The 144,179-nt window shown below is 38.7% G+C and overlaps 1 protein-coding gene across 1 annotated transcript; it reads left to right on the top strand.

The window, feature by feature from the left end:
• Nucleotides 1–36,974: 36,974 nt before the first annotated feature.
• On the top strand, nucleotides 36,975–37,775 carry LOC309875693 (uncharacterized protein; the record flags this gene model as incomplete). The annotated part of the gene is made up of 1 exon (XM_082755359.1): nucleotides 36,975–37,775. The coding sequence occupies one exon, from the start codon at nucleotides 36,975–36,977 to the stop codon at nucleotides 37,773–37,775; it is 801 nt and encodes a 266-aa protein (XP_082611485.1).
• Nucleotides 37,776–144,179: the final 106,404 nt, after the last annotated feature.

Genomic DNA, 144,179 nt, shown 5'->3' on the forward strand with positions numbered 1-144,179 from the left:
TGAGCATAAAGTGATGCTCCAAGACCAGAGGTAAATCCAGACCTAAGGAGGGATCACGGATGCTTTTTGGCCTTTACACAGATGACACCTACATAAATAAAGAAAAGGTAAAGCCATTTATGCCACACTTTTCTGGTCTTCTATGTATGTAATTCAGACTTTATCCCATACAGTATACAAGTACACTTTTTCAAAGCTCTAATTGATATTCAGAGAGAACTTTCTTCATCTTAATGGAATTCACAGTTAATCTTCAGGGAAAACAATCAGCATTTTTATGTGAAATTAGGTGTATATTGCTTAATCAAGGCTTTTCCAAATTAATTTACTAACAGTAAGTATTCATGCTGGTTCTCTTTCAAAGTCCCTTTGTTTCAATATAGCTAATAATTTTTGCACAATTACAGCTAATTATCAAAGAAAAACTAATGAGGCTGTTCATGACATAGTACAAGTACTTCTGTTAAGATACTATACTCTATATTGTTGTTTTCAGAAACACTAACATTGTTTGAGCTTCTGTGTTGCACGTATTCCAGGAACAAATTATGTTTTATCTGTTACTCCAGGATACCACCGAACAGAATTCCATTTTCCATGGGAAAGAAACAAACAGGCTCCAGTATAGCCCAGAACTTGACAGAAAGATGAGTCACATCCTTCCTTCATCAGTCCAGACACTGGACCCAACCAAAAAGATGTTATGCCATCCAGACTACAACACCAGAAACATAACTAGTACAACAATAAGATCAAGAGAGGCATGAGCAGGTTGGCAGTTGGCCTTAAGGCCTCATTCCACAAAAAAACATGATGGCCCTTCAGAAGTCTCCAGGAAAACCCAGTTTCATTTTGCTCCTATAGACCCTATTTTCAGTAACAAGGGAAAATTTCACTGGGAAAGTATTCTTTTACCTTTTTTCCAGTTCTACTATAAACTTTTATGTCAGTTCGTCTCCTTTTCCAGCTTCCAGGATCTCTCTTTAATTAGGAGTGTTCAGAGACAAACAGTCTGAAGTCTGATAACCACAGCCACACCAACATGGTTCCAGAATAAAGCACAGTATGTTGACTTCAGTGTTTGGCAACCTGACACAAAGCTGGCTTTGACCAAGCTGAAGTTTTCAGAGTGCAAAGTGTAGAAACAGTTATGTCAAAGTTATTTCAAACACAATGCTTGACCATATTCTCTTGAATGAAACCTCACTCCCTCCTAAGTCAGTTGGACAAAAAGAGTATGACAAGAGTATGATCTGATTCCCTGCACTTCACTCAGGCATAATTATAAATTACTCTGGCTACTAAGGCAGTTATACTTCTTCGGTAATTAAGACAGACAAGATATGGCTGCTGGTGTAATGCTCTGAGAAAAGCCATTTATGATAGCAGCTCCATGCAAAAAGAAGACAGACAGACAGTTCTCTGGAGACCTGGATTCTTGGTTTAAAAAAAAAAAAAAAAAAAAGAAAAAAGGAAAAAAGGTCCTACTTATCTTGTCTAAACTTCTTGAGCTTACAGAGCAGGAATGGGGAAAACGAGGCATTTATTCTTTTTTCATTTATTCTCTAGTGATCCCAGAGGAAGTCAGTGCAGTGAAGAAATGAATCAATTTTTTTCTTAAGTTTTTAAAATAATGAAAAAAATTATTCTGATCTTAAACTGAATTCTGAAAAAAAAAAAAAAAATGAAATCAGAGTATCTAGTTTTAAAGTAAATCCACATACCCATCTGGGATTATCTAGAATGCTTGTTGAAGGTTTTACATTATAACGTTGATTTCATTGCTCTTTCTGGCCCCTCGGGCACATACCCACGAATGAAAGGGCTGTCTGTATCCACTGTGCAAGTACAGCTGAAGCATTGCCAGTGCAGGCTTTTTCTGCCTTGTCCTGCTAATCTGTGTACATCTAAGGGTGGGATGACTATTCATTCTGTATCCTAGAGCATTCTGGACCACAACACCAAGTGGGGAGAGGACTGTGTATATTATTTCTGAGGAATGAGTCAAAAATATCAGTATTTGCCATTGGCCACTGGGAAAACATCCAACAATAAAAGCACCTAAAGCCTGACTCAGTGTCCATACAAAACAAAGGGAATACTTCAGCTAACTTCAGCTGGGCACTTTGTTTTCCTGGGCTAGATTTTATCAATTGAAAACCATGGAAGTATCTATGCTATAATAGATGTCTCTTTTCTGAAGCAACTACCCCAAGTTAACTAGTCTATACACATTCAAGTGACAAAACTATAACTGAATCCATTTGTTAAGGATGGTATTTGCTATGTTCAAAGCTGAGCTAAAATATATAGTATGCAAAGTACTGTTCTGTATTTTCAAACATGGAAGGCACTTTCTGAGGTTGGCCTTTGAGATGCTCTATTTATGCTTAAAATCTGAGTTAACCAGACTCCTTGGAACCTTTTGAAAACATGGTACTTGTTAGGAAACACTTCCAAGTATTCATAGCCAAGACTGAACTGAAGATACCCAACACAGCTTGTTAGATTAAGGATTGCAAACAAACCTTAGAAATACCTACAATTAAATTATTCCAAATTAACCTGTCTAAAAGCAAATGCATACATGACCCAATACTTTATTTTTTCCAATTTTAGAAGTATCAGGGCATAGGGATGTATTGGAATTTAGTGGCAAGGTTTTGGTAGGGGGGTGCTGCAGGGGTGACTTCTCTGAGAAGAATGCAGCAGCTGCCCCATGTCAGATAAGGGACAGTTTCAGCTCGCTCTAAAGGGACCCACCACTGCCTAGAGATGAGCCAGTGAGTGATGTTGGTTGCACCTCTGTGAGAGCAGATTTAAGGAAGGGGGGAAAAAAAAAATTCCTTTGCAACAGCAGCTGGGAGAGGAGCGAGCACCAGCCCTGCAGCCACCAAAGTCAGTACAGCAGGAGGGCAGGAAGTGCTCCAGGACTGCAGCAGCAGTTCCCCTGCGGCCTGTGGAGAGGCCACTGATAGAGCAAGCTGTCCCCCTGCAGCCCATGGGTCCCACAGTGGAGCAGATCTCCATGCTGTAGCCCATGGAGGAGCCCACAAAGAAGTAGGTGATCTGGTGGGAGATGCTGCCCATGGAGGACCCATGTTGGAGCAGTTTGCTCCTGTTGGATGAACCCTGTGGTACAAGCTCATATTGGAGCAGTTCTTGAAGAGCTGCTACCTGTGGGGAGCCCCCGCAGGATCAGTTCATGAAGGATGGCATCCTGTGGGAGGGACCCCATGTGGAGCAGGGGCAGAGAGTGACTAAGAAGAAGCAGTGGAGATGAAGTGTCAGGGACTGACAGCAGCCCCCATTCCCCTTTCCCGTGCGCTGCTCAGGGGGAGGAGGTGGAAGAGGGTAGATGTTGGGAAAGGTGTTTTTAGTATTTTTTTTTCTTTTTAGTTTCTCACTGCTTGTTAGTATTAAGCAATAAATTACATAAATCTTCCTGTTCTGAGTCTGTTTTGCCCATGACAATAATTGCTGAGTGATCTCCCTGTCCTTATCTCAATCCTTGAGCCCTTTCCATCGTATTTTCTCCCCTCTTCCCTTTTAGAAGGGGGAGTGAGAGAGCAGTTGTGGTGGAGCTCGCCTGCCCAGCTCTGTAATACCATCACAAGGGGAAAATAGTATTTTATTTTATTTTGTTTGAGCTCATCTGAGAGGCAGAAGCCTTGGCATTCTTACATACAGTTTTCATGGGGTTTTCTGTCTAATAGCATACACTCAGGTGGCTTGAATAATCATCTTAACATCCAAGATTTGTTGATTGGGACCTATAACAAGCACCTGATGCTTTAAGATAATGTTCTACCTTTTCACTCCTCCCTTGTGAGGGCATATTATCTTGTATTTCTCCATGTTAAATGGACAACAAAGGGTGACTACTGGTGCCAGAAGAAATAAAATCAAGACATCTTCCAATAACTTGAAAGCCAATATGTGTCCCTGCTCTAGCTTCCTCTGCTCTTGGCATCATTTAAGGAGTTCTGTGTGAACCCACCTGGGACTGACAGAGACAGACAGCAATCAAGACAGTTATTCTTGAAGAGGCAATTGTAAATCTGACAGAGAACGAGTTTACTTACTCCTTTGCTTCTTCAGACCTTCACAAAACCATTTGGGAATTACACCAGGATGGATATGGCCACTTTGAACTCTATTTACTGGAAAAAAAATTCTTACATTTCTTATTGTAGACAATCAGTAAATGAAACTTCCTTAGGAACATGACATATCAAGGATTTTCCCCCTAATTGTTTCAAAATGAAATAAAACCAATGCTTTATGATAAGATGTCTACATTTAGGTCATGAGTTCACTTATTGCTGCTGACTCTGTAATTCTAAATTGCTATCTGAAAGGAGCTGCTTTCTGGAAGTAAAGCCTGTATTAGATAAAGATCATAAGGTCTTCCCTAGCTTGTGAGACCAGCTTTACTTTAGAGGGAAGATCCCTCCTATCTTCCACAGACTGTGTTCACATTTCATACCAGTGGTATTCACTTAAGAATTACCAGCATTGGAATGAATCCCTTTGCTGTGAATGCTAGTAAGAGTAAATATATGTGTTCTACTTACTAACATTTTTATGTGATCATGTTCAGCAATGCTGAAGATGGCTGGATGTAGCCTAAGTAACTTGTTATACGAGGTAGTAACAAGCTACAGAGTCTGAGATTTCAAGCAGTAGATTTAGGTTTCCACATGGGGGATATAGGCAAGCAGGCTATATTACCTCCACACCTGCCTGGCAGGAGCAACCCAGTTCCAGTCTGGAAGCTGTAGAGATAAGCCAGAGTGTTATGGTCATGGTGAGATGTCTGCTCAACATATGTAAATATGTGATGGTGTTGACTATTGTTCTTTCCCAGTTTACTGCTATACGTTATATCAAGACTGCTCTCATAGTAAGCCACTACTCAGTCTAAGAATGGTTGGTATCATTTACTTATACATGTTTAACTCAAATGATGTGCCTTAGTTGTGCCTTTGCCTACTTTTTTTTTTTTTTTTTTTTTTTTTTTTTTAGAAAGAAGCTACTTTAGCGATTGATTTTGTGCTGCTTAGCACAGTGGTATTTTCTATCCCTTATTGAACTTATGGGAGGACACTTTGTTCTTACTGATTTTAAAATGTTAGTTGAAATGTAGCTCTAGCTCACAACACTGGGATGAAAAGCATTTAAAAATGGGGTATGATTATTTCTGCTCATTTTTAGTTTCTATATATTTAAGCCTCAGTTAAGACTGCATATATGAACTTTTGAAACAGTTTCCAGTTGCTCCTTGGGGTTTGGCTATTGTCTTTTGTGTTTCAAGCTTTCAACTTGCATGTACAGTGAATTTCACAGAATCACAGAATTGAAGGGGTTGGAAGGGACCTCGAAAGATCATCGGGTCCTACCCTCCTGCCAAAGCAGGTTCCTTAGAGCAGGCTGCCCAGGTAGGTGTCCAGATGGGCCTTGAATATCTCCAGAGAAGGAGGCTCCACAACCTCCCTGGACAACCTGTTCCAGTGCTCCATCACCCTCACCATGAAGAAGTTCTTCTGCATGTTGGTGTGGAACTTCCTGTGCTCTATCTTGTGGCCATTACCCCTTGTCCTGTCCCCACAAACCACTGAAAAGAGGTTGGACAAATCCCTCTGTCTCCCACACCTCAGGTATTTATACACATCGATGAGATCCCCTCTCAGTCTTCTTTTCTCCAGGCTGAACAGACCCAGGTCTCTCAGCCTGTCCTCATAGGGAACATGCTCCAGGCCCCGTATCTCTTTGTGGCCCTCCGCTGGACTCTTTTCAGGAAATCTCTGACTTTTTTGTACCGGGAAGCCCGGAACTGGACACAGTACTCCAGGTGAGGCCTGACCAGGGCAGAGTAGAGGGGGAGGATCACCTCTCTCAACCTGCTGGCCATGTTCCTTTTAATGCACGCCAGGATCCCATTGGCCCTCTTGGCCGTGAGGGCACACTGCTGGCTCATGGCCAACCTGTCGTCCACCAGGTCCTTCTCCTCAGAGCTGCTCTCCAGCAGGTCATCCCCCAGCCTGTACTGATACATGCAGTTGTTCCTTCCCAGGTGCAGGACTCTACACTTGCTCTTGTTAAACCTCATTTGGTTTCTTCCTACCCATCTCTCCAGCCTGTCCAGGTCTCACTGAATGGCAGCACAGCCTTCTGGCATGTCAGCCACTCCTCCCAGCTTTGTGTCATCAGTGTACTTGCAGAGGGCAGACACTGTTCCCTCATCAAGGTCGTTGATGAAGATGTTGAACAAGACTGGACCCAGCACTGACCCCTGGGGAACACCGCTAGTCACAGGTCTCCAGCTGGACTCTGCGCTGCTTATCACCACCTCACCACCCTCTGAGCTCAGCCAGTCAGCCAGTTCTCAACCCACCTTACTGTCCACTCCTCTATCCCACGCTTTCTCAGCTTTGCTATCAGGATGTCATGGGAGACAGTATTGAAAGCCTTGCTAAAGTCAAGGTAGATGACATCCACTGCTCTCCCCCCATCTACCCAGCTGGTGATGCCATCACAGAAGGCAACGAGGTTGGTCGAGCACGACTTCCCCTTGGTGAATCCATGCTGACTACTCCTCATAACCTTATTCTCTTCCAATTGCTTGGAGATGGCATCCAGAACAAGCTGTTCCAACACCTTTCCAGGGACAGAGGTGAGACTGGCCTGTAGTTTCCCGGATCCTCCTCCTTGCCCTTCTTGAAGACCTGAGTGACATTGGCTATCCTTCAGTCTTCAGGCACCTCTCCTGTTCTCCAGGAGCTTTCAAAGATGACAGAGAGCAGTTTGGTGATCACCTCTGCCAACTCTCTTTGCACATGTGGATGCATCCCATCAGGATCCATGGATTTGTATGCATTGAGCCAATTAAGACACTACCGAACCACTCCCTTGTCAACAAGGGGGGACATCTCCACTTCCCAGACTCTCCTCCCTCCAGGGTCGAGGAGTCCCGGGGGTGGGGGATGGGGGGAGGGGAAATGGGAGGGAAGTCCTTGAAGCAAACACTGAAGCAAAGAAAGCATTCAGTATCTCCGCCTTCTCGGTGTCTCCCGTTACTAGAACACCCCTGTCGTTCAGCTAGGGACCCACATTATCCCTAGTCTTCCTTTTACTGTTTACATACTTAAAAAAAACCACTTTCTTATTATCTTTTATCTCTTTTGCAAGCCTCATCTCTAGATGGGCTTTAGCATTCCTTGTCACATCCCTGCAGGCCCTGATAACACTTCTATACTCCTCCCAAGAGGACAGGCCCTTTTCCCCCATTTCATAAACCTTCCTCTTCCTTTTGGTCTTATCGATGAGCTCCTTGCTCATCCACACAGGTTTCCTGCCCCCCTTCCCCAATTTCCTACTCTTAGGGATGCACCGATCCTGAGCTTGGAAGAAGTGCTGTTTAAACGTAGCTCAGCTCTCACATGCACCCTTGTCTTCTAGCAACCTAGCCCATGAGGTACTCCCAAGCAGGTCCCGGAAGATGTTGAAGTTGGCTCTCCAAAAGTCCAGGGTTGTAGTCCTGCTTTTAGCCTTATTTCTTCCACCAAGTTCCATCTTGAACTCTACCATCTAATGGTTGCTAATAAGCCCATCTCTAATAAACCCATCCCTGTTGGTAAGGACAAGGTCCAGGAGCACCAACCCTCCTCATCAGCTCCTCCACCACCTGCATCAGAAAATTGTCTTCAACACATTGTAGGAACTGTTTGGACTGTGCATGCCTGGCCAAGTTCCTTACCCAACAAATGTCTGGAAAACTGAAGCCCCCCATGAGAACCAGCGCCCATGATCATGAGGCTACTACCAGCTGCTTGTAGAAGGCCTCATCGACCTCCTCCTCCTGATCTGGTGACCTGTAGTACACCCCCACAACAGTGTCCCCCATACCAGCACACCCCTTAATTCTCACCCACAAGCTCTCCACTTGTCCTCAACCCTCCCCCAGGTGGAGCTGGGTACACTCTAATTGCTCCCTCACATAAAGGGCAACCCCACCCACTTCCCCAGCCTGTCTTTCCTAACAAGGACATAGCCCTCCATGACAGCATTCCAGTCATGCGAGCTGTCCCACCATGTCTCTGTGATTGCAATGAGATTGTGGCCCTGCGACCAAACACAGATCTCGAGCTCATGCTGTTTATTTCCCATGCTTGACACATTGGTATACAGGCACTTTAAGGAAGCAGCAGGCACAGTTACCCCTGGAGGGATGCAAGAAGAAGAAGATTCCGTATGGGGTGTTGGGATCATTACCTTCTCTGAGGAGCCCTTGGACAATCCTATGGGACAACTCAGAGGTTTTTGCCTACTATCTTCAACAGTGACAGCAGTGACAACTTCACCCAGCCCTTCTCTGTCACTTTTAGCTCCCCTCCCTTCCTCTGTCAAACCTAGTTTAAAGCCCTGGTAATCAGCCCAGAGAGCTTGCACCCCAACACACTTGTGCCCCACTTGCTGAGTTGAAGTCAGTCAGCAGCCCACATACCTGGCTTCTCAAAGGGCTGCCCAAGATCGAAATATCCAAAGCCTTGGTCCAGACACCACCCCCTCAGCTAGTCGTTTACCTGTCCTGTTCTCCTCCTTCTTTCTGGGTCCCAGTCACCCAGAGGGAGGACAGATGAAAACACTACCTGCACCCCGATCCCTTCAACAACCTTCCCAGGGATGCAAAGTCCTTTTTAATATTCCTCATTTTTCTAGTTGTGGCTTTCCGGGATCCAACCTGAATGACAACAAGAGGATAGTAATCCTCCGGTTTAATGAGCTGTGGCAGAGCCTTCCTAACGTCTCTGACACGTGCCCTAGGAAGACAGCACACCTCTCTGGCTAGGTTATCTGGGCGACAAATAGGAGCCTCAGTGCCCCTCAGCAAGGAATCTCCGATCACTAAGACTCTCCATTCTTTCTTTGTGGCACTGGTTGTGATGCAGTGCTCTGCCCAGCCCCGATCCCTATGCTCAGTACTTCCCCCAGTCTTGACACGCTTCGCAGGGTTGCTTCCTGTGTTCAGACTACTATCCAGACCCTCAACCTCATCCTTTTCCCACCTGAGAAGGGAGTCGCCTACAATGATTACCCTTCTGTCTTTCTTGGTGGAGGCAGTCTTGAGCCATGGAGTCGACTTCCTTGCCCTAGGCACCCTCCTGGGTAGACCCACTACCTCATCCTTACCCACCGGTCTCTCAAGCTCCAGGGCCTGAAACCTGTTGTATAAGGGCATCTGGGAAAGTGGGGCCAGTAGCAGGGGGCGTTTGCTGCAAGGTCAAGCAGGGACCTGTCTCCATTCCTCCTTAACTCCCAGGTCCCCTCTGTCTGCCTGACTGCAAAAGGGCAGAGGGTCCACCCCCATTTGGGGTGTCTCACCCCGGTACCTCTCCTTCAGGCCCTTTAGGGAGTCACTCCACCAGTCTGTCTCCCACTCACACGCCCTCAACCTCTCCACCTCCTTCTTGAGCCCTGCCACCAGGTGGACCAGGTCATCCACTGATGTCACTGACACCCTCTGAGGGCAGCAACAGGCTCAGGCACTCCCTGCATCCAGAGACGTAACTGCCGCAATTTTGAGTGGGCAGTCAGTCCGAGCGGATACAGACTTTCTGGAGAGACCTCTCCGCCTAGTGAGACCATTGCGGCCTAGCTAGTGGAAGACAGCTGTTAGACGAGTAGTTTGTATGGGCGGCAGGTAACGCTCTGCCCTGCCTGGGCGAACTGCTGTGCGAACCGCCGCGCCCTGCCCTGTTTGCCCATCCTGGTCACCGCGCTCCCCAGGGGCTGCCTTTGAACGGCCGGGGAGGGGGCGCTGCTGGCTCCGCCCATGCCTCGTCAACCTCCCTTGTGAGGGCTGCCACGCCCTGGCGGCTCCCTCGGCTGCCTCGAGTGGCCTCGGTGCCGGAAAAAAAAGCCCCGCCTGTCCCGATCCCCTGCTCCACTGGAGAACGCGTCTGCCCCGGAGCCGATTGACTCAGCAATATTTCATTTCTTGTAATTTCATTACAAGTTTATAAGATCATTGTAATTTTAAAATTACAACTGAATTGCAACGTCTTTTAGCAAAAGCGGTGTGTTCAAGCAGTAGCAATATTAGGGAATTTCTGGAATAGAAGATTTGAAGTAGTTATTGAACTAAACTTAGAATCTTTATATTGGTAAAAATCAAAATGCTCCCAACAAAATACCTGATTTCTTCTATTCCTAAAAGTTCAGGCAAATCTGATGATAAATAAATATATATTTATATCTATATACATATTTCCCTCACTCAGTTTGATGCTTTTTACTTTGTCTTGTGGTTCTTGGCTCTCTACTCACACTCAGTGTGTGAAATACCTTTACACATGCTCCTGTCCTCGATGCCCTCTACACTTAATATGCATATTTTCAGCTCAAGCACAAACTCAGTTTTGTGACTGATTCCCACAGTTTCCCTGTTTCTTTAGACCTGTTCCCTTTCACCCTAAAATACCAGTTTTTGTCCTTCTCTGCCATCTCTGAAGTGTTTCAGATCCACTCAGAAGATCAGCTCAAAAACTGCCAGGGCTCACATAGGTCTCTTTATTTTCCCTGTATAACCTCCCGCTCCCAGGAGTTCCTTGTCTCCAGGGTGACGTATTCCTCCCTCTAATTCTCCCAGTGAAGTCCCATCCACTCCTTTACAACTCTACCTCTTTCAGAAAGGGACAGTTTCTCAGAGCCTGCCCAAAGAGACACGCTGCCTTGACATTTATTCCATGCTCTCCCCAGTATTTTGTATGGAGCAGTTCTGTTGGACTCCATAGACAATAATCTCTTTTCCTGCCTCCCCTCCCAGCCATCACATACTACTTCTAGTCAGGAGTTTGAAGCCCACTGGTTTGCTAGTTTGTTTTCCCCATGCTCAAATATGCTGCTGCTTCTCTCTCCATTCTTTTCACAAGTCTTGTTCCTGATTCTCTTTTGCGTTCTTCCCTGAAATTCCTCTTTACTAGGCTTCTTAAAAAAAAAAAAACAATCCCCCTCCCGTACTCCTCAACATGGTCTGCAAAGTGCTCAGCAAGAGTCTGACATGAATCTACTGTTAGTTTGCCAAAAAATATTATTTCATCATGTGTTCCCCTGCCTGATTCTACTCTTGTGCCTACTGATTACATTCAGAGCCCATATATAAGTTTCCTGTGGTAGGGGCTGTATGATTTTTTTTCTGTGGATATGTGTCCTGTACCAGAAATGCCTGTTTCTGGGAAATGCTGAACCAGCAGGAGAATGGTGTTTGCCTAAAGGTCTTTGCTGTTCTTTTCTCCTTGTATTTTTAGGGAGGCTTATTGTTTTGTTTCTTTCCTTTGCATTGTTTTCTTCTGGCTTTGATTTGTTCATGTGGCCAAGATTGACTTTGAACAGCAGTGCTTAATCTTACTCTAACTTTTGACACTTGTATCTGTAGAAAGGTTAATGGAACAGAGGGAAGCAGAGTACTATGCAGCAGAGAAAATCCAAATGCTGACATCAGTGAGTGCCTCTTAGTTGGTAGAATAAACTCTAACAGGGTAACTAGTGTTGCCGTGCAATATCTAAATATATCGCAGGCTATACATATGGAAAAATATATGAGATGACATTGCATTTTTTTCTCCCAACTAGGTCCTTCAGGGTAGCAGCTGGATTGGTTTTAAGATAGGAGTTTCTTAATCCAGGCAGCTCTCATCAGAAGTTAATGTGCAGGGATATTCACATATGCAAATCATGTCACAATGTTGAAATGTAACCACGTAATGACTGGAAAATGTTATACCCATAAATCATGCAACCACGATCATCAAAATTTCCACTCAGCCAGGACAAATTCAACAGTATTTATGTCTTTCCAGCTTTTAGCCCATAAAAATTCTGTGTTTTTGGAGAGTGTGTTACATTGGTGATCTTAAAACTCCCAAGTCTGGTATAATGAGTCCTCAAGTGCATTATAACTTACCAGTAATTACTTTTCAACATTTCTGCTTTCAGCAGTTAGTGTTTTATTCATAAACATTTAAACACTGAATTAGGCATAAAATAAGAATGTTGGCAACAACCTGGCTTAATTTCATTAGCTATTAGGTAAACGTAGTATTGCTTCTTCAAATAATCCTTGGTTTGAGTGCTAAAGATGTAATGAACTTCATGGTTCATAGCATCTGACATTGCTTAATTAATGGATGCATTTATAGTACATAGGCCTCAGTAATTGATTTATATGCATGACTTGCACATACAGCTGTTAGTTCCTGTAGGAAAGTCATAATTCAAATGTGTGCATATTTTCTAGATATAGGGAAAGGGGGAAAAACAAACAACACGTCACAAACTTGTCAAGTTCCCACAAAACATGATAGCAAATAAATAGCACAGGAAAAAGCCTACCAGAAGAAACATTAATATTATAGCTTTGAGTTTCCACAGTTCACACATTTCAAATGGAAAACATGACAAAATGCTTCTCAGCATTTTTTTCCTCTTTACAGTAGATGTGGTTAAGTCTATATATGCCCACGCACCTCTGAGTCTGTTCATATTACAGTGGATGCAAGGTGAATGGAGTCCATGTTTTCCATTGCTGTTCGAGTTTAGCTCTCTCAAATACACATAAACGCACACAAAGTATACATAATTTAGATTTAGGAGTAAGTTCAATAAAGCTAAGTAAAAGTTATGCTTGATATTACACATGTTTAGTCTTGGGGCAAATCTTCTCCTAACTGAAGCCAAACATTGGAGACGAGGGAATTCAGCACAGGTTTCGTAGCCTGTCCAACAGATTACTTGTGAAAGCCAAAGTGGTGTGTTGAGAAGTCGATGCTGAAGAATAACTGAGCTCTGAGTGGAAAGAGGTCTCTTGTGGCAGTTTAAAAAAGGTTGAGGAAGAGAAACAGCTGTTTCTGGACTATCCATTACCTTGGAGCTAAGGCTGCATCCTTCCTACTCCTTTTCTTGTTGTTTGGTGTATTCCAAGCAGCAGTCCCACGTGCTGTGGCAAACATCTGAATTCTAGCAAGCAGAATTCCAGTTCCCTCCATCTTCCTCCCTTACACTGACAACTACACTACACAAACAGTAAAACTCATTTCAAGTGCTCTTGCAGGAAGCACTTGATGTTTTTAGTGCTTTTGGTTTCGGTTATCAAAGCATTTCATTGTATATTAAAGAATGCATCGTGCAGGCATCTTGATGGCTTTCACAATCCTGGCTCCATTTCCTGGTGCTCTGAGGCAACACTTAGCTTTTCACTCTCAAGCCCCTTATATACTCTACATCTGCTATTCTAATGCCTGCATTCATCAGTAGACTGGCAGTAATAAATTTTCTTTTTTCCTTTCTCTTTTCTTTCCAAAGGCCCTCCCTTGTGCACACGTTTGTCATTTCTTCACTATTGGCTGCTGATTGGTCAGAATTCTGCAAACAATAATTCTATTATAATGGAAGCCAGGGGCATAGCTGGCTTTAGGATTTGACTGGAGGCAGGTAAAAGGGTGGAAAGGAGATTATTTTAAACTCTTAATCATCACTCATCTTTTTTCAATATTCATTGACAAGCTGTAGTGGAAGCTTTTTTTTTTTTTTTTTTCTTATGAACTCAGGCACTCTTCCAGATTCTTATTCCTCAGTATTAGCTCAATGCTTTCCTTCTGAGGGTGGTATTGCGGTCTTGTGGATACAAATATTTTCCACAGTGTTAGTGACTACATCCACGTGGTCCAGCAAGACCTTGTGCTCAGACTGGTAGGCTAATGTGCCCCACATCAAAATGTGACTTGTGTCAACAAGTCCTAAAATGTTTGAAGAACGATGTCTGAGGGCTCAAACTGCAAGCCTAGCCCCTACCTAACATCCCCTTTTCTCACTGCTGTAGACACTTCTGCAGTGAGGCAGTTCATGAAACTGCAGAGTGGTATGGGCAATCTCAGCTATTAGCTTGTCCAGTGGTGGGCACAATAGAGCTATCATAGAATGATGGTATCACAGAGTAACTTATATGGCAGGGATGAGGTACAATTTTGGTATGATATGCACACTTCAAGGATGAAGTCACAATTGAACCAAACTGTATGACCATATAAATATGCGTCCTTTTTAATAGTATGTCCATCTTATGGTATCTGTGTAGAACAACATGGTAACTGTGCGGAACTGTTCTAGGTGTCCTGAAACTGGACAGTAATTGGGATTTGGATCATGGGGGAAATTGCCTCAGTTGCTGTTATCTTTTGTAGTGGAGGAAGCAGAGACACATTTAATCTATGCTTAGAATAAATTCTATTGACATTATTGACTGATTTTATATCATACACAGTAAAAGAGAAGTAATTTTAAACCGTACATCTAAAGAAGAAGAAAACAGAATAGAAGTACTATGGTCAGATGATTAAAAAGAGTATCCTCTTCAACCTGCTTTTACTGATCTGTGACACTATTTGTAAGAATTTAGATCACGGTTTAAATTTTCAGTGGGTTTGTCCTCTAAAATTATCTTCAAATCATTACATATTTTTCAGAGCAACAGAATGAGTTTCTCGGAAGATACAGACAAATGATGATTATCTAAGATAGCAAATAATCACTAATATAAACATTTTCTGCTAAAGTTTCCTCCTCTCTAGCACATAATTCAGTTCTTGTTGATTTCAAAGGTAGTTGTTTCACCTGACCACTAGTTACTAAACAGCTTCCAAAGTTATACGTATTAAAAAAATGAGAGAGAGAGAGAGGGAGAGAGAGAGAATAAATCCAAAGCTTTGCTAGGAATAATCTTTTTCTGGCAGACTGTAACAATAATAACAATTATGCATATCACACATATACACAGAATTCCTTTCCACTTTTATATCTTCAGTCATCTGTAGTTCTTTAAGCAGTTTATGCAGGTGAGTAAAAAATAAAATATTACTTTGATGAAAGCAGACTTGTTTCAGCATTTTTACCCTTTCCTTTATCTTCTCCAGCATCCCAAGTCTCCCTGAGACAAGGCTTGAACCTGCAAAACATCCTAAGCTGCATTCTCATTGTTGAACTAGACAAGTGGTAGAGCATATATATCAAGCCTGCGTTCTCTCTGTTAAGAGAAAATAATTTTTAAGGCTGTCATTTCTAAGAGTAAGTTTCCTATTTGTGTGTTCCCATCTGGGGTTCTTTCTCACTATGTGCTGGGTGTAGGCATTGCTGACAGAGCTGGTCCCTCTCTGCCTGTGCCCATGCCCAGGCTGTGCAGGCAGGCAGCATTCCCATCTGAGGACAGGCAGAAGTGTAGCACTGGGGTGTACTGTGCCCAGGAGCAACTCTGTTGGCTCACATGGGCACTGCCAAGCTGTCCCTTACCATCTGCCCATGTGGCATGTGTGCAGCTCACCACACTACTGGGCAGAGACTGCTCTTCCACAGCAGTGTGGCCACGGTTCTCCCCCTCCCAAAATGTGTCTTTACCCATGCAGAACTAGTGGTGTCCACAGGGATAATGGTAGATGAGGAACCAGCCAAGACTGAAGGCATTAGCTGGTTGATTAATGTGGCAGGATGCTGGTTAGTATGCAGCTGATAGCACTGGAAACACCTGATTTTTCAATCAGCATTAATGCTTCTTACTTGAGTGGTGAAGCTTGCTGTGTGCCATGGCCTCCTGACTGTTTGTAGAACTTGTTCTCTCCTGTGCAATGGTTCCCAAATTTGTGACTGTTTGCACACCAGGGAAAGGTGGTCAAAGATGCTTTGGTCTTCTCTGAGCTATGTAAAAGCATGATGTGATCTTGTGATTAAAAATAAAGTTTCATGTAAGCACGTTCCTGGGATAGTATTCGGATGTTCTGTAAAGGGATTACAGCTAATTCTAACTAAGGAACACTTTAAAACTATTAGGAGACAGTCATTTTAGCAGTTCTATAGATGATTAAAAAGTCATTTTCTAAAATATTCTCACTGGAGGGTTTTTTCTTTTAAAGAAAACATTTAATTGCTCCAATCAACCATAACTACTTTCTGCTCATGATGTAATTTGTATACCCTGATCACAAGGTATATAGCTATTTTTCATATTTGTTTATGAATGTATTCTCTGCAGTTCCTATCAGTCACCTTTAATTGACTGTAATTTGCTGGCCATTAAAGAAGGAAAGACCAAAATGAGATGTAAAGGGGAGCACTCTGGTTTGGCAGTACCAGAACCTGACATATTTTGCAATTCCCTGCTGATAGGCACAGCTTCTTTTATCACCTCATATGACATCAGCAGATAATATCCCATTGCACAGACCAGTGAGATAATTTGATTTTAGCTCCAGAATTTGATCTGGCATTACCCACCTGTGTACTACACAACTAAGCAGAAAAAAGCATTGCCAGCCTATGCCACCAATGTATGTTAACACTTAAGAAGGTAGATAGCTCTGTTTGATCTGCACTGGTTGAAGAGTGGGACTCCTCTGCCCATCCTGCTGCAGATTGAAAGCTCCTCCACCACAGGGCAAAGGCAGCCATTCCCACCAAACCACTTTCTGAGGATGTGACATGGTAACTAATGGTGTCCTTATACCGTAATGTCTCATCAACTTCCTGTCTGAGCCCTCAGTCTTACCTGATAGATTATCTACAGGTATTGACTAAATAGTGACACAGGTGAACCAGGTATCCAAACAGTGTATAGCGAGCACATTGGCAATCTTGCCTGCCTTTAAATCCTATATGTTACAAATCCAGCACAATTCATGATTTTTCAAAATCAGTGTTGCATATGGCTAAATGGTGTTACTGCCCTGTAATCTGAACTATCGCAGTATTTTTACCTTAGAGTACAGGGAAACAGGCAAATTCAACAATTTCCTCTGGCAACTCAGATTTGGCAAGCATTTTGACTGTAGCATTTACTGTAGACCAGTGTGCAAGGAAGGGCTATTAGTCTGTCAGCTTGCTGTAGCTCCCTCTCAGGACAAACAGCTCCATTTTGTTAGGAAAACAAAACACAATAAGTAAATGCATTACGGAACTTTAAAGTTCATTCAGTATCAAGGGTTTTTGTCTCATCCATGGGAGCCAACACTCAGCAGAGTCTTGTCCACTGATTTGTGCTTATTTTCTTGTAGATTTGTTTCCTCACTAGAGTAGACCCAGAAAATACCAGGTGCATTTTCCATGATGTAACTCTGAATCATCTTTTTTTTTTTTTTTTTTTTTTTTTTTGAGGGAACTTTTTGCCCTAAAGACCATTGCAGGAACACAGAGCTTTTGCCCACAGTGCATCGGCTTAGTAAATGAATCTCTGGCATGGTATTTGGCACTTCTGTTGCTATGAGAAATCAGCTGCCAGTGGTTTAATTGCTGGGACCACTCTAAGACTGCTTGCTTTCAGCAGCCCAAAACCTAGATTTCTTTCAGCATTTTGAATTTTCAGACCTTGCATGAGAGTCACTTGAAACCAAAACTTCAGTATGTTTTCTCTGGAGTTCTCATGAATATTTTGAAAGCTGAAACATTTTTATTTGCTTTAAAATAGTTCCCAGGAGCACCTGCCAAGGACTGGGTACCCTGCTGTCATAAAAACATGAGACAACAGAGCGTCTGTAAGCAGCAGCAGTGCCAGGAAGCAGAGCACTGGCAGTGACTTGTTGGGCTCTCCCTCTTCATGCTCATGGTGCTCAGAATGACTTGGGTTGGGCCTTTGAACTGGGAAAAAAAAAAGACCCACTGCTGCCCAGGCTTTTCCACTACATGCCTGGCCTTGCCAAGTTCAGAATGTGGCTTCCCCTTTGTTTGTAACCTTGGACTGGAAGGGGTCATGGTGTTCATGCTGACACTACAACCTGCATCCATGCTCCCAGATTTCTTCTGTGCTTTTCCCAACATGCAGCAACCTGTCAAGTCTCTAGGTGGTTCACTGGAGCAGTGGTGCTCACACTTGTGCAGCTGTGACCATAGCTAAGCTTCTGCTGACAATAGCAAGATCATCCCTTTGAGTCACCATGAAAGATTGACCTCACCCAGCATGACTTTTACCTTTAACAGCTAGAGGACTCATTGCTAGTGTGAGAAGTGGCCTTTTTTTTTCACCTTCCAGCTCAGCACGCCACAGTTAGATCATCTGTTGAGAAAGAATAGATAATCAAGATATCCTGTTATTAGTCCTTCACCCACTCTTCATCTTTCATTTCTCCAGGTCTGCTTCTTTCCTATGACACAATAGTCTTCAGGATGTTATAACCCACTCATCACAGCCCATCTGGCCAAAAGACAAATAACAGAATAAATAAAGCAATCCTAAATCCTCAATCTTTGCATCATCTGTCGGTGACCAAGGCTGATGGAAAAAGCATGAGTCAAAACCACCAGATTGGTTAGCTATATTCCATCCACAACCAAGGCTATACAAAGTTGTCCTGAGACAGTAATTCTCATGCCTCAGTTTTCTCATCTCTGATACCTCATTTGCAGAGCCTCCTTGAGTCCTTTAACCCGAGTAACCTTACCTGAAAATTCAGCCTTCTAGTGATTAATAACAGCATCTCTCTGTATCCTCTAAAGCTATGGTGGGCTGCCTTCTCCATGTGAAGTGAGCCTGAGAAGGAGACATTGTGGAGAGATGAGGAGAAAGGAGGGATGCCCCAGCACCATGTGTTATGATGAAACCCACCCGGCAGATGGCCTTTAGCAGGTACAATGTAGAGCTGACAATTGTCAATGCTATTTAGATGTCACTATAGTAAACAAGTAAGGACATACCAATGGGTATTCTGTAATTGTCATCTCCCCTTTTTGCTCTTTCACGCTCATATATGTAAGTGCTCTTGTGATTACTGCCAAAAGGTGGCTAAGCAGGAGAGTGGAAAAGAACCTCCAATACGGAAGTCATTATATGAGTGTAACTCGTGTAGACATTTACAGACAAAAAAATGTCATAAAGGCACCAGATATTGTGCAATGGAGGATTTTACAGTTGTTGAAACATCTAGAGTAATTCTTGCAGCTAAGACAATCAGATCTTTGCTTTATCAGAAACTTCAAGTAAATGTTTCAAGAACATTTACAGCTATCTGTTTTTTATACTGATGAAATAAAACAACTCTTGAACTGTTGAAATCCATCCTGGGAAAATGCTAAACCAAGCTTGCATTTTAAAGAAAGAATTTGATCCCAAACTGTTAATTGTTATTTATGTATATTGAATAGTTTTGGTCCCAGGGATGGAGACTTGGCTTTATTTATCTGAAAGTCCAAATCTTACAGATCTGTACCAAACTATAAACTTTTCAGTTTTCTGATCCTAGCACTCAGCATAATGTCCAGCAAAAGGCTGTACATAGTCAGAAACCACTCTGGCTTCACAGCTGATGGCTTCAGTCATCTTTACAATTGTGTATGTGAGTGCAGATCTGAGAAAGGCAGCATTATGCCAAACCTTTCCCAGAATGGTGGAGGGCTGATAGAGCTTCTCATATTAAACCACCTCCAGTGATGAGAAAACCTGTAGGTCAGTGTTGCCCTGACAGTGCCCTTCTTGCCATGCCCTGAAACATTGCTGGGGTCCTTTCTCAATGGAGAAAATGAATCAGCATAGACAGCTTTTGTTCATCAGGGAATGCCTAGTCTCACTAAGTCTTCAAGGGACAGAGATGTGGCCCTCTGCAAATTTTTATTATATTTTACTGACAATATCAGATTCAACAAAGAAACAAGAAGCAAGGAGTGTTATGGCAAAGAAAAAAAAAAAAAAAAAAGGAAACAGGTAATGAAACAGCAATGACACTGAAAGAAAATTCAGTTTTAAATGTTTAAATGCTTCTCCAGCCTTTAAAGGCTTCTCCAGCCTTTCACTACACCATTAAACAGTACACCATCTCACTGAATTTTATGTCATTATAGTAAAAATGTAATTAAACTTGATATGGTTTTACTTTTAATTTCAATGAAACATATTTCCTGTTTTTTTTTTTTTTTTTTTTTTTCATAAAAAATACCTCTGGGAACCATATCAATCTAGACATTTCTTTATTTATCTTGATGCATCAACTAGTAGTTCCAATCAGAAGCTAGATTAGAAAGGATGTGAAAGCCCTTACAGGGTACTGTAATGTTATTAGTTAGATTTTTTGTTTGTTTGTTTTTTGAACATTTTAAATTAATAAGATTAAAGCTCCCTTTTAAGAAATTACTTAATGTGATGCTGTGAACAAGATAGTGTCTGTGGATTTTAGCTTAGTGATAAGCTTAGGTTTAGCAGAGGACTGGTTAGTGTTAGGTTAGAGGTTGGACTAGGTGGTCTTGGAGGTCTCTTCCAACCTAGATGATTCTGTGTGTGTATGTATCTTGAATCTGCATTTGTAAAGATTACTTTGTTGTTTTCCTTTCTTTCCTGAATTTGATACCTACTTTTTCTGTCTTGCAAGTTTACTTTTACAGTACAGCATTTTCACAAAGAAAAAAATAGTAAGTATTTTTGTGTAGTATCTAAGCAAGCCATTCTTCTTTTCAAACCAAACCAAACCAAACCAACCAACCAACCAACCAACAAAAAAAAAGAAAAAAAAAAGAAAAAAAAAAAGAAAAACACATACCAAAAAAATCAAAACAAAATATTTTATGTGTTTTCCATTTTCTGGACAGAATATTGCTAATCATTGCCACTGTTAGTTGAATTGTAGAGATGGCTATAGTTACTGAGAAGCTGTGGAATCCAATAGACAAGATGTATAATAAGAGAAACTTGAATCCTGGTTTTAACATGGTCTTCCTACTGCCTTTCTGCACAGCATTGTGGAATTCACAGAAGGCAAGAGTTTTTTAAAAAAACAGACTTTTTCAAAATACTTCAGTTTTGAATTAATGAAGAAAGTAACCCTAAAGGACCTAAAGGACATCAACAGGCTTTGTGAATGCTCTGAATATTTGAAAATCAAGCAGTTGTCTAAATTGGACCCACAAACTGCCAAGTGTCCAGAAATCAAAGGGAATTAAAATGTGGACTTTGAAATGCAGGCCAAACCACATCTCAGAAGAAATCCAATCCAATATTCATAAAGTTGGGAAAAGGGAAAATAAACAGAAATTATTAATCTAATTTTTAAGCATTCGTAAAGTGAGAAGAAAAATATTAAAACAGAAAAGAAATGATGCCATGCATAGAGCATTCAGAGTAGAGGTAGATCAGGAGAAAAAAAAGAGGATTGCATTCCACAAGCAGCATTGCCCTATGGACTGGAAATAGCAATAAAAAAATAAAGCAATAAGTACATAAAAAATGAAAAAAAAAAAAAAAAGAAACCAAAAAAAAAGAAACATTTTGCAGAATTGCTGTATTAATTTGGAATGAATATGCACTAGGGACGTTGTTTTTTAGCTAATCAAGTGGCATAACAACTTGGAAGAGCACTCACTTTAATTCATGAATGACTATTTCTTTCCCTACTGCATTTTAGTATTTAGCAGAATTTAGGATAAGGCTAAATCTAGCTCACATTTATGATAAGATCAAGGAAATAATTGATTTGTTGCTAGAATTTTTCTCCACAGTTGTCTTGAATTGGCTGTGTGGTTACAAAGGGAAATTACTCTTTTGGAGTTCTGAGCAGAAAATTGTATTTCTTGAAAGAAAATGGAATGGGATAAATTCTTCCTTCACATATAACATTTCCAGAGGCCCGTTTCTGTGGTTACAGTGTCTGTTGTGTCAGTGTAATAAAAGGAAGAATTAGATCTATGGTATTTTGCACAATATATTTTGACATCATTATATAACTTTAGGCCTAGATCTTTGTTGGCACAAAAATGCTAATTCATTTTGCTGACCACAGCATCATGCTTTGATTAAATCTTTTTAAACAAAAAGTCATTAGCTTATTGCCAGCCTGAGATCATTGTGACTGTCAGGTCAAGTGAGGAATTTGGAGACCTTTGGTACATAAATAGTTGTAAATATTGTCCTGTAGAAATACAGATGATGTAATTCTAAACTGTAACTCCTAAAAGCAATGTAATTTTCAGACAACAGTAAATGCAAATTATTATGCCAGATCCATCTAAATCTTAGTCTATAGATCAAACATATTTGCACCTACATACCTTAGAATGAAATTCAGCCCAGGACATTGGTTAGACTAGGCAGAGCTGATGTTCAGCTTTGCCAATGTCAAAATGAAATGCTGAGAATCAGCCAACATTTAACAGAATGGGCCAAATCCTGCTCTCTGTTACATCCCCAGACCTCAGATAAGATGATGGTAATTGAAAGCAGTTTTGGTTCAATATTTCTTATATTTTAGGTGCTATGGAGCAATCAAGCAATATGACCTTTAGTGCTCCACCAAAGAATCAAGTTCTGCTCTGTACAGGATCCAGACTAATCAATATCCTATTATGATCATAGCCTGTTATTTTTAAAGCTGAGACATACTGGGAATAGCCTGGACAAAACATTGGTCCCTGCAACAGCAGAGATTCAGCAGATTCACAAACTATTAGCTTGCAAATCCATTCTTTTCAATAAAATCACATGAAAGTTTAAGCTGTATTGTATAATATGGCACAAACATACAACATCTACACCCGCGTAAGCACTTAGGCCAAATCTCCAAACAACGCCCACAAAGATTTTCTAAGAAATGGGAATGCTGTATCAGTCCATACATCTACATAAATAACAAGCTCAGATTAACTTGTCAGGTGTACAGGGAGTATAATCATCAAAAGCATGGGATGAAGTCAATAATGGCACAAGGTCTAACTTTGCTCTTGTTTGATGGGAGATGGAATTAACTGAAGGAAATCTTAACCCCATGGGGAGCCGATGACTTTCAAGGCACAATGATAGCGTCCTTGACACGAAAAAATGTGGAGTGAAACTTTGACACATCAAGGTCTCAAAGTATCTCTTCAGCTCACCTTAGCATAGTTGGACTTTCATTTGTGGGAGCAGTGAGAAATAAAGATGGCATTACAGGTATACCTGAGCACATGTTGACTCTACTTAGACGAGATGGGGGGGGGGGGGAGCACCAGACCTGTTCCTGTTTTCGTGAGACAATGACCAAGAATGCAAAACCAGCATGTGACCATGTGCAGTCAGATTTATTTTAATCCAGGAATACAGTAGAGCACAAACCCTTCTCAGAGTACCTTTTTCCTTCAAAATACATGTAGGCTTGTTCTCTTCAAAACAAAATAAATAGCAGCCCTGTTACTAAAATCAATACTGAACTCAACTCAGGTCATAGTTGTCTTTCTATTTTCACATATTTTCTATTTTATGGTAAATGATGCCTTCAACTAAATGAAGAACTAATTTAGGGAATTCGTAAGTCAGATTAATAAAACAGCTTCACGTTTTCAGACTCTTCTCCCAGTAAGGCTTGCACCTATGCATTATGCCATTGAAAATCATTAGTCTACCCAGTCATGGTAACACTGGGATGAAGGATAAAACTCCCGTGTCCCTTATATGTACAGGTTGTTTGTTACTCTGCATTAAGCTGGGTGCAAGAGACCCATTCGGAAGGGTATCGGGGGGCCTGTAATGTTGCTTTCTTGTCACAGGTGTTTAAAGCTATAAATCTGGTCCCTCACCACCTGCCCATGCAGGGTGCCAAGGTTTAGCAGCAGGAGGCTTGTGGGTGGTTACAGGGTGTACAATCAACAGCAAAATTACCAAATTTTGAGGGTAAGCAACTATTTCTTCTCTTGGCAAAACATTTCATGTTGTCTTTGTTAGTTGTGTTCAGGGAAAGGAAAAAAGGTGAAGTTTGTTGCTTTGTCTTTGGAGGTTTCAGCTCTCTCCAGAGCCTATGTGGCAGGTTTTGGGAAGGGAATTTGCTATAAGTAGAATATTTCATGTAGATACAGATCTTCAGTGAGCCCATTCCTTTGGGTCTTATGTTTCTCTGTGGTGACGACAGCAGGCCAGGAAGAAAAACTGGGAAAGGTAAAGACTTGTTATGTAAGCTTTATGCTGCACCTTGTTTAATATGATTTTCCCTGGATACCTGTTTGGTCTAGGACTAGCTACTACAGCAAAGAGGGAGGAAAGGAATAAGCACCTCTAGAATCTTTCAAACTCATATTTGAACTTGATAATATGCTAAAGAGTCTGTATGAAACAGTCTTGCTTTGTTTTTCCCTCAAAGCACACTAGACAGTCTATGGTATAATGCTCTGTATTCTGCATCTACTTGATCATTCTTTCATTGCTAACGGAAAAACTAATGATATTTGACTTTTTTGTTTGGGGGAGGTAGGGGTGTACTTGTAATAGCAAGAAAGAATTTTCAGGCATGTTTTGAATCATATCAGAGTCAATGTGTCCCCACACCATAGTTTGAGACCTTGTAAGCCAAGAGCTAACACTATATGTGCCCTTAAAATTGAAATAAGTAATGGTCCACAGCTGTTGTGATGTGGGTACAGGTGGCTCTAAGCATCTGAATGAAGCTGACCTTTTACATACTAATGTTCCATAGCTGCTAATAAAAAATGCGTGTTTTTTTTTTTTTTTTTTTTTTTCAGAGATGGGAGTAGATAGAAATATTACTAATATTTCAGTAAGATCTATGTATTGTAACTGCAATGAAATGAGAAAGGTCAAATTTTCTTTCTTTTTTTTTTTTTTGTATTGTCTAACTTCTCACCCATCTTTGTTGTACTAATGAAATTAAGATATCCTTCATGATATAACTGTAAGCTAGGGGGATCTAAATTACCTTCATCTGGCATCTTTCCAGTATACTATAAATGAGGTAATTGTCCTTGACTATAAAATTTGCATTTTCAAGACTTAATTGCTATCATTACATCTTTTTGTAATTCTATTAATTTAACTGAATGGAGCATTTGGTTTTATGGTGAAAATTTGCATTAAAACATTGTACATCTAAATAGAATTTTAATATTTGCGTCAAAAGCTCAGTACAGTTTTCCCACAGGACCTAAATAATTTCACAATAAGAGAGCAGGAAACAGTTGCACTTTAGGTCAACAAACAGGTTTTCCTTTAGTGAATGTTAATAGAACTTGCTTCAAGAGGCATTGTGTGCTGAAAATCACTCCTGAAAATCTCTGTAGAAGTCTCCATGAACTCTGTACCATAACTGTTAACAGGAAATGTATTTTCTCAGCAGCAGTGTAGGTAGGGTGTATGTTTGTTCTGTCTCAGAAGAAAGCGTGACTAAGAGCTCTGTCTTCTTAAGGAACTGCCTTCCTCTTCTGAATCTTTCAATCCTGTCTGGTCTGTATGCTTTGGTATTGCCTGACTAAGTGAGCAACACTTTGTCTACAGTCTTAAATGTGTGCATAGTCATCTAGTCATGTTCCATTGTGCTATGAAATTAATTCATAGGTCAATATGTTGGCAGCTTTTGGGGAAATATTTCTGTCTTCTGCAGTGACCCCTCCCCCCCCCAGCCCGCTACACAGCAATGCATAGTATTTTAGACTTCTTAGTTATCTTTCTTTTCTTCTATCAATACAAGGTGGTTTAGTCATGCAAAGGCTATGGACAAAAGGTTCAAGCAGTGTGAGGAATCCGAACTGGCTAGATACATTACAAAAGGCCATGATGCCATATGTGTACTATTTATACATGGGACTCAGTGCTAAGGTATGACTTCATTACCGAGTATGCATAATTGAATTTGAGTCAATCTTTTTCCAATATATTTGCATTGAATTTGCGGGGACAGGACCTTGCGTCAGGTCTTTGGAGGTATTTAAGCCCCTAGATTCCCCAGGAAGAAGATCCCTTGTGGGTCTGGGTTCCCAGTCTTGGCCAAGCACTGCAAGATAACAACTGACACATATGAGCAGACAGACTTCCATGCTAGCCAGAAAAGTCTATGCCATTGTCCGTGCTGTGTTTGTAAATGTCACTGAGTTGTATAACCTATTATTTACAGAAGTAATCAAGCTGGATTTGTTTTATATTGAGTGTGTCTGTATTTTTTTTTTTTATTTTTTTCTGCAACATGTGAGTAATATTTCACAAGAGAGAGTCTGCTTGTGACAGAAATCTCATTAACTAGTCTTAATATATGTTGTATTTACTGGACTTCATAATCATCATGTAATTAAGCTTCACAACTGGCTTGTGAAGCAGGAAAGATGAAGGATGTCTCCATTAAAGAGATTTATGGGATGATAAAATTAAAGACAGATTTCTGGAAGTGTATAGGTATTACTTCTCATTGATTTCCGTATCTAAATACCTCTGAGAGCCTGAAGATCTTTCAAAGATGTGTAGCCAGCCATTAGTAGTAGACTAGACCCAAAACTTGGGAGCACAGGGTGAAGCCTTTATATAAGATCATGACTTTGGGGCAAGTGCCACAGTTGTTTTGCCTTCTGCCCATATTTTCTGGATGGAAATCACACTTTACTTTGGGGACTGTGTGATGGTTCAGTGTATACTTGTGAAATGTGTTCATCTGGTTCATGTCAATATGGAACAATGCTAGGGCCTCATGGTATGATGAATATGACCTTCTGTCTTACATACCCTTGTATAACCACAAGTCTAAGAAAAACAGAGTGGCTAATGTATATAGTTCTTGTATTTTGTAAAGGAATAGTCCAGCAATTTGTGTCAATAGGGGATAAGAGAACAAAGGGGCTTCAGAATAACTGCTATTATGACTATTGCATGGGACACTATGCAAGTCTGATATCTGGCCAAGATGGACAAAGGAGAAGGACAAGGACAAAGCCTGGGAGGAAGACTATGAGCTTTCAGCACAAGAGACTCCCAGAGGGACCACCGGAGACTGATATGCATGCGCCAGTAGGAGGGTTCAGATTCCAGGAACTAATTATAATAACCCTGCCTTTTCTAGAAGTAATAATGAATATGTAGGAGTCTAGGAGCATAAAGACTAGCTGCCTGATGTAACTTGTGTGCATCTTGGTGGAGCAGAGACTCCCAGCACACCCAGTGCTGTTAGCTTACCTCTATTCGTTTAATGAATTGTAAACTTTGATTGTAACCCTATTTGGGACTTAGCCGTTTATTAAATACTGAGAATGCAATATAAATGTGATTAACTTAAGAGTAGGTAACCCGTCTTCTTCCATGTATGGCCATTTGCATGTACAATAATTCTATATGAGTCTTTGCCTGCTCTGGAAAAGAATCTGCATTTCACAGACTGAGGCAGAAGGGCTGTTGAGAGGTACAGCTGAGCCTCCGAGTCCTGCAAGCACTTGTGCTACCATTCAGTTGAAGTCAGAGCTGTGTCTTTCTGGGCATGTGCACAGGGTAAGAAGGCTCACACATATGCTCTACTCAGAGACTGTTTTTTCCACTTCAGGGAGGACCCTCTGTATTTTTTTTCTTAAAGGGTGCATTTCATTTGATGTGAACATTATGCTAAGGATGAATTTTTAGACAGTTTATATGATAGTGCATTAGGAAAAACAAACAAACAAAAAAACCTTATTCCTTTGAAAAATCCAGGTCTAGCTGTTAGCATCAATTACTCCAAGCACCTACTGACTTTTCTGGCATATCTATCTCATTGAATCTTGGTAGTGATTTTATGTGCTTTAAGCATTTGATCACATAATCAGCTTCTGCAAAGCAATGCAAAGGATCCTGAGCATTGTCCTGGTGGATAGGCACGTCAAACCTGACACAAACAAACATAAGGGAACAATTGTTAGAATGCATTGTATCACATTGCATGCTAAAGCATTTGCTCTGGTAATCCACCATGCTGACATGTCTCTGTGCTGATGCCATCTGAGCAGGGACTGTATCCTTAAAGTTGACATATGCATCACATTACAGCAGTGATTTTGTTATGTATCATTGGCATAATGGATATTCAGAAGAGATTAATAATCTCGAAAGGTGGCTTGAATCCACGTATCTCATCCATATTCTGGTGACTCAGAGCATTGTAGAAACTCATTTTATAACATCTCACACTATCTTGGGCAAAGGAAAAGTAAACAGTTGCCTAGGGCAACAGACTTGGGAGAGAGGCTGTCCAGGTCTTGTTTCCTACTCCCTCTGTATTGGCAAAGACAGAAGCACAATCCATTTAACTTGTCTCTCTGCTGTCCCTCCCACTGCCCTTTCTCCAGTTTATTGCTGGTGGAAATTTAAAGACCCCTTGTTGCCCTTTCTGTCTCTTTCTCATTCACCCTCACTCTAAAACTTCTGCTGGTCTCTCCTGTCTTTTCTTCTCCTTGAAGTCTCCACTGCTTCCTACTCAGGATGTCACAGGAGTGAGGGGATTCACTATCCTTTCCCAGACTCACATCTCTTTCTATTGCTGCAAATAATTATTAACGCTATTTTTTTTGGCCATTTTTGCTGAATAGCATCAGCCAGCCTAGGGTATATGGTAGCTTGAGCTACATGAAAAAGACACATTTCTGCACTGAAATATACGAGATTGCTTGTCCATTGATAGCTGTGGCTTTAAAAGAACTTTTTCATATTGAGAAAAAAGAAAAAAAAAAAAAAAGACGGAAATCTTTGTAGTGCTCATAATTCATGAGATTAAATGAGACAAAAGTAGGACAGTGTCAGCATGTTACTGAATCCCTGGAAAGGTGTGGCTTGTGCTATTGCTAATGATGCTATTCATGTAACATAGAATGCAATTGCAGAATTCATTGCCATGGGATGTTGTGGAAGCCAAAAGGCACAAGTGGCAAATCATTCTGTCCATGGGTATTAAAAAGTTATCTAGATGTACCATCAAGCTTAGGAAACATTGTAAGCAGTGCTTGCCAGAAGGTGTGGTTATACCAGTACAAGGATCACACTGTCTGTGATCTGCCCTTTTACTTTATAGAGCATCTGCTGTTGCTCACCAAGTTCCTGAGATGGGATACCCAGCCAAATTCACTTTTGGCCATGTCTGTATGGTAAGCTTTGGTTTTGTGTGACCTGCATGACTGAAGAGACTAATAATTGAATCTGATCCATTACATCTTTGTCCAAAGACTTAACATATATGGGCAAGAGTTCCTGTTTTAATGGTGCTAAGGCTGGTCTTTCAGTCTGTCAGTCAAATGTGCTTCGTGGTTAAGGTGTACTACGGTGGACTTAGTCATCTGATAGTTGAGTCATTTCAAATTGAGGTTAAGAGAAGCCTATTCCATATGCCACTTTCTCCTGTTTGTTAAAAACTGTCTTTAGGATGAGATAAATTATCTAGATTAGGTGCTGTCTCATAACTTGTGTACTTTTGTTGAATGAGCTTGGTGGCTTTGTCTGCAAAATGAGCAGGGTTCAGAAAGGGCAATTTGTTCTTCCAAGCAAGAAAGTAAGTCCTCAGATAATTTGCATGGGTGTTGTTCATATATGTACTGCATGTCTTTCTGAGTGGATCTATTTTTCCCCTCTCAAAGCTTTGGATTGCCTTAACTTGCTCTGTTTGGCCAATTCCGCTTCCTTCTGGCACATGTCATGTACTCCTACAAACTGTACAAAAGAAGCTGTAGAGGTGTGCCACCCTTTTAAAATGACAAAACAACAACTTTCCCTTGAGATTAATGCAACTTCCTTAAATCAGGAGCTGGAATTTTGAATTATCACTTACCTGATTGATGACAGAAGTCTCTGGAAAGCTTCTTGCACATATACCAATGTATATGTACAGCAACAAAACATAAGAGAGCTGCAGATATTTTGCTCATTTAACTCATTATTTTTGCCTAAGGAAGTGGAGTTCACATATGGAGGCATTTATTTATTTTTTTTATTTCATTTACTGTCTCACATCCCTACTGGAAATTATTGTTATTAAGACAATCTTGTGTAGGAAAGCAAGGAAGTGTGAGTAATTTTCCAAGTGTGAGGTCAAACATTGTTTTCACTTTCTGCTCTTAAAATCTTAATTAGAACAGTACCTCCACTAACTGCTGGGATCTCTTTTGGAGTAACTAATGTAGTGTGTCTGGTGGTACCTTAGCTGAAGTTTAAGTTATAATAGGGAGGAAGCTTTCAAGGTGGTAAATAATGCATTGATAGCTGGCAATGTTCTTGCTCTGTGCTTTTCAATACTGTTCAGTTAACTCTAGAGAAAGCTCTGTGAGCATAACTGGGGATAAAATTGTGTTCTGGTGTCACTGAAGTTAATGGCAGGTTGCTAATACCTTCTGTGTATGACAAGGGGTCATGCTCAGGGCAAGGGTTTGGGGACATTCAATGAGGGTTCAAGGTTCGAGCAGGCAGAGCTGCAGGAAACCTCAATGGTATGAGGAAACATTACCTAATTCTGACATCCAGTACCTAACTATGGTTGTTGTTTCTGGGAGTCATACATGATTTCTTCTGTTCAATCTGAGATGTCAGTGGGGTAGTATCTCAGATTCTTCTTTTTTAGCCTGTCTTCTATTCAAGCAAGTAAAAATTGGACTCTGTATCTGTTCTGTTAAAAAAAAAAAAAAAAGTAGATACACATTTATAAAATAAATAACCAAACATATGGAGACTTGTCTTTCATTAACTGTATATGGCTCTCTTTTCTCATTTGCTTTCTAATTTCTTAAAACTTTTACTTCTAAGGATTTATCTGATAATAATTCTGCATACAATGGATTGGACTCTGACAGAAGCTGAGCAAAGGGCCTCTGGGTATAAAAGTGAAATTGCCAGTGTGAAAGAATTTTCAATGCTTAGACTAACCCCTGGAAACACGGTAAAAAATCCAGGCTGCTGCTGCACAACACAAAATAAAGACATAGTCAAGTACTATGGATCCTGTGGTCTATATGCCTTCTCTCCCCATCTGTCATCTGTTAACTTTGTTATCACTGAGGTGTTGGTCAATGACATTATGTAGTGCTGAGTTTGTGGGTTTTGTTGACGGCTGCATACTTGGTCTCACCCATCTCAGCCATGCTAGCAACTTCACGTGTATTAAGAAGTAAGCAAACCTGACCTTAAGTGAGCTTGAGCAAAGTTTTTGATGGCTTGTATTGAACAACGCAAATGTTAGGTACATATGTGCAGGCACTCTTGAGTAAAACTGGATTGCTTAGGGGGTTGACATGTAGACTTAGCAGGAAGGTATACTAAGTAAGAAAGCAGAATTTTTAAGGTGTCCCTAGATGTAGTATTTTCACTTCTTGATACTGTTCTATAGAGTTAAGTTCCTCTTGAGTGATCTTAAGATTCACAGAAGTTGTTAGGCTGAAACAGCATGATTTTTTTTTTTTATTTTTAATTCCCCCCCCACACACACACTTGGTCTGAAAGAGTTTTTAACAAAAAAATTACCTTAGGTATATTTTTTGTAATATTCTCTACTCTTATCATCCTAGCTTAACAGCCAAGGCAGAAAATGCACACATTTTTAAAGCCATGATTTTTTTTTTTGTTTGTTTGTTTGTTTGTTTTAATGCATTGGCTTCTGAAAAGGTCTGTAAGTTCATTTCAAATTGTGGTGAAACACCACGCAATTACTTGTCTGTCTGTTTGCAACTAAGCCCCACTTCCTCAATTTTTTCTCCCATGTTTTTCTTCCATCTCTCGCAGTGCTTATTCTTATAATAAGTTTATTATTCTTACAGCTTAATTTTCTTATTTGCTGGCCATCAGTTTGTCAGTTATGATCAAATGTCAAAATGAAAGCAAACATAAACATGAATTATCAAAAATTACATAGTCTGTATACATATTCCCCAGCAGAAACGATTTTTCCCTCAATGTGTACTGGACATGAATTTTAACTAGACGCATGAGTTGTCTATATATTCATTTTCACATTTGATATCTAATGGCCAGGTTGGGTAACCCACTACTTACCTGCTAGGCACGAAGTACTTACAATATATGAACAATACTTTTAAATCTTTTAATCCTGGAAGTTATTCAAATATATTTCAAGTACCATCTTTTCTGCAGTAAGAATTTTTTAGTCTCACCTCCATAGGAAAGCTGTAACAGTGTTTCAGGTTACATTATCTTCTTACTTTTTTTTTTTTTTTTTTTTTTTTTTCTGAACAATATGATAGACACCCCTCAAAATAAAGATTTTTTAAAAAAAAGGGGGGGGGGAGGACCATCATCACACTGAAGAAGGTCGTATTTAATTTTGCTACCATAAAGCATAATATTTTCATTATTTTGGGGGAAAAAAAATATAATAATCAAACTTTCACTGATACTTTGGAATTTCTTTTGCACTCTAACTTTTAAAGGAAGGTATTGCTTACAATCCATTTTTTTCAGCATGTAATCCATTTTACTTTTTCAGTATAATTGTAATGAATTATAGACAAGCATATTCTCTCCATTAGAAAAATAAATTGTAACAGGGGTAAACAGGCAGTTTTCAAGATTTATGTTTCTTTGAATTCAATATAAAGGTTTTCATTTCCCAGCCCCATTATGGGTTTATGCTGCAGATGCTGTGAACATCTAAGCCTTCCTCCTTTATTTTTCCACTGTGTAACTTTCTTAACCTGCTCTAGAAATGCAATGAGCTTGCTTTGCAATGAAAAAAGTCCACCCATTTCAGTGGGTAAATTGATGCCCACTCTATCAGTGCAATACACATCTGTCTGCTGAGATGAGGGAAAATCAGGCACCATGTTGGCTACGTGTGCCTATTGAATGTCCCTTTCCACTTCAGTCTCTGTGCAATGGTAAATGCTTACTGTGCTAACTGAAGTAGATCCCAGAATTCACAACAAGACTTTAGAAATTTCTTCGTGGCTTCTTCAACATAAAAAGGTGGCTTCATGGATACATGGGAATGTAGACTTACACAGGTAACTGGTTTAGGCAATGGCACCATTATTCTTTTTCTTAGTTAAAAGGGATTCAAATCACAAGCTAATGCTTTCCACAAAGATGATAGGGAGAACAGCTGCTGCCTTGAAAATCAACACATTCTGCTTTTAGGATATTTTTGTGAAACTATATGAGTGTATTTTTCATTTTGTGTCCCTGGGAATATTTAGACTCAAGCAGGGTTAAGTTGCTGAAATACTGCAGTGAATGTAGTCATCAAGCCCTTCCTAATGTCCAGGTCATTTTGGCACCTGCTGTTAGGAGATTTCCAAGCTTGCAAACTCAACTCAACCTTTGTTTGTGCTATTCTTTCAGAGATTTGCACCTCTTGTGGTCAATTCTGCTGAGACTGACAGCAAGCTTGCTAATTTTTGCCAGTCATGGCAGATTGTTTCACTGTTTTATGTCTTAAACATAGTCAGCTGGAATTCCTGCACTTTGATGTTTGAAGCCAGTGAACTTTTCCCCACTGGTAAGATCATGTATTCACTTCACTTTTTGTCTTCAACACTTTCAGATTATCTGCACATATGATTGCATTGCAAATGTGTGCAGATACCTAATTTCCTTCTGTGAGGCCATAGAAGGCCATTGAGATGTCCCATCGACTCTGCCACTGAAATGTGGAGTGCTTCCTGATATCATCAGTGGATGGCATGTGAAGCTGGGCTGCATTTATTTTGCATTTCTTTGCTAGTATGAAAGGACTGCAGAAATGACTAAGTGTGGATGAAGGTGAGAGTGGCACATGCTGAGCGATGGCAATCCCTGGCTGGCCAGCAGCCCCTCTGGGTACTGTTACCATCCAGTGTAATGCAGAGCAGCCTGTAATAACTCATGTCTGGTTTGGGTATGGAGGCAGAAGAAAGGGAGCATATGACTTTCTTCCAGGATCTGCTGCCCTGTAAAAGGATTTTAAAGAATCTTTGGGGGAAAATTTAGGTCTCAGATGTACACATGTGGATCTCATTGATTTCATAGGAAAGCACATGAGTATGTACATTAACAGATGGAATATGGCTTTTGATCTTTGAGAGCAATTAATATAAAATATGGAATTACACTACTGTGTAATAGGATGTTTTTACTACTTTGTTAAAAGTATTCCCCAGACCCAAATACGTAACAACATAACTTCCCAGGCCACAGTCTTGTAACTCCAATAAAATATCTCCACCGATGTTTATCACTTTTTGATGCTGTTCATAACTGTGTTTAGCTATAAGGCCAATCATCTTCCTGTTCTCATGACTGTCCAAGCTGGGGAATGACCTTACAATGGAAGGAGAAAGGGAGGCTTAACTGTCACAACTATCTGCAGGGATTCTCCTGTGACCATTTATTTCCTGTCCCCATGTAATGTGTTGAGATGTGCTTGTGAAAGCTAAGCCATGATCACACAAACATGTAAGCACAGAGAGTTTTGGCATATGTTTATGGGCCTGCGCCTGTAGGTGGACAAGTACCTCTCATAGCTGATACTTGATGGAGGACAGTGGGTTAAAACCTCTGTTGGCATAGACCTTGTAGGTGTGTGCAAGACTGACAGCTTGAATGTAGATATGTAGGGTTTACATCTTGAAACTTCTGTGGTCATATCTACCCATGAATGGCTGGGAATAAAATGCAATGAACCTCAACTGGAGGCATTCTGGCTTTCATTTTGTTTAACTGAAATGCTCATTGTGCTCAACTGACAGATGTATTCACTGTGAAATGTGAAGCAGCTTCTGCCTGTAAAGGTTCCCACAGATATTACCTAGGAAAACAAGTCTGAACTGAGCAAGAGACACCCAACATCTACCTGCAACAGATTCTCAGTTCAAACAGCAAACTCTTCCAAAAGTTTCTTCACCAAGTGGAATGGCACAGTGTGTGTCTCACAGAAGGTACTGGCAGGTCTTCTCAGGTCTCCCATTAAACTGTTGAATTGCAAATAAGAAAGCTGACCTGTAGGAATCATTTTGTCAAGGTAGCAGTCATGGAGATGGGGGGAGAAGGGGGAGAAGGAAGATTGTTGTATCATCTCAGAACAAGAATTTACATGTTTCAATTTGAAACACTGTGTTCTTTTCCCTTGTTTCCCAGTCTGTCAATAGGACAAAAGGCAAATGCATCTGTTAGTCTCCTAGCCCCCCCCCCACCTCATTCAACCCCACCCCACCCCCCCTTTTTTTTTTTTGTGTGTGTGTGGAAAGCCCTTAAGACTGCTCAAACATCTTAATCCTTGGCTGAAATCTGAAATGTTCGATATATATTTACTTTCAGGCAGGAACTGAATCTAGAAAAAATCCATCTAATGCTGCAGGTGAAATTTTAGAAAATTGTGAACAAAGGAGGAAAGGATAAAAACAAAACATGCATGCACACTTAGCTATAAATGCCATTTGCATTTTATTGCATTTTATCATTACATTATCTTACTATATTTCTGTTCTGAAGCTGGTAGTCCAATGGACCGACTACTTCTTGATGTTAAATTTCATAGATTTCAGCTGAAGTAGTTGTACTCTATGAAAAGTCATCTAGCTCAATGAGTTTTGATTTTGTTTGTAATTTTATTAATTGATTGTATCAACTAAATTTAGCTGCTTGTATCAAATGTCACTTATCCCATCCAGATCCACACCTATAAGAAATTAATGTTATTTTTAATTTAACAAATTTGCTATGCAAAATGGCTTTTTCATCCCTCCCCCTTCAAAGATCTTTATTGTAGCATATGTAGAAGTGGAGACACAATCTACCTTCACTCTTTCCCAGCTCTGGGAATATTCTGTATGGTATTTTGGATTGGTTCTTTTATTCATATTATCAGAATGGAGTAGAGAAAGCCTTGGAGCAACTTAATCTCTGTGGCAAATTCACCAAAGTAGATGCAGATAGATAATTTTTGATTTTTTTCTGTGGCTTTACAAGTGAGAGAGGATGCTGAAGGTAGCTTTTCTAAACATCAAAGGTGAGGATAAAGTTTGCTGTTCTCTTGGATACTCGAGCTTTTTCTTAAAGATTAGGCAAGTGTAATTAAATATGGGTGTATATTAGACAGTTAAATCTGTACCTTCTGACTGCCTTTATGCTTAGCATTCAGTTGGCACTGAAAGTTTGTTTCACTTTAGTTTCATACATCTAAAGCTTACCTAAGCTTGTCCTCTCTGAAGAAAAGCATGTATACACTGGAGTCCAGAATGCCCCACCCTCTTTTTGGTGCTCTATTTGCTCCTTGCTGACTGACAGGGGCAGGATGGGCCATATATATTTTCCCCCTGTAGATTAGAGGATAAGGTGTGTTTGCTTTTGAATCTGAAAAGTAGTGTCATCCAATCTTGATTTTCATTTTGATTTCATTTTGATGCTCAAAGGTAACATAAAGCTGGATGCCAGGGAAGACCATCTTCTTAGTAAGGAAGGAAAAAAAAAAAAAAAAAAAAAGCCAACCCTGCACTTCTCAGTGATTGGGATTCACTGTGTTGTTGCTGGGTGGAACTGAATAATGCTGTTGTTGCTCCTGCCTCTGCACAGTGATGTTTCTGTTCCAGTTTTTGCTGACTCATATGCAAGAAAACACGATGAACAGACACAAGGCACGGTAACTCTTATTCTTTCCACCACCAACCTCGGTGAGTATTTTTTTTTTCCTGTCTATGGCTAGCATAGTACTAATATTGCTCTACTATTACAGTTAATAGGAGGGGAAAAGGCAATCTTGTAAACAAACTGCTAGCAGGCAGATTGATCTAAGAGAGGGCATTTAAATGCAACCTGCTGTTTGTGGTACATCTACCTCTCTTTAGGGCTGATCAATCCTGATAACTTGCCCGTCTCTACAAACTACACTTGCTAGAGTTGTGTTCTTAAATGGGAGAAGTGCTTACAATACCCATTTACAACTGTATTCTGTTTAATTAGTCAGCACAGCCAGTGCTGCAGGGATAGATCACTTTGCTTTAAAGATTTGAGAATGTTAATAGTACAGTATATCATTTTAATTATTATTGGATTAATGTTGTGTCTTGAAGAACATCCAATGCAAATCACAAGAAATGGCCTGAAGTGACCCAAGGGTTGTGCTTTATTAGAAAACTAATAGGTTCATTGGTTAAATACAAGGAGAGGTTCTTTTTTCAAATGTCACTCTGCATTGGGCTGCTGTGTGCACACATGTGTGTATGTGAAAATGAAATCCTCTCACTTTCACTTTGTCCACAGAAATTTTCTGTAGCTCATACAATAAATGGCTGAGAAAGCAGACGTAATACCAAGAGATGAAGAGAAAATCCAAAATAACAGTAAGGAAGACCCATTTCCCACTTGTGATGTTGTAACAGCATCCCCTGGTTGCCCTGCCAGTCTGGTTTTGGCCAGCCTCAATGAAGACAAGGGAAGTTCAGTGGTGCCAGAAAGACTGTCTGTCCTCTCTAGCAAGGCTGTGGCCCAAGCAAAAGCCCTTGCTGGTCCAGAGATCATCAGTGGCAGCCAGGCACAGAGCAGGGCCTCTGGGTTGGCAAAGTACCAGCTGACAGCTGTAAACACACCAGCAGGGGGCTCGTTGTACCCCTTGGCAGTCTGTAAACTCAAGCCTGTGGACATTACTTCACTGCACTCCAAAAGCCTCTGCTGCGACTGCAACCAGGATTTGGAGGTACCACATCCCCCTGAGGTGTCCAAGGTGGCTGGAGAGCTTCCCGAGGCAGTGAAGAACCTTAGGTGCTGCCACATGCAGTGTGCCAGCACACAGTATGCAGGGAGCGGCACTAAGGGCATTGTGGCCCCTTGCAGTCTGGGCCTGGCCATTTGGATGAAGACCACAAAAGTAATGGAGACTTTAGAAAATAAGAAAAAGGAAGAAAAGGAGAAGTACCGGCTCCAGCTAGCTATGTACCGAAGACTTCTACTGTTGCGTTCGATCAGGAGCTTGCACAAGCAGCTGGAGCAGCAGCAGTCCAGGTTGCAGGAATGTTATGGCATGGTGATAAATACCAAGAAAGAAGTGTTGAAACACATTCACTCAACCTTGCCCTCACCTTCTCCATAATCGTGTTGCTGTATGTAGAAATGAGCTTTGTAACGCCACTGGAGCCATCAGTAAGCTTGCATGCCATGAGGTGGAGTCCTCCTAGCCAAGAGTATGTGCCCACATGTGTGGAGAACAGAAGCAGCAACAGCAGGACAAGAGAAAGGGGAAGGTAAAGCACTGGCCCCTGAATTTTTCTGCAGGAAGCTGGAATAAGATTCTATCTGTGCAAGGTTATGGCTGATGCACACTTGAGGTCTTAAGCTGAAGCAGGATATAAAAAGTAAACAAATGTATTAAAAAAGGAATAAATAAATAAATAAATAAATGGGAACCGAGTCTGACACATGATCAGTAAAGGTGATCTGATGCTAAAGCTGCAGCCCTTTAAATATGTGATATGGTAAATCACTTCAGCATTAAAGGAACTTCAGCAGAATATTGTTATTATTTTTTTTTTCTGTCTCCTCAAGGATACCCAAGCCTAGAAAGCCAGGATATTTGACGAACTTAAGCTCAGGCTTGATATCTACCCAGCTGCCTGTTTTTCACAAAACTGCTAAGGCCATTTTATGTTTCTGACCTCTACCCTCCTATAAAATTTGTCTTGACCAGAAATTATTGCAGGAAGGTAGAACAGTCAAATACACGTACAGAGAAGCAGCACAATTGCCTAAGCCTTATTTCCTTAGGAAAGCAAGCTAGAAACAAAGGCTTTATAATCCGATGTTACGTTAGAAGCCCAGACTATCAGTGCCAGGGGAATGTTCAAGGTTTGCACAATTAGTAATCTGCTGCTAACTCCCAATGGCACTAGTGTCTGCAAATCAAGCATATTTTGTGCCTTACTGCTGTCATTTAATGGAGGTTGGTGACAATTAGCACTTTTAATCCAGGTGTATTAGGCACTTGGAAAACCCTAGAGCAGTTTCTCCAATTGCAAGGTTAGGATGCCTGCAGGAAATTTGATGTCAGTAAGTAACAAACACACAGGGAAAATTAAAGAAGAAAGATACAAGTTTGTTGTTGTTGTTTATTTGTTTGTATGCATTAAAAAGGCAATTTGTGTCCCTATCATTGAACAGCAAATTGAAGAGTTGAATATGCTGGTTTAGAATCTGAAGCAAAAATGCAAAAATGTTTTGAGAACAAAAGACATTGGAAAAACTTCCTTTTCTGGGGCTTAAAGTGCTATGGAAAATTTGGAAAATTCTCTTTTTCTTCACATATGCAATTCTGATGATGCCACCTTTTCTTTTACCCTGTTTATTAGAAATGTTTCGGTAGGTGAGGAACTTTTTTTTTTTTTGTAAATCATCTATTCCTTACATGAAAAGGCAAGTCTATTATTAAATGTCATATTTTTCTGTGAATAATATGCTATATATGGGAAACTTTTTCTCCGTGTCTTTTTTGTGTGCTAATAGAGGGAGGGTGTGTGTGTGTTTGTGTATGCATGCATACCTATATACAGGTGGTCATGAAAGGTTGGCACTTCATTTCCTGTAGCAGAATAATCTCTCAAAATAATCTCTGCTGTCTATGAAGAACTGGTTGATTAGATTCACATGCACACATCTGTGAGCAAGGTATTGAAGTAATTCAACAATTGAAGTGCAGCACAACATTGTCATTGTTCCATCTTCATATTTCCTTGCACCCAAAATCATGGAAGGCCCCTGGGTATGCGCAATGTTAGATGGGCTTATTTATCTCCTTGGGCCCTTGCATAGCCTCTTACACAGCACAAGCCTGGAATTTTGTATGCAGAATTACTGTAGAAACATCGTTGGCATCAAGGAGATAGCAACCTCATTTGGGGGATTTAGGTTGCCAGGGACCTTTAGTGGGCTGCAGTAATGAGATCTGGAGATCTATGTGACTATTACTCCTGTGTTCTGAACCCACCCAGCTCTCTGCTCAATCTTGGGAAGGCTATTCTCTGTCAGTAATGCAGGTTTACCAAAGAACACTTAAATACTAAATTCAGCTCAGAAGTCATTTGTTCTGTCTTAATATGCCCTCCAGGAAGGAAAGATGATCATGGCCAAGAGGGATGTGCAAAGATTTTGTTTGGTTGTTTATTTTAAATGCCTGAACTATAAATAAATAAATTTCATTGGTTAAGAGTGAAAGTAAGTGTTATGTTAAACCAAACATAAGCAGACCACTATTAGGTTGTGTCTCTTGGGGAAAGAAGTGTTGAAGAAGGTGCACATCTCTCAAAACTAAATAAATGCAAAACTACTAAATTCTGAAATCAAATGTCAGATTGTTTCCATTAGGAAGAAGACTAAAAGATGTATTTTGGCATAAACTGTGTTTGAAGAAGAGTTAATAAATTTTATTTCTTCTGAATTAAATTCAACTTGGCTAATACTATCATGTCATTGAACTTTATGTATGCGAACAAAAGTAAGATAAAGTAGCTATTTTACCTCAGCAGCTGCTGTAGTATTGCTCTGTCCATTACTAATGCTGCTACCTATACCTATAATACCAATTGTTTTAAAGATGACTTGAAAAACGTTGAAAAATATTGCTCACACAAAACACCATGCAGCAATAGTTGAGTTGTCAACCTGTACAACTGTAAGTGCTTTGTGACAATCTTTGTTTTATGCAACACCTCTCATAAGATTTCTTGAGCCTTATTAGAATCAGTAGACGCTTCCACACTGTGAATATTAAATGCCAAGAGATCTGTGCATGAGCAATGCTGTTTGATAGCTGGCAAGAAAATGAAGCCACAATCTGTTCTGTGTATGCATGGTCTTTCAAGTAGTGTTTTATGGATACATGCAAAATAAATGTTAACCAATGAAATAAGAACACTTGTCCTTGCAACAATTTGCTATTTAGCTGGTGTTGCCAGTTTGGCTACTGGGGTTGGGCAAACCAATTGAAAGTTATGCGATTTTAAAATAAGCATATTTTACAAGCTTAGAAAATGTGGCTTAACAGCTATGCTTTTCTATATGTTTTCTATAGCTTATATTTCTATGTTACGTCTATATTTTTTCTGTATGTTAGCAGCTGAAATCAAGTGGGAATGTGCCATCATGAGTAACCCATGGAGATGTTCTCAGACAGACCAGAAAAAGTTACAATCTCAGGTTTAATAAAAATATGTCTTTTTGTTGTGGTTTAACTCAGCTGGCAGCTAAACACCACACAGCCATTTGCTCACCCTACCCCCTCCCTCTCTGGGATGGGGTAGAGAAAAGGGAAAGTGAAGCCTGTGAGTTGAGATAAGACAGTTTATTAAGACAGGATAATAATAATAATAATAATAATAATAATAATAATAATAATAATAATATGTATGAAACAAATGATGCACAATGCAATTGCACTGATTGATGCCCAGCCTATTACCAAGCAGCCTGGCCCTCCAACTCTGGCTAACCACCCCTATATGACATCAGCATGACGTCAGATGGTATGGAATACTCCTTTGGACAATTTGGGTCAGCTGGCCTGGGTCTGTCCCCTCCCAGCTCTTGCTGCACCCCCAGCCTGCCTGCTGGCAGGACAGAGCGAGAAGCTTAAAAGTCCTTGGTTTGGTGTAAGCACTGCACTGCAACAATTAAAACATCAGCATGTTTTCAGCACTCTTCTCATCCTAATCCAAAACATAGCACCCTACCAGTACTAGGATGAAAATTAACTCTGTCCTAACTGAAACCAGGACACCTTTCAACTATTTAAATGTCCTTTTATGGTTAAGAGGTTTGGTAGTTTGGATAAGGTTCAACTAAAATTTCTTAAACTATTTTTATCTGAACTCAAACCACATGAATTGAGTTCTGATCAGAGGTATAAGCTCGAGCTACTGGAATTTCTTACATGTACATAAGAACTGGCAGGTCTCAAGTAATAGTGACTAATTAATTTCAGTAGGGTCTTTCTCCCCATTATCTTACTGCGCGTCAGAGCATGTTGAGCTAAAAATCTCTAGGAAAAATCTGCATGACCCAACAGGTTGTTACCTACTTCTACAGCAGAGGTTGAATTTAAATGACACTGCCTGAGCCTTAAGGTCCCACTGATTAACTAATTGCTTAGCAAGCCTGATATGGCAGAAAGTAAGTGTATTTATCATGGAAGAATGAGATGTTTAAAAGGTGCTGGCACCCTCAGAGTCATTGCTGTCACTAAAGAAGATGTAGCTTGTGGCCAGCGAAAAACAGATCTTTAAGAACAGAATGGAATTATAAACAATTAGTGGCAGAATGCATTACTGACAGTTCTATAATGTAAAGACATTTGCTTTGCACCTCTGTCATTTTGGGTGCTGACCTGGAGACTGGTCTAAGCTGTGACTTTTTCCATTTCTGTTTTTGATGGCTATGAATCTGTCAAGATAAAAAGCCAATTTTATTCACTTGTTACCTCTTGTGATAGAGCATCATGTTGTGTGAAGGATTAGCTCACTTCCTTCTTCCTGAGATTTTGTATCTATCACATTATTTAATTAGAACAGTGATGATCTTACCTATTTATAGTAAATTTAGGATATTGTGGTGAACTTGCGAGTGTGGTGGTTTTACCGTGCTGGGCAGCTAAACCCCACAACCGCTCTCTCACTCCCCCTCCTTTAGATGAGGAGGGGGAGAAGTAAAGCAAAGAACAACTCACGGGTTGAGATAAGGATAATTTAATTAAAAGGGAAATAATTATAATAATTAAATAAAGACTACCATGAACTAAACAATTTAACTAAGGGGAAATAAAAGGGAAAGGGGAAAAAGGGAGGAAAACAAACAAACAAAATAAATGAAAGCTATATGGAAGTGCAGAGGAAAAAAAAATTACTCTCTACTTCCCACAGATGAGTGATGATTGACCACATCCTTGAAGCAAGGCCTCAACGCACGCAGCCGGTGTTCGAGAGGAGGACCAATGTCTTCTCAACGAGAGCCCACCCCCCCCCTCTTCTTCCTGTTTCCACCTTTTATTGCTGAGTGTGACACCACATGGTATGGAATATCCCTTTGATTGGTTTAGGTCAGCTGCCCTAGTGATGTTTCTCTCCTCACTTTTTGCCCACCCCCTAGGAGGGTTAGAGAAAGGCCCAATGCTGTGCCACTGCTGCTCAGCAGTAGCCACAACACTGGTGTGATAACACTGCTGTTCCAGCTACAAGTACAGAGTACGGCACTGTATGGGCTGCTGCCGGGAAAGTTAACATTCCAGCCAGACCCAGTACAGCGAGCTGTGCATTACTAAATCCAGATCATCTAGTTTTGTTCTTGGACTGAGAAAATTATTGACTCTGGGCATGGCATTAAGTATAAAAAGATTTAAAGATGATGATGTTTAAATCTCCATGTGGCTGATGAGTAGACTGGAGGGGAAACTAGAATCTAGATTATAAATGTTGTGGAGTTCATATTCTGTTTATGACTGTTGAAAGCAGTGCAGTAACATAATAGCATATTTGGAATATGCAAATAGGACCCTTCTCTGAGTGTATGGGGTGGGGAGTAAATTTTCTTCAACCTCAAAGCTCAGAGTTTCAGATAAATATGATAGCCAAATGTCTGGAAGGTGGATGGAGAATGGAAGTGAATGGAACTACAAGGAAAAATATTTGTTTGATTCTTGTGCAGCATGAGGAACGGTATACCGGAAGGTTTTTTGCTCTGAGTATATGCTTTTTCTTTTTTATACCTCAAACAACTATTTTTGAGCCAAATGTGTACTATGGTGAGTTGTGTATCTGCAGTGCACAGGAATCAATGCCTATCTCAGAAGATGAGTGACAGTAATTACTGTTGCTGAAATTCACATATATGCCACTTACCCCAGTCAACCTGGCTTTTGCCTAATCTGAAACATGTTGAAGTAAAGTGTCCTGCTGGCTTTCAGTGACAGTTGAATACAGCCCAGGTCTTTGAGGTGGTGCACCTTGTTCAACTCACTTCTCAGGTTTGATACATTTCTCTTTATTTTGTCTTAAAACATTATACATTTTTTTGGGGATGGTACTAATCTTTGTCTTCCTGGCAAAAGATTTGGAAGAAGAAAAGGGTCTTCCTATCACCTTGCGCTGTTGAAGAAAGTTGCAGGTAGTTGTTTAGTCTTAATGAAAACTTGTAGCAGGGAAAATGGCCCTGTGTAAACACTTCTGAAGAGTTTACCAAAACTTTAGGAAAATAACAGCAGCTCCTACAGAAATAAAACTACATCTGAAAACAAGTTTCCCTAATTGCACTGATCATCTTCTTACAAAATTTTAGTCAAGTTTCTAAAAGTGTTGCCTTCATTTCTGACAAATGAAGTCTCTAAGTCTGCAGCCCAAAGTGACTTCTGTGTGCAGGAGAGGCAATGAATTCTTGAGAATCTCAATAAAAGTTACAGTTCCCCTTTGATGGGTGGGGGTTGGAGAGGAAAGGGAATGTGTGACCATTCATCACAGCTCCAGGCTCATTAGTACCCAGGAACTTTCTACTCTAAATGACAAAGTTTCACTGTCGCCAAAGAGAAATTGCTGCTGACCTTAGACCTCTTTTTTGGAAAGTAAAATAATGGAGCACAGGAGCAGAGTTTGATATTTGACTGAATTCTACACAATTATCATGCATGTGTATATAATAAAATTAATTCTGTGTCTCTGCATTGTAGCCTCCGGCAAGCAGCATACAATCAGTTTTGTATGTATAATAGATCACAGAGTTGTTCATGAATAATACAAATGCATTGAGCAGATACTAGTGAGTGAGGATGTTTGTCTTTGCATGGAATCGAAGTGAACATGTAATATTGTGATAATATATATTTGATGAATTCAGGTCTGACTTGCCTTTGCCATAGCCTGCTAATTCCCCGACAAGGGTTGCCACAATAATTGAGTTTCCAATAACATTATGATTATTTCCACATGATAATTTAATTGTAGGTATTTTTTAATATTGTAATAATGTAGATTTGTGATTATTATGCATTTGCATGCAGATTTTCATGGTGACTTGGAGCACATCCCTACATTTATAACTTAATTTCCTATTTTATTGCATATATATTTTGGGATGAACTCATTAATGCAAACAAAAGAAAGGTCTTTTTAGTTGTTTTGCCTTTATTATAAATGGCTGAAAGCTTTGCTCATTTTTTTAGACCAGTCTAAACAAGTGAAAAAACAAAAAGACAACTGTAATTCACGGATGGATTAATTTAAAATAATAATATAATTACAAATCATGGCAGATTTGTCTGAGGTAATTGGGCTGCAGACTGGTACAAATTTTTCTTTTCTGGAGTGAAATTTGTTTAGATGAATCACCAAGTTTCACAGGGGCTGTTTTCCATTTTTCTAGTTTCCCTACATGAGGTATTGGCAAAGTAACATTGTCTCAGAATTAATGGGTGTTTGTATGAGTGAGCATAAGGGATACCTGAATATCTGGACCTAACAAGGTATTGTTTTAGCAAGCAGTATGCCCAGAAAGAATAGAATTGGATGTAGGGAGTCATGATACTAGCTGTGCTTTTAACTGTTTTTTGTCTGCTCTGGGAAGAGGCTGTTTTCCTGCCTGCTAATAGCCTTCAAGCTGCATTAGATCATTGCTGAGACTCCGTGGGGCAAAGGGAGATGGACCTTTCCCAAGAAACAAACTCCATTCTCATTAATTGGAGCATACACTCGTATCATTTTGTTAGCATCCTACTTCAGATAAGAGAAAACTTTTCCAGTTATATCTATTTTTTTTTTTTTTTTAGCAAAATACGACTTTTTTGAAGATAATTTTTTTCCAGAGACAGTGTAATGGGGCTTGTGTGTTGTTCCTTCAACTATATGTACTTGAGAAAAAACAAAATTGAACGTCTCTGCTGCTTTTTGTCTGTAAAACCTCAGCTCCTCAAACTGAACCCTGGAGTCAAAACAGAGGCAGAGTTCTTGGTCTCCTCCATGTTATCAGTAGCTGGTAGGATGTTTCTCCATTGCCTGCACAGCAGGCATATGCAGTAAGAGCTTGGAAAGAAGGCTTGTTCCAAATTTTCAGGCATAGTGGTCAGAAACTATGGACTGAAAAATATGATTTACAGCTAGCCTTTTGCACCACTCTTCAGTGCATGCACATTCTGTTAGTTTCATTGTACTGAGGTGCCTACTTTTAGTTTGGATGCATTCTTCTAAATTAACAATACACGAGAAACAATGAGATTTAGATTAAACAAAGAGATTCCCTTTCTTCTTTCCTCACTCTGTGGACTTAAGTGTTGAACATTTAAAAAGAAATAAAAATAATACTAATAATAAATAATTACAAAAAAAAAATAAAATACCTAGGCAGCACAGAGAGCAGCTACACAGAGGTTAGAACTTGACAAAGCTCAGTTCTTTTCCTAGCTTTACCTGTTGGGTTTTAAACTTAAATCAACCAATTTATCAGGTAATAACAAAATTGGTACAATTTACATTGGGGGAATTAATTTGAAGTCCCACAGCCTCTATTAGTTTTGTTTCTCATTAGATTAAAAAAAAAAAAAAAAAAAAAAGCAGCTGAATTTGGGCCAGAGACTGAAATATGCAATTCCTTGATGGCCAGGATCCTTTCCTAAGGAGGGCAGGGGGCATTCAATTCAACAGGATTCACTAGAGGATGTTTTTGCATCCAAGTGCCAGTCAGTAGGGTGAAGGGTAAAATGCCTCTCCCTGCTCCTACATTATGACTTGAGTACAGTCGTGTCCTTTGCTTTGGTCTCAGTACTTGAGAAGGAAGTGCTTAGAGTCAGGTCAGTTGGAAGGCTTCTTTTCACACAAAATTCTTTGGTGCTGTTTTGTTACCTCAGTTGAGGAGAACAACAACAAATCATATTTGGTTTTCTCGCAACTGTTTTTTCCATGTGTAGTTGTCTTTGACACAGTGGGACCATATCACTTCTGTGCGAGGCAAAGGTCTTGTGTGCGCAGGCTGACATTTTCCAACCTATTTTATGGAAAGCATTCTTCAAAAATCATTTAAGTGAGGAAGTATTTATGTATTGCCCATTGTCTCTACTGCTTGAAAATACATGATTCATGTCCATTAGTTGTTCTTCTCATAATGGGGAAGGTTTATTGGCCATAATCCTGGAGGTCTCCCATGTGTCAAATGACCACTGATTGTATTGGAAAAGAATATTTCGGTGACAGCAGGCAGCCCCTGGGCTGAAAGAAGCGTCCCTTGTCCCTGAGCAATAACCTGTACAGATGATTGAGACTTGTTGATAGACCTCCATGGAAGTCTTGTCCAGTAGTCTGGGTTTAGCAGTGTCTGACTCAGTGAAGGACCCTTCTGTGCAGGATGTTTGAACTTGATTTGTTGCTCTTGTCAAGGAGGGCATAAAGATAAGCAAAAACTGAACATGCCTTGATGGCCTGGCAGATGCAGATCTACAACTTCTGTCTTGGAGGGGAGAAGGGAGCTAGAATTTACAAAATACAATAACTGAGTAATTTCTTTATCACTGAGATCTGTAAGAAATCAGTGATATGTCTCATGAGAGATCAGGGGTGTCACCTCACATCCTCAGGGTGCTAAATGGCATAAAAGACTCACTTTGAAACTACTGCACTGTGATAACCTCCAACTCCCAAGGGAAGCATTTTGTGTACATTTTGTTGTATATAATGACAAGCTGAAAGGGCAATGAAACTGTTAAGGGGATGCTGAATGTCTAAAAAGACATTATTTTTCTTTTAACTAATAAATGAGAGAGAGTCTTTCAGAAAAGCAGTTAAAATAATACAATTTAAATGTAACAAGTGATAAAATACTAGAGAGAATTCACCTGTCAGATGAAGAAATTTAAAACATGAGGTATTCTGTGTAACATACATTTCGAATTGTACCATTTTCCTGGTAAAGTAAGAGACCTCTTCTAAAAGCTTTTAAAACACTTGATATATATATACAAAATTTTAAAGCTGACACAACTAGCATAATGGAAATAATTATTTAAAAAAGTGGATTTGAAGAATAAAACATAAAATGTACTCATGTTATGTAGTCATTCTCTACAATATATGAGATGCTGTGAGATTTTACAAGATCAAAATTGTGAGACTCTGGGAATTTTTCTGCAATGGTGATTTTATAATAGATTTTGTAAACATTCATTACTTATATGAAAAAAATAAAAGAAACAACAACAACAAAAAAAAACCACTAGAGATGTCTACAGTGATAGCAATAATATTTTGCAATTAAGCTATAAAAGAGTCGTGTTCTCTTCAACAAAATTGTGTGGACATATTCAGGAATTTTGGGCCCATATTCCAGTAGAAATACTTCTAGCCACAAAATGTATTTCAATGTATGTGAGTGCTTTCTTTTGTCTCTAATGTAAAAGTAACTGCCTTCTGTAAACTTAACACAGAATTAAATTTGAGGCTGTGAAATCCCAGCCAACAAGGTGGCAAAGCAGTTCAGCAACTGTGTTTTAGATTAACTTTAAATGCAAAATTCAAATCATATAAATAACTTATTTGATATTATTCTGAAATAAACAAGAAATCATAAGAAAAGTGAATTGGATAGAATAGGATAGTTATATCTTCTATTACCTCAGTACTGGCCATCAATCACTGTCAGTTAATTATCATTAAGACTGCATAAAAAAGGCCCCTGTGGGAGCTGGATAGTCTGTGAGGTTCATTCTTTCATTAAAAACAAGACAAACAATGTAAGACTTCTTTGGTATTTTTTTTCATTTGAGCCTTTTTGTATACAAGGAGATGATGTGAGGAAGGTGAATTTTGAAATACATAATTGTGCTGGGAGTTACCATTATGTATTGCAGACAGGGTGATAGAACAAAGGATTCAAAATTAAAGTAGTTGTTTGTCAGTAAGTTTAAAGATTTTTTTTATTATTATTTTTTTTTAGCTAAACTACTACAACAACAAAAAACATCCAGTAGCACTGTCCTTTCTAAGGTGCAAAACTTAAGTTTTTTTTCTTTTTTAAAATTTAAATTATTATTATTAAATAAATTCTAACTTCTAATTAACTGGGCTTTTTTTCAAGCCTCCAGGGTTTATACTTTTCTGTGCAGCATGAAGTTTGGAAACTTCAGCTTTAAAAAAGGGATAAAAACTAAAGTCTCATGACTCCAAAAGGTGATTATTCAATATAACATTAGCCATAGTGAAATTTGGTGTGAGCCAAATTTGTTGCAAAGCCAGAAACTTCACAGCTGATGAGCCAATTTAGGGATTTGTGCACTTAGCTGCTTAATGCTGGCAGGAACAAGAATGCAGTACTGGACAGCTCCTATTATTACCAAGGTATTTAATTGCACTTCCCTGCACTGTTGAACAACCCTTCACACTCTTTGCAGTACCTGGGTCCATTGATAGCACCCATCAGCATCACAAACTGGGGCTGGTACTTGATTTCTTCACAACTTATGCCTTTGATATGAAGCCTGTTTTGGGTCAGCTAATGCTTGCTTATCCTGCAGACTGGGAGGTTCTCATGGCCAAGATCTCTTTCTGCAGAAATTTACAGATTAGAATAAGCCATTATGATTTTTCATGTTTCTGAGTAATTATCACAGGAAAAATATGAGTTACACAAACATTTTATACTTTTTTTTTTTTTTTTTTTTTAAGTGAGGCTTCTTTTTTTTTTTTCCTCTCCTGTCATATGACAGCAGAAGTATATTATGCACAAGAGCAACTTAAAGGCTGAAGCCTTCAGGACCAAAGACCTCTCTGTTCAGTAAAATAATAGACTGAAAATACTTGTACTGTGAAATAGTTATTTTTTTTTTGGCCAACTGTCCAAATAAACCTAAAAGCCAAAATAAACACAAATAAAACTAAAATAAAACTTTAAAACAAAACGCCTTAAGCACTGGTGGACAATAGATTCTATGGGAAGGAGTGAATGACTTAAACTAGATTAGAGCTGCACCATTTAGGATTCTTCAGGCTGAAGTCAGGCCATCAGGACAATTCATCTGTTCTTTGTCAACCTATTTCTCCTGGGGAGGCCTTTTTGCCTGCATGTGTCCAGTCTGCAGGTGGTACTTAGTGTATGATGGGCAGCTAGGTGGTCACAAGGTGGAGATGTGTGTTAAGATCAGGTAACTCAAACTGTATATGCTTGCCATTTTTCTTTGTTGGGTATTTGCTGATGTGACAGGAAAGATTGTACTTTGGATACAATCTCATCAATGGAACTAAATTCTGCTCTTCTATGCTCTCTGTCACATATTGAGTTTCTTCTTTCTTATTTGGCTGTGCTATTTGAAAAAGAAGATCCTCCAGTGCTAATTTTATTTTGCAAGAGTTGGGTCAATGTTAACACATCTATAAACTAGTTGAAGGGAGAATTAAATCAGAGCAGGAAGGGACAGTGCATCTCAAAAGAAAACTAAAATGGAAACCCTAACCTCTTCTAATTTACATATGGTGACATTTTGCAGAAATATTGTAACATTAGCAGTGGCATAATGAAATTCTGCCTATCAGCTGTGGAGGGAATAATGTTACTGTAAAGGTAACCTGTTCACAGTTTGTTATCAAGAAAATATTCATGCCAAGAAACATACATTTACCAAAGAGTGTTAAGAACAGTATTTTTTTTTCTTATATTTTTTCCTCATGGGCTATCCATCTTCCCCTCCAGATTTACTGCATGATCACTCCCTTTACATGCTAATTATGTGCAGCTCTGGTGAATTTGTTAGTAGTGACACTTCGGGCACCCAGTGGGACTGCAACTCATTATGTGGCAATGTCCAGATATATCAGATATTATTAGCTGTCATTAATCTGCTGTGGAAACATTGAGTGCACAGCCAGGAGAGAGACCAGGAAATAGAGTAAAAATGAAGTCTGCAACTGCCCTGGCCCCCAAGAGGTCAGAGAGCAAATCAGCAGGGGAGAAGAATACACCTTAAAATGGCCAGTGCTTAGCAGCAGACTTTTAACCCATTGTAAGCCAATATTTCTCAGAATAGGAAAGACAAAAAGAAACGATCCTGTTTGTAATGTTTCTATGACTGTGCTTTACTGGAGCAAGCAGGAATATGTTCTCTCAGACTAGTGCTTTCTTAAAGGGATGTTGTACAACTGCATCTCAGAGAGAAAAGAAGTATGTGAAGAGGAGGCATAGTAGGCAAAAGACAGTATCTGCCTCAATGTGGATAGTGCCAAAGCACAAGGCTTTGAAATTATGCACCTGTAACTCAGAATAGGATTAGGCTCACTCTCCATTTGAACGTCATGTTTTATAGAATCAGACTTGGCAGCAGAGAGAATCCTGCAGGAATTGAGAACTTGCTCTTGCTATTCATCTTGTTCTGGAATTCACCTGTCTGTGAGCATTGTGCCAACTAGCATCTGCTATGCAGCTTAAGAACAGAAATAACAATAAGGTTCACTTTTGGCATCAATTCTGAAGAACAGTCACTTGTAGGAGTTATGCATATTAATTTCATTGCTTGGGTAGCAGAAGCAAAAACAAAATAAAGTTTCTTCCCAAAAAGCTCCACAGAATTTTCAGTTTCCAAACTGGCTTGTAGAATATGGCCTAGAACTCCAGGAAGTCATATCTTCATTCTTTAAACCAGGTGAGCTTAAAGACAAGTGATGTCATCTCTGGTCTGAAATAAAAACAGAAAACACTGAAGTAATGGGTTGGTTAGTCTGCATGCAACTTTAAAATTTGGGTGTTACTGACCTTAATATAAAAAGTCAACAGTGAGATAGGGAGATTCAAAATAGGAAAAATTAAGATTTATCAACAAAAGTAAAAAAAGATCTTTCGCTTCCAGGATAGCAAGGACCCATGCTCCTTTATCTAGAGGTTGCAGTGCTCTTGTTGGTAGGTTTAAGCATACTTAAAGGAATAAAAAACTCTTAAAATTCCTCAACATGCGATTGTTGTGAGAAGCTGAAGTAAACTTCTTCACACAGCTGCTTGGAAATTTCCAGGGAGATTCCAAATCCTGAAGGAATTTGGGAAGTAATGATTTAACTCCAATTAAAGGGGTTGACTAATGTTTTGCAGTCTTTCTCAGGCTGTGACCTTTTGCATGATCTAATCTTGTCTTAATGAGGATAATAACAGATTTTTATTTTTATTTAAAAAAGCTTGATATTTTATTTATGGACCTATCTTCCATTAGGCACACTCTGATAAACCTGTATAAAAACAACCATGGTGCCCTCTGTTATAGGTTGTCTTAAATTCTGCACAATCCTGTGAAAGAGAAAACAGTATTTGGTCAAATGGCTCCCCTTAATAGTTCCTAAACTAATAGTCATTCATGACCTCAGATTCTAGGAAAAGATTTAGAAGTCATTTTGGTGGCATTGTGGGCTTTGTGGAAATACAAGCGTTATGGAGTACAGTGTTAGTCATGGGGCAGGTGGCAAGTACCCAGGGAAATAAACAAGAAGCAGTTTTATCATTGGTCTTGGGACCTTTGCAATTTTGGTGTAACAGAAGGGTTTGTTTATTTTTATTTGAGAGCAATGCAATATCAAAAAAGAGTTACAGTCTAATGGTGTTAATGCGGTAAAAAAATAACTAAAGCCATTCTGAGTGCAGTATGAATATATTTAGTAGGTCAGTAATAGGTTCTTTTGTAGTCTTATTCTAGTGTTTATGAAATTTTACAAATGTGGCATGGCTTGCCCTTTTTCCAGGGGAGGGGAATAAAAATGCATTCTGTTTTCTTTTTCCTTTGAGTGCTTCAAAGAACCGAACAAGAGGTGAATGCTGTTTTAGTGGTGGGTTAATGAGTTACAGGTCAGGCTTATAGTGGAAAAATTGCAGTCAGCCTCCATGGTGCTTTTTGCCAAATTTGCTTTGATGAGGCTATTATAGCAGGCTTGGGTGTTTGCTTTTTCTTGTCTGCTGCAACGTTTGTTATTTGCCCATCAACATTATGCTGTCTTTTCAGTGTCTGTATTACTCCTTATGATCATGCAGGCTCTTAGTTTCACATTTAACATGACACGCATGACTAGAGATCTCTCAACTGGCAGAACTAGTCAGGTGTAAAACTCAGATGCATGGATGTCCGTAGGGCTGGGGCCTGGGCAAATTCCACAGAATATGAAAGTGTGTTATGTTTGACAGAGATCTGCAGTATTTCTTACTCCACTGTTTGTAGCAAGTTGAATAGTCACCCAAATAAGCCTGTATGAGCAATGCTACCTAGGAGGGATATCTGCATAGCTGGCTGTGATCTTTTCTGTACAGAAAAAATGGTGTGTTAAATGCTGTCATGTTTGTTCCTTTAAAAGATAGGTCTTCAAAAATATATACTCAGAAGAATTTTCAAAGTAAATTCCTACACATGGGTTTAAATAGACTGTAAGGTGTAACATAACAGGAGAAAGCCATCACCTTCAATTTGGAGTGCAGAGAACCAGTAAACAGAAAGTGCCAGATTGCTCTTTTTCTTGAGACTCAGAAAATTAGGAACTATAACATAAAAGCTTCAGCAGCAATTATACCTTCTTGGGTATAATTGAATACCCTTAGGTATATCCTAACTCATGCGCTTTTTTTAATGATCAACTTTGTAAAAACTAATCATGGTTATAGATCCACAGTGTATGAAGTGTGCAAAGTTAGCTATGATTCATATTATATTCAGCTTTCTGAAAACTAAGAAACAATGTCAGTTCTGAATTGACTAATATATTTGCTCAGGAGTTGCTTTGGTATGTGCACTTTTAGATCAGCTGCAGTATTTCTTCTGAGAAATGCCATGGGAGGGCCCTGTCCCCAGAATTTTTGGTGGCATGATACCAGGATCCAACAATTCTTCAGTTCCTCTGCAAATGATGGCAGGTGGCAGGGCTCTATCACAGCTCTGTTCTCATTACCTCATGTAGTGCTTTAGAGCATGCAACACTGCCAACACAGTAAGTGATAGGTGCCATAAATTCTATTACCCAATGTAAAGGGTTATCAATTAATATTGTGTGATTCACTGTTTTTGTGGTGATTGCAGGGAAAAATTGAAGGACAGATGAGTTGAATTTTTTCATTGAGGCTTCAGTGAGCAGACATTGCAGCTCTCCTCAAATTCCCGGTCATTTATTCATTATCGCCTTCACTGATTCAAGTGACTTACATTTTTGCAGAATGAGTTAGCATGAGTGAAGAAGGAGGAATCTGACCTGAAATTTCTAAGAAGTGAGTTCTCATTATCTATTTATTTGAAAGGATTCGTGTATACCTGAGACAGGAACAATAATATGCAACCAGAACAATAACACCACTAAAACCCAAGGTGAATTATCAAGAATGCTTACTGGAAAAACAAATAAACTGAAGACTCATACTGTACTTTGAAAAGCTGGGGGTGGCTGTTAGTTTTATTGGAAATTACTCATTATTTTTATTTCATTATCACTAGAAGAATGGAAAACAGTGTCTCTTTACTGTTATTTTAGTAAGAAGAAAGATCTTTTTTTCTGAATCCCAGAAAAAATGTAATTTAAATGAATAAAAGCAATAAAAGTGGCCAATGAACATTTGAGAATTCCAGCTCCATGGGCACAAATGGTTGCAGAAATTGAGTTCCATGTGTTTGTGTATAAGTATGTTAAAAGTGCATGCTGTTGGAAGGGTAAGTAACAACTCCATAAGACTCTGCTAGCCAGTTGTAACTGTTCATTTCAGACTCAAACGTATTACTTCACAACAAAATATAGATAAATATCAAATTAACTTTAGTTTCTTTTAATGATAAATTACACTGTGCAGTACCAAAATGTAATCATTTTCTAGATTTATTGTGATCTGTTTCTAAATGTTACAGGTGTTTACAGAGGTTTTGTTTGCTTAAAAGCATTGCGGTTATGCATTCAACTTTTGAACCTCATTTTGCACAGAGTTGTAGAATCAACTGCCTCTGAATAATAATAATAATTATTATTATTACTATTTTTTTCAGGTAAGGGGAAATGTAGAGGTTCAAGGGAAATTTTGATATTTACCTTAACAAGGGCAAGATTCAGCCCTGGTAGCCCAGACCTCTATCTAGCATAACACTGCATTAGGTAAATGCCTTTTCTGGGTGCGTTAAAAATGCCACTGATCTTTCTCACTTTCTTCCTACTCTGAGCACTTGAACTGACCCTTGACAATGAATTTTGATAGTGTCCCTTTTGAACAGCTTTGTGATTGCTTCCATCCACAGGTTACTTTTATTCAAGTGGATTTGCCACAGAGCACTTGCCCATTAGCAATCTTTTCTGCTGCCTGCTTTAAAATCTGCTTATGGTTATGGTCAGATAAAAGCATGGGAGGTCAGTTTCATGGAGCAGAGACAAATACTTTAACATAAGGTTTTCTATTCTATGCAAGCAGCTAATAAAAGTGCCCGCAGGTGTTGAGAATTATCCTTCTCTTGGAGATTTCTTTACAATCTGAACCTAATCTTGGCAAAAGCTTTTGCAAGGATATCTGGCACATTAATTAAATGACTCTCCCTCCCCCACAGGTCTTGTGTTGTAACTGTGATTAACCACTTCTGTGCCCAGGAAACGAACTGCTGGTAAGACATTATCAGTTTTGCAGGTGTATGGATGTTAGAGATAACATGGGATTCCTCCTTTATCTAGATGGATGCTCCTTACTGTTTCAGCACTGCACAGCTTTTCCCCCAGCTGCAGCTGTAGTGATCCTGCAGGCATGTTATGAGATTTTAGTATGAGAACCTTTTTATTCAATGTATATCTCTGAATGGCCTCTGCTGAGAAGTTTTAGATCCTCTGGGGGAAATGCTTAACTCCTATAGAGCTCCCCCTTTATTTAAATTGTTTTTCCTTGCTTCAGTATCACAGCTGTGACACATCAAAGCTGGTAGCTGGTGTGGCAGGACATGCATGCCCAAATCAGTCTCAGTGACGAAAGGCACAAACATAGGTGATTTGTGGTGACAAGTTTCATATTGTATGGTGTCATTTTCATGAATGATTTGGCTAATTAAATTTAATGTGGAACAAGAGCTTGCTTACATTATGCTAGGCTTAAGATGCTCTTAACTTGCACCTTACTTAAGGAACAATTCCTACTGTTGAATAAGGGCTCCAGGATTTAGCCCTCTGTTAGCAGTCTTCCATAAACTCTTTGTTTTCCTAACATGTTAAAAAACAAGGCTTAATGGGTTCATGATGACATCAGTTATCAAGATTTGTGTGGTGTTGGCAGATGTTGAATTTTCAGTGGAAAACCATTAAACAGATTTGAGTCAATGCAAGTTTCACAACATGCACGTATTATACTGGTGGTTACGTGTGCTGACTTCAGGTTTATTTATTACAAGGGAAAACAGGCCTGTACTTATACAATAGCTATGAGAAATTAATCTTCCCAATAGGAAAATCAGTCTTGTCTTGTTAAAGGTACTCAAAGTTGCATATTGAGCATGCTGAGATTGCAAAAACTGCAATTTTCAGATTTATTAGATCTAGAATTAAATTAAAAAATAATAATAAAAATAAGTTTTGGGTACTTTTATTTTTGGACATCCAGTGTAAAGACAAAATTTCAGAAAGTGCTTAATGTCCATTCTTTGACAACTGTCCTCTCCAAAATGTCTTGTGTATGTTTATTTTCATATGTATTTTTCATATCAGCTCACAATATATCAGTTCTATATTAGTTCTAATATTCTTTTACTCTGCAAAACTTGCCCAGTGGTATTGTCTAGGACAGTGATGCAGGCCTACATGTTATGTGCTATGTGAATAAGAAATATATGCTATGCATTGAAACCAAGTACATGGGGAAGAACGGTACTCAAATAACAGCAAGACCTGATATAAAAACAACAACAAGCAAATAATAAAAATGAAAGGAGAACGGGCTGGATGTGGCTCTGGGCACCCTGCTCTAGTGGTTGGCAACCCTGTGCATATCAGGGGGGTTGAAACTAGATGATCTTTAAGGTCCTTTTCAGCCCAGGCCATTCTATGATTCTATTACAGTTCCATTCTGTGTATGCATATAGTAACTTGCAATCCATTAGTTGAAGCAATGTTTGGTTCCCACATTATTTAGGACTTGAGTTTGGAGAGGTACTCATGCAATGCACCAAAACAAAAATGTCACTTTCCATTCATCTCTAAACATGTTGAAAACTTTGTATTTTCACAGAATCACAGAATTTCTAGGTTGGAAGAGACCTCAAGATCATCGAGTCCAACCTCTGACCTAACACTACCAGTCCCCACTAAACCATATCCCTAAGCTCTACATCTAAACATCTTTTGAAGACTTGCAGGGATTTTCTCTGAAACTAAACTTCACTCAGTTATTCTTAATTACTTCAGGTTTTGTTAATGCATCAGAAGGCCTTTAATCTTGGGACATGTTAGAAGACACTAGTAAATTTGCTCTTATAATGCACTCCTTCCCATCCCCCTGAATTATTCAGAAACTTTGATTGTCAGTGGTGCTGTTAAGGTATGAAGTTTTCTGAATACCAGAATTCTCCCCGATAGTGACTATGAGGTTTCAAGAGGTAAAACAGTTCTTTTACAGTTATATGGTGCACTACACAGAGAATTGGTAGAACAAAAGGGGATGTTGCACTGCTGCCTGTTCAAAAGCAAATAATTAGAAGTGAGAGAAAAATAATAGCATTCTAGCTTTTTATGAAACATTACTTAATTTTATATAAATTTTAAAGATAATTTAAGACAATTTAAGTTTTTTTTTTTTTTCAGAATGTGCATATTATTATAAACTGAAGTGCTTTGCAAAGTTGCATTTATTAAAAAAAATGAAATTAGATATTGAAATATTGCTTTGGTATTGTGCAATTCAATTTTTTTTTTTTTTTTTTTTTTTTTAATATTCAACAGCTTTTCATTTTGTTTTGATTTAGCTTATATCTGCACAAAATAAGATCAACGTGTTTTGAACAGATAATGAAATTTTCATTCAGAGACAACACTGTTTTAGGTTTTGCTCCAGTTTGGAACAGGACCAATTTTGTTTTATACAGGATTGTAGGATAGAAAAGACTTTGACTTCAGGGAAGCTCTATACTTCATCAGGCAAACACCCCAAAAATATCCTTTATTGGGTAAACCCAATAAAACTATTGTTTCTTCATCAACAGCAACTGTACCAGTACATGAAACCAAGCACATGATAAGAAGGATAGGGCAGATAACAAGCTCTGAATTAGGAACTTAGTTTTCAGCAGATGAAGAACAAATGATCATCCACAGATGCACGCATGCAAAAGAAAAATTGTTCCTTCCCAAGCTTTCCAAGTTAAAAACAAATGATGAAATGTTGGATAATTATGATTTCACTAGTTACGTGATCTTGTAATTATTACAAATGGGTAAATAGAAAGACTCTGATTATTTATACTGCTGACCTGTCCCAGTTTTATGCCATTCATTATAGTCAGTAATGTTTACAGCATTTTTTTTCCTAACAATAACATTTATAATATTTTAATGTGTGTGTATGGAAGGGAATAGCACATGAAAGAATTTCAGTGCAAAATAAACCTAGTCCATTTTACATTTGGAACTCTGCTGTATTATTTTAGGCCCCTAGTCCTCAAAACACTTATGGTTAACTTTATTCACACAATTCCAACGGGACAACTCATATAGAAAGCCAAAGCTTTTCTTAAGCATTTTCTTTTGTCCTTTCCTCTTCCACTCTTCACTTCCCAGAGTGCAGGGTAGGATAGGCGTGTCTAAGCAGATTCCTGTATACACTGAACTCTCTCTTCATTCTCTGCTGCATGTCACTTTAATGATATAGGGTTTTGTGTATGGATGAATCTACAGATGTTTACACAAATATTAATTAATTTTTTCTGTGGGCATCAAGTAATTATCTGTTTTGCTGCAAGGGCAATTTGCTGCCATACTAAGCAGAATGCATTCTTTTACCAGACAAAACAAGCATAGAAGCATTTTCAGTCATGTGCTGAAATGTGTGTTCACTGTTAAAATGTGTTAAGCATGGCATCGTTATTCTAAAACCAGCCACAGAGATATAAAATGCACCATGGTATTTCAAACTGAGCACAGTTTGATTGTAGGACACCCGGGTAAAAGGACTCAGGGGATTTCCATATAGCCACATTTCTTGCCACATGTCCTTCCAAATCATAAACGGTTGTCTTCCTTAGAAATGGATTAGGACAAATTGCATTAGGACACGATTGTGAATCTGATTAAGGTGGAACCATGATCAGTTTTTTTTCTTTTGGGCAACCATGTTTTCTTATAACAACCAGAAGACAAAAAAGCCTTTGGCAAGATGTTTCAAAGGCATTTCTCATATGCACATAAAAGCAGTTTTCATGCAAATTCAAAAATTGGTCCACACCTATAATTTCTTTATATAGCCAAGACAAAGCTTTGGGCAAAATTTGCAGTAGTATATAATTCAGATACAGACTTGTGGTTTCAGTAAAAGCTCATAAAAAGGAAGTTACATGCATAATTTCCTTAAGGAGAAAACTGAAGGCAAATTGCAAGAGACTCGCAAGATTAGGCATTGATTCCCAATCGGTTAAGTGAGAGGAACACTGAGAACAAAAACACCCTGAGTGGGAAAACCGATTTAATATGCTGAATAAATACCTTTTCAAATGAACATACTCTCAGAAAGGCCCAAGCCCCTCCTTTTTTGTTTTAGCCTCTGACCCAAGCCAAGCACATTGCATAACATTATTTTACATGGAAAGAAACTGGCACAGATATGTCTGTAAATGGGCAGGATTGCAAATGTTTGGACTAAAATTGCTGTTACTTTATTCCTTACTTGTTCCTTTATTTTTCTCTCTCTCTCTTTTTTTTTTTTTTTTTTTCTCTTAAATGGTGTTTAAAATGCTGCTTCAAACTAAAGGAAACTTAATTGCTGCCATGGTATCTCCTCATCCTAGTCAAAGCCATTGGGTGTTCTGTTGCAACTCTGTGAAAAACAAAACAAAACAAACAAACTGGAAGAGGCTGGGAAGCCTGTCTTCCTTCACCTCATTACATTGCCCATGAGTATTTGATCTCTTGAACTAACATGGGATTTGGCTGAGAAGCAGAACTCTACTGCATTAGGAACTGAAAGTCCGTATGAGGAAAGAAGGTCCCTGCCTCCAGAAGCTAGCATTTAATGTATTAAAATAAAGCGAATAGGTGGATGCAGTGAATAAATTCTGGAAGCCTGAGGAGTTCCATAACCTTTGTGCTTAGTATAGTATCGGTGTTACTATTCTGCTAAAGTAACTGCAGTCTCCTTTATTGCTAGCCTTGCAGGTTTTACAGATTTTTCTCTTTCCTGTTTAGGCCAAGATTCAGTGAGGCTTATTTTAAATTGTTCATGTTTGATGACCTGATATTAGCACTGTTTTGGCAAATATAAGAAATAATCTGAATGCTTCATATCTCTCAGGCAGGCAGAGTCCAGATCTCTAAATAAAATAACAGATCTGAAGCATGGTCCAAATTTCAGGGTGTACCTATCTGAACTACATTTTTTTTTTTTTCCTGAGGCTGAAAAACATCTAGTTATCTTTTTCTGTTGTTTTTGGCAACTCATTCTGGTTTCATTCAGAAGCTGAGGGCCTGACACAAATGTGGCTGGAAGCTAGACCCAGCAAGTGAATTCTCACCAGATTTCAAGGCTGACAATTGCTGGGTTACCCTCCAGATTTTGCATGTTTATATAAACTGAATGTCTGAATGCATTATGAATCACTAAGATTAGCTTATAACCCATTTTCCACAAGTAACAATGACCAAACAAATGTATTTAAAATGGAAAGCTTTTTTTGTTTGTTTGTTTTTGTTTTGTTTTGTTCTTTTTTGTCCCCTGGCATTTTCAAATGGATTTGCTCACAACTAAGGCTGTGAACGTGTCTAGAGGAAGATCACATTGAAAGGGACAGAAAATCAACAATGGTGGGACATGTTTCTGGGTTTCTTGGCCAAGCTGTGACTCAGTTCTGAAATATAAACATGGATCTCCCTTTGACACTTCAAAGTATGGGTTCAGCTACATTTCACAACAGTAATTTTCAGCAGACATGGAGAAGGTGCAAAAAAACCCTCCCCGCAAATAGTCCAAACCTTCTCTTTTACAATGTCCTTTACAAGAGGATATCCTGGCATATTCCATTACAGTCATGGATTGTTGTAGAATTCAGGTCTTACTAAAATTGTTAGAAAACAGAAAATCAAAAATAATTAAAGTCAGTGGGGAAATAATTGTGTTAATCAGAAATAAAACAAGTCCAAAGAGGAGAAAGAAGAGGTTAGCCAATATTGTCATATCAAGTTTCCTTGTCTGTTGGAGTTCGTCTCAGGATTATTCATCCAATTTATACATGTGTACACATACACATATTGCATATGTATATAAAGAAGAACTTTAGATCAGAAATCCGAAATGTAAAATTAAATAATTGGAGGGTGTAAAAGGCACTGTCTTCAGTAAAGTCTTGTGCTGGATAATCTATCTGTAAGAGCAACTTATTTTTCCTCTCTTTTTCAATGATAAGTAACCTCTTTAATGCAAATTTTATTATTTTTGTACACAGACATTTTGTTGAAAAGTAGAGTTGGTTCAGAGGTCAGGCATTGAAAAATTTCCCTTAAAACAAATTACATGTAGTTAAAAGTATATTCAGAGATTTTCAGAAATTTCCCATTTCAAAAGCTAACCAAGCTACTTGCTAAAGGGGGGAAAATGTTATGTTATTTTTCTCTGCTTATTTTTCATGATCCTTTCTTATTTTAAACTGACAAAGAACAATTTCAATATATTTTTTTTTCAAAATGCAATTTTTATCTAAAATATCAAAAAAGTCAATTGCATATCATGCTAACAGTATTAACTTGATTTTTCTCACTGATTCTGTGCTTGGAATGATTCAGTGCTTGGAACATTCCTTTGAGAATTAACCAATATGATTGTATGAAGTTTTTATCTAAATCATTCAGTTTCTTATTTTCCCCGAATGGGTAAGGTTTTTAGAAACTTCTTTCACTTCCGCTTGAAATAAGGATTATTTATTTCACAAAATTATTTTCATATCACAAATGTATCTTGGTTCGAGAAATAAAAATTCACTGTCTTGACACTGTACTCACATTATCATATTTGTGAGAAGTAAGAATAAAGATAAATTCAGTTTCTTGAAAGTGTAATATCTGAGTATTTTTACCGTTCATTCACTGTTACCTTGTGGCTTGGCCATCACAGCGAATCTGTTCTTTAATTTCTACGCAAAAAGTGGCAAATTAGTCACCAGAAGACCTAGCAATTCAAAGTGTACAGAGAGTAATTGGAAAACCTGACTCCTGGTTGTAATTATTCGTATGATTTACCTGCAGTCATGTCATTTCTATGGCACTCAAAGATATGCTGTGTCTATTTATTCAGTTAATTATTCCAGTCAGTTTTTGTGACAAATGTGCTTAAATCCAATAGAGTTGGAAGCCGGATTATTAGCTAGCTTAAAGCTTTATGTAGGTCAGTGGAGTTGCAGTGAGTTATATCAGATGGAAAATCTGGCTGAGGTGGGGTTGGAAAAGAAACAGACCAGGATGATCCTCACAGCCTACATTCTCTATCATAGTACTGACCTTTACTGTAAAAAGAAAATGACAGAATCGTAGAATATCCTGAGTTGGAAGGGACCCATATCATCAAGTCCAGCTCCTGGCACTGCACAGGTCTACCCAAAAGTTTAGACCATCTGACGAAGTGCACAGTCCAATAGCTTCTTAAATTCAGACAGGCTTGGTGCAGTGCAGTGACTACTTCACTGGGGAGCCTGTTCCAGTGTGTGACAACCCTCTCTGTGAAGAACCTCTTCCTGACGTCCAGCCTAAACTTTCCCTGCCTCAGCTTAAAACCATTCCCGTGGGTCCTATCACTGGTGATTACAGAGAATAAGTCACCTGCCTCTCCACTCCCCCTCGCAAGGAACTTGTAGACAGCGATGAGGTCTCCCCTCAGTCTCCTCTACTGCAGGCTGAACAGGCCCAGTGACTTCAGCCGCTCCTCATATGTCTTCCCCTCTAGGCCCTTCACCATCTTTGTCGCCCTCCTCTGGACACTCTCCAACAGTTTAATGTCCTTTTTGTATTGTGGTGCCCAGAATTGCACGCAGTACTTGAGGTGAGGCTGCACTAGTGCAGAGTAGAACAGGACACTCACTTCCCTCAACTGACTAGCAATGCTGTGCTTGATGCACCCCAGGAGACGGTTGGCCCTCCTGGCTGCCAGGGCACACTGCTGGCTCATATTCAACTTGCTGTCAACCACAACCCCCATATCCTTCTTTGCGGGGGTGCTCTCCAGCATCTCATCACCCAGTCTGTATGCATAGCCAGAGTTGCCCCGTCCCAGGTGCAGGACCCAGCACTTGCTTTTGCTAACCTTCATGTGGTTGGTGATTGTCTAGCTCTCCATTCTGTCCAGATTTCTCTGCAAGGACTTTCCACCCTCATCCGAGTCCACAACTCCCCCAAGTTTGGTGTCATTGCCAAATTTGCTCAAAACACTTTCTAGTCCTACATCCAAATCATTTATAAAAACATTGAAGAGGACTGGCCCTAAAATGGAGCCTTGAGGGACCCCACCATCCACCAGCATGATGTGGCCCCCTTTACCACAACCCTTTGAGCCCTTCCCATCAGCCAATTGCTCACCCATTGTATGATGTTTTTGTTAAGTTGTATGCTGGACATTTTGTCCAGTAGGATCCTATGGGAAACTGTATCAAAAGCTTTGCTGAAGTCCAAAAAGATCACATCAGCTGGTTTCCCTTGATTGACTACATGGGTGATCTTATCATAAAAGGATATCAGATTTGTTAGGCAGGACCTACCCCTCATGAACCCATGTTGACTGGGACCAATGACTGCATTGTCCCCCAGGTGTGCTTCTATAACATCAAGGATAATCTTCTCTATAATTTTACCAGGCACTGACATGAGACTGACAGGTCTGTAACTGCTAGGGTCTTCTTTCTTGCCCTTGTTGAAAATTGGCACAACATTTGCCAGCTTCCAGTCTCCTGGGACCTCTCCAGATTCCCAAGATTGTTGAAAAATAATTGAGAGAGGTCCTGCAATGATGTCAGCCAGCTCTTTAAGCAACAAACAAATGAACAAAAAAACACCCAGACTGATGGGTCTGGCATCTCTGATGAGGTATACAGCCCAATAACTAATTTCATGCCAAAATACCTGATTTCATGAACATGCTGATGCTGCTCAATGTTCCTTTCTCCTCCCAGGTCAGGCTCACCACTAAGGAATTTTTACACTCTCCTCTAGGATTCTCAGGTACTTGTTGCAGTCAGTAAGAAAGGCTCTGAATTAATTCTGCTTTTAATATGAGTATCTGCGCAGTGGTGGATCTAGTACATTCCTTGATACTGGGAATAGACCAGGAGAAAACAACTCTGAGAGCAAACTGATGTCCTGAAATAACAACCTCAAATAGGTGACCCATAAACTTTGAAAGTGACTGAGAAGAAATCATTTTGCTAAATGAGCATATGCTAATTACAATTAAATATGTATGTATGTGCATACATGCATGCACACGTAATATTTGATTTTTTTTTTCTTCAGTATTTCAGCTGTTTGTTTCAAAAAACACAGACTTGGTTAAATAAAGTGGACTTGATAATCTATCTTGCAATTGAAAAATTAGATATCTTAAAACTTAAAAGTTGCTAATGTGGGCAAGGCTGATAATATGATTAAGTACAAGAACTTAACTGAAGTGGTTCACGTAACATCTTAGAGCTATAAATTGTTAAAAGCAGTGGAGTTTTCTGACAAAACTGTTGTGGAATAATTATAGGATTAAAAAGCTGAAATAAGGTTATTTCAAAACCACTGTAAAGTAATGTGAGCCAGAACTCTCAAAGTCCCTTAATAGGTGTTCTTAACTCAGTGTTAATACTTTATTTAACATAATGTGCTGTGCACTCTTTAAATTGTTAGCTTGGAACAGATGATTTATGTTGCTCTTGAATCCAAACTAGAATTAATGCCCTTATCCGATTTGACTGGATTTGTTAAGCACGTTTGTTCAATGACTTATATCAGAATGATAACAAAACCAGAAACCTTTTTAATGAACATGGTGTTAATTCAAAGTGCTCTGATTTACAGGTATTAGAGCAACACTCTCTTTCAAGTATTTACTGGGGTGTTAGAAAGTTTGTGCTCCCATTCAGCTCAGACAGCTACTGTACTGCAGTTGCTTTGCTACCAAAATATTAGAAAATGAAAGTTAAGTAGACCCACATCATAGTTCAGTCATTTGTTTTCATTACTTTTATTGGCTAACCTAGGTAAAACTGGATTTTGCCAGTATAAAAGACAGTACAAGAACAGTTATTGATGCAGTTGTCCTTATTTTACCAAAGGATATGCAATTTTATATTCAACTGTACAAAAGATTTTCACTCCACTTAATTTTATTTGAACTACTGGGATAAATGCATGTCCTTTCTTTTCTGGTTATTGTCCCTGTGTAGGTTTTGTTGGTAAGGGCAGGAGGAACTGCAGTGCTGCAGGTCTGCAGTGCTGCTGCTGGCTGTTAGAGCTGCCCAAAGGAAGTAAAGAATAGGTTCATGAGAAGCTTGTTAGTATTCTCAATTTTTACGAGTAAATCTTTTGTCCAAAATTTTAAGAAAGGCTAAGCTGTTTTATGATCTGACATGTAAGGCAAGAGATGTCTTCATCTAGGCATGGATTTGATATAAATCTTAGTGGAACATCTTTAAAGGGCTATGTAGAGCATATAAGTGATGTCGTGTTCACATATATTCTGGAGAAAAAAAAAAAAAAAAGAAGAAGAAGAAACATGAGCCGATGAAGGCTTCTTGTGCACGTAGTTGAGAGGAAAGTGAAAATGAATGTTCAATCCATGGCAATGTGAGATGACATTTCCTATGGCACTGTAAAATGTAGGGCACATAAGTAGAAAAATTCAGTGAGAATCATAAGATGGCAACACTGAAATTGTCCTGAGATTAAAAAAAATGTGAAAAAAAATAGTGAATATCTAAGGCTGGTGGGATGAACACTAGCAGAGAACCTGATGTTTCTTTCCAAGCCTTGATAGAGCACTTTGGATTCCCTGCTCTGCCAGGGAATTCCCTTGCTTCTGCCTGAAAATTCATCAAAATGTGATTTCTGATGATTGCATGGGTCTGTAGCTTACCTCAGTCTCAACAGGCAAAATGTTGGTGAAGTTAGAGAGGCAGTATGCAGTGTATTTGAACCTCCTACGCTTGTTAATTTGACAGATTATCATGGTTTCTGTCTGCATTTGTAATCAGATGTAGTGTTGTGGTTTAACCCAGCAGGCAGCTAAGGCATTCCCTCACTCCCCCACCCCCACTACAATGAGATGGGGGAGAGAATTGGGAAAATAAATAAAATAAAATAAAATAAAATAAAATAAAATAAAATAAAATAAAATAAAATAAAATAAAATAAAATAAAATAAAATAAAATAAAATAAATACTCTGGTTGAGATAAAAGCAGTTTGATAGAATCAAAAAGGAAGGCAAAATAGTAGTAATAATAATAAAGGGTATAGAAAAACAAGTGATGCACAATGCACTTGCTCACGACCTGCTGACTGATGCACAGCCAGTCCCCAAGTAGTGGCAGACCACCCCCTTGCCAAAGTGGCAGACCACCCCCTTGCCAAAGTCTTTCTGTAAAACCTATAGTGTTGTGGACTAAGTTTAGGAACAAGCTATCAAATCATGCCATATATAACTTATATCAAACAGCTCTGAAGCCCTGAAAGGGTCAAGAACCAGGGATTCCATAAAGTCTATTGAGACATTTACTTTTGCTATTGGTTATACATGCAAAAGACACAGATACTCAGGAGATGAGTAGAATGAAAGCCTGAGGAAATAGCATCCATTTCTGAAAATGTTACAATAAGTGACTTTGCCAAGGTTGCTCAGGAAATGAGAGTCAGACTGTATAAATCCAAAGTTTTTAGTCATGCTAGCCCTCCAAAAGCAGCCCTTTCTTTTCTTTCAGATGAAGCTGCTACAAACCACATTTATATTCTAGATGTTGTCCAAAAGAAAGGAGAAATATTTTCAAATTTTCTTTCTGTTGCATCATCTGTTTAATACTTGCTGTGTTGTTGCACATAATGCCAGGATGTAAAATGATTCAGGAAATAATGTCTTCAGTCATGATGTGGGAAAACAGTGAAGCAGTTGGAGAGTAATTTCTCACACCATTCTGCCATGGCAATTCTTTCTGCTATGATTTAAGAAACTATAGGCAATGGAAAAGGTTCCCTTTGAAAGTGTTTTAAATGTCAAATATAAGATTCATTTCTATACTACTTTAATCCAAATGCCAGAGTTCTGAGCAAAGCTATCAATCTGACCAGAACATCAGGAGCTTTGCCTATCCAAACAGCTGTCTCTTGAACTGGAAGTTCTGCTAACACCAATGCATTATATCAACATATATTCTAGGAAAAGACAAACTTTATTTAGTTGTGATCGTGTGCTGCGGTATCCTCAGGCTAGTTTACTACAGATATTTGAGAAGGGCTCTTTGATGCAGAGCAGACGCATCATGCCTGGTTGTTATACTACGGAACAATGGGCTGTGAAGCCAAGACTTTCAGAGGAGAAGAAATCCTGGAATTATTCAGGTAGTAGGAGAAAATCAGAAGGGTCAGGGATATTTGTTACAGAGATGAGAAGCCTACAGCTCATCACTGTCATCATCAGATGGCATCATCAGATATGACCTCTGGAACTGATTCTGTTGATGCTGTTCTTGGAAAGAGAACATCTTTTGTGAAAACCATGCAGTACTCTATATGTGTAGATGGATCAATTACTGAACATTTTCTGTGTTGTTTTTGCAAAGGAAAAGATATGTCCATACTAAAAAATATGCCCTCCTTCAGCTCGAAGTTCGACTATTGTCAGCTAATTCTGTTTCTAATTTCCCTTTTCATGCTTAATCTTTTACCTCCAGGAGAAATTTAAAATTTCCCACTTTTTTTTTTTTTTTTTTTTTTTTTTAAGTTCTTTAATTTTGTGATTTTTCTCTTAAAATTTTCAAATGATCTGCCCCATCCTTTACATACAGACATCATGGTATATGACCTACTTGCTTCTTCAGGATATTGTCCTGTCTGTACCATCAAGTTAGCCCAGTTTGGCACTACAGTACACTGAGATCCCCCTCCTCAAGTCATTCAGTGTCCTTTCTTCTGAGCTGCTGTTTCACATTTTGCATAAGGGCTATGCTCTTTGATACAGTTTTTCTCAAAACTGTTCTTGTGAATTTTTGGGTCTCCACAGAATTGTTTTTTGCAAGATAATCCATACTTTTTAAATTTCAATGGAATGGAAACTAGATGACAATTCCATTCTGATCTGTGAGTAGTCCTGGATCTCAACAGCATGAAATGACTTAGCCATAAAAACATGTCTGACATTTACTTCTACTGAAATTTAAAGGCCATCCAACATGAGAGACCATGTTTCCTAACATAAAATAAAATTATCTCATATCATTGGAAAGGCTGCCCAGGCAAGCAGGGATAATTTAATGTTTTTGTTTGATTGATTGATTGTTGGCTTATTTTTTATTTTTTATGTGTATTTTTATTTTTTAAAATCTACCTCACCTTATGATTTACCTAAATCATAGTCAGTAGATTCTGAGCAGTCAGACAGTCTCTTTCCAGGATGGGCTGTTCAATAGTTTTCTATTGTAGGAAGGCAATTATAAGTTGTGGGAACCAAATTTTGATTTGTGGGAACCAAAATTTGCCAGATTAGATTGGCAAAGGGAGAGCAACATCTCCAACCACGTCTCACTTTGCCAGTATGTCTCAAAGCCTTTACGGTGCCTTCTGTTTCTTAGTACCATCTTCTAATGTGAATGTCCAGGTGTGATTGTTCATACAAATGTTGCCAGATAACATTTCTTGTGGCTGTATTTGTTAGAACAGACCATTTGAAGCAGGCATTGACATTTATTTTAGAAGTGACTGCTCAGTCAACAAAGACTTTACATGCATCATCCCACCTCCAGCTACCACTACTAGTCTAGTGGTAATGAATGTTTGGGAGTGTGAGCATTCTTATTTCCACATAGGCCAATTTGTTTCAGGTAAGCCAAGCTGTTTAGGTACTGGTTAATCTAAACTGAGGTGACTCAATCAGACTGAAATTACATTGACCATATGTGGATTTTTCCTTAATTAAAGCATTTTAAAACCCAAACTAGTGAAGACAAATTTAGTAGCTTTTAAAAATAGGGTCTACAGAGACTTCCATCCAAATAGCAGGATGTCTTTTTGCAGAAGACAAAAGAACGTTCTTATAAAGGAACAGATATACTTTGTATTAACCTGTGGAGATAAAGTGAAAGAACCTGTGCTTTCCTGGAAATAAACTAAGCATGTACTATGCATGCCATAAAAAAAAGTGTTCATACTGTTGAACAACTAATTCCATAGGTATTTGCTTTTTTTTTTTTTTTTTTTTTCATTTTCTAGTGAAGTCCAATAATAATAATAAAAAAAAATTAAAGTTTCCCATCATCTACAGACTTCTTTTAATAACCAAAAGAAATGCTCATACAAAAGTTCTATGTAGGCATGGTTAAAAGGAAGGGAAGAATCAGAATATTGCTCAAGCTGTTTGAAGTTCTTTCAACCCCAGTAAAATTCAAAGAGCCGATCACTGAATTTTCTGCAGCAGTTTTTCTTCATGGGAAATGTGTCATCCTTGAAAATTAAGATGTGAAATACTGGTCCTGTAAAATAACCTTGAACACTTCTGATGAATACAGGAAGGTTAAATATTCATCCTAGATTTATATTATAATGTATCCAGTACACAATTAAAGATTAGGCATTTGTTCTTAATTTTTGCTGATTAAGGTAGAGCACTTGGTTTTGGAAGAAAGTATAATCAAGAGACTGACTTTTATGTGGGTTTTGGAGTAGGGAGAGGAGAGCTGTTTTTTTTTTTTGTTGTTGTCTTTTTTATTTTTTGAAGCAGAGTTAACAAAAGTGTATAGACAGCTTACAGAAAGATCACCATTTATATTATTTTAGTGCTGAGCATGTTCCTTGTAGGTATATTTAACCCAATATGATACAAAAATCCAGCAATGCAAAGAATGTCACTGTTAAATAAGTACAATAGTACATTTGTGCTGTTTTGAGATATTTCTGTCTTTGCTACCTACTGTGAAAAGTTTTTTTTTTCCTATTTTTTTTTTCCCTCCTCCCTTTAAATAGGGAGTTGTGTAACACAAATACTGAGTGTACTCCACTGCTGGCAAATGTGCTCTGTATGACTAAATGTTCCATTCTTGTGGTCAACAGCTATTAAGTCTTGAAACATGTGAACTCGGGCAAGGCACACAAGTTTAATTTTTTCTTTTTGTTGCTTTGTTTTAATGTGCAGTTTAAATGCAACGTGGTATCTAGAGAGCCAGCACATTCTCTGGGAAATCCATTCAAATAGTAAGCATGGCCATGTCTAAAATGGGATTTTTCTGGAAAAAGATGATCCTATTCATGCTGTTGCAGATGAAAAGAAACAATCGGAAATATTTGTTTTTTTTTAACAGAAAAAAAAAAAAAAAAAAAGTTATGTGAGTGATAAAGGGCCCTAACTTTTTGCTTTTACTTGCATAAATAGTTTCTTTAACTTGGTGATTATACTATGTCTAAATGGGTTGCTTGGAGGGGGGGGGGGGTAAGGTGTCAAATGGTCCTATAGAAAACAGTGTAATCTTTGTTAATGACAGGAGTCCAAATTTCCTTTGTAACCGACAGGCTAATCAGTTGCAATTAAGAGGCAAAGTAGCAAACTAATAAAGTACACTTGTCACCAGTTGTCATTTTAGTGATCAATTCACACCTCCATGACAATAACATCGACCTTCAAGTGCTCTAATGACCCTGAATCCCTAAAGTGACAGGAGGATTAGGACAAAGATAATGTGCTGGAATGGTGCTAATGAAGTGGTGGGGTTATAAAATGAGCTTCATCCCTGATAAACAGTAAAAGGGAGTGTTGAGTCCCGCACGAGCAATGAGGTTCATGTAAGTAAAGTCGCATTGACTTCCACATCCAGTCAGGATCAGGACCTTAGTTTAATTAATTAGAGATTTTCATTTCTTAGTTAAATCAGAAACGTGTAACTGTGGCAACTCTGCTTCCTAAAAGCAGCAGATATTTCTTAGGTAGTTTATTCTACTTTGCTGTTTCCTAACTTCTCTCTGTAAGTTTTACTTTACCAGCATTGATTGCTTGTATCATTTTAACTTTGTACAATAATTTTTAGAGAGATTTATTTTGAATAGAATGTACATAACTGTTTTCCTTTGCACTGATTTTTTTTTTTTTAATGAGAAATTGAGTATGTAATTAAAATATAATGTTGTACACATTTAATATCAAAAGTGTCATCTTGTTCAGCATTACAAGTATAAATACATTTATTGATTGATACTTTATGATAGTAGCATTTTGAGACACAGAAATTATATTCTCTATCTGTTAAATGTGTCCAGTGTGTTTACCATATAAGCACAACAATCCTGGAACTTCTATCTCATGTTGAACTCTCTTGTGTCATATCCATAACCAAATCAAAATAATGTATCAATATTAAAAAGGGGAAGAGTATAACAAGACAATGGTATTTTAAGCCCCGGTCTTCATTAGATGAAACTCTGCTGCTTCACTGTAGCTAATTAACTTGTATATTGAAAACACTTTAGAATGATTTGATACAGGGAGATGTGGGAATACGCCGTGCTGGGATTAGCACATTTATATTGCTTTAGCTGTGTCCCTGCTGCTTGGGTGCTGGGGGAGGTAACCATTTACAAATTTAGCTGTATTAGTATAAATTAGTGGTATAAATTCTACTGATATCAATTTCAACAAAATCTGCTTTATTTCAGTGGGAGATGTACAGATAGATAATTTGCTGCTGTGCACAAGAGTATTGGAGTCTGGCCTAAAAGATCAGCTTTGAGAATGTTTGTGTTTTTGTTATTCTGTGATTTTTGAGAAGAGGAAAAAGTAGAGCTTTCAAAATACTGATATAAAAAAGTTGGATTTTGAAATGAAATATTGTGCCTTTTGATCACTCAAAACAAAACTTTTAAACACATTTGTGTTATCCTCTGCTCCCCTAAGATTTTGACTTTCCTGTCTTCTCTTCCAGCTTTACAGGAAAGTAGCTAGGTGAGCTTGCTCTACAGTGTTTTTTTTTGTTTGTTTGTTTGTTTGTTTTTTGTTTTTTGTTTTTTTTTTTTTTGTTTTTTGTTTTTTTTTTTGTTTTGTTTTGTTTTGTTTTCTTTCCTCTTGTCCTACATTAAACAATACAGTACTATTACTAAGTCTGTAAAATGTTGCATGTGCACTAGTTAATTAACTCTTCATGGAAAGCTTAGCTTTCTGTGGAAAATTGGCTCTCAAGACCGTGAAAGACTGCTCAAAACATTTTTTTCCTATTCTAGAGTAAAAATGAAAGAAATCTGTAGTACATAGCACAGGTATGAACTTCCAAACTCTGAATTCAAGCCAAAGAATGTCTCAGACATTTCTAGGAGAAAAGCCACGAGTGACACGTTTCAGCATCAGTCTGCAGAGTGGGATGAGCCTGAACTAGGAATGAATGGTGCTTTCTAGCTTGTCATTAAATCAGTTTTTTTTTTTTTTTTTTTTTTTAAATTAACTGAATTACATTGTAATGCATTTAAGGTTATTCTTAAAAATAAAAATGAACAAGGCATTTATGTTCTAGGTCTTAACCTTGGCTTGTAATACTCATTTTGAGGAAACTGTTCTGAGTGTCATTTCTCTACACCTCTAGAGAGAAATGGAGACACCACAAGATTCATTTTGCACAAGATACAAAGAGTTTTTGAAGAGAATTGACTTTTTATCACTGCCACCCAGGGTTGGTAGAGATTTGATGGTTTAGTCTAGCAGCAGGTGGCACTATCCCTGTGCCAGTTCTGTTGCACAGGTCAACACACAGAAGATGCAAATCCCAAACCACAACTGTTTACTTGGGATATTTTGCCTTTGGTTTATTTATATAAATTTGGGATCAGATCCTGTCGCTTCTGTAAGGCTGTTGAGTTCAATATATCCCAAATGTGAGAGGAACAGCAAGTAAAGATGTTTATGCAATAGCAATCTTTATTGCAGGACTATAGTCTGAATATTTAATATTTCATAGCCATGTGAATGCATTTTAGCTTTCTGTGATTTTATTTTACAGACCAGGTTTTGAGCTTTCTTTACGGCTGCAGTACATTGGGGGTAAAGACACTTATTTTGCTTTGACATAGCGCAGTGAAACATTTTTGAAACAATGCATGCAGTCAGTCTTTTATTTATGATTTTATTTGTGCTCAACAGATTGCCCATTTTAAATGGGAGGGCATGAACACTGCCTTCTCAGTCACCTCGCCGTTAAGTTGAAGCATAGCAAATGGCTAATGTATGCATATATGTGGGGACTGTTTTAACCCACATTTCACACCACCACAATAGATTCATTGGTTTTGGGGGACAAAACAAAACTAACAGCTCTTGCCCAGCTGCAGCAGGCAAGAGCTAGAACATATGCCGGTATCAAAGAGGGGGTAGGGCAGGAGACCCCTACCCAAAATGATGGAACAAAGGGAGCCCAATTGTCTTGGCAAGGCATGGGGTGACTTAAAGGCTCTATTGTATGAAATATGAATGGGTTGGTTTTGTGAATCACAGTGTGAGGGACTCCTCTGTGCTGCCTATTAGCTACATGATTAACCAGATTACATGGGGAAATGGCTAAGGTAAATAAAGAGAGCCTTCTGCTGCTTCCTCCCCAAGGCCAAGTGCAGGGTGTCCACAGCCTTCCGTGTAAGGAGGAACTGAAAGGAAGGGGGTGGAGAGGACCAGGAGCTAAGCTGCAAACACTGTGATCAACAATACCAAAGATTTCAAGGGTAACAATGTGAACACATCTTTCTGGTCAACTTACACTTCCGCATTGTTCCCTGTTGCCATGCAATGTGGAAGTAAATTGTTTGGTCTTGTGTCCTCTCTGTTTTCTCTCTGTCTTCCCAGATTAAGGGAGACCCACTGAGTCATGATCACAAAGAATGCTGCAGGTGCAGTGGGTGTCCTGCCGCCTTCTCTTCCTTCTGTAACCTTCCTAAAGATGGTTCAGCTCTCCACTCCTTCCCTACCATGCAGCGCTTACGGCACTGGGGTAAAACTGTGAAAAGAGCCATCTCGGCAGCTCAACAGAGCAAGGAGAGCTTACTTCAATCAGAATATTCAAAATAAACATACATTTACATTATGGAAGATCAGGCTAGAGCAACTGCACTTTCAGCTGCCTCAGAGTGTTCAGTCTTCAAAACATCTGTTTGAGATGCTTAGAAAACCAGTGGCGAACTGAGCTGGTGTGCTGACACTGTCCATGTCTCTGGTTCTGTGTGATGATTTCGAAAGAAGCTATATCAGAAATGATCAGCAGTGTGTGTTCACAGCATGGAATGTATAATGCAAAATATATTTGTATGATACATTATAGATTTAAATAAAAAAGAAAAAAAAATGTCTCAAAGAAGCTGTATAATATCTTAGCTTTTCAGAAGAAAAGGCCACTAATATTTGTAGGTCTTGTAGCATTCTTTAGAGCACCAACCTCAGTCTCTTTTATCCTGTGGAGGGTTAAATTGGAGGTACTGTATGACTGACTCATTGCAATGGAGCTGTCAGTGCCTAAATTGGGATGCAGCATCCTTGCAGGGAGGAGCCCTTATGCCAGGAGCTCTTTGACGCAAGCAGTGTGCTCAGCTACAGGGCACTTGAAGCAGGTGGGCTCCCAAAGGAAACCACAGGTCCCTTAGTGTTTTTAGGGAGATTCTGGTACCTAAACTTGGAGATGCTCAAAAAGCATTAAGTGGGTTAAACTGAGACCTGGTTCTCACTGGAATAGAAGAGAATTTAAAGACAGTAACTGGAATCATAGTATTGAAATAAGGGGAAAGGGGCAGCCTGATTTTAGCGAATTTCTTTCTTTTTAGTTTCAGGTGACCTAGTAAAAAACTCAGCACAAGTTTATGAATAGTTTGCCTCGGCCCAAATTTTCATTCTTTCCTAAATAAAATATTCAGCCCAAGACTAATTTGGGCTACTACATTGAGATTACTAGTTAATGGCAAAACAGGTTAAGAAACAGACTGGCTAATAATAATAATGCTAAACTCTTCAGTACTCTACAGATGAATAGTCATAAATGTTCAAATAGTGCTCTACTTAGGAAAATGTTCACAAATCTTAAGTTTTCCTGCATGTTTCACAGAGAAAGTGGTGTAGTTTTCACTTTTGCTTTGATACACATTTGGTATCAACTCTGGTAATGCAGTCTAGGTGTAACAAACAAAATCTGTGTTCAGTCTCATTGCTACAGAAAGCTGTCAAAGTGGGAATAAAAAACAACACAACACCACCAAAGTGAAAAGCAGAACTTTTTAGAAGAATTAAGTGGACGTTTCATTGTGTTTAGCAGTTCTTCTTTCAGATCTTTACACACCTAGATGTTTGGTAAAGCCCCCAAAATACAATTGTGCAATGCTCATTTCTTAATTACTATGTGGAGTGTTTATCGCAGTTTTCCTAAAGTTTCTGGTGAAAATCAGCTCTTTGCTCCTTGTTCTTTCTTTCCTGGGAGTGTTGATATCAGTGTCCTGACCAGTTTGGGTATTTATATTATTTTTTGTAATCTAAACTACTCAGAATTTTCATTTCTTGCCCTTATCTGCTGTGCATTGTCATTTTGCTTAGTTTTATGGTAACCATTTCACCCACAGATGGATGGATGCTTGCCTATCCTGAGGCAGTCTCCTGAGTCTGTCTGTGTATACGTTTTGAATAGCAGGTGTGACCTCTTATTAAGCTTGTGGTTTTTAATACAATATTTGATTACTTTTTTGACTTGCAAACATGTTGATTTTACTGAATTTTATTGAATGATTCTGTTGAAGTGGAATGAATGAACCCTGATTTATAGTCATTCTTTATTTGAGTGCAGGGTTTGATTTTTTTTTTTTTTTTTCCCCTGCATAGCCATCTTCATTTGCAACATAAGGATGTCTAGAGCTTTGTGTATGGGCACTCTATTTGTTTTTTCCTAACTAAATCAAAATATCTTGTTGGAATAGAATATTTTGTATAATCTATATCTTGTCTACAAATGGTGCACTCTTACTGCATCCTCAAGTTTCTGTTAGCTTGTATATAGAGAAATTTCCCATGCCCTTCTTGTTTAAAGTACTATTTCTGTGATTATCAGAACAGATGTAATGGTATTGATAAAAGCTCAATTCTTATCCTTTGTTACCTTTAAATCTGATTCTCTACAGCATTGTTTTGAGTGGCTGTTGTGCTTGCATGCTCAGAAGAAATGTCTGTTGAGCCATCCATACGTATGTAGTCTGCCAATTAAAAGGAGAGAAGCTTCCTAGGTTCTTTCCACTGTTCTGCTTGTTGTTAAACAGATGTAGTGGAAGAGTATATTGGTTCCACTGTGAGAAGGAAGGGTTAATTGATCTGATAGTGAAGTGATAGGTTTTTGCTGAGAGGAATTTTTTCCAGTGGGGAAGGAACAAATTGACTTATTGGTTAATTGAAGGAGAGAATTGACTGGGAGAAGCAGTGAGAATTTGATGAATGTTAACTGCAGGAAAGAAGGGCCTTTCAAATATATGGGCAAATATTTATTTCTTTCCTCATTTGTCTGTCTCAATGTGAAATGGAGATGTGTGGCTTTATTTTGACTCCTTTTGGCATGGTCTATTTCCTTTATTTCCTTGGACTTGTGCAAGATGGGCAGCCCTGGCTTTGTGTGAAACATTTTCTCTTCAGAAGTATGACTGGAAACATTCCCACGTTTAAGTCTGCAAAAGTTGTTTTTTTTTTTTTTTTTTTTTTTTCCCAAAGCCGGTTTTTGCACTTCAGTTTGCTGAGCCTGCCAGTAAATGTTCTTTGTCATTAACTGCAATTGCCTAATCCAGGATTGCAATGCAAGTTAGGTATCTAACTCCAACTAAAATCAATATGAATTAATACTTTTTCCTCTAAAAAAATCTTCCAAACTTTACTAGGTAATTCTCTGTATTGCTAGGACCAGAATTGCCTCCACAGATGTTGTCACTGCCCCACAAACCTTTGAAGAAAGGACCTTGTTTTGTTCTGCATCCTACAGTACCTGGTGCCATAGCCTTCTCGTTTCTGGCTAGGGCCTTGAAGAGCTACATTAATGAAAAAAATAAAATAAAATAAAAAATAAAACAATAATTGTAATACCAAAAACAGTAACACCAGTAGTAATAAACAGTTGCATATTGGTGCCACACAACTATTAATTACTTCAATGTTTAATTTAATTTCTAATTAATTTAGAATTAATTTCCCAATTTCTGTCTGAATGCAGTTGTCATAAACTTCCTGTAAGAGACCAGTAAGAGACCAGAAGTGTTTTAATTTCCATTTTGTGGAAATGGAATAAAAAGGCTCAAAACACTGTCATCTGAGTACTCTAACTCCTAGAGTGACCTCATGGAAGTTTGTCTTCTTCTTGGGAAAACCGTGTTTGTAATGGGGTTAGGGAAGGAGCCTATTCGGGGAATTTTCCATGTTGTGGGACAGCAGACAACAAAGTCCCCAGGGGTCAGAGCAGTTACTGGAGTTCAGTATTGTAATGTTACAATAATTTCCCTTTTGTGATGACATTACCCTAGGGATTGGGGGAAAACTGAATGTTGCAGACCACTCTGACTTGTGAGGAAGCTGTATTTGATGATAAGAAAAAAGTTTTCAAAAAAATTGGTATGTAAGAAAGAATTCTTGGGTGTGGGTGGGAGGTAGCCCTATTTTAAAATGCACTATGTTCAAAAAACAGGAGCAGCTTTGCTCCAGGTTGCTTATCCCAGGCAACGAGTTACACCTCCACGCAATTGAGGCAATACCAGAGGGAAGTGATTGGGGAAAGGTATTAAGGGAAATTTGTACAGCTGGAAAAGATCTTTAAATTTGAATTCTTAATGGGAAACTTATGAACACACCAGAGCTGAGCAAATATTTCATACTTTATATGACAATACTACCAATAGCAGTGAGCTGCTGCAATTCACGATCTGGCTAGCGCAGTTTGGCTGATAGAGCAGGAGAGGTGTCACTGTCATATGATGATAGCCTTTGCTCTCTCCTGGACTGCCTGGGATTTCACCTTGGACTGAGCCAGTCTATCGTTCTGCTAAGGGAAAAATAAGTGGGTTTCTCCATAAAACAAGCGAGTGTGATTGAAGGATGTTTTGCTCCCCTTTCCTCCCTAATAATTTACAAGTTCTCCCTTGCAGGAAGTGGAACCTGAGAAAGTTTCTTCCAAAATGAAAAGCTCACTCACAGATTGACTGTTAAATGTGCACTGTGTGTTTGTCAGGGATGCTCTAAGTGGTACTAAAGCTGACAGAATATAAGCAGGAGCTGACAGCTTCACTCCAGTTACAGCTGATTAAAGGCTGCAGGGGCCTGGGGGCCCCATCTCTAAAAGAGGACCACTGGAAATTCACCAGAGCTCTTGCAGCCTGTGTGTTTTACATTGTCTGGCACAGAGTACTCTAGGTATCACACTCAATAATCAACTTCTGCCTCCAATTCTGGAGTGTTTGATAACAGAAACAGACAAGAAGTTAAACATGCAAATGAGAATTGCATTACGTTATGTATGTACATTGCATTGTGTATGACAAGCAGCAGTGTAAGATGTAAGCACTGCAAATGTTGGGCCTCAGTGTAAAGTTTAGAGCCGTTTGTGGCTCAAAGCTTGTGGTTGGGTCCTCTACCAGCCTCCTCCTCATTTTCATATAATTTATTTATACCATAATAATCCTTTCATGCTGTTCTATGAAGGCAGCTGAGTGCTGGAAGCCTGTCACAGTCACCCCGCTTGCCACTCCTGCTCCACTCCCATTGTGGCTGGGCTGTGTGACTGCCTGGAAGGAGTTGAACCCTTATCACATCTGCACCCAAGCCGTGGTAGGATGCTTGTTTGGGAGCGCTGCCTTCATTAGATGGCTGAGCACATAGGTTGAACCTTTGTGGATGGAGCATGCTGGCTGCTCAGTTTGGGGACTCTTATCTATAGTTATGTAGCCAAGGCACTCAAGCCTAGCTAGTGATCCAGTCTTCCTCAGTTCTGAAAACCTAACCAGAATCATTAAAAAAAATCTGACTACCAAAAAGTGCTTAGTGCTGTCTGGAAAGAAGAGAGAAATCACATCTGCTGTTCCGATTGTTCTTGTTTGTAACTTCCAAAAAGCTAACAAGCATACTTTTCTCATGCATGGTGCATGCACCTTTTACCTACACCTATGCTGAACCAACTCCTCTTTGAGAACATTTCGTTCTCTCAGTTCTGTCCCAGGTCAGTTTTACATAATGGGTATTTTTTTGTTCCTTCACTAATGCCTAGAGAACATCACATCACAATATACCCTCCCAAATATTGGATAATGAAATATGACACTGTAACAGGTGGGTTATTTTGTTGTTGTTGTTTAGTTTGTTCTGTTTTACTGAAACAATTAGAGATTTTTCTTTGCATTATTTCTACCAGGAGCAGTCTGTTAAGCAAAACAGAAAAGCAAAGACAACCATAAAAAGCAAAACAACCATATTTCCCCCTTCTGCCCTAAATCTCAGTCTTACTTTATTATCACCAGAGGCTGGATTCTCAAAACTGCTGATTTAAAAAAACAAAAAACAAACAAACAAACAAAAAAAAAAAACAACAAAAAAAACACAAACATGCAATCTTTAGAATACTTTTGCAGAGTGCTTTTTTTAAATACATGAAAATAAATCAAAGCTTGTGGCTTTAAAAATCAGAACTGCAAGCACAATATACATGTATAGTAGGTCAAGTAATAGATTTTCTTTATTACATTAATCTATTAATATATTTTTAGAAATGTTAAATATTTAAAGCTCCAGACTGAGAGCTATTATTAGGGTGATTTCTTTGCTTAAGTTGAGTTTAGGTAATGGTTTTGATCTCCATTTTCATTCACATAACTGGAAATTAGTTTTTCAAATGTGGATAGCTGTTGAGAGGAAGATGTGGCTCAACAAAAGAAACTCAAAAAGCAGATCATTCCTTATCCCTCAGTGACGGGAAATTGTAATTAGTTTAGGCAAATTGTTTAACGACATAGTAGTAGTATATCACCAGAGCGTTTTCATACTCTGAGCCCTCTTGTTGTTTTCTAAAAGGCAGCCAGTAAGACCTAAGGACTTTTAAAGTGCGTCACTCAAGGTTTGCTGATTTCCTCTAAGTGAGCAACAAGAACTCTGTATATTTCAGTAGATATGTATGTATGCATCTGCATATATGTCTCTCTATATACACATATATAGCCATTTATTTAAGTGTATATGTAACTGTATATATATATATAAGTTCATATGTATATAAATTGTAGGCCAGGAAAAGAAACATATATACAATCTTTATTTGTCCTCTTCTCCAGACTTCCTTGGGTCTACCTTTATATTTATTTGTTTTAAATCTTTTGGGTGGGCTTAATTAAAGCTCTGCTGGAGCTATTAAATTCTGCCTCAGATGGTATTTCAAACTTATTTTAAGATAATACAGAATGTAATAACAATAATAGGAGAATATAATTGCCATTACTGAATAAGTTTATCTTTTTTTTTTTTTTTTAAACATAAAATAGCACATATAAATTAGAATCCATTTGTAAAAAATGTACATGCCTCAGAAAAGATGCACTGATCTTTTGACTTGGATTTGGACTAGAGGAAAAAAAAAGAGGAAAAAGAGGAGGAAGTGAGTTTATGTGAGAGACTGGAACAGAGAGAGCTCAGGAAAAGCAAACATGCTTTGCAAAAGTAGTTCAGTTTGCATCATTTATTTCAAATATATATCCTCTCTGGTGTGTGAGTGCTCCCTCACTTGCTCCTCCCTTCTCTTCCTCCACCTCCCCCAGTCACTTTTCTTGTAAAAATAGGAATTCCAGTGCTGCTTGCATTCCAATATGCTAGTTCAAACATGGTGCTTTGCAGTAACTCAGCACCTGTGTACTTGACTACTTACTGCTGATGAGCCTTGCTTGCTGGTAATCTAGATTTATGGTAAGTCTACCCTTTTCCTTCATCTACAAGGTCCAGGGACGTTCGGATAGCCAATCTGCCCTTAAATATGTCTCTGAGGAAATGGTGCTAATTAGTATTGGAATTTACAGCCTTCCATTTTATTGACTTGTCCTACTTTCTCCGATAATTAACTAATGAGTAAAGTAATGAGCTATGTTAGTCAGTCATGATGTTCAATTAAACAGCAAATCAATTATTGAAAATAGTTTTGGACAGCTCTTGTACTGTCATAAGGTAGGAGTGTGGATGTATGTGCATGCATGTCTCCAGTGCATGCCCTAGATGTGGCAGCATCTATCTCCAGAGGGTACCTCACTGCAGGGAAGAAGGGGGCTGCATGGCCACAGCCAAAGCAGAGCACTGTCCCCTCTTTCCCACTTTGGCTGCCCTCTGCTCAGCTCCGCTAAACTACACCATGATGTAGGAGATTCCCAAAGTGAGCTGCTTTGGATGGGGTGGAGGTTCCAAATGCTTGAGAAATATGAGATGGCTATAAAACAGTGAGCACTTTTTGTAATGCTGAAGACAGCAAAGAGATGGTATGAGGTACATGTACTCATTCACTGCTCTGATCCCTCTGCCTCTTTTCTTGGTACATGCAACACTTTCCACTGGGAAGGCATGATCGACCCAGAGCTGGCAACAGAGCAGAAGGGACCAATGCACAGATACGAGTCTTCAAAATCCTGCCTCTCTCTTGGTTACAACTGTACTTAGGAGGGACAGAGGGGATGGCAGAGAATTCAGAATGTTTCCCCAGAGGGCTTTCCATACCACCCTGAGCAGCAGTTGCCCACTGAAAGGGGTTCTCAGGATCACTGTGTCACAAATCTCCTGCACCATGCCCACCAAACTTGGGAGCACCACTGCACATTGACTCTTGTGTTGTGTTTTGCCATGGTGAAACAGTGACTCAGGGCTTGACTTCAATGCTTACAACGCAGGTGGTGTCTTTTTCAATGGGCCAGCCACAGATCTTTTTGAGAAATAGGCAGTTATAATCTCCCTGATGTATGTAGAGTTGAGGCTATGAAACATGAGGGGCATACAGAGGGCTGTAATTTGCATCATCATTTAGTAACTTGTCAACTCTCCAGTGTTACTTATCCTTTCATTTGACCTTCATACCCTTCCTGTTTCCGTCAGGTCCTTTCCTTCCCAATTTCTGCTGCATCAGCTGATTGGTGCTGTTGGCCCAGCTCCCAGCAGCTCTAGGTGCTCTCATGTTCACCTTCCAGGTGACACCCAGTGTTGCACTTACTGTTACGTTTAGTTCTTCTTCTGTTGTTTTGTACTTTAGCATTATTTCCACATAGAGCAGGCAAACATGCCCTAAAAATTCAGCGGTCCAGGAAAAACTTTTACATTCCTACACTTTACAAATTAGTTTTGATTCAGCAGCAGAATTTCTTTGCAGATGGCAGTGATACCACGTTGAGCAATGTGATGATTTAAAGAAAGCAATAAAAAAATAAAAGTTCATACTGGAAAAATTAGGTTGGCCTTAAAATTTTAACCTAATACTGTCAGATATGGTAAATGAAAAATAACACTCCTAAAGCCTTGCCATGCTCTCTTGCAGTTTTGTTTGCATAGCAAGGTGGCACAAATAGTGCCTTGCCATTGTTGTTGGCACTGTAGGCAAAAAGGTTTGCCCTATAACTATTCATTATTAATAATAGTCATCGCACAACCTTTTTTTTTTTTTTTTTTTTTTTTTTTTTTTTTTTTTTTTTTTTCCCAAAGGTAGTGAGCATGCATTAAGTTACCCCACCTATCCCAAACTGAGAAGGAAAAGCAGGCCAGTGAGCAAGGTGCTTGAATATGGAGACAGCAGACTGAGTGTTGGCTGTAGCCATCCATTTGAATTGAGATTCATTAGAGAAACAACAAGCCAAAACAAATCAAACACAGTTCAAGAAAAGCAACATAAAGTTTTCATTTCCAAACAGTTTTAATTCACTGTTTGTGCTCTTTACTGAGATTATGCAAGGAACACAAACATTCCCATATGAATTAAATTACAATTTACATATGAATTACATTAGAAATATGAGCTACACTAAAGAGATAATTAGCGCTGTCCTGGGTTATGTGTGCGCAAACAAAATTAAATAAGAACAATTTCAAAGCCAAATTTTGCTTTGCCTTTTCAACTAAGCTGGTTTAATCAGTGATAATGACTGAAATAAATCCACTCCATATAAAACAATGCACAACATATCAGACTGTGTGAAATGCCATTACTAAGTCCCGTGCCTTGGTAAATCATGCAGTCAAGCAGGAGTACGATGTCACAGACACTATGCTACAGAAAATGTGCCACTGCTGGGTGCCAAATGCTGAAGATGATGGTCCCTGAGGCTTGCAAGGAAGCAGCGTCTACAACAGGCCAGTGTTGCCGCTCTGCAGATAGTGATGGGGGCAGCCACAAGGGTGTGTGCCAGGGATTTTTTTAATCTTTACATAGGAATGAGAAAGGTCAGCCCTAGGAAAATACCAGTGCTAGCACAGTGCAATGGGAGGGAGGGGAGCGGGAGAAGCAGAGATGTTGGGAGAGGAGCAAGTGAGAAAGAAAAAAATACCCAGCAGAAGACTACCTGCACAGCAGTGCCTTAGCCCCTAAATAGAGCTATGGTTTATGACTACCTTGCCTAATGAGCTAAACTCTGGTGACCATAAAACTGAAATATAATTATGACATTAAGGATGCCTATATTTGAACTTAATTATTAATTAATTTAATGAGAGAATAGGAGGTTGTAAAACTGCTAATTAAACGGCTCTGTAAAACTGCAGACGGCAGAGGATTTACCAAATGATGAATCCCACAACAGTATTTGGGCTATATCAATATTCTATTAATATACAGTATGCCAGAGGTACTGGCTAGTACGCTACTCACAGTTAAGCCGATGTGACAGGCATACAGAGTGAAAGAAAATGAAGTACATAAAATTCCAGATGACAGCAGCCTTGAAGACGATCTCTGCCCCCGCCTCTGTGGCAGCTTCTGAAATCAGTTAAACAAACTCAGAAATGCAGGATAAAAATCAATCTTACCATTGCAAATGTGAGTGAATTGGCTCGAAGCAAAAGACCCACCTAAGGTCTTAGGCACCGGGGTGTTGTGCTGCTTGCTCTCTGCTTGCATGCAGGAATGGTCAGAGCTAATCTGGACTTAAGTGCCACGAAGCGGGAGAGATGCAGCCTGAGAGTGTGTGTGGCGTGTGTGCGCCTGCATGTGAAAGAGGAGCTGAGTGAGAACAAAAAATAACTGTCCCTGTGTGATTAGCGAAATGAAGCTCAAGTGAACCTGCAGGAGCTGCATTCAAACCTGCGGGGGACAATTTCAGAGATTCCCACACTACTCTGTGAGCATGCAATGAATTTTCACTGCAGTCTTCGAATGGCAACGCCAATTGGATGACATTCATTTAAAAATACAGGGAAGTAGTGTAGGAAATTTTTTTCTTTAAACATAGAGCCTGATTCAAGCAATGTCAAAAGAAAACTCATGGGGAGGTCTCACTCTGCATGTCTAAATGTCTGTCATGACTTATTACTGGGGAAAAAAAAATTAGGTATCCTTTATAGTTTTGTAGGAAACAATGAAATACCGCTGAACAATGCAACACAAAAACACCAGGTCAAATGTATGAGGTATGTTTCAGTATTTGCAAGAATTCTTAAACTTTTTTTTTTTTTTTTTTTTTTTTTTCAACCTGCTATCTGACATGGCTATCTTACACATTTTATTTTTTCAATGTACTGTTGACAGCACCAAGAGGTGATTTGACAAGAAAGATCAAAGTAGCAATATCAAGAAAATAGGGTGCGAGGGGGAGATGTGCCCCCCACTCTAAGGAGAACATCACAGGTATCACATTAATATCTCCCATTTCTGGAAAATTGATGGAGGCTAAAGATAGGAGTTTTGATCCTAGATCCTTTGTGAGGTCTGAAGAAAAAAACAATCAACTTTTCTGCACCTGAGGGTTTTTGTTTTTGTTTTTGTTTTTGTTTTTTTTTTTGAGTAGGGAGTAACAGCAGTTTGTTGCCACCTATTATCAGTTTGTTGCCACCTAAATTACCTTTATATCAGTAAACAGAAGCATGTAAGCAATTTCTGAGAAGGTAATCTCTAGAAGTCACTTCTCAGTGACTGGTTTGGGACAAGACTTTAGGAAGTGTCACTTCTTGTTTTGTCTTTTAATATCTATCTTGGGACATATGAACAAGGTAATTTTAAGGAGCTATGTGCTTCACATGATAGTCTGGTTTAGCAGATCTTAGATACTAACACAATTCACAGTCTCTCGATACTCAGAAACCTCACTGGTGAGCTTTGTGTGAGAATCTATAGCTAAAAGAGCTTCTGCTTTAAAAAATCTTGATACCAATTTAGAAAACTACTCTGTCTGGTTTCCATCTTATAATATGTGCAATTAATAAATATGAAAGCTTCTATGCATTTATTATCATTGTTTCATGCCCTGCAGTTTATAGACCCGATTTCTCAAAAAGTGACTCTTACCAGAAATAAAACCAAACAGATTTCTTCTATTGTGAGACCAGCTATCAAGCCTGTCCCACTGACTGAAGGCTTTTGCGAGGTCTGAACTGTGTTTCATTCATACAGGTTTCGATCCCAGCAACACAGACAGTGAGTTAGCAGTTGGAATTGGTGGGTTTCTAGTAAAAAGTAAATGCCAAATGAGTCATCATCACTATGTTGCAAGTTACATATTTAGGCTATTGAAGCAATTGCCTTGTTATGCTCCCCAGAGCAAACATGGGCTGAACTTTATTACTTGTTTATATACTTGTTGTATATGACTTGTGCTCCTTGCCAGAGAAATTATACCTGCAGCACAGCTGCAGGCCAGAAGGGAAAGAAGGGTACAAAACTAGGGGATGTTCTTATCTCCAGACTTCTGAGAAAGAAATATCTTAGAAAGGGAAAATATTGGTGAGAGTTGTTCTCAACCAAAAGCCTATTGATGTTTTTCTGTGATGCTTATTGCCATGCAGTTATGAGGAGGTCCTGGGCAGGACCCTCATTGTAAGGAGTATGAGAGGACCAGCTGACAGCTCTGAACCTGAAGTTCATGGTTGTCTTCACAAAACTGGTCAGTGTAGACCCTGACAGAACATGTTGTTGTCTCCTTCTGCTCCGAGGGCTGCAGAACTGTCATCTGGCTGTGGTTGGAGAATGTGGCAGGCATCTCTCTGGGCACCAGCAGCCATGGTAGCAGTGCCGCTCACAGCCATGTACAAGGGATAACCCCGAAGTGGTCTACACACTGTTACTAGCAACTTGGCCAGCATTTATGTATGTCATAGTTTGGAAACCTCAGGTGTTGTGAATTCCTTGAACGTTATGGGTAAAATCCATCTGTGAGCCAGAGCTAAAGCATGGAGAAGGGGTACCTGCCAGGCTTGATTACCAGGAAAGAGATCCAAAGTAAGAACAGGCATGATCAACTACTACTGGTATTGCAGTCATGTGCCAGGTTCTTGCTGTGATACACATGAAAAGCCTGTACAAACCCCAAACTTTCACTGATTTGATTTAATTCCTAAGGATTTGAAATGTTTGTTTTAACTAGGATTTAAATCATCAAGAAGGTTAACGTGATTTAAGTTAGCTGTTACTTTTGTTTGGATTTGTCCTTTTTTTCTCCCCTTTAGAAAGCTTGACTTTTGCTGGTTGGTAAGCAGTAAAATATGTGGCTTACTTCATAGTAAGCTGCCCACTTCAAGCGTTTGTCACTTATCAGAAAGATGCATTATATCTTTACCCATTTTCTTGCCAGCTTTTTAGTTTAATATAGTTTAGGATCTTTTTTTTTTTTTTTTTTAACTTTTATATAATACTAGAATGTGGTGAGTGTATCTCCTTTTTATTAGGTGAATATAATTTTTATTTTGGTTGTGTTATAATTTATTTCTATAGAACTTGCAACAGCTTTACTATTGTAGGGAAAAACAATTTAAAAATAGTTCTCACTAAGTAAATCTATCTTAAACTTGGTGAGTATTACAGAGTGAAAAACTAAATTCACTTGAACAGATATTTTTTCATTTAAAACAAGAATATTAAATAAAAGAAATAGTGTGATGACATACTTAAGCTAACTGTTCCTGTTCATAATATCCATCAAAGCCTTCAAACTGGTAGAGCTCAAACTTTTAAATCTACTATGTACATCAGAGTTGAAAGTCAAAACAAGCTCTTTGGGTTTTTGTTTGTTCTTAGTTTCCGATTGGTTTCTCAGTGTTGACTGAAGTATATATTGAACAGAACTGAGTTCATTGAAACAGAAAATAAAAATCCTGAAAACAAAATTTCTGCACATTGTACAAAAGTACATTGGTGTTCAAACCAACTTTAGTTTATAGTCCTTTACCAGTGATTCCCCAAGACTGGTGTTTTGACTTGTTTTTAAAACCTAGAGTGAAACTAGCAGTGCTTATAATCACGTGGCATTGCAATGCTAAATGACAGAGAAAAGACAAGGCCTGATTGATAAAAACATAAGGTGTTTTTTTGTTTGTTTGTTTGTTTGTTTTTTCCTTTAGTTTGAAATAGAAGATCTGGAAGTTGAAGTCAGTGAAAATGGAGGATTACTGAATTTACCAAGTGAAAACAGAATTTACATTAGTTTGTGCTATTGCAGTCTTTCTTTAAATCAAAAGAAAAATGAAGAAATGGAACAGAATAAAGCAAATAGGAAATAAAGCAAATAGGAAATGGTTAGATTCAATGTTTCCCTCTCAGGAAAACATACCATTTATTACATTTGGTTTGAAATCTGAAAGCTAAAAGGTGTTCTGCCAGATATATGAATTACCAGTATGATAAAAGTTTGAAATTATATCAACAACTCTGTTGTTCCACAAGATGAAAACAGTGAAGCTACATCCACAAGATAACTGAAATGGGATGTGAAGAAATATATGAATATATTAATCAAGTAAACCCGCGTAGCATTAAGATGGTATTTTTGACAGATGGTTTATGATCACATGATATTGGAGGAGGTAAAGTGATCTGATTATTTTTTGTTAGGTTTTGAGATCACAAGTTCTTCTGGTAGGAAGGTATAGGAAACAACCATAGGGTCTAAAATCTGAAGAAAGCTCATTCTTAAATTTTATTTTGCTACTAGATCACACTAGTAGTTAATCTCTCTAGCCAGCTTCCTTCACTGTTTATTTATGAACAGTCTGTGAACTTTTCCATACCTTAATTAGATAATTATCATAAACTCTCTTCCAAATGCAAGTGTATAGAGGACAGCAAACAGATTTCAGCTGCTTAAGCAAGCTGCCATGACCTCTGGATATTTTGCTGCAGGGAATTACACAGCCTTTCAGATGATGTCACAAGGAAGGTGGAAGCCTGGCATGGTTGAACCCTTTATGCTTGGCATGTGTTTGAGAAATCTAGCTAGATACTTTTCTTTTGTTTCAAATCACTAACCAGACAAGCATCATAAAAAAGAATGAGTCAGTCTTTCTGTTCCCAAACTCCAAATGTATTAATCTTTTCCTTACTCTGTTGGTTTTGATTTATTTGTGGAGGAAAAGGAAGGTAAGAAAGCAGCCTGGCTCAGGTTAGCTGCATTCTCCTGCAAACCTCAAGAACCAAGGTACCTCTGTTTTCTAGCACTTTAAGTCTTGCCCACGAGGAAAGTGAAAGCAGACCAGCCTTTGCTTTAGCATTCAGAAATGGTTGTTCCCACAAAACCTGGGTGCCAGGCAAACTGCTGCTTTGACAACAGTTTGTCCAACTGAAGGAAGGCATCAGAAATAAAATCACTCTACAGGCAACCTGGGACAAGCATGTAGCTTTTTTTCTTTTTCTTTCTGTGGTTGTTAATTGTGTTCTGCTTGAACACAAAATTTGTTACAACCTCAGTTGGTCAGAAGAGTGTTTAAAAACTGTTCTAAATACAGTTCTCTGTCCTAGATTTCAGCAGGATTATGCATATAGTTAAAGCTATGTGCCTGTTTAAGTACTAGACTCTGTTTATAGGTAAATTTTAGCTTTTAAGACCACCTTTGGATTTTTTTTTCCTTTTGTTTTGTTAAATTAAGTAATTCTTATTTGTTGTATAAAAATCTTCCCTTATATGTTAAAGGCTTACAGAGAAAACCACAGCCATGCTTGACAAATACATTAAAAACCCTAATAAAAAGAAACATCAGAATAAAAATAATACAGAAAGAGGTAAATCTCAGCTATGAAAAAAAAAATATCTATAGCAAAGGTGTCTTACCTACATGCATATAGTTCAGGGCATTGTTTTCTTTTTCTGAAAGAAAAATATTAATATGGAGTTGACATAATTCAAGTAAATATGACATAATTCAAGTAAATATTGCCTAGAAGAAGAACAATTTTATGTGTTTTCAGCAGATCCACTTGAGAAAGTAAAGGTAAAAAGAAGATTAGCAAAGTGTGTCAGAACTGCAAGTGTGAATGCGGAAGAAAAAAAAAAAAAAAAGATTTGTGAAGAATTAAAGGAAGGGATTGTACTGTCATTTTCTTCCTCATATGTAGCAATGGCTTGAAGGAGGAAAGCAAGATAGAAGCATGGATGTCTCTTGTGAAAGGCTTCTAATGTCATGAATTGATTCATTTATAGCTTCACATTTGTTGTTACAAGAGAAGCCATAAGAACAGGGAGATAAACCATTCTGCATTCTGGGATAAGGAGAGAAACCTCCAAAGTTCTGAGTTCCTACCATTAACAACAGAAGAGATGCCTCATATATTAAATCAGACTAGAAGGATTAAATAACAATTTGGTCTTTGCATTATGAAAAGTAAAATGCCATCTGCTTTGAGTTTGCTTCCTGTTTACAAATTACTTAATCTGAATGAAGAATAGAATAAAGAGCTATCGCACATTCCCTTGAGCTAATGGAAAGCCCAATTTATGAGGGTCCTCCTCTGTAGGCACGTCAGCAGTATGGCATTTATAAATGGCCATGGATACACTATTGATGTCTCTAAAGATAGCCCTATATATAGACATGCAGTTGGCCATCCCCAGGTTTTTCTGGTGATGTGAACTCCCTTCAAATATATATTTCCTTTTGCTGCATTCTGTCACAGTGATATATATTCTATCAGTGCATCATCAAACGATACTAGGACACATGACAATATCCACCCAACTGGATGACCTCACTGTCACCCAACTTTGATCTAGTTTAATAATTTCTGGTGATTCAGGTGTATAAAGCAATTTCCAGGTAAAGGCTGAAAAAATTGCTGATTGCATAGTTTACGTATGCATTTGGGAATACCAACTGCAGTGAACAACTGGCCAGCATGAGTCCATGTTGCACGAAAAATTTAAAACATACATCAGAAAATACGTTTCCTAAGACTATACTGCCTCTAATTACAAGTTTAAACATTTATTTTTCTCCAAGCTGTCTTGCTAAGGGGCCAAATTTGAAAATGCAACCTACAATTAAAGCATTAAAGGTAATAATATATCAGTATAGCATCTTTCTTGTATTCAATGAGAAGGAAAGCTACCTGTGCACACATAATGAAGAGACAGAAATATAGTAATTACAGCCATGTTAACATAAATTCTTCTCTGTTAGGACCTATGTACCTGTAACGTCAATAGATGTACATGCACATTTATGACCATATGAATGAGAGCAAAATGTGTCCTATTAAGACAAAGGAGATAACAAGTGAGTAGTATTAGTTTTATATTTGGGTCTATATTATTTAAGCTATCTTCAGGAGTAGTTTGAGAGCAGAAGGACTGAACTGTATTTATACTAATAACATAATAATGTAAAATAAACTTAAACAAGGGTGTAAATTACATTTAACCTGCACAACATGATACAAAAGGGACAGTAGTATAAATGAGAAGTTGTCTCAGAAGCTCTTCCCCTGCAAATTGATTAATATATCAATGCTAGCTGCAATCTAGTTATCCTCTAAACAAAAAAAAGACCTAGTGTTGTAACAGAATGGGAGTTTTTTCTAAGCTGCTTGACTTGAATACAGGGAAAAATAGTACATCTGTATTTCTTCTTCTCTTTATTTTTTATTTCATTTTTTATTTTATTTTAATTTTTCCAGTTGGTCAAATGAGAGGCAGTGGTTTTCTCAACATACCTTCCTTCTCTTTTGTCTCTTTACACCAGCACAGTAACAGGATAAAAGTATCTGTTCCATTTCAAAAATGCAGCAAAGGAGAAGGGAAAATTTTTCAAGTCGTTTTTCCTTCCCTCTCTCTCTGTGCTCTTCAAGCTCTTCTGTATTGCCCCTATTTTTCTGCCCTGCTTATAGGGAGGTTTATTTCTACTACAGAAATACATTTTGGAGGCGGGTGGATCACAGTTGTGTGTTAAATCAAGAACAAAACCAATCTCTCTCCCTCTCCCTTACTCCCCATTTCTTGTCTGTTCTTTTTACTTAAACATAGCTGCTAGGTTAATGATTCATTCTTCTAAAAGGCTGCTGTGCCTACCAGATTATACTGTAAAATCTGTCATTCTGTTTATGTTTAAAATACATGATTAAAGCAGTGGTCATGCTGAGGGAAATGATTCTCACACACAACAAGAAAGGATCAATCCGTGTCTGCTGAATCCAGGCTGTTTTAGTAAAGGCTGCTGTTTTGGTGTGCTGCCAGACCCCAGAGAAATATATATGAGCTTTGAAACTTGGTAGCCATTCTCACATTGAGCACAGCAAGGACCTAAAATAAGGCTTATCACACGTTAATGCACCTTTAGAAGTTACAGCAGCCTAAGTTTCTGTAAATTGCAAGGAAAGCATGAGAAATAAATTATTCAGTCCTAATGGGAAGTGAAAAGTTGAAAAAATTTATTACCAGGTGGCCTGTATGGCACCATTTAAAGTATTTGGAATCACTATGGGATCATACATGTATATAGCCAAATTATCAGTGACACTAATGCCTCTTTATAGTGTCAAGTATTATCATAAAGGAAAATCAGAGGCAATGTCAGTATATTCTTTTTGTTAACACAGTGTGACATTCACCAGATCAAATAGGTTGATACATAAAAACTAGTTGGGTATGTAATGCCAGTCAGATATTAGATTTGAGACTTGCATATACTAGAAAATTTACAAAAATAGCTCATTTGAAATAATTGCTCTGGAGCAGCTATTTGGACATAAAGCTGTAGGGATATTTCTCAACCATTTTAGAATAGTTATCTCAGTAAATTTCTAAGTATAAACACCCTCATGATGTGTCCTGCCAAATGAAGGTAGTTCTATTCAATTAGCTCTCATTAAGGCAGGCAGAGAGGGGTAAAAGAAGATTCTCATTAAGTAGAAATTTTCATATTTATTAAACAGAAGAGAGAATATACAAATTCAATTTCACATTTACTTTTTACTCACTGAGTGAAGCAGACCTTCTAAAGAAGCCACGATTCTACTCGCTTGAGACTTAGTGTCTGAAAATGTTGCTAGGTGTTTGAGGGACCCATGATGTTGGGGACACTGCAGTTCTAGATGGGGGTTTGAATTATGTCTTTGAATCACAATTATTTCCAAGGAAGGTGGCAGTGGAAGCCTTGTTTTTTTTGTTTGTTTTTTTTTTTTGTTTTGTTTTGTTTTTTTTTCTTCTCAAAATTCCTAGCTCAATTTTTGAAGCAGATAGGAAGTATGCTTAAAATAAAAGGTAATCATTTAAGAGGCAGGGAGTGATAGAACTGAAAAGGCTGCATATGAGATGTCAAATTCTCCATAAAAGCCAGAGATGCTCCTGAAAACCTATCATCTTGTCTAACTGCAGGGTTTCAAGCAGTAGTGTGTTTAAGCACCAAGCAAACACAGTTTAAGAAACCCAGACTTCTACCACTTAGACATGCGATTAGAAAATGCCACTGTTATATTTATAATGCATACACTTTTATTTTAGTCATTGGGGATAACCAGTGCAGTCCTCTGCATTCAAGCTGTTCTCTGTGTTTGCATTGCTGCCCATGACTTTTTACTATTTCAGAATACTCTCTTAGAGGAAAAACTTCATAAATCCTTCTAAAATCCCATGACTAAAGAAATTGCTACATACATATGGGTTAAAAGCTAGACTGTTTATTATACATATTTAGATCCTAATTGGGCATAGATTACTACCCAGGCCAGACTAAACACTTTTAATTTACCAAACCACTGCTGACTATAAAGAGAAGGTGAAATAAATGTTTAATATATCCTATATCATCTTTCCCAAAATGGTTTCTATTCAAGTACCTAATCAATGCAACTACATATAAAATCCACAGATTTTATAGTGCAGTAATAAGTACATGCAAATTATGTTGTCATATAAGCATAAAGACTCAAAAAAGATGTATAATACCTATCAGAGTAGTTAGTCATTATCTTAATTTTGAAAGGATTATCCTTATAAAGGCAAGGCCATAATATAATAGGAGTTCTGAAATATGAATAATTAATTCAGAATGCACTCACATTCCCATTTCCCCTTTTCTACTTTTTTTTGTTGTTTTGTTTGTTTGTTTTGTTAATGTTTATGTTTCCCTTTGTAAGCAGCAATATGGTACAGCATCACATCAAATGCACTATGAAAGCTCTGAAGAGCCATCCTAAGTATATTAATCCTCCATAAAAATAAATAAGCTATATGAGAGAGAGCCTTTCTATAAGGCTAGAATGGTAGTACTGGCAGCTGGAGCATGAGGTGCTGAGATTGTGCGTGCCAGCTCTGAGATTCATGCATAAGAAAGCTCTTTGTAGTATTTTTTCTGAGACGGGTTTTGTTGATGGATTTTATGTTATTTAAATTTTTTAATGCTCTTAGTAAAGACTTATCTGTAGTAAGGTTACTGTCTTTATCCCTCTTTCTGTGGGTGTTAAAAATGCCTTCTGAGGCTCGGGTAAAAAATTGGGAAGTCTGAAAGGGATCAGGTCACACAAGAAAGATGTTTCACAGTTGGGACTTTGCAAATAAAAAATAGAAAAAGCAACAAATGTAAGAAGCAAACACCCATCTCTTCCTAACATTACATTTCTTCTGGTGTATTTTCTGAAAGCTGCCCAAGTATAACTATTTATTTTAACTAAAGTAATCAAGATTAATGTCAGCAGTTATGACACACGCTGTTTGCTAAAGAACACATAGAACAATTGCTCAAGGCAAGCTTCATTAAGAAATCAGATAAAATTAGTAAAACTGATTATATTTCAAAACTCAGCAGCGGCAGCAGCTCAAATTGCCATTCAGGAGTCTCCAATTAACACAATTGGTCTTGTTCACAATCAGCTTTGTAATCTCATTAGCCTATTATATTTTAATCATTGGGATAACTGCACAACAAAACTTATTTTATTTTTGCACTTACTGTAGATGGCATAAGTGATCGTGCAACATACTTTTTTGTGTCATGTGTCCATCCCGTCCCCTTTTCCTTCCCAGAGAACAATGCAGACTCCTTGGAACATTAGAAGTTATCCTGGTTAGAGATTATTACTACACACTCCATCAGTGCTAGGGAGTGCTGACAGCAGGCATCTAATTTGACATTAATTGGCAAGGGACTAATTGCATAACTGACATTGCTAGTGATACTTAGTGAGCATGTAAGGTAGGGATGGTGCAAAGTATCAGAAAAGAGAGAGGGGAGAAAGAGAGCAAGCAAACTCCTGCAGACAGCTCTGCAGACACATGCATATAACTCGTTTGCCTCCTTGGTGTGCTGCCTTGTTTCATAAATGTGTTCCAGAGATATTGGCCCTTGTAAAAACACAAAGTCTTTCTGTCCTTTAGGTACTGGCAGTCTGCAAATACCTACAATACCAGTGTTTCATTGATATTGAGTATTGCCTGTTGCAATGAGATTATGTTCTATTGATGGGAACTGGGGTGTAACATAGCCACCTACAGAAAGCAATAGGTTGCCCTATTTTCAAGCTGAAAATGCTATGTATTTTATGAACTGCCTCTATCTTGCACACCAGGGATGTCTCTGTGGCTAAAGCCATAATAGGATTTTCCTAAATGATACAGAAATACAAATATTCTGACTGAGCACTTTTCTGGGCTCGTCTTATTTACCAGCAAGCTTTGATACAGTATTTTGCTTCCATCTTTTAAAGGACATTTTCAATTTCCTATTTCCCTTATGAGTGCTTCCTGTAAAGGTGTCAATAACCACTAATTGCATTCTGCTTGGCCAGTCTGCAAATCAAAACAGCAGAGGCAGCAAGCCAATATGCATTCAAATCCCGTTACTTGGCTGCCTCATTCTCAACTGGAAAGATATGAGAAGGCAAATATTCATACAATTGTACAATGGGAAATTCAGAGTTGTTCCTGTGATCTCCAAAGATACCTATGCAGCTTCTCTTAATTTTGAGACTTTTATTTTTAGTGGGAGTACTGCTACGGATACCTCAATGCTGTTTCTTTTATTTTCAGTCCAGTAAGTTGCGTGTCTTAGACCAAAGCAAATGTAAAAGGAAATAGTCCTGCAATAAAGCTGAGAGTATGTAATGATTAAATTAAGAGCCTGCTTGTACTGGCAGAGCACTAGTGGCAATTGTAATGGCAATTTTAATGTATTGGTGGCCTAAACTAATGATGAGATTTAGTTGCATTGAACACTGTACTGCAAAATCATTGCTTTGATTAATTTTGCTCCTGTTTCTTGACTTATATGTCAGTAGAGTGCTGATTTTCTTAAATTTATTGTTCATGCCAAAGTATTAGCTGACTAATATCTGTTTCTAATATTTTGCCTGGTGTTTGGTTGAGAGCAGTTTGTTGTCATCATTTGCTATTGCAGTTCCAACTGCTTTGACTTCAGAATTTTGAGTGGGCTATTTGCCTTTTCTGATTTGAGAAATAAGCTTTCTAGGGTGGCTGTCCATGAGTGGAGATTACAGAAACACTTTGTACATATGTTTTCCCAATTTCACTTAAAATTTCAGATTGGGCAAAAGTTTCCACCAGAGAAATTCATATACATAGGAAGGATCTCCAGGAGAGCTTGCTCAAGCAAGTATTATACATGTATATACTTGCCTATATACAGGACAACACATTTACAAGCCTACGTGGTTCTTTGGGCAGCATCCCTAGAGGTATGGTCCCTGATACTTCCAACCACCACAACCCAGCTTCAACCACACTTAGCTTGGCTACCAGGTGGCCACAGGTCTTATAATCCTGGTAACTATAGGGATGACCCTTTCTGATGATGATGGAGGATCCCTGAGTCATATATTTTTTTCTTCTCTTGTGCCGACAGACCCAAAAGCAGCAATTTGTCCCTCTTCCACAAAATAGGTAATCAGGTGTATAGGTAGGTGGAGGAAGATTAGCATTGAAAGAGAGCAAAGGAGGATCTTTCTTTCAATCTGCTAACTAGCATATCTGACTGCATTGATAATAAGCAGACATTTATAGAAGAAAAAAGAAAACACCTTTTTTTTTTGGGGGGGGGGGGATAGTAGTTTAATAGACAATGTATTACATTATTGACTTGAATAACCTCCACTGTTTGTTGCTTTTAGTTTAGTAAGCAATTTGTGACCATCTACCCTATTCTGCTTGTTTTCTAAGAAAGACAAAACACACAGATAGGATAAGCAAGTGATACGATGTTTTTTCTCAAACTAAAAATTGTAAGGAGAGGGACATAAAATACCAACTCAAGCTCTTTCTGAAAATCACAGAGAGAATACAGTGGTACAGCAGCTAAAGGCATCCAGATATTTAAGGCCCATCTGGATGCCTACTTGGGCAGCCTGCTCTAAGGAACCTGCTTTGGCAGGGGGGTTGGACCCAATGATCTTTTGAGATCCCTTCCAACCCCTTCAATTCTGTGATTCTGTTATTAAAGGTGAGGCAAATCTGGCAGAATTTTGTTGTTGTGAGATATCAGCAAGATATTCATTGACATTTCTTTTGTTGTCGTCCCAGTTTTAAGAGTTGTTGGCTTCTTTCTTCACACTGTGTTTTGCTGAGATCTTTGGATAGAAGCAATTTCAGAAGGGCACTGATCTCTAGACTGTTGTGGCTAAACACATGGATGTAACTACTCCCCTGCACACAAACACCATGTCCTGTGTGTTCTGCATTATCACTTGATTACATAAACTGGTTGATGAGGATTTCTGCTTTCCTTTAAAGGTTTGCTGGGAGGGGAGCTGAGGCTGGCTCATTCCTCATTCTCAGTATTGAGTGATGCTGTTCTATGAAGATACTGCAGAGCGTCAGCCAAATCAAACTGATGCTATTTAATGCTATAAGACATGGTTTCTGACAGCTGCTGGCTTATTGGTGTATTTTGTTCACCAAGCATATTTTGCATGAATTACAAAGGTGATGATATCAGTGGAAGTATGTGGAACTGTGATGGTAGGCAGAAATACACAGGCTGGCAGTAGATGCCAGGGCAGTGGAAAAGATTTGGGTGAGGAAGAGTTGTTACAGTGTTTAGACGGAGCCGTGTTTTGCTTTAGAATCTGTAACTGAGCATTTCTGACCTGTAAAGGAGAGCTGCTTGCTTCTGTCACTTTGACCGTGCTCTTCCTTTGCTCTTGAAGCTTAACCCTGTTGACTTCAGTGCGCCTTGGAGCAAGCTGCTTGCTACCTGCAGTCACAATGTGTGTGAATATACTCCCTCACTACATCAGGAGGGTGTGTGGGAAAATTGATGAGGTTATGCTTCCAACTCCTTCATCCACTTACGAGACAAGTAAGCTCCTTCTGGGCAGTAGAATGAAGTACTCACAGTAGTGCCTCCTTACAAACACATGCACTGTGCCATGATGTTAAAAGTCACTGTGGAGTTAAAGTGCATTTGCTATTTAGGTATTTTTTTAAGATATTTGTGGCAATTATGAAAGGCTAGTACAGCTTTCTAAATATACTCAAAAACAATCATTCATAACACTAAAGAAAGAAGCATCTTTTTCCTTCACGATCAGGAGTATTTACTAATATATTTCTTTGCCCTATAGAGGGGTGGTTCTCATTTTCTCTGTATCAGGTTCTTTGCAGCACCAGACAGGCATTTGAAGACTAGGAACACAGTTAGTACATTGTATACAGTTAAAGCCAGCTTTTAAAATACTGCTCACACCTAGGGAGGATCTCCAGGTCTCTCCCTTACAGAGCATCTTCTCCCTTCAGACCTGTGGTGGTGGGGTGCAGTGCACCTTGCAGGCACAAACAGCCACGTGTGTGGTCTACTGTGCAAGTCTGGCTTTCCCACTGTGGTTGAGCAGCATGTGCTGTTCGTTGTGTCTGCCATTTTCCAGCCTTTCCCTAGTAGTCCAGGCACACAGTGACTCCAGAAGACCATACGCAAAGCAAATTAAAATGATGGGTCTTGGACTGTGCGCTATTGGGTCTCAGTTCAGCTTCAGAAGTTCATTGTTAGTCTTTTGATGCAATATCAGCTCCCTCAGCAGCTCAGACAGCAGCAGCAGATGGGCCATAGAGTTATGCTCCTGAGCGTGCCTGCCCCTCCTTGCTTTTCCTGCCTGTCAAAGTGCTCATATTTTGTGTTGTAAAATCACACAGCATGTATCTCAACACCACCCCCAACAGCAACAACAGCAAAACCCTGGGACTAGCAGAAAAGGCATCTGTGGGACTGAAAGATACCTCAGAATCCCAGGATCCTGCTTTCTGCAGTCCCAGGTTGCAATCCCTAGTTAAGCACCATCAATATCAATACTTAATGGTATTCTCTAAGCTCAGGCAGTGAAGAAAATAGGGTTGTTATCTATCAAAGCACATTTTAGTTTTTGACAAGTAAAAAGCAGCATGGGGAATGCAGTAAGTCTGAAATGAAAGCCTAAAAGAAAACTCATATAACATCTGGTGTCATTTATCCCCTGTTGGCCTTTCATAGTGTGATATGATGAGCTTGTTCTGATTTAAGATCAGATGATGTGGTTTGAAAGAGGGGAGTGGGGGATGCAGCCAGTCTGGCAGCAAATTGGGATACAAAATCTGCTCAAATAATTGGAAACACGACAGATTTTCCTTAACTGATGCCAGTGGCATCTTAGTTTATCCATTTCTCTCAGCTGAATTTGTTAAGTGCATTATCTTATTGGTTTTAAAGTTTTCATCTCACTTATTTGCAGGGGAAAATGTGAGCAAATCAGTCATGATGGATTGCCTAATTTTCTGGGCTGAATAAACCACTTTTATAAGACTGTTGATTCCTGGGTTATTAGTTAATAGAAACATTTATCAATTTCTTTATAGAGAAGGAAAAAAAAAACAACTTTAACCAATGATTGTGTTTTAAAACTTTCATTAATGTTTCCACATAATGGTTAGTGTTGGACATGAATATGATAATCATAGATTTAGGGTTGGCTTGAAGCAGAATATTTTTGTCCTCCCTCCCCCCTATCTCTCTCCCCCCCCCTTTTTTTTTCTCCTAGATAAATGTAAAAAAAAAAAAAAAAAAAAAAAAGTCAAAGGATATCATTAGATTGGTAGTTATTCTTAGTGTTCTTTGACCAAGAAAAGGGGAGAGGAAGAGAAAGATAACTTCCTAGATGGCAAATGTTGTTCCTGTTTCTATTACCAATTTCTTTCACAAAAATGGGGCCCGATTCTGTGCCCTTGAGCCCTAGTGACTTAGCAGTCTCTGTCTCCTTGGTGTACTCAAACGGCAGTCAGATATCAACTTTGGCTTCCGTGTGACTTAAGGACATGCCTGAAGTTACCAGTTACCTATGGTTCCCTCAATCCTTTAGGGTTCCTTAATCCTTAAAAACATAACAAAGCAAAACAAAATGACAACTACAAAAAAACAAACAAACAACTGCTTGTGTGGTTCACACACAACAGTGGAACCTCTGAAAATGTTGGTTTGTTGATAAAAATCCAAGTGATATAATCTGTAAGGTGACCCTGTTAAAAAAAGAATAATAATAATACTGAAACAAACAAAAACAACAGAAAAAAAAAAAAACCTACACCCCCAAACTCAAATATTTTGCCTCTTAATGACAAGGGGTCTCTTTTCAGTTTCAAAGTATCAGGTCTGAGTCTTATCATGATTAATTTTAAAAATAAGGTCTCCAAGCAAACAAAATGATACTGTAAAGGGAAGGGGGATGTGGCACTGTTCACTGCCCCATATGATGCAAGCAGGGAAGAAAAAGGTCCTCTTCTCCTTATCCAGGGTGCATCTGTTCCTGTTATCAACATGTTACAAAGCCCTTTGTGTAAAGGGTTTTAATGTAACTAAGGATTCTAGCACACTGATCAAACCAAAGTATCTTCAGCCTTAAAATAGATACCAAGTTCAGAGAAAGAATGCATAATGTTTGAGCTGGTGAAAAATGAACTCCTGATCTAGATGAGATGCAGTATGTCCATTAATTTTTTTAACACCTCTATTTCAGACTCCATCTCCTTTTTAACATCTCTGATACCTGTGTTGAGCCTTGGTTCCAGAAGTGCAAAAGACACTTCCTTCAGAATAAGAATGAAGGGAGTTAAAAAACTTTTATGCAAGTAGACTTTGCTGTGAAATGTTATCTTTTGTTAGTTCAAAGGTTTCTGAAGATATAAATTCTTCACGACTGCCCTGAGGTACTGAGAATGTAAATTGAATACTTTACAATTTGTAGACTGTTCCTGCAGTAATGTGTATCTCCTCTGTGAGTGAGTGTTTGGGGATTTTTCAATTACTGTAGTCTGAAAACTCCCTGAGATTCTTTAGGGCAGAAAAAGACTTCCAAGTTGAGTCACTGATGTTCAAATTAGCTGCCAAAAGCATTCTAATGATCTGTGTTCCAGATTTTGCAAAACAGGGGAAAAAATTGGCCCATTTCACTAGGGGAAAGAAAAAAAATCCCCCACTGTAAGTGTTCAAGGGTGGTTAGGCATCTTGCCAGGGTCAAGAGTGAGACGAATTATTGACAAGGCGTGCATCTTTTTCAATAGGTCAAGGTCATTATTACGGGATTCAAAGGAACTTCTTTACATTTCCAGGGCTGTAGCATTTGTGTGGCCTCCAGGCTCACAGCATTGTTTAATAGCTTTTGTGAAACCATAAGTTAAATGATAAATTGGTTGAATATGTCTTTAAACTTAGTACATTTCAAAACCATGTACAGGACTTTCATGTTTTTATATACTGTGATCAAATGTATTTTACAGAGCATAGTGCAAATGGTCAGAAATACCCACACAGTACCAGCTGATTATGATTTATCAGTGTTTACTGTAGACTACTCCCACTACAGTTTATTGCTGCTAAGGTCAATAACTAATACAATTTAACAGCTATTGCATTTCTAATAAGTAAAACATCCTAGCGTATTTCTAAATGTGATGTGCACTGAAAATGGTGTGGTTAAAACCACCCAGATACTAGGGGCAAGGGAAGTCCATAATATTAAGTAACTCCTTAAGACATCAGCAATGCCTTCTGTGACAGCTAGTGGGGATGGCCATCTTGCACCATCTGATTGCCCAGTGTTGAGCTGCTTTCTGGTGTAAGAGTGGGCATCTGGGGTGCCTCTCCAGGCTGTGTAGTCTGCAGGATCTTCCCTTCATGAGTGTATCAGTCATCTGTCTCCAGATGCAGCACTAACAGAATTAATTCCCAGATGAGTGAATGTGATTTGCTTGCCACAATTTGGGTTGCTTCCACCATGCTGTTTTGGTATTGCAAACAGTCCCTTGGAGCCACTGCTGACCCAAAGAACAGGGAATGTTTTCTGAAACAAACGGCAGCAGATGGAAATGTGATGAGAGGGTGGCTGTCCTACAGGTAACCTGTGGAATTAATTGCTGCAGGGTAACATACTCTGAGAGCTGGGAAGTTATAAATGAATGAGAAACTCAGTGGTACTGGAAAACTGCTTCATTCTGCTGGTACCCTGGGGTACGTTCAGCCTGTCTTCTATCCTGACATTGTTTGAAACATAGCATTGTAGAAACAAGTATTTTAGGTCTCCAAAACGATCTTTTTCCTAGCCCCTGAGAAAGTTGCTCTCTGGCAAACCTTGTTTTCATTCAGATCCTGCCTATCACAATCATTGTAGTGTCCTCAAAAGAGGAGATCTACTGAACAATAGACCTACCAAAGATTCACCCTATTTCATTACAAACTAACACCAACACCAGTTTGCACCATCACTTGCACCACCACAAAGTCACCTTTGTGTGACTTCCTAGGTCATCCCCGAGATATTGTAGGTCATTTAAATTAAGCAAACCATGTATGCTTTTCAAAAACAAAGTACACTGCCTCCCCTTTTCACCAGCTTCTGAAAGACTATAATTGTAAATGAGAATTATATCTTTACAGTGGGTAAATTCAGTTCACTGTTACCCGTAAACTTTGTTACCCAATATGTGTTTCTCCTCTCCCTAACCCCAGTTCTGCAGGCAGCCCCTTTCCGCCCCGTTAGTGGGCCGGTGCATTTTTGGCCATGCCAGAACTGCCACCCACCCTTCTCAGCAGCTCTGCCAAGGGTCAGAGGGTACACAGTGCACACTTCTCAGCCCATCTGCACAATGCCTGGTTTTCAAGCATGTGGTCCAGCAGGGTGGAGATTTGTCAGCACAGGAATTCTTCATGTGATGCAATGAATGCATAATTAAAGGAGATTTTAATTTTAAGGATCAGAAACATATCTTTGACCACCACGGCAGGGCTAAGGCATAACAGAAGCCTTTTGGTGACTTAAAAAAACAAAGTCACAATTTATAAGCTTTCCCTAACTGATCACTTTTTAAACTCCTCGGATAATTCACCATCAATAATATGGGTTTAAAGCAGGGAAATAAGGATGCTGCCAAATAGATTGTATGCTACAGGTGAATCCTGTGAGACTTAGGAATTATGGTGTCAAGAGCAGCTGGGTGAAGGCACTGCAGGCACAGCAATAATTTCTACAGGGTGTTTGCTGCAACCCAACTTTTTAACCTTAGCTCTTTGACTTTTCTCTAGTGCTATTTATTTGCACAAATTACCCTGGATACATGGAGTGACTTGGACAGATTATACAGTTTGATGTGTTTATTTCTTGACAAGCCGTTTTTGGGTCCTGTTAACATCCACCAGCTGGGCTGTGGAAGCACCAACTTTCTCCATCTCTGGAGCATGCCAGTGTTTTTCCCAACTGGTCCCTCACCTGTGAGGAGGACATAGGCTGCCATTGGGCCTGTTCCCTGGAAACCATCCCATTTCTCAGCTCTTCCAGCTGAAAGCCCCGTTGAGTTGTCCTGAACATTTTCAGTGCATCAAACAGACACAGGCTAGAGTTAATCTTGTTAGCACAATGAGGCAGTTTTCAAACATTGCAGCAAATCAAATCATCCCTAAGGACTAGGAAGGAGGAGAGTGTGGAGGATAACCATCCAAGGTAGCATTAACGTGGAGGGAGGGTAATGAATAAACCACAAGCATTAAGGTGGAGGGTAGCATTAACATGGAGTGAGCCTGGCTGCTGCCAGAGCGCTCCTTGGCCAGGCACTGCTAGGCACCCCAGTGCCAGGTCCCCAGCATCACCCCACTCTCGGCCCGTCCCTGCATCAACATTGTGCTCTGTGCAAAGACAGCAGTGGGCAGTGAGAGCGAGGAAGCTCATCTATCTACAAGGAAAGAAGCAGCTTTGATGGTTCCCCAGTGGATGTAATTGTGCTCATTACTGCCCATTTACATTTCATCACTCGATTATCGCAAATGCCTCATTACTGTTGATAAGGGTTTGCTGTTGAACCACTTGCTAACTATTCATTCCTGAGCTTTTCTGTCATCAGGTAGACCCATGCAGAGCTGTGAGAGAGGGGGGAGCATGGGTTAGGCATGGCGGGGAGAAGAGACAGGAGGTGAGAAAGGTCTTCTATCAGATTTGATTAAAGGCTGTGATTTAAATCGATATTTAATAAAGTGGCTGCTGCCACATAACGCGTGCAATTCCCCATGCAGGCAGAATCATGAATCCGAGGACCTTGCTGCCTGCTACATAACTCAATTGCGTTTTGTGCACTGGTCTGGCACCTGTGTCCCTGAGCACAGCGCCTCCGAGGTAATGGGTTTATGAGCCGATGAACAGAGCTGATAGGTTCTAAATGGATTAACTAGGTGTCTGCAGCCTAGTGATGAATACATCAGGAAAAAGGAGAAAAAAAAAAAAAAAAAGAGAGAGAGAGAGCAAGGGAGAGAGGGGGAAAAAAAAAAAAAGAAAAAAAAAGTGCATAAGTAGAGAGTGATAGAACATGTTGACAGACACTGTGGCTGTTGTGAGCCCCACAGGGTGAAATACTACTCAGCTCCCGTTAGTCAAGTGCCCTCCAAATAATGGGTGAAGATATCAGGCAGTGCAGCTTCACAAGCCTGCAGGTGCCACGTAGCATCACCCTGCTGCTGCTCTGTCAGCTGCTGCAAAAGGCTAAAGCGGGGCATGGCTCATCTCACAGCCATGGATGGCTTGCAAGTTTTTCGAAGGCATTGCACATCTCTTCAGTTTGTGGGCCTGCCTTCCGTGACAGCTGAGATGCATGCTCAGGCCAACCTGTGTGTGTATTTATATTGCTGGAAATAGATTATTGTTGCTTTTACTGTGGTCTTGTAGTTGTTCCTCAAGCAGGGTTGGATCTCTGCAGTGCTGATCCCTGTGCACAGACATCCACTGTAGGGCAATTCCTGCCCATAAGTGCTTTTTAAATGAATAAACCACAAGAATGACAAAAGAAGTATTAACGTCTTCCCAGTTAGGGGATAGGAACAGAGAGATTCAATAATTTGCCCAAGATTCCATAGGAGAGCTGGAAATTGAACCCAAATCTCTTAAACTCAAGTCTAATACCTTAAATGTGAAGTCATCCTTTCTCCTGTGGAAAGGGCCATGGAGTCTCATCATCCGTGATTGATGTACAGAATATGTGGTAAGTGGAAAATGAAATCAGATAGACTTTAATGCTGACCTCTGTTTACTACTATTAAGCTACCAACAGTACAGTAGTAGGTTGGAGAATTTAGTGGAGTCTTATGTCTTTCCTACAGTGTTTCATATCGGATAACAAGATACGTCTTTTCCAAGTGCCATAATGTGCCATAGCACTACACAAAAAAATATAAGTCATGCTATTATATTCAGACATTAAATAAGGCATCATCTACCATCACAGTTACAGAGGAGTTAACCAGAATGGATTGAAGTAGGCAGATGTTCTGTGGAATATGTTGACTCTTGAACAAAAATTGAAAACTGAACTTTTTTTTTTTTTTTTTTTTTTTAAATACTTCCACAGTGCTCATGGGAGCTATATTTTGGATCTTTATCCCACCATTGTTATTGCTGTGTGATGCTCCCTAAAAAGATTACCTAGCATATAGTTTTCATCTCTTACTGAGCTGCTGCAATGAATTGTAGAATCTATTCACTTCCAGTGGGAACTGGAGTCTGAAATATCAGTATCCCAGCTATTTCCAAATTGAAATTTTTAGTTTTAAAACAAACAAATGAAACTCATGTAGGCTCATTTTGTGAGAAACAGCAGATTTTCAGTTTTATTGAAAAATTGAGTCATTTTTAGCCTTACATATGTGTAACATAGAAGAGGGTTGGCATACCAGATAGCTATGCAAGATATCGTTGCATATAAACCATAGTTTGAAACCATTGTCTGGTCATCTTAAGCCATGATTTCAAGAGTCTGCTCAATCTAGATACCTTCAGGAGAGCAGATTCTCTGAGGATGCTGACCACCTGTTTATTTCTGGTATTGTCCAGCACTCACAATTAGCGGTTGCTTTTGAAATTCTTGTCCTAAATTTTACTAAGTCTATTTCTAATCAGTGATATGAATTACTTTTTTCTACAACACAACATCTACAATGAAATTGCATGCATTTAGAGTGACTGAAATCATTTAGTATTATTCAGACCACCTGTGTGAACTATAGTTCTGCCATTCTGCCTTTAGTAAACTGCATTCACAACTATTAAGAAAAGAAGCAGGTTTTTGTGCAAGGGTGCATTTTGGGAAAGGAAAAGAAAGTTATGTGCATGAAGGCAAAAATATCCACCAGAGGTTGATCAAAAACGATTAGCTGTGCAAAACATAATACAAACAAGACCCTTTCCTCCAATCATAATATTTATCTGACACACTAAATTTCCAGGGAATTACCTTCTCATTCTAAGTTCACCGTGTGTAATTCAGTCAGTTGATCTCAGCCATACAGGCACCTTAAGACCTGGGACACAAGCATTAATGAGTTCAGAAGTCTCTAAATGATGTCTGTGACTATTAATGACACAGTAGGTGTTATGGTTATATTTAATCTCATAGAAGTTTGCTTTAAATGACCAGCCATTAATTGAATCTTATTATGTCTGTATCTGTTACGACTTTCTTCATATTGGTTAGTTCATTGCAAAACAGATGAAACTAGAGAATTTCCAATTACTGTTTGGAGATTTTTCTGCCTGAAAAGAAAGTTGAGACAAAAAAGGGTGAACTATCCACTGGAAACAATAGTTTGACCCATCAAAATGAAAAAGTACTTTTATATTGGAAATACTAGTGCGACAAACATGCAAGACACGTTAATGGACTCAACATGGAGGGATGTGGTGTGTCATGGCTCATAAACTGTCTGGTGAGCAAAGGCCTCAACATGAAAGTCTGAGGTTAACCTACAATTTACAGTTCTCATCAGGTAAAGAGGTAATTTTGAAAGAAAGAGAGGCTGCGACTGGCCTCAAGGCCACCTTTCATTGAGACTATCCTTAGGGAAAATGTAGTGAAAATTGATCACTTTTAATGGAAATTTTAAGTTCTGGAAAATTCTATTTTGCTTAAAATTCTACTTTTCTATTTGTTGTTCTCCTTACTGATGAAGTTTCCTGCTTAATAATTATTCTCTTGAGATGTAATTTAATTCTGCAGATAGGTCACATGTACCAGCTTAAGGCTGCCAACGCTTAGGACATCAGTTCCTTAGTGGAAACTCCAGTACAGATAGAGTTGGAAAGATGTAGACATTCAGGTCTGTGTACTCAGTGTGAGAAGAAAGTGCAGATGCTTCTGCTCAGCTAATTGGGAGAAACTAAAGTAAAACCTTAGAAACAAAATTAATCTTTTTATTTCATGGCACAATGTTGAGAATGTACAGAAATGCATTCTTAGTATTTTCATATTAGAATGATTAACTTAATTAATTAACTTAATTAAAACATCAATTAAATATTCTTGTCCTGCCCCTTTGCCCCTTAAGAATAAAAATTATCCTCCAAAATAAAAATACTTTTATGGAGGAAGAATAGTTGCCTCCTGGCATCAAAACATGGGCTTTATGCACCCATCTGTTCAATGGAAATTAAAGAACCTTGAGTTACACTTAGAAACTCAGAATTAGAGTGAGATGACCTTGAGGAACTCTCTGACAAGCCAACTCTTATGCTTTTGTTATGGTTTGTGATCCCTGATCACACCTCATTGTGCCTCCTGAAGAGTTTAATTTTTGTGTTGGGTCTGTCTGGGATGGAGTCACCTTTCCCTGCAACAGCCCACACAGTGCTGTGCTCTGCACTCGTAGCTGGAACAGCACTGGTATCACTCCAGTGTTGTGTCTATTGCATAGTGCTGGCACAGCACCAGGACTCCCTCCAACCCCTCAAGAGCCAGCAGGCTGGGGGTGGGCAAGTGATGTGGAGGGGACATCTCCAGGGCAGCTGACCTAAACCAACCAAAGGGATATTCCATAACACCTGATGTCACACTCAGCAATAAAAAGGAGAGCTCTCATGGGGGAGGGGGCTGTCCTCATGAACAACCACTATGCATTTTGAGGCCCTGTTTCCCAGGTGTAGTGGGTTTACGTGGCAAGGTTTTGGTAGCAGGGAGCCATAGGGGTGGTTTCTGTGAGAAAGATCTAGAAGCTGCCCCATGTTTGGGAAGGGCCCCATTGTTTTCCAGATCCGAGCCAATAAGCGATGTTGTTTTGCGCCTCTGTGAGAGCATATTTAAGACAGGGAAAAAACGCTGCGCCACACAGCAGCCGGGAGAGTCAAGGGAGTGGGAGAACAGCCTTGCACCAAGGTCAGTGTAGAAGGAGGGGGAGAGGTGCTCCAGGCGCCGGAGCAGAAGTCCCCTGCGGCCTGTGGTGAGGACCATGGTGAAGCAGGATGTCCCCCTGCAGCCCATGGAGTACCACGGTGGAGCAGGGTTCCACGCTGCAGCCCGTGGAGGAGACCACGGTGGAGCAGGTGGCCCTGCACCGACGGAGGCTGCCGCCTGTGGAAGACCCCTGCCGGAGCAGATTCCGGGCCGGACCTGTAGCCCGTGGAGAGGAGACCACGCAGGAGCAGGTGATCTGGCAGGAGCTGCTGCCCGTAGGGGAGCCAGGTTGGAGCAGTTTTCTCCTGAGGGATGGACCCCGTGGTACGGACCCATATCTGGAGCAGTTCTGGAAGAGCTGCTGCCTGTGGGAAGCCCACGCCGGATCAGTTCATCAAGGACTGCATCCCGTGGGTGGGACCCCACAGCACAGGGGACGAGAGTGACCGAGAAGGAGCGGCAGAGAAGAAGTGCTGTAGACTGATCATAACCCCCATTCCCCGTTCCCCTGCGCCGCTCGGGGGGAGGAGGTGGAAGAGGGTGGATGGGGGGGGAAGGTGCTTTTGTTTTTTTTTTTTTCCTTTGTTTTCTCACTTCTCTCGCTTGTTAGTTGTAGGCAATAAATCTTACTATCTCCTTATGCCGAGTCTGTTTTGCCCGTTACAATAATTATTGCGTGATTTTCTCGTCCTTATCTCAATCCTTGAGCCCTTTTCACATATTTTCTCCCCATTCCTCTTTGAGGAGGGGGAGTGAGAGAGCGGCTGTGGTGGAGCTCGGCTGCCCACTCGAGCAGAACCACGACACCAGGACATGGCTGAATATCTCTCCTTGATGGGAAGTAGAGAATAACTTTTTTTCCCCTTTCTCTGTGTGCTTCTGCATGGCCTTGTTGTTTCTTTTGTTTCTTTTTCTCCCCATTCCCTGTCCCTTTAATTAAATCATTCTCATTTCAAACCTTGAGCTCTTTGTGTTGTATTTTCTCCCCCTTCAGTTGTGGTGGAGCTCAGCTACCCACTCAAGTAAAACTACCACAGTCCTCTGGAAAGTGCAGTCAGAAATAATTTCTTTGGGCATACCAGGTAGTAATGTACCATAGGGTGCACTTTGATTCTTCTTATTAAAGGTTCCTTTCCTTCTGTTTGTTGCTCTCTTTGGAGAGGGAGTTTTCCTTGGTCATCCTTGTATCACGATCACAACAGCTCAAGCTTACAAAGTTCTCTCAGAAGTCTTAGCCAGCACTATTTTCCTTCTGCTCTCCCATTCCCACCAGGAGCATTAAAGACTTGTCCCTTCTGGTCTCACCCCATGAAAAATGAGGGACACATGTATATTTATATGTGTGCTGAGGAGTGGTCCACAAGCATTTCCTCTTTAGAAAAATTTTGCAACACTGAGATAAGAAAAATTGCTGATAAAATGGTTTAAGGTGTACAACTGCCTATAAAATGGTTCAGGGTGCTGAGCTCTCACAGTCCTTACTGCAGGAAGAACAGTTCTCTGATTCTTGGCCACATGGTCGAATCATAGGAAAGATTTACTCATACCTCAGCTGAGAAATATTTTGCAGATGCAGCTCAGTGAAAGCATCTGGATCAAGGAAGATAATTAAACCAGGACAGAAACAAAGACAAACTCCTTTCATAACCTAAAGAAGATTTGACCAATTGAGTTCTTTTGTTTGCATCAGCTAAACATTCATGCACAGAAATCCAATGGTTAGAATAAATATTTGGTGCCTACTTGGTAATATTCACAAAATGCATTTACTTGTTTAGATTTTTCCAAATCTGCATACCTAAACTTCAAGCATATGTGCAATCAGCTTCAAATTTTCCAAACAAAAATAGATCAAGAAAGGGGGGAAAAATAGCATCTGCTCCTGAGTTAATCAAACCACCCAGGGAGATTGTCCATAAACACTGCAACTACCAGGTCCTCATGCTGCTTCTTATTCCTTACATGTCACATTGTGTAATGGTGTTTAACTGAAAGCAGATCATTAGAGATAGTTAAAAAATATTTTCCAACCTTGGTTGGTACAGCAAACCCAGGTTTCGCTGTAGAGTCTCATACAGCTTCGTTTTCCAAGTAAGGCAGTTTGGACCAGACCGGATGTCAATGTGAATGAGTTTAGCTCCTTTGAAATAACAGAAGTTATGCCTGGTTAACATAGGTGTGGTAGGAATGGCACTGTTTCATTTTTTTCCTTTGCTTCTCACTGTCCAACTTTACTTTCACTGGTGATAAACTAAATTAACTTTCCCCAGTTTGAGTCTGTTATGCCCAAGAGGGTAACTGGTAAACAATCTCCCTGTCTTTATCTTGACCCATGTATGTTCTCCCCCTAGTCCTGTTGAGGAGGAAGAGTGACAGAACTGCTGGGTGAGGCCAAAGTCAGCTCACCAGAGGAGGAAAGTCCTGACAGAAGGCAACAAGAGGATTTTGTTAGCAAGCAGAGCTATAGTATTTTTGAATAGCAGGGTGCCATCTGTGAGCGTATAACATAGTTTATAATAAAATAACTGGAACAAACTATCCAGTGTGTATGTGAAAACTATTATGTTTTGCTGAACAGAATGCTATCTCTTCCTGGCATACCTGCATATCGGTTAATAAGAGTTATCTGCCATCTTGTCTAATGAGAGCTTGTGCATTGTGAAAAAGAAAAGGGAATTTCTATCTTTGTGCTGTTAGTGTGTAAGTATATGTTCAATATTATTTTCTACTTCAAACAGTATTACATATGGGACTTGTGGGAAACTGAGATTAAGAAACATGCCAAGATAAGGAAGAAGGGTGATGCAAAACCTAGCTGTTTTATCCATTACAATTTCATGTTACCGACAGCGACTTGTTAATTCTTGGTGTTTTGCTCCTTGCTTCTCTTCTAGATGGGGATTTCTCATGGCCTCATATAATACACAACAGTCTTTCATTTGCATATATATATATATTTTTTTATTTTATTTTTCCCTGTTGGGTGGTCTTTCTGGCAAACATGTTATCATGTTAAAACCAGCAAAGGGAAAGGTATTGTCTACATTGGAAAAGACTTAGCATAAGCAGGATGGAAAGTGGTTGGGGTTTTGGAGTGGAATGTGGTTTTCCACCTCCTCCCTCCGAGCAGTGTAAGGAAATGGGGGAATGGGGGCTGCGGTCAGTCTATAGCACTTTGTCTCTGCTGCTCCTTATCGGTCCCTCTCTGCCTCTGCTCCAATGTGGGGTCCCTCCCATGGGATGCTGTCCTTCCCAAACTGATCCTGCGGGGGCTCCCCACAAGCAGCAGCTCATCAAGAACCACTCCAGGTATGGGTCTGTACCATGGGGTCCATACTTCAGGAACAAACTGCTTCAACCTGGGTCCCCCAAGGGCGGCAGCTCCCCCCAGACCCCTGCTCCTGTGTGGGCTCCTCTCCACAGGCTGCAGCGCAGGCCCAGGCCCTGCTCCTGCAGGGGCTCTCCATTGGCCGCAGCCTCCTCCAGGCCACATCCACTTGCTCTACCAGGGACTCCTCCATGGGCTGCACCATGGAAGCCTGCTCCGCCATGGTACTCCATGGGTTTTAGGGGGACAGTCTGCTTCACCATGGTCCTCACCACAGGCCGCAGGGGACTTCTGCTCTGGTGCCTGGAATACCTCTCCCCCTCCTTCTTCACTGACCTTGACAACTGCAAAGCTGTTTCTCTCTCCGGTCTCTCCCAGCTCTGCTGTGTAACAGCATTTTTTTTTTTTTTTTCCCCTTGGCTCAGCTCTGGCCAGCAGCAGGCAGCAGCAGGGCCCTTACCTGACATGTGGCAGCTTCAGTATTCTCCTTGCAGAAGCCACCCCAATTGGCCCCCCCACTACTAAACCTTGCCAGCTAAATCCACTACAGCTACTCAGAAGAAAGCCCGTGCTAGTAAGGAAACAGTGATGGGGGGCAAGAACTACCACCTGTGGAGGCAAGGAGTTGCTTCCCTTCCTTATACTGAGGGTGGTGCCAGCCATGTTGCAGCAGCCTTGAAACTGTGCACAGGAGTATTGTTGTGTCACTTCACAAATTCTTTATCTATATGATTGGTATGGGCCATTCTGCACTTTTTAATATGTGGGCTGCAAGGGGAGTTTGTTACTAAGCAAGGTATTTTAGAGTGGAACTGTCAAGTCACTCCTACTTGGAGTTGTAATATGCTGTAACACACAGTGGAGGTAGCTATATGGTTTTTTTTTTGTTTGTTTTTGTTTTCTCTCTCTGTTAATGCCATGCCACCTCCTGACTGTGAGCAGAGCTTAAAGCAGCAGCTAAGATGTATAGAGAAATTACTTCAGATTTATTTACAGAGACTCATTTGCATTGAACTAGTGGTTTCCTATTGTGCCAGCAATTCTCTATTTCATTTATTCATTACTGTGACATTAGGCAAGAGTACAATCCTATTGAACCTGTACATTACATTTCACAGAATTGTAAGCTTTTTCTGTTTCATGGAATGAAAAGAAACATGAATTCTTAGTGCTGAAAATTCCTGTTACAGCACTCAAGAAAAAAAATACAGTCACTCTTGGAGTAGAAGTTTTATTTTTCTTTCATTTTGTTGTTGTTGTTTTATAAACCTGTGTGTTCTATAATAACTTTACTGCTATAATAAATTTTATTGTTCTGGTCCACATATCCAGATGATAAGGAACATCCTGAGACTATTTTTAGTGAGGAATTATCACTCCATTCTTTCCAGATAGCTTTATATTTAACAAGGGGTTTCTTTGTTTTTAGTTTACCTTCTGTCATTTGTTCTGCAGTTAGACTATTAATACACAATTCCAAAAATCATTTTTTAAGAATTTGAGTTTAAAATCACAATATCACCCTATCAACAATTTATATCTTATCTGCAACAAATACCAGTACAATAAGTTATATCTACATGTATGTCCTTTGAAAAGTTATTTCTTTTCCCTTTAATATGGTATGTAAGAAAGGGAGGAAAAGGAGTTGTGATTAATATTATTTTTTTATATATATATATAAAAGTGTCTGCTCTAAATCTATACTTTGACATCTGAATGCAAAATTATTTACAGATATACGAATTTTCGGAGGCAAGTTCTCAGCTGTCATAGAGATACATACTTCTATGAGAATGCAACAAGTTCCACCCATTGAAGATTTGGCCTGTTGTATTTGTGTTAATAAAACTTTTACCTAAAAATACATTAATGTTAAATATTAGCAACAAGTCAATTTATTTTCTGTCATGCAGTTATCTAGTAATCTAGTTATCTAGTAATATGAAACTTACCAGCCTGAATATTTACATCTTTGTCTCAAGGTGTCTACTGTGACAAAATAACATTTTGTACAGAACTGTTGAGTTAATTTTGTTGTCAGTCTCTATTCCTTTATTAATGGATCATTTTCCCTATTACTCATTTAAATAATTTTCAAATGCTTATACAGTTTAGAATTTCAAATCCCATAAATAGTTGTATCAACATGTAGATTATCTGCAAACTTGTCTGCTCTGAATCATGTGTGCTAACATGATAATTGTTTCCATGTATTTGAATGGTTGGGATATTAAAAGATTTCTGAAATCTTACCTGGTGACAAAGTTGGAGGTTTGGGGAATTTTTGTCCTGTAAGAGCTAAACGAGGCTTATCAGATCTCGGTGTGAAAGTCTAAGAAGACTCACAATTATTTGTTGGCTCTTCTTGAGGTAGCCAATATTTTTTGCTTTGGGCAACTATTCACATAAGGATTTACCTGTTTTTCTCCTTCTAGTAGGGAGACATTTATCCATCCTAACTCTCTAATGTGATGTATAAAGGTCTGGAGTATTGCTTTGAGTCCATTTTCAGTGGATTTCCTTGGATGAAATTTCCCTGTGCAAGTATAGTCTAGAGGCAGCAGAAAGGAGGGCCAAGCAAAAAGGGGTTCCCCAGAGCAGAACCACTGACTTCTGAGGTGTCAAAAACTCAGGCAATTCTGCAGCAGCCCAGTGAAGCTTCCACAGCTCAGACAGGGTGAAGAGACTTGTCTAAAGCAAGGAAGGATTTTTCAGGCTCTCAAGCGATACACCAAGGTCAGAAGGCCGGTTTTGTCTGCTTTCTCAAGTGTGAGTACAGAAATAAAGAGCAGAGTTTCCTGCTGGTACTTCAGAGTTCAGGCTGAGGTTGGAAAGTGCTTCCCATCCCAACACATTTTAAAAAAGTGAGTCATGGTTGCACATGCACAGCATGAGACAGCAAAAAGATGCCAGACTCACCAAGACTGAGTGTTTGTTTTTTTTCAGTTGCAGCCATCTCAAGCTAGTCAAGGAGCATGAATATATGAAAGTACTCAAAGTCTCTAACCATGTTTCAAAGGGTAAAGTTTATAACCTATAATCTGTATTATAATCTGTAGAAAAACAGGCATACTTTTCCAACCCATGATATTTGTATCATGACATCCCCAATTCCTTGCAAAATACTCTGCACAGCCACCTTGTTTTTCATGCATAGGAATATCTTCTTGAAGGAAGATATACTTATTGGTAGGTGACATTGTCAGGTTTCAGTTTATTGAGAAATGTTTTTAAGACTACTTTCTGTCATCTACATTTTTTGATTTGAAGAGGTGTTTAACTATTTTGCGTTGCAGTATTTTACCACAGATGTCCTGGGTATTAATGCAAGTTACTTTGACTGTATTGTGTGAGTCTGTGGATAAACATTTGCCATTCAGCTATGTTCTGTTTGAAAATGCAAGCCTATATCATAGCAGCATAATTTCCCTTCATAGTAGAGCATATGAGTATTTCCATGAGTATTTGACATCATACATAGACAGGAGCTCACAAAAATGAGACACCTAGCCTTTAGTGAAATGGATCTTTACTCTTTTTCTTTCATGATTTAGCATGATTAAGTACTTGTACTTCTGTTAGGAAAAATATAGGACAAGTTCATTGACTTCTGCTGATGGTGAATCAGGAAGATATGGTGAAAGTTATATCTAGCATAAATCCATTAATATTTAAAACATGACATAACCTTACGATTTAGTTGTTGTTTTTTGTTTGTTTGTGGGTTTGCTAGAGAGAGAGTTGGAGACCAGACGCAAATCTGTGTTTGTCTGATCTGTCATCTACCTCTCTCCACCAAATGTTGGACTTATTTTTTTGGAAGGGGTAGGGTTTTTTTGTTTGTTTATAAATATGCTTGTTGTAATTTAAATGTTAAACATCATTCATCTGGGAAAATACCCAAAGAAAAGAATGTGTTACTTTCCAAGGAAAACCTGATATTTTCTAGAAAGTCAAATTCATTAGTTAAATGCTGATGAACAAAGAAATATAATGCAAAGTGTAGGGAGCCCTTGGGAAAACTGAGATGGCTGTAGTCTATGATTGTAATATAATAACTGATGTAATATAATTTTAAAATGTTTTGCAGAATTTCTTAGCTGAGAGAAAAAAGAAATCTGGTCTCAGGGAAGACAGAATATATCTCATGGTACTGCAAAGTGTAATAAATCCAATTAATATACGTGAATATTAGAAATTCTGTTAACAAGTATTTTGTTTCCATTGCTAAAGAAGGGATAACAGATCAGTTTTCTGAGATTTATAAAATGGCTTCTTATTTTTTTTCAGTACAAAATCATCTGTTAGAAGAAAAGCTAACATTAAAAAGTTTCCCAAACTTTCCTCTGATTCTTAGTATGTATTGGTCATCTGTAAAAGACCAGCTTTTACTAATAATTTTTTATGCAATAGCGCTTGAGATCCAAAAATAATGCTACAGTTCAGAAACCACTCTGTGGTGACAGCTGGCAAACACCTCCTTTCTTAGTGGCAGTTCCAGTGATACATATTGGAACATATGCTGGAAGATGAAACAAATACTGTGAGGACAGCTCAGAAAACTCCCAGTTTGTAATTTATTTTTCAAGATGAATTCAATTTGTTTGCTACATCAAAAAATCACCAAAAAGAATAGGATGAAACATAAAAGAAGTGTCCAACAATTGTAGTTTGGAAACAGCATAATTCCCCTGTGTATTGCTCTGAAAATTGTTCTTTTGAGAAAACAGTGTTGTATCAGCAGTCTCTAAGACATCACTGTAAAGTTTCTGAGACAAATGATACTGAGTGACTGTAGCTCAAAAGAGAGAATAAATGAGGTTATTGTTGAGGCAGCATCAAAAAGATCCAGAAGACTGCAAAGGTTAAAATGATCTGTTGTATATTCGCAGATCAACTCATCCTAAACTACCTAAACTATAAGGTAATGTCAGCATTCTTTTTCTTCTTTACAATATATCATCCTTCCTATTTGTCAAAAAAGCTGTGTGGAAACTGTATAAATATTGACATGTTTAAAGAATTTTCCAAAACTATGTCACAAAGGAAGGTATATAGCTGATAATTGGAATAAGTTCTGTGCTGCAGATGGTGCATCTCTCACTTATTTGTCCTGTGGGTCTGAACAAAGGACATCAAAGCATCTCCTATGCTTATCACCTTTGTCCGGAGATATTTCTTTTTAGGGCACTTTGGACTATCTTTCAAGATCCACATTAAATTATATTTAATTCTTAGATGTATTTTCCCTGCTCTATTTGTTTTAATCCAAAATAGATACATTCATATATATATAAACTTAAATATTAACTAAATATAAACTAGTCTTTGTAGGTGCATTTCAAAGTTTAGAATTCCCAAATAAAACAATATTCCCAGAAGTATTTTCCTAGTTTAAAATTATTCCTACACATTCTCCAGGGTATTGGGAAAGCAGATAGCAGTAGCTTTTTATATACAGCATATAATTGACAAAATCAGGTTCCTGGCATCCAGATGAAGAGGTGTCCCATTTCTGCTAGACACACTTTTTGAAAACTCATGTGGTGTTCTTTGATTCACCGTGGGCTGAAAAAACCAATGGCTTGCGAAGAGCTGGGATAATTCTGCAGAGGGAAGAGACTGGTGTTTCAGGAAAAGTGATTACTCGGTGTCCAGAGATCATCTGGGAATGAAGCAACAGAGAATGTGTGTGGTCTGAGGTTAAGTGTCCCCATTGTTCCATATAGTTTGTCTCTCAACAATGAACTAGTCTTTCTGCAAGCTCTGCCTTTTTAATAGAGCCAAGAATAGGGAAAGGTTTTAAGAATGCATCTCACTGATGCTCACATTTGCCCCCTTTGAATTTCATATATGTTTTAGCATTGCTTTTGAAATGTTACCCACTTATTCTTACTCCTTTTGCCATCTGAGGGACAGGCAAACCAGGGGAGGGACAAGTGCTTGCTGGTGAAGTACTGGCAGATCCAAACCTTTAAATCTGAGGAAAGTGTAGACTATTGAGCCTGACTTGCATGGTACTGTAAATAATAACTGCTAGTTCTACTTCTGAGGCAACATATACTATTTATCTGTTGTTGAATTAGGCTATATGTAGGTTATTTTAAGGTTTAAAGATGATATTGTTAAAATTTTAATCTTCTAACACTATTTGCTGCTTTGGAGACACAGTGGGCTGTGGGTAGAATTATTTAACACTTTTTGCCAGACAATTTGGAACCACAATGGCTAGTTGGCTTAAATAGTTGGGGTATTTGAGGAGTTTCTTTTTTTTTCTGGAAAATGTTTAAAATCCAAAGTTAATGCTATTTCATAAATATTTTCCTTTCCTGAACTCTTTCCTCTTAGAGGCTAGGTTCAGTTTCAAACATTACTTTGGACAGTTCTCATAAGCAAATGTTGGGACACGTTGGATGGGCTGATTTTGTTGTAATTGTTTCCTTTTGGGGAGACTTTATTCTAAAATTTTAATTTGAATATTAGAACTAGTCACCCTAAGGTCCTTGGACACATACAAACATTCCAGAAGCAAAGAGGATAGCAGATCTTTGTGTTTAATAGTTCTAATAGACTTTTCTTCTAGATAACAATCTAATTGCTCTTTTAACCCCTTTATTCTCTCTGGATCCATTATTTCCTGTAGTGATAAGCTCCATAGTTTAATTAAATGAAAAAGTATTTCCTCCTGTTTGCTTTAAACTGGCTGGAATAATTTCATGTTCTTATGTATAGAGAAGTAATGATAATCATTACCTGTTCATTCTCTCTGTGCCATTGGCATTATGGTTTACTTTTCTGGTATCCTCATTTATTTCTTTCTGAAGCAGTGGAGTCCTAATCTGGTCTGACACAGAATGTCTACTACATTGCTGATTCACTGCATGCAATGGTCCCTCTCTTTCTTGGAGAGAGAATGCCATGGTGAAATTCACTTACATAATCTTTGCATTGTCCTGGTCTGTGTTAACTTTGGAGTGAGGAGCAGAAGCATCCCATTTGATTTCAAGTGATTTGATGCAACACAAGAATAAGGATATTCCTGTATGTACTTTCTCCATACCTTTTAAGTTTTAATGCACTAGTGGAGCAGAATATTTGCGGTTTTCCAAAAAGAGTACAGGTCTGATTCATACATGCTTGTCTGAACAGTGAGAGAGCGGTCACCTTCTGCAACCACAGCAGTTTTCCAGTCAGCTTCAAGGGAATCCTGACGATGAGCAAATTGTAATAATCTAGTTTGTGGAGAGTGTACGTAAGCAAGTGTAGGTTTATATTGCATATTTTATGCCAGATTCTGCTTAGTTTTAAGTGATGTCTGAGTAAAGGTGTGTGAAAGGAGAGGGAGATCAGTATCAAGTAAGAGTGAAAACCTGGAGAAGCTTTCCCTGTACCATGTTTCCCTGTGCAGGGACTGGGCTAGAAGTCCATTTGGGTCAGGTTGCCTGCTGGAATAGCTAGGCTTTGGTGGTGCACCCCTGATGTTTTGTACCCTGGTAAGACTTTGTATTAAACAGACTGCAAGAGTAGGCAAGAGCTGAGTGATGAGCAGTAGGCTTCAACAGCAAGAACCACACAAAAAAAAGGAAAGAGAAATAAGACCTGGCAAACACCAATTTCATTCCCAGTACAACCTGCTTCAGAACAGAATTTATGCTTGTATTAAAGAAAAAAAAAAAAAAAAAAAAAAGTGTCTTTTTCATAGTTGTGTCTCTGAGTTAAACAGAAGGTTAAAATGCTTGGAACCTAACAAAGCTGATTCAGTACTTCTTCTTAAGGAGTTTTTTTCTAAGAACTGGATTCACAGTGATGTTATTTTCTCTTTGTACATTATTCAGGATCATCATAGCTAACTGATACTACAATCCTTAGGTCCAACTGTTCAAGAATTAATTGTATTCTCTGCTATGAACTTTAAGTGAAATAGAGCCATCCATTCAAATATTTCTTTTGGAGAGTTAGATATTCTTCAAAATATAATACATGAATCCTAATGTATTCAGGTCTTCTTTTCTTAACCATTTTCTTTTGGGGAAGCAGAAGGAGGTGAGGAGAGAAACAAGACGGAAAAATAAGCAGAAGTTGAAAGTCAGTTTTCATTTTAATTAGGGAGGTGAAACAAGAACTTCAACAAAATTAAATTCTTCTGTCCTAAGGTTTAGTTTTAATTTGGGGCAGGACATTTTGCCTTTTGTCTTGATCTAAAGCAGTGAAATGGGCCTAGTTCATATATCCTTACTTGACTACACTGATCATTAGTCAGATAGAAAATTGTACCTTGCCTAAAACCTTTGCCTGACTGAAAAAGTAAAGGATTGAGCCCATTGACTGAGACTACTGTCTGAGTTTTTCTAGACTTGTGGTTGTTTGTATTTTTGCATTGTATTTAATTTCTCCAGCCCACGAGTTCTATCCAGACTAGATAGAACACAAGTAGCTCTGCTGGAATGCCACTGTCTAAGGAAAAATACTGTAGGTCTGCCCCCTTATGGGCAAGGGGGCTCCAGAGCCTGCTGTGACAACAGGTTTTTTGGTTTCCCTCATACTCTGTCACAGCCAGCTGTGTAAGATTTGAGGGTCAGTGCACTGCTATTGAGTAATCGTGGTTACCACCAACCAGACCCTGTGCATTCTGCTACCTCCTCCTGTTTGTTCTCCCTATTGTCTCAAACTGTGATGCTGCCATTCTCAAATCTGTTACAAAAGCTTGCTGAGAAGAATAATCTCTGCCCTTCTCCCTCGCGTGCTCTTGTGGTATGTGGAGTGCTCATCATGAAATGCTTTGGGATATGGCTAACACAAATCCCAATCTCTCTGTGTTGAGTGTCCTGCACAGTAAACATGATCTTGAATACCACAATACAGCAATTGGCAGATGTCTTCTCAAAGGTAACATACATTTCTACATTAATCCTGGATCAGGATCAGAACGAAAAAAATAAATAAATAATCCAGAGACAGAAATCTCAACTTAAAGAAAACATATGGCAATAGTCTGTCTAATTAGGAGGTGCAGTTTCACTGGACTATACACAACAGCATCCTGAAATCCAAAATGAGCATTTGCTCAGAGGCAATTAAAATTACTCTTTCTTTCTGTTCCATGGGTAAGTGAACATGAAAACATTTCACTGTGTTGTTATTTCAGATCTTTCATTCAGTTGCTTTACATATTTGGATTCTCAATTGCAGCCATCTAAATCCTCAGTGTTTCCTAAATATAAGGGGATATTTGTCAATATCTTTCCTGCCTGGGACCAACAGACACTGATACCACCTGTACCCAGTTGCATTTGTGTGGCTCTGCAGTTGATTTAGGGCACATCCCATGCTGTGAAATGACATGGTCAGCCTCCCCGGGTTTGCTCGCAGGCACATTGTTTGGGGCCTGATTGCTGGATTATCCCAGTGTCTGTGAGGGATGTTGGGCATTCCAAATCGTGGTCTCACATCTTGTTATAATCTACCTTATTTCTGCATGTGTCGTCAACATTTGGCAGTTTTCTTCTCGCTGAGGCAGTGTTTGTGTATCAGATCTCTGACTTAGTCTGGAACTAAGAACATTCCCACCCCTCATTTTGTTTTTGTGAAGCTCAGCTTTCATGGTCGCTTTCCAGAAAGACAATTTGCATATTTCATCCATTGTTAGTAAACAGATTATAAGGCACTCATTTGTGTGCTAAATCACAGCAAACTGTGCTTTGCGAATCTGATTCTCATCTTCCCTTCATTTTAACCTGGCTTAACTTCATTGATTTCAGTGGAATTACTGCTGATTTATGCTGTGAAAGTGAGAGGAGAATCCAATGAGCAAATTTCCCTTTTGCACATGAATGTGCCAAAATAAGTCCTGATTTACCACTGTGAATTTCATCCAATATTATGCTTACTTAACATCTTTTGAGTTACTTCACTGGTATGCTACTGCAGTGAATCAGGCTCAGGATCCGTATAATTCCCTTTTGTATGTTTTTTTTTTTTTTTTTTTTTTTTTTTCTCTCCCTTCTATGTATGTTTTACTGCATTGAGACTGAACTTTACTGCCTGGTTTGCAGGTGTCTTGCATGTGATTCTACAAGAAAATCCATGTTAAAATCACAATGTCAGTTCAACAGCAAATGACTACTAGAAAGAAGAATTCCAACACAACAAATCTTTCTGTTTCTGGTTATGTCATCTGTTAAGGTATCTCAGTGTGCACTATAATTGCTGAACATTTTTGCTATAACACATGCTTGGTAATAACATTAAAATATTGTTCTGCCTGTCCTTTTATCCTGAGAGGACAACATAATATAGTTAAATAAATGATAACTGCTTACCAGTGGACACTTGTGTCCAGCCCTAACTGCACAAAATTTACTGTTGTCAGAAGTCTCCTCCGGTTCTTCTCTCTCTCTCTCTTTTTTGTGAATCTGGTCTGAAAATGAATATACCAACACATTTAAAAATAAAATACAATAAAATCAGTCCAGATTTTTAATATCTTAGTGAACTATACACACAAACTGATTGATGCCATACTGAAATCTATACATGATGTTGGTAAGAATAACTGACAGATTCATGTGTTACGAATCTTCTGTAGAATTAAGAATTTTCTGTTAGTATGAGCAAATGATACCATTTTAACTCATGCTGTTTGCACTTACTCTAGGCAACTTACAAAAATAGTATCTAAAATGAAAATCTTTGCAATGATTGAGGTTCCTTAAGTTTATTAGTGGTTTTTGCACACTTGGCAAATCAGCAGGATTTGGATCCATAGTTTAGGATTTCATAGAACTGCAGCTTCCAAGGTCCTTCTTACTTCCTGTAAAAAAGGACTAGCTGAAGAATACAATGTTAAAATTGGATCCCATTAACTTGGTCATTACAACAGAGACTAATGAATAAAAGGAAATCTGGAAACATGGAAAGCTGAAGACCATGCTCACCAGTGGGGAGGGGGGGTGGGAGGGGAGAGAGATGGAGTGTAGATAATTGGAAGGGAGAGAGAGAGAAAGGAAATGCCTGGATCTTTTATAACTAGACTATGAAACCCTCAGTTCTGTAGAATGTCAATGCTAACATTATTACAATGAAAAATAATTAAACGAGAGCAATTTTAAATCAACATTCTGCCTGAACACCACCTAGTGAGTAACTAAGGTCAGTATTGCACCTTATAAGTCAAGCTCCACACACTAGAGCTATTGAAATATAATTTTCTTGTACTGCCCTGCAAGAACCACTACACCCCCTCCCCCCCCCACCAATGTTTTGCAGGAGATGGCAACCTTTACGTTTTGAATCTATAATTGCATATGCTAAAGAGGGAGAATAAAAATATATTTGAAAAGTTAAATACTTTTAAACATTTCCTAATATAAGATGTCAACATTATTTTAAATACTGGATCACATTTTCAAAGGAACAGTAATGTGGTTTGTTGAGTTACACCCAACTTCATACATTAGTATTTTCTCTCTCATGCACTCATAAATGCACCTGAATTCAAACTGGCATACCATGTTTGTATAGAAATGTGGATAGAGTAATATCTGGCTCCCTAAAAGGCCTGTATAAATATTATATTTGGAAAAGGAGTGGAGGAACACAATTAAAATGAAGACCCAATTGTTCCTAAATAAAATAAACACTGTGGTAGAATTGCAGTATCAGTTGCAAAGTGATGTTAACTGTATGTATTTGATGCCAGAACAACAACTAAAGAAAACGATAAGAAAGAGAAGTACAATTCAGCACCATTTGGAAAAGTCTAGGCTGTCTTATGGTTCATTCCTGGAAGGTGCAGGGCAATGCTGTTCAATTTTTGTCTGCTCCAGGACAGCATCTGTCACATTATAGGACTGGGCCATCAGTGCATACAGAGGATAAGCAAGAAACAGTCCAAGAGAAATGAAATCGGTCTGATGCCAGTTTGCAATGATTGAAAAGAATGAGCTACAGTGCAAATACAAAATCAAATGCTAGGAACTGCCGTGGGACAACATGCAAAGCTGGAGGGTCAACTTACTCCCTCTTTACTAGAGGGAGTAATAGAATAGATATAGAGTAGGTTGTTAGTTTAACATGGTCACTTTCTGCTTGATATATTTACTAGCAGGAATATCAAATTATATTGTCCCCTAAAGTGTTTGCTGCACTACCCCTTGTGCTCCCTCTGTTTCAAGGCCAGTCATAATCAATCAACGTGATGAACGCAAGCATCTTTTCTCACTGCATCCAAGGCTTTCCTGAGTATTTTACAAATGAGAACAAAGCATGTAACAATAAACATGAAACAAATGGCACACAGCAGAGTAAATAAGCAGTGGCATGGCAGGGAATTCATACCACCAACTTCATTCACATACTAAGTTAGATAGTGAGGAGTCCCAGACTCTTTATGTAGTCAGTGGAGAGGGAGAAGTCCACTATAGGGCAGTTCAGAGAAATTCTGAGAAAGTCTGTTGTCAATTCAATTGCTTGTACTAGGTAAATTCATTTAGATGTCATGAATACTGTCTATAAAGGAGCAACAGGACCACTGCTGCAACGACTGGAACAGGTATCACAGCCCCACACGGTATTGTTTTCCTTCTAAAGTCAGGAAGAAATACATTTTAGTCAGGGAGTGGTCTTAGAGTAGAAAATTCTGGGAAAAAAAAATTCCCTGCCAATGCTGTAGAAGATTCAGAAACACTGGACAAGTACAAGAAATTTTCAAATTGTTTGTGAACGCTATTCCTAGGAAGAAAAGATATGTCTGCAGGAAGTCCACGGTGCTAAAACCAGAGCCTTGTGATAGCTCTTCTAAAGCCTTCTGTAAGAAGAACAGAATATAGCACAAAACTATCTTTGTAACTTAGATCACTATTTCTCTTAAGCTGAAACAGAAGGAGCCAGTTCCATGTTGGAACAGAAGGGGAAAAGGGTTTTTGTTGTGCCCATTATATCCTGTCTTTATCAGACCTGCAATAACATTGTGACAAAAGAGAAGGCGAAGGATAAAAAGCCTGGATTTTAGAGCTAATAAAAGACAAGACAGTAGGAATATTGATGCTGGCCTTGCAACATGACTGAGGAAATTTTCTCCAGCACTCATACTTGGACTATAAGAAAAGTAATAAAAAGATAAAAGATAAATAAATAAAAACTTGTGCAGAAAGGCATCTAGTTTGAGGATGCAGCAGGAATTATGTAAGGAACAGCTTCAATTCTTATTGTTGGGAAGTAATATTGGTAATAATCTATGTGACTGCCTATTTCTGCCAACCCTGCCTTCTATTCAGGCTACAGTACTGGCCAGTGCTTTAATGGCACAATCTGTCCCAAGATGGGCATTGATTCAAAACAACCAACTTAGAAATGAAACTCAGAATACCTGGAAAGGGAAAAAGCAAAACAAAACTCCATGTAAAAGGAAAAAGATCCAAATAACCGATGGTCTTTCTGATCCCTGAATAGATGCCAGTTGTCCTGAGGCACTGAAGTAGCCAGCAGATAATTCCAAACTTTGAAAGGCGTCCATATCACCACTCAGTCAGACAAGGGGAAAAGAAACAGCATATTAAAAAATACAAAAAATAAAAAAAATACCCCAGTTCCCTGTCAAAAACCTTTATAAAAATAACATTTAAGATTAAATGGACCTCAGGATAGATTTCTGTTCTGTCTGCCAAAACCACATTTACCCACCAGCTCTGCTCAGCCCAAGTTTACCATCCCACAGCAAGCCTCACGATCCAGGAGAGCTAACAACAACTAATGAAACTGCATTTTGGTAAACTGTGACAATGAGCACATGGGGCATATTCCACAGAGGAGTAAGTAGAGAGTTCATAGTTGGCCACTTTGCGTATGTGTGCTTGTGGGGGAAGAGGCATAAATCATCCACATTCACAAAGGGAGCAAACAAGCATTCCAGATATACTGGCTCCTTCATGACGAGAGCAGGACACGAGCCAGGCATGTCACTCTCACTTTCTGCCTCTTTTATCTCTCGCCACAACTAGGGACTGCAGAGAGGAGATTGTTCTGGCTGGAAGCTGAGGGACACAGGTGGTACCAGCAGCTGCAAGCTCTTTAACTCTCGTTGGCTCCACTTATTAGACCATGCATTGTATGTTTAATACATTGCATTTGTTTGTGTGGGAACAAGAGTTGGAGGTTGGTGGTGCTGCACTACAGTCTCTTGTATTGCTGAGGAGGGAAGGGAAGGTGAAGGCTGCTCCTAGTTAGAGATAATTAGAATATGGGGCTCCTGAAGAGAATTTGGTAACTCTGAAAGAAAACCAGCTGTCCTTGATTACAGTGAGATATTAGTCACTCTAAGATAGCTGTGCCAGTTAGTATTTTGCAAACAGAAAATAATGCAGTGATATTTTCAGGGTGGAAATATGTGGGGATCAAGCTTTATGTATGGTGAAGCCCTGAAATTTGTACGTTTATTTATTTTTAAATTGCTTGCCATAAAGAACAAAGGATTTCTGGAGGTCTGGGTCAGGCATCTTTCTTCTATTTGCATTTTATATGTAAACATCACCATGTTTTTGATCTTGCAAAAATTACTGTGTCACACTGCTATTCATCTATCATGCTTATGGGGAACTTATTTCCAGAAATTTTATTTGATTCAATAAATTACTATGCGCCCTGATATCTAACTAAAACTTTATGAACAGCTATTGACACCTGTGGGAAACTTTTCCATGCTGTTTATCTCAGGTAAACTCTTAATAGGAAAATTCTATTTACCTTAAATGGTTTCTTTATTTCTATCATTTTAAAAACTAGTGGGCCATGATTTGTAACTGTTATTCAAGATAGATTTTAAAACAGGAATCATAGAATGGCTCACATTGGAAGGGACCTTAATTACCAACTGTTTGTCTGTCTGGAATTTTGTGAAGCACTGCTACCATGCTGATGGAAAATTACTGAGGCATAAAGGGAGGATTAGGTCAACAACTTTGAGGTGGGGCAGAACAAATCAAAGGGAATATGACAGTACTTTGTGCTGAAAGGACATATATTGCAGTCACAAGTTCTTGCAGGCTAGGTCTTAGGACAGGTTTTACTTAATACTTTCATGATTGATCATGTCATAAAAAGCAGAAGAGTAATGAAACTTGTTGAGGTTTCCCTAACCTTGGGAAAGCCTTGCCAAGGTTGAGGAGAAATAGCATACATACCAAAGAGGCAGAACTGGAGTCTTAGGCAATGGAGAGATAATGCTGCACAAGAGAACAGCAGTAGCACAAAGTGTTTGGTCATTCACACAAGAAGGAATAACAATTTCAGACATTTTGTTAGAGTTCATCATCTAGGAACACCTCAGAGGGGAAAGAGTTGGTTGTATCACAAGAGGCAATCACATTGATGGCTAATACCTATTAGGCTGATCCTGTGGAAAAGGAAAATGCAGTCCTAGGATGTACTGGCAGCTAAATATATTCCAGCCTTTTATATATCCATACGTATGACAAGGACTTGAAAATCATTCTGATCCATGGCAACATATTAAGCTTCAGTGACAACAAGATGAAATAACATCCAGGTTTCTAAAATGCTTGAAAATACCTATTTTCAAGACACCTGTCAAAATAATCATTGACAATTTATTGGGGTTGTTCTCCAGCTTGCCAGATTTTGCTTAATCTTTCATTTTTCTGTTAAACTTGAGTACAGTCTTAAGCCTCATTTATATTGCATAATTAGTATGAATTTCCCCCCAAACTGCTTTTTATTATTATTATAACTGTAATCCTCTCTATATAGTTATTTGTATATCTAACAGCAATGGGAGGCAGTTGGGCAGTTGAGGGGTGGAAAGGTGCTCATAGATAATAAGAAAGAGCTAGTATTTAATATCAAAATGAAAATAAATTTGCCAAATGAATTAGAACACTTGATGGGGATTGGGAGAGTTTGTGCAGTGCCACATTACTTCCATGGTCACATAAACAAGATAATACACATCCCTTGAGCTTCTTTAATCTCCCCACACCTCCCAGTAACAAACAAACCGTTTCTGCACTATACAGCATATTTTATTTTTGAAAGTGATGTGCAATTTGTGTAATTCACTATGGCATAGTTAACAGTCTTGAGATCTAATGTATGCATTTCTCTAGGAGACCTTGAGGAAACAGTACTTGAAAATGTACAGTTCATCTTAAATTATCACCATTATGATCCACCCCTCATTATTAAATACTTCTTCTGCATTGTGTATCATCTGCAAGCAAAGTATTTTTCTCATTGCCAGAGAATTATATACTAATATATATAAAATATATACTGTCAGATTAATATACTTAAGTACAGCACAATACAAAACTCCCACATAAGTTACATCCAGCTTCGTTTACTTGCTGCAGGGTTTTGTTTGGTGTTTTCTGGTTTATTTGTTAGTTTAATACTGTTTCCATAGTGACCTAGAAGATAAAAATACACACTTATGAGCTTTTCCATTATTTCTGTTAGTGTTCCCCAAATAGGAGACTAAAATGCAGGCCTATCAGGGGAAAAAAAAAAAAAAAAAAAAAAAGGAAGCATGAAGTACTTTTACTTTTTACCCAATGTCAGTGGATCATATGGTCTCTAGAACCAAGCTTTCCATGTGCAGATTAATGTTTCCTGAGACATTAAGTCAAGTAATTCTGAACACAACTTGATTGCTAGATGTAATCAAAGCCAGGCTTGCTCTTTTGGACCAGTTTTTTCCGGCTAGAGTAAGCAGTGTTATTACCAAGTCTTGCTTTTCCTGGTTTTCATCTTGCTTACAGGCTGGAAAAACAGAAATGTCATAAGCAACTGAGGGAAAGCTAGGCTAAGTAGAAACTTGTCGTGAACTTGGCCTCATTTCACTCACACCCTTTCCCAATATTGAAAATAGACTCCCAAGAGCAAGCATCAATGCCATGCAAATCCAATTGGAAAAGTAATAAACAGAAACCTATATGGACAGTTTTCTTGTTGCTTATAATCCAGTAAGTAACCTAAAAATCGATTGTGTTTCACTGAATCTCTGTCAACATGTTTTAAAAAAAAAAAAAAAAAAAAAGGGAAATGTGTGTGGGGGGTGGGGGGAGTAGGAGTCTTGCATTTCTGATACTCTTAATATTCATATTTCCTGTCATTGATGGTAGTAATTAGAGAAACATTAGCTGGTATCTGTAACTTTCTTGCATTTTCCCTTGGTCCTATTCTTGTGCTATTTTATTCCTATGGAAGAAAAAAAAAATTAGCACTCTGTAGATCAAGTAATTATAATCATGAGGCCACAGGTTGATAGGGCCTATGGAGAAATGTCTACCTTTAAAAATGTGAGTATAATTACTACATTATGCCTTGGAATAAATGGGAGAGAGGGGGAGCTGTGGATGTCTGTCATGGCTAGTGAATCAAAATGAGAAGGAAAGGAAACTTTATAAGTTAGCATAGAAATTAAGCAAAAATTATGGTTTAAAATATTTGTGGGCCAGATCCTTTATCAACTTCGGTTCATTACCTACTTTTAGTATTACTGCTATCATTGATGTCTCATAGAGTTTTGTAAGAGGTGCAAGGCTAAGTGATTTTGCATCTCCATGTTCCAGCTAAGAAGCTTTACCATTGCTGCAAAGCATAATAGTGCTGTGGCTTGCCCACAGATCCAAACAATTCAGCATGGGGGTGAAAACTTGCCTCTTTACTCTAATATTCCCCAGCTGTCTGGGTCTGAGGTCTGAGCAAGAGGTTTAAGGTCCAACTCATTTATAGTTGATCTGTAAATTGTCTCTGATTGTCTCTGTAAAGCTGAGAGAGTTGGTTTTCTTTCCTCTGTAGATATAGTTATCTATTCTGATTTTCCTTATTTGTCTGAAGCCCTCTTTCTTCTACTTTCTGTAGAAAAGGGAAATTTTCATGAAGTCTGAGGAATTTTACATGAAGTTGGTCCCCAAATTTAACTTTATCCCAAGAGGGGACTGTGTATAGATTTCACTTTTTCATATGTGAAATAGATACAGAGATTTCCTTGCTGTAGATGCTGCTGCAGTTATGAACTCACTAAAAAGCAGTTGACAACCAGTTGGCATATTTTCAGGCTTTAAAGGCACCCCTTGGAAACCTATGTACCCACAAAATTATCCTCCTCTGATACCTGTAGCCTCAGCTGACCCCTCAGAAAAAGGAGGCTACTGAGGAAGCTGAAGTAGAGAGCCAGCATGGCAAATCAAGAGCAGGGGGAACCTGGAATAAATACACTTAGACATGAGTGCAACGTGAGTGTCTCCTAAATCGATGCAGAAAGATGGTTAGCCCATGGGTTGTGCACATGAAATACCATAATTGGGGAAATACAGTAATGCTAGCTGCTGGAAGTGGGGAGGAGAATTTGCATGAAGTCATGCTTGAGATATTTACTGCTACTACTGCTGTTAATTTAATTAGTTCTCTTCCCTTTCTTCTGACTCATTGGGTAACTTTAGACAAGGCATGTAATATGCTAAGGCCTCTGTTTACTCATTAGTGGAGTGGGCATAGTAACATTACCTACCTCAGAGGTTAAATGATTGAAGCTTAATTAATGCTTTCTGCGATCTCTATTGAATACTACACAACTGCAATACTCTTACTACATTATTACAGTTCTTAAATTTTATTATACCTTCCTAACCTTTAGACTTTGTTGTCATCATGATCTCTTAGTATTTATTTTGCAAAAGCAACTTGAGAACTCTTTCAAAATAGGAGGGGAAAAAACAAAGTCATGTAGCAATAAAGAGGCAATAGCATTACAGAGGAAACACTCCGCTGTGGCGAATTCTAGCCACATATAGAACCTTCCAAAGTGGGGCTTATGTGGGATGTGAGCAGTACCTAGCTCCCCGAGATGAGGAGAGGAGCTCCTGCTGTGCTCCCCATTTGTGCAAACATAAGACTAAAATCTCAGCTTTGTCTTGGATGTAAATATTTACAAGAAGATTCATCTTTGGATACTCTTACAAAATTCCAAGCCATTGACGCTCTGAGTCAGTAACTTGAAACCTGTTCTTGTTTTTGTCTTCTTTGTATGGAATAGAGCAGAGCAATGGAGAAATCTTTCAAGCCTTTGAGGGAGGAAAAAAAAAAAAAAAAAAGACCATATTAGCTGGCTGGACTCAGTGGGATGAAATTTGGGATGTTTGCATTAAAATCTTAAAGAAGGAAAGGGCTGTATATGACATGATCACTTTCATTTGTGATAGAATTGGAGGTGTATCTGTGCTGAATCAGCTAGACCTGGGCTTGACCATGTATTTCACTGCCACAAACCATGTTCACAGGAGTCTCAGGACACCTTTGTGTCTTTCATTAGGGAATGAGACCCATTGTTCCAGCAGGCACGGGACCATGGGCTGAGAGAGGTGAATGCCAGTAGACACTAGATAGAGTTATCTGTTGGAACTGTTTGTGGAGAAAGATGTCTATAAGCCTTGCCTTTCTCCCACATCTGTGCAAGAGCAAAGCTGCACTCTTGCCTGTCTGGCACCTGTAGCACAGCAGACTGCATGTTAGTGAAAGTTTACAGTGAGGAGGATCCATCACATAAAGAGAAAGTAAAATGAACAAGTGAAATCCTTCTTGCTGTACTGGAATTAATATAATAATTGGTTAAAACCAAGTGGGAAGGAACATTATTATTCTATTAACTGTATTCATATTTATGTATTTTAGAGGATAACTCCATCTTGGAAACTAGATAGCTTGGATTGAACTGAAAAAAATATTTTTAATTTCAAAGTAGGTTTGGAAAAAATTATGCCTCCAGATTTTGGACAGTGTTCTGCCACCAGTAGGAGCAGGTAAAATTAAAATAAGTTTAATGTTTTGTTTTCTTTTATCTGGACCTTTGATTTCTGGAACATTTGTGTAAATGCTTTCTGGTTACTGATGATGCATGAGTCAAAGAATAAAGTGTGATTTTTCAGTCCTCAGTTGAGTTTGCATTGTGCTGACACTGAGCAAACACCTTCCTTTGAACTACAAATTGAGCAAATTTCATATAAGTAACTGAGACAGAATAAAGAGAGAACCCCACAGGGTCATTTTTCCCAGTCACTTCTCAGAATGTTAATGAACATAAAGATTTCCAGAAACTAGACATTCTTTGCTGCCATTTCTTTATTTATGTTCCACAGAAATAAATAAATAAATAAAGCAAACCAAAAACTTATTCTTCTACAGTGAACCTATGTATTCAGCCTTCTAGTGATTATTTTATGATTAAGGTACTGATCTGAGACATGGGAGATCTATGTCAAATTTCTGGCTCTGCAACAGACTTCCTCTGTGACCTGGGGCAAATCAATTAATACTTCTGTGATTTCATTCCCTGACTGTTAAATGGAGATGATACTGCCTTTGCCTGTCTACGGGACTACATTGCCAACTACCTCTTTCCAGCAGCAGGGTAAAATTTTGGAAGGAAAATTGCTCTCCCCCTCATGTGCCTCCACTTTCAGCCCTTTAGCTGTGTAAGTACAAGTATTTGTGGGATCTGGAAAAAAAAAAAAAAAAAAAAGTGTGTGTGTTAAAACATTTAACCTGGATTAGATTGTTAAATTGATGGACACTGAGCAGAGGGGTCTTGGAAAGCCAGAAAGCCTCAACTCAGCATCTTTACTGAGAAAATGATACCTGGAGCTGTACTCTGTCTTCTAGTTGTGCATGAACCCCATCAGCACAGTTGCTATTTACATCACAGTAGCTAGACAGCCAAATTATGATAGACCCTAGAAACGTGAGCATTTTTAAAATGACTATTGTCCTGAAATGCTACTGTAGAATGAGATATGTTGAACAAAGGAAGTATTATCTCTGTTTTCCAATTGGGATAGTGAGTACAGGCTAATGAAGTAATTTGTTGACAGTCAAAATTGCAGCAACACTAGGAAATGAAATAAGTTCCCTGAAATCTCTACTTAGTGTTCTTCTTACAGGACCCTCTTTCCTCCCCGCCAGCTTAAAGAACATGTGCATACTTAGAGAGGATTCAGACTGTACCTTTTATGGAATTCATAGCCATTTCTGCCAGATAAATAGATTTTCTGGGGTCCTGTTTCGGTCCACACCTTGTAATCTTACACAAATGCAAATAGTAGTGATACTAATCAAAGTGTATGAGATTACACTGAAAAGTCAGTGGAAATAAAGCTTAGCAGATCTATACAAGATGAGTGCTCCCACTCTGCAGGCTGACATGGCTTTTTCCAAGAGAGGGCAATAGCCATAGAGGCAGCTTTATCAGGATGGAAGTTTACAAGTTAAGCAATGAGCAGCAGTCCACACTCAGAGGTTCTGGTGCTCCAGACCACGTGCTTCTGCCAAAATCTCTTGGTTCACACTGGGGCTGTGTCAGTCCTCTTGCTGTGGTGCTCAAGGAAACTCCATGGTTGCTGTAGCAGCAGAGGTTCCAGCCCTTTCCACGTGTCCCCTTGGTGCTTGCCCCTGTGTGTTGGTCCAGGCAGCAGTAGCATGGTTTTTCAGGGGTGCTGAGACCTGCCCTTCTCCCCTCAGAGCCTGGCCATGATGATGCTCCTTTTCTTAGGCAGGTTGGCAAAACACTCTGGGCCCCACCAGCAGCTGGGGAGCCAAAGAGTGGGCGACTGGCACCCTGAGGCATGCACGCCAAGTTAACTGCTTTGCTCATTGCTATCCATAACTGAAGAAAGAGCTTTGTCAGTTGATTCCCAACATAATTACAGAGTGAATGCATGGCACCTTCTCCTCCGGTGAAGAGCTACAACCTACTTGCAATGTTATTGTTATTCGTGTATGGTTGTTTGCTGTCTGCTGGGGCAATTAGATTGCTTTAATTTAGGTCACTAATGATATTATAAGACAGTTTGGCGATGGTGTGATTTCTTTTGATGTTTGTTGTTACTGGATATATCAGCTGGTTTTGATACCATAAAACACATTTCATGTCCTCCCAGGGAGGGGAAAGGGGAAGAAAGAGGTACCAGGGAGGCAGTCAAGGAGGAGGGAAGCGGAGGAAAGGTAAGGGAAGTCATTCAGTGCTTGCCTGATCTGCTATTTGGAGTGAATGATAATTTCTTAGTACAGCAAAGCTGGCAGCAGTGCTTTTGCTATCAGGGTTTTTACTGTGCTTCTCTGCTTATCTCTCAGCGTGACCACTGAAATCTGTGAGATCACACTACGAGCTGTGGTATCATGTCAGGTTTGAAATTATTTCTGACAGGCTACAAAAACAATTGGGCCCTCACTTTGGCTGCTTTTACACTAGTTGAAGTCTAATTTATAAGATAGATCATTCGCTTCACTGGTTCTGTCCTTGATACTTTTCATGCTGTGGCTGGTGTTGGTGATTTTTGTTTCATACTTCTTACATATTCTGCTTTTTTTTTTTTTTTTTTTTTTTTTTTTTTTTCCTAGCCCTATTTAGTAGGAACAACTTCTTCATCCAAACACATTATTTCTATGCAAGTAGCTAGCTCATTGTTCATATCAGCTTTGACCTTCACAATACATCACAGTCTGCCTGAGCTGAGATTTATTTAATACTCTCTAGAAAGCTCTTGAGTTAGATTTTAATAGTATTTGTTCTGCCTCTGTGCAGGAAATAAGAGAAAGCTTGTTTTCCCTTTAGACTGCAGGAAAATGTACAATTAAGGCTATGTACGGTTAAAACATTAGGCAGCAGCCATTTAAAGCTATAATATTTCTGAGCCCAGTTAAGCCTATCTAGTTTTTTAATCCCTTTTGGTAATGTAAAATCAAGTATTATATTTAAATCATATTTAATTTCTAGACAAACACATACTGAGAGTGGGCTTTGAAAACCCACAAACTAGGGTGCTCTGCTCCCACTAAAATGCCTTTGAAAATCTGACCTAGAATGGAAGATGATGATGTTTTCACTAATAAATGAAAAGTTAAAACATGTTCAAATTCCTGATTGAATCAAAAATATATTGGATTTCTATGACTACTGAAACATAGCTATACTTGTAAAATATTCTCACTGCAGTGTGCAACATTCTTGTTTTACTGGTGATATTATCAACACTTGTCATGTCAGATAGTTGAGGAGTCATAATTGTCTGGGTAAAACAACTTTGACAAAATTAATATTCTATCTTCTTTGTACCCATTATCATCTTCTGCTTTCTGAAAATTCAGGAGCCCATCCAAAATCCACAGGTCTGAATTCTTTGTACTTTGTGTCTTTCAAATGTTGTGCAGTCATGGCATCATTTTGGCTTCTGATCTTGCAAGCACCGAACCTTGCATTTAAATGAAACATTCCAGCAGCCTCATCACAGCTCTTGGTATGTGGAAGACTTGGCGGAAACAGCATATTAGTCAGATTTAGAAGATGCAGGTTTCTTCCCTGATCCTGCATTTGTTTTGTGGTTTTGCTGCATAGAAGACTCTGCTGCTCAAAGTGCATTGTTATGTTTAATGGATTACTGCTACCCCGCTAATGTTCTAGAGTTTCTGATTTCTGTTCCATAAAACAAAGAAAATATTACTTAACATTTCAGTAAAGTGCTTGGACAATTTTTTGATGAACAGCATCTCATAGTAGGTAGCTATTACTAAATGCTGGATAGATCACTGTGTACTACATAAAATACTCTGTATTGGCCTGCCTAAAATCAATGATAAAACACAGGACCTCGAATTTATTCTGTGCTAAAGAATTTTGCTTTAACATGGCCAGAATTTCTAGTGTTTAATGGGATGTAATCCAAAGTGTAAAAGACTCCATGAAGGTACTATTTGCTACTTTTGCAAATATAACACAGATACCCAGAGACCATTCCTCTCACAGACAAAATTGTTCTGCATGAGAGACATGAAATTTTTGTTTCTAGTCTTCCCTGTCTATAATCTCTCTGGTTCCAAGGTGACAGACAACTGGGTGGCAGAATGTATGATGAATAGCTTGATTATTTTAACAATTACATATGTAATGAAGAGCTGGAAAGGTTCCATGTAAGCCTCATTTTCACCCTGGTTAAATATGATGTGCATAATTAATTTTCAAATATGAAAGGGCTCCAGCAAGAAAAGAAATGAAAGAAAGTTGAAGAGACAGTGAATATTTTATTAAACGTCACTCATTCAAAGCTCATTAATATACATAGTCCAAGAGTAATCACCTCATATAAAGTTAAACATGGTAGCGCTTATTTTCCTGGCAGATTACCTGGTTTATTGATGAGTGTAATAGTTTAATAGGGGACACAAATCTCACCATTGGCCTTTTTCTAGCTAAAAACACCCTCTCCTGTGTTCGTTCTTCAAACTGGATGTATCTGGAGACAGTGATTTCCTCATTTGCTTTCTGAGACTATGATTCACTCATGTAGCAACTGGGTAAAGGAGAAAGGGAAATGGTACAACACTCTGTCACACATTTTTGGACTTAAAAGAGATGACGAAAACTTCGATGTTAATCTTGAAGGAAATTCCATTACTTCAAAATTTATGTGTTCCAAATTACAATATTAAGAAAGCCTCTCCAAGTTTTTTTCACTATTTAGCCAAAATGTTTTTAAAATTATTTTTACATATTTTTCAGACAGTTTTTAATAATAAATTACTAAACATTCTATTTCAACTTGTTTGAACCAAATTTACACATTCCTTTTTGTTCTTGTTCAATATTAATACGACTAACTCTGAGCTGTTTAGATGCTACAGATGAACATACTGTGGTCCTCATGTGTTCCTGCAAGATCCAGGCTATTTTTTAAGCCCAAGACCCCCAGATATTTAGATTCAAACATGAGCTAGTAGGAGCTATACCTCTTCACCCCATGAAATTGTAAAAAAATTGTTTTCCTTTAAAAAAAAAAAGAAGGGAAATTCTGGCTAGTTCTATAACCTAACTCATGAGCAAGGTGATTCATGATTAGAGAATGCTTTGAAGATGTAAAGTGTTATGTAAATGCAAAGCCATTATTATTATTATAATTAGAATATTATTAACTATGGGAGGAGAGAAGATTAAACAACGAGGCTTCCTTACGAAATCCATTTGAATGAACTAAGGCTAAGGACACTTATTAAATGCAGTGCCATTCCACTGCAAAAGAATCCTTGCTCCTGCATGCAGCTTTCTGATCTTAGTGCACATCCTTACCCTTTTAACATGAAACAGATATGAGCAAGAAACCTAACATAAGGAGAAAATAAATGAATGTAATAACAGAGGCACTATTGTATTCTTGCTGCCAAAAAGAGCCTGTTTTTATTCTCGATTACCCAATCATGGCTGGCTACCAACTTGCTAGATGCATTATACAAAAGATTCTGAGCTTCTCTGTTCAGCCGAAAGCACCGTCCTGGTCCATCTGAAATATCAAGTGTAACTCTGCATGTTGAATTTTCCCTGTGTTATTTCTTCTCACCTGGCACTGCAGACAACAACTTAATTTTTTTCAAGAATGCCTTTCTTTGATTTTCTGAATATTTGATGTTGCAAGAGGCACAACTGGTTGTTATAATTGCTGTTTACTAATTTCATTTGCTGCGGTCCCTAGAAGCTCTAATAAAGCTCAGAACACCACTGTGCTACGTGCCGTTAGACTTTTATTTAGCATTTCCCCAAAGCCTAGATTAACTGGGAAGTATCTTTCAGATCGCAAGAAAACTGACCTTTACTACCTTGCTAAAATAGGGTTTCAAATTCAAGTCAGGAGAAATGATAATATCTCATTCCTTTGCAGTCACTGTCAGCCTACTTGTTATGGACTCCTTACCTTTGGCAACTAACCACAGCTGTACAAAGTCACTGTCTGGAATAAGATTTCTTTTACATCTGTGGACACAGCTGACAGAAAAATGCAACTTCACTAAGAGGGTGTGCTGGAAAATACTACATTGACTCCTGCTAGTCAAAATTTACCCTTAAATGTAGAAGACAGAAATCAGAAGAGTAAAGTAGATGGCCTTAAATGTTATTCCATTTTGTGTGGACAACTGTAACTGCATGAAATATGGCCCCTGTGCTAGTCAATGGCAGCCCTGTCATTGACTTCAATGGGCTATGATTTCGCCACAGTTGCTTATTGTGTCATATAGCCCAGACACTAATTGTCTGTGGCTGATGGACAAAGATCCAGGCTGGGTGTGGTGGGCCCAAAGGAGACAAAACTGGAAGGCAGTGTGTGGAGAGTCTGGAGGCTGGCTGAGCCTTGTAGATTTTTCTTTTTAGTTTATGACAGTCTGTGTCTCCATACATAGCAACAATAACTGCATCCAGGAAAGCAAACTGAGGTCTGGGGTTCTTTTGAAATTCTGTTACTCTTATGTCATGCTTTAGATGGATAGTTTCCCTGGCATTTGTATGATTGGTTAGGTTCACTCTTTTTTTTTTTTTTTTTTTTTTTTTTTTTCCTGTCCTCTGTCTTTACAGCCCTTTTTATGCTTCTGTTGAAGTCGATGGTGAAGCTTGTGTTGACTTCACAGACTGCGCAGGCATCTACTGTCTAGTAGATGAACAATGTATACTAGAAATTTGTATTCATTTTTGTCAAATTGTGTTATGCAACAAATACTCTGTTTTCTCAGAGCAATTCCTGCTGAGGCATCTGGCTTTGTATCTCCAGCACATTACTGAATCAGATATAAGGACTGAAGCATTTTTTGATCCTCCATGTATTTATCTAACATACATTCCTGAAGTGTTTCTCTATAAACCACTATTTTTGTCATACAGTATATTTTATCTAAAATTATGGTTTTATTATTTGGTACCCTGTTATCGTATAGAGAATAAGAAATCTTCAATGCATTTTTTGTTCTCATTTTTAAGAATGTGAAGATATTCTTTAGGAGAAATATTTTTTTAAAGAATATCAATAGATAATGTTTAGAATATCTTAATAGGTCCTCACAGTCAATTGACCACAAACACTTATTTATCTGTTTTCCTAAATGAGAATGAATTTATAGGCAGGCTTGCTTGCTTCTTTAAGTTCAGGCCCAGTGAAATTGAAGTTTGGTCTTCCCTTTTTCATCTTTTTCTCTCATGCAATTCTCCCAATTTTTAGTATAAATAACACCAAGAATCATTTTGACTGTATCTGAAATTATTCCCTTTGCAATATGATCATAATTTCTGCTTCTCTGAAGTGAGTGGTTTTCCCAAACATTTAAGTTGTATTTAAAAGTCCTCTCCAGCTCACTTCACATTGAGGATCCTGTACACTATTAAAACAGAATGTATAATGTTACTTTAATTAGGGACAAAGAACAAAAGTCTTCAAAGACTTTGTATGAATTGATGGATGGAAAGATCCTATCTTTGCATGCCTTATAAACTGTATTCCATTTACAGAAGACTAGAATTTACTTACCCACATTTGGTGGTGTTTTTTTTTTTTTTTTTTTTTTTTTTTTGTTGGTTGGTTGGTTGGTTGGTTTTGTTTTAAACAAAGAAACAAAACCTTCATGATACTTGAGTAAAAAATGTCAATAATACCACTGATCTCCAAGGAACAGCACTGAACAATTGTTTCCCCACATTTGGTATGTGACAGTCACAACCATAATGAGAACTGTTAGCTTACACTTTCAGTAATATTTTGTTAGTTGTCACCATAGCAGACTGTTGGAAAAGTCAGGTTAGGTTCTCTTTGCTTAAAATACTTTCTTTATCTTTGACTGCTCTACTCTAAAACTGATATAACTTTACCATGCTCAGATAATACCATTAGTTATGAGCTGGTATGCCTTGGGCTTCTGACATAGTTGCCAAATTGCAGTGGAGGCATAACTGGAGTATAATGAAACTGTTTAGAATTTTTCTAGAAATAAAATTTAGCAAACAATTCTGTTGATTGAGAGTCTTCACCAACTTTTTTATTTATAAAACAAAATAAAATAAAATAAAATAAATAAATCTCAATGTTGCCATTAGTTAAAGCAATCTGTAAAAGGAACTAATTTCTCAAGGAAGCTGGCACCATTTTTAAGCAGTACCATGTGCAGTCATATCAGTAAAAGACTGTTCAGCCACTGTCTGTTGATAAAATGGAGATCAGTGGCTTCCTGAGTCAAGGTCACAGATGACAAAGGCCCAGAAGCAGGGACAGAAAGCCTAAACGTCAGATCTGATGCCATCTTTCAATAGCAAAATAACTTCAACATTTAACTTCCTTTTCTGCCAGAGCCTTTGAGGTCCACAGAGGGTAAAAAGTCACTCAAGTTGTTGTCTTCGTCAGTTTTAAATCATTCCAAGAAATGTAAATCACTTCCTATCAGGGACCCCTCCTGAGCTTTGTTTGCATTTTGTGGAATAATAATAAGGACTTTTTAAAGCTTTCCATTTGGCAAGGGGGCTAACATCTTCTGTTCTCTTTGTCAAGTGACTTTTGAAAGAATATGTGGTACCTTTTGAGCATTGAAATGAAAGAGAGAATCACTAACTCTGTGGGGATTTTGAAAACAAGATATTGCAGATTAAAAAGAGCGTCTTGAAGAGATTTGCTGATGTGAGACTATTACAAAACATCATCTTTACAGACCTTGGCTCATGTTAGAACCACTTTACAATTATTGATCAATTCCAACAATGCTTCTGGTTAGTTTGGTTTTTCGTCATTATTTTAAAAATATTCAGTTTGTGCCCAGTCTTGGCTTGCCAACTTTTAGAATTGAATTGCCAATTCAAGTCTTGCCAACTTTTAGAATTCAGTTGGCATATTTGACTAAAATACATTTTATGATTGTACCAGATAACAGTAGGCAAATATTTGGACCGAGGAAAGAAGTATACCTAGTAGTATGTTGAATGATGTATCTACTCTAGATTGCTTTTAAGTGACAAAATCCCAACTGTGTACTACTTACATATCTTAACTGAAACTGGCAGTAGAGGGATAGGATCCAATTAGCAAGAGTTTCCTTGTCTGATGGAATAACATAAAAATTCCAATAAAGAATTTATTTTCCAGCAGCATAATCATAATAAGCTCTTTCCAACTGCATCCCAAAGACAAGATGGTTTGCCAAGCAGTTGGTGGAGAAAAGTTAGGCTGGCCAAAAAACAATAAATTCCATTTAATGACAAATTTTGAGGTTTCAAGATCCGTTTTCATTCCAGTGCAGAATGAAACCAAAACCTCCAGGAATTTTTCTCAGACACATACATGAGCACACACACACAAGCACACACACATACAAGCAATGACTCCGCAGTACACTCTACCTTGCCCTTTAGGACTTTCACCTGAGATATGAGAAATAAAAGTACAGAGTGTTAAAAAAAAATAAAATAAAATAAAAAAGAAACAGAAAACAGTGTAGCAGTACTACAAAGAAGCAGACAATATTATCTCTCCCCATCCTATTCATGTGTCTGAGATTTGGTAGTATGTGAAGACTTCTGAAAGAATTCTCATCTTATACAGTAGTTATGAGCCTGAGGGTTAGTTTTTAAGAACTTGGTCTAGAATTCAGTTTCTATAGATTTTAAGATCTAAGCAGACACATCTGGCTTCATGATCTGGGTCTGTGACAGTATTTTAGTAGTATGTCCATTAAATTAATATTTTCTAATTAAAAAATCAGTCTATGGAGCTTGAGGACACATCTAGGTGGCACCTTAGAGCCCTGTGGTCTGCATAATCATCATAAGCAGTAAGTCATATTTTCAGACATTTCTAATGATAAGCATCCTTGGAAATTCAAACAGAACATTGCTGATGGCCTGCAAAGCCTAAAAACTTACGAACTATTGACTTATAAGTACTATTATAGATTTGTGCTTTCTTTACATCAGGTAAAAAAAAAAAAAAAAAGAATTTTTGGTGTTGTCTTAGAAAAATACACTAACTAAAAAAAAAAAAAAAGGTTTTCTTCCATCACATTATCCACTATTACTATTTTGTGCTATGTATGTTGTAAATACGATGGTGTTGGGATTGTTTTTCCTCTAATATCTATAAAATGCTCAGCACAATATAATTATCATTAGCGTCTAATGCCATAACTGATACTGAATGTGTGCATATAAATTTCTTGCATGAATGAAAATTCCCAAGTGAACATTTAGATTCCCAAATAGATTGTATGTATATAGATATTGATACATGATTGAATATGCACTTATTTGCATCTGCATGCAAGTTGGAGATTCTTTTGGTACATTTTTGGAGAAACAATTATGTAAAAGAAATGTATCAACATATTTCTGTCTTTGGTGGGAGCTATGCTGACAATTCACAGAAGGAAAGGCAGGCACTTGGGTATCTTGCCTAGCTGAGAAGATAAAAAAGTTTCAAAATAAACCATTGGCTCTGGAAGACTCAAAGGCTGCTGCAAATCAGAGGAATAAAGTGAATTTTAGAACTTGGAGTTGGACTTGATGATCCTTAAGGGTCCCTTCCAACTCAGGATATTCTATGATTCTATGATTCTATGATTCTATGAACTTGTCTAAAGCAAGATAATATTCATTTAGTCAAAGCCTTCTTCAGGATACCTATAATCCAGACATAGTTGTCTGTGGAGGAGGGTGTTTTGCCATCTTAAGACACCACCTGTAAAATACAGTTTGCTTGCTCACCACTGCCACTCCATAACCCAGGGGAGCAGAAGAGTGATTTGGCTGAGCAGAATCAAGAGGGTGAAAAAATAACTTAATAAAGTGGTTGACCAGCTGTCTTCACAGCATCTTGGTTTCTGTTGGCCCTGGTAGATTTAGGATGCTGCAGTGCTCTACAAAACACTCCATCTCAGTTTTAAAAGGCTTCCTTGTGCCTTATCACATCAAAGCAAAGCATCTGCATGTTTCAGTCGTGGGGCATCATGTGTCTGGCTCCCCTCTGGCTCTCACTAATCCCCTGGATTATCACAGCTCTCTAAAGCAGCTCTTAAAAACCTTGTGAAAATAGGACTCCAAGTGGGTGTGTGAGAAGCAAAGACTGAAGCAATAAGGCTGCCTGCCTCTGTGGAATTCATATCACCGTGTTACGCAAAAAAAGATGTTGAAAAGTCTGCTTCTGCACCAGCTGATCCCAGAAAATATTGGTTCCCAGTGAGACAAAACAGGATTGAGTCCAGTCCATTCATTTTCTGTGGCTCATCCAAATGCAGCTGCGAGATATAGCTCATGCTGAACACACCCATGCGTTGCTCCTGAATGATCTTCCATCATTTAATTTTTTTTCTCTTCTGTCCAAGGAGCAAGGGAGTCCTGAAAGGTGGTGCTCCAAAGGTCTGTGCTGGTTCCCATGGGATGGGGGCCAGCTGGAATTAGTGCAAGCTGCAGGGTGTGAGGAACTGAGAAGCCTTTGCCATGGAGGTGGCGCATGACCCTTCCTGATTGTGGGAGGCTGTCCATTCAGTTCTGTAGGGAGGAGGTGGCCTCACAAGGTAGGGCAGCTATCCCAGCAGCTCAACTACTGTCAGTCCAGCACCAAAATTCACTGTCATAAGCCCCACATTCACTTCAGAGGAAAGGAACAAAGTAACAAACAGAAGGCGAAAGTTTTAATATGTAAAGAAGAAGTTTTAAAAGAAGTTTAAAATAAGTTTATGCAGAGAATGCAGCGCTTTCTCTGCCTTTAGTTCTGTTGACATTCTCAAAGGAAAATGAAAATCCCCATGAAAGTCATGATATTGAGAGTTAAACAATAGTAATACCTAAAATCTTCAGTAGTCCATGAGATTTCTTTTTTTCCTTTTCTCTCTTTTAAAAATAAAAATATTATGTATGTCTGACATTGACATAAAGTCTGGGGAACTGACCCGTAAAGTAATTAGAAGAGGAATTCAGCCTTTTCTCTGCCCTCCTCCCCAACCTTTCCCATCTCAAAGCCAGATCAGATGAAAGGCAAGCTCTGTTTACTTCCTGATCTGTCTAATTTCAGTAACAAGGACCATCCCGACTTCATCTTCCTGCAGCTGCTAGAAGTGAAACTCAAGAGGCTGCCCCAGGCACTGCAGCACCTTCTCAGAACTGCTTGACCTTAATGGATTAGCTTTTCCCTGAGCAGGTGGCAGTTTAACAAGAGGAGACAAACTTTTTACACTTAGGAGACCTCTGGTGAATGGCATCAAATATCAGAAGATTGAAACAGAGCAGAGACTTATGATGCCTTCCCACCTTGACCTTGTGCCACCTTAACCCCCTTGCTATGCGCATAAGTTATGACTTTCCAGTTAGGATCCTAAGTCTATTTATTAAGGAATCAAAGTAAAAATGGCCTTATTTTCTTAACATGTCATACTCTCACAAATCCTATTGAATTAAAGAAGAGCAATTGGTGCTTTGATTTCAGTCTGCTTAGGTCTGAGTGTCTGAATAGGGAGTTAATATTACTTCAGGCTCTTCATTTTTGTAAGTATGTGCCATAGTAAATACATCATAGTAAAAGCAATAATAATATCTTTTTGCTTATGAAGTTGTTATGCTTATGAAGTTCTACCAAATAATTCACAACTTAAACTGTCAATGCCAAATGCATTGTAGTATACGCTTTCAGTAGGCAGAAAAGTAAAACAAATTGCTGGTTTACATATATATATATATAAATAAAAGCATAGTTGCTTATTGATTCCTCTTCCAGAAACAGGCCCTAACAACAGTCAAGTTTCTAGATTGTTCGCATGTTTTCACTGTCTACTATGATCTGTTTGTTTAAGGATTTATCATAATAATTACAAGTCAAAACTGTCAAACAGTTGTCCAAAACCTGATAGCCAGGTGTCAGATACTGTATCAAAAC

Source organism: Aythya marila, assembly GCF_965140915.1.
Source record: "Aythya marila genome assembly, chromosome: 2".
Lineage (NCBI taxonomy): Eukaryota > Metazoa > Chordata > Aves > Anseriformes > Anatidae > Aythya > Aythya marila.